The sequence below is a fragment of the Acinonyx jubatus genome, chromosome A3 (assembly GCF_027475565.1).
Source record: "Acinonyx jubatus isolate Ajub_Pintada_27869175 chromosome A3, VMU_Ajub_asm_v1.0, whole genome shotgun sequence".
Classification (NCBI taxonomy): Eukaryota; Metazoa; Chordata; class Mammalia; order Carnivora; family Felidae; genus Acinonyx; species Acinonyx jubatus.
Genome location: NC_069388.1, coordinates 21,626,220 through 21,731,998, shown reverse-complemented (window position 1 = coordinate 21,731,998; position 105,779 = coordinate 21,626,220). Strand labels below are relative to the sequence as shown.

General features: G+C 54.9%; 1 protein-coding gene across 6 annotated transcripts; it reads left to right on the top strand.

Moving 5' to 3' along the window:
- The first annotated feature begins 4,178 nt into the window (after window positions 1-4,178).
- Window positions 4,179-64,228, top strand: SRC (SRC proto-oncogene, non-receptor tyrosine kinase). 6 transcript variants are annotated; one of them, XM_053199986.1, is made up of 15 exons: window positions 4,179-4,197; window positions 31,350-31,420; window positions 42,811-43,008; window positions 43,849-44,106; window positions 45,809-45,908; window positions 46,873-46,890; window positions 53,293-53,391; window positions 53,561-53,664; window positions 55,487-55,636; window positions 57,083-57,238; window positions 58,662-58,841; window positions 60,658-60,734; window positions 61,451-61,604; window positions 61,697-61,828; window positions 62,123-64,228. In XM_053199986.1, the coding sequence occupies exons 4-15, from the start codon at window positions 43,857-43,859 to the stop codon at window positions 62,329-62,331; spliced, it is 1,629 nt and encodes a 542-aa protein (XP_053055961.1). In that variant the 5' UTR covers window positions 4,179-4,197; window positions 31,350-31,420; window positions 42,811-43,008; window positions 43,849-43,856; the 3' UTR covers window positions 62,332-64,228. The 6 variants fall into 6 exon arrangements, with proteins under 6 accessions (XP_053055961.1, XP_053055963.1, XP_026925857.1 ...); XM_053199988.1 differs by lacking the exon at window positions 4,179-4,197 and adding an exon at window positions 13,569-13,813 and having other exon boundaries at window positions 42,811-42,978; XM_027070056.2 differs by lacking the exon at window positions 4,179-4,197 and adding an exon at window positions 13,574-13,813.
- Window positions 64,229-105,779: the final 41,551 nt, after the last annotated feature.

Below are 105,779 nucleotides of genomic sequence, written 5' to 3'. Positions count from 1 at the left end.
TCAGGGAGCACAGGGCCGCCTGCCACCCTCTGAGCTCCGACCAAGTCCCAGTTCATGTGGGAACAGCCCAAGCTGAGAGGTTGGAGTGAGTCACCCTTCCCTCCCCTGACCCCGCGCCCTGTCCTCAGTCCACGGGAGAATTGCAGAGTTGCCCTGGCCGGGGGTGGAGGGGGAGAGCTCTCAAGGCTGACAAAGGGATTAGGCGCACAGTGGGCTGGATGATATCAAAAAGGAAATTGTTATTCAGAAGTGTCTGTCCCTCTGGCAAATGGCAGGAGTCCCTGACCCCAGGTGGGCAGGATCCTCAGTCCTGTCAGCTTCCCCATCTCACCCCTGCCCTTACTAGCCGGGCTGAGCCCCCGGGAAAGGGCCCACTTGCTCTCCACCCTTCCTCTCCTTCCCTCTGCCCCTCCACCCGACCCCCCTGCCGCTGCTCCCCTGGGGTGCAGCCACAGCTGCCCTGTGGCTCAATCCCCTGAACACCCTGTGTTCCTGTCCTCAGTCCTATGGCCTCCTGGCAACATCTGACCCCTTCAGAGGCCTCCTCCTGCAGCCTTTTAAAATTTTTTTAATGTTTATTTTTGAGAGCAAGAGAGGACATGAGTGGGATGAGGGGCAGAGAGAGAGACACACGCACAGAATCTGAAACAGGCTCCAGACCCTGAGCTATTAGCACAGAGCCTGACATGGGGCTTGAACTCACGAACTATGAGATCATGACCTGAGCCAAGGTCGGACACTTAACCTACTGAGCCACCCAGGCACCTTCCCCCCCTTCAGCCTGTTAGACACGAGGGCTCCTTGGGACACTGCCTGCTTTCTTCTCACCCTATACACGATGTCCTACTCTGGGCCTCAGTTTCCCCATGAGCATACAGAAAAGCACCTTTTGCCAAGGGGATGATGCAGGGATCAAATGAGTTAACACAAATAAGGCGCTTAGTGCCTGAAGCAGTGTGTTCAATAACTGTTGGCTGAAGTATTACTAATTTTTCAAAATCTCCATGGATACCTAAAGGGTTTCTCCAACATAATTTGGCCAAAACTGAACTCGACTTTTTCCCCTCAGCGGGCTCCTACCCAGGCTTCCCCATCTCAGTAAATGGCAACTCCATCCACTCAAACTAAAAGCCTGGGGACCGGTGTTGACTCGGCCTCTCTGTGCGCCCACACTCCCCATCCAACTGAGGACCCTGGGTGCTTCCTCCATGCACTTGAATCAGGTGCTCCTTGCTCACCTTCCTGACAGGGCTGAGCACTGCACCCCCTCCCAGAGGGCTGCCCGGCCCCTCTCTGCCCCTCCACTCCCCCTCCACGCAGCTGCCAGTGAGATCTTTCAAAAACATCCCCGGGATGTGCCTCCCTCCTTGGCCCTTAGCACAGCCCATGAGGCTCTAGGTTCCAGCTGCATCCCCCACGCAGGTCAGTCTCACCCCAGGGCCTTTGCCTGAACCCCACCAATCTTTGTAGGGCCACTCTTTCTGTCCTTCAGGTTTTCACCAAAATCCATCTCCTGTGTGAAGCCCTTCCTGTCCTCCTGTCCTCATGCCCCCTGCCCCCCGGCCTGCCCACCTCCCCCCACTGGCTCCTGCTCTGGCACACAGCACAGTCTGTGTTTCTGCATCAGCACGGTTGCTCTCTGGCTTATTGACTACCTCTCACTTTTCTCAAGATCTCAACCTGTGATCTTAAAGGCAGGAGCTGTGTGTATTTTATCAGCCAGTGTGCAAGCACCAGACGGGCAATGTTTCATCAACTCTCAAGGCCTCAAGTGGATATCCAGACCTGGGCTCTGTGACCTTGGGGAAGTTACTCACCCTCTCTGGGCCTTGAGTTTCCAGTGTCTGGCAGACAGAGGGGCTTGGCTGGTGATGGACTCCTCCTTGCCTTGGCGCAAGGTGCAGCAGGGAGGGGATGCCGCCCAGGCTGGCCGTTTCACCTGCTGTATATTTCCCGGGGCACATTTCCTCTTGTTGACACAGAAGACACTCTGTATGTGTTTGCTGAGTTGAATCAAGTCAAATAGTCCTGCCCCAAGGCCCTGGAAACACAGATACCAGCACCTCTAGGAATGGGAAGCCTACAGGGGAGCTAGTTCAAGGCCCAGGGAGCTAATTTAACTATTGGATGATTAAATATGCTTAATTATTGGGAAGTACCTGTAGTGGGAAGTAGAGCACAGACCGCAAGCAGCAAGAGGCCTGGTTCAAATTCGTGTTGTGGGGAGAAGCCTCCCTGCCAGCTCCGGGCCTCCCCCATCCAGCCATCTGGACAGGGGAGGTCTTAGCCAGGGACCGTGGCCCCAGGGAGCCGAAGCCTGGGCCAACACGGGGGCTGGGATCCTTCCTGGCTCCTCCTGAGATCCCCACCCCACTGAGCTGGCATGGGTCTGGGGAGAAGGTGAGGCCAGACTCAGGGCGTGACTTGGGGCAGGGTTGGCTCCGTTCCTGGTCTGAAAGCCTGTGTTAATATGCTAGCCTCAGGCAGGGGCTGGGATAGGCCTGGCACTGTTCCAGCAGACAGGGGCAATCCAGGCCTGAGGTTGCTGTCCCAACAAGCATGGGGCCTATTCAGTGTCAAGCCCTGGTCTGGGCAGTGCTGGGGCACAAGCATGACCCAGGCCCCAACTCTTAACTCCTGGAGCTCTAGGTCTGTGGGTAGAGGTGGGGGGTGGGGGGTGGGGAGTGGAAGGGTTAAACTGAGCATTCCTTGTAGGAAGAACAGATGGGGTCTGTGAAGCTTTGGTCTAGGCTGGAAGGTCAGGGGAGGGACCAGAGAATGAACAGGATTAACCCGGGAGGAGAGGCAGGGAGGACACCCCAAGTGAAAGGGAAAACAGGAGAAAAGCCTGGAGGTGAGACAGTAGCACAGGTGCGGAGGTGACCAAGATGGAGCTGGGACTGGAGAGGCTGGCGGGGTCCTGTGTGGCTTCCTAAGTATGGGCTCTGGCCAGAGGCCACAGAGTGTCAGTGAAGGACCAGAGTTGTGTTTTGGAAAGAGGAGCATAAGGGCTGTTACAGGATGAATCGGGAACAGGAGACCAGAGGCCAGGAGCTCAGAGGACGGGATGGTGTGTGGATGAGCCAGGCTCCTCCTGGGCACAGGGGAGGGGGCCAAAGGAGGGGTGGCTGGAGGCGTAGAGGCAGCAGGTCTTGAGTGTGTGTGTGTTGGGGGGGGGGGGGGGAGGCTGGAATGCCTGGTTTCTGGCTGAAGTGCCTGGGAGGACGGAGCAGCTATCTCTAACTGGGGGGCACAGGAGGGGCCAGTTTCGGGGAATGGAGGATGTGTTTGTTTAGGAAAAGAGAGATACCTGGGAGACCAGGGTGGGGGTTGGGGAGGTCATAGGGAAAGGCCTGCAGAATGATGAATGGATGGGTGTAGGGGTCTGCAGGACATTGGGGAGACGAGGGCTGGGGAGCGGGGGGGAAAACTGGGTGGTGTCCCTTCTCAGATCTTCTCCTTCTGGCTCCCTGGAGGCAGGGAGCAGGCTTGGCTAGGAAGTGAGGGAGCTAATGGCCCTAAGAGCACCCCAAAGCCAAGGGAGACGGGAGTGGGGGACAAAGGGTCCAGCCCCCAGCTTAGGATGGATGAAACATTTCTGGGACGCATGTGGAAACCTACTGGACGTCGCAGAGGACTGAAGCTCCTGTGGCCTGTAGCAGTGACCTGGATAGCACATCTTCTCTTGGTTTCTTTCCTTCCTAGGTTCTGCAGCTTCTTAGATCCCTCCCCGAGTGAGTGCTTGTGTCACACTCTGCTTCGGGCGGGGAGGGCTAAGGTAAAGTCTAGTTGAAGCTTCGGGACTGTGGGCTCCTCTTGGGCTAGCACTGGCTGTGTCCTTGGCCTTAAACCTAGGCCTAGGGCCAAAGAGCCCCCCCACTCATTACTGCCTCCGCCCGCAGGAAGGATTTGTGGAAGTAAACAGAGTGAGTCAAGGCGAAGGGGGAAGGGGAAGAGGGGGTTCTGGGACGTCCTGGGAGAGAACTGGGCACTTCCCCTGGGAGTTTCTCTCTTCCTCATCAGATGGAGCCAGGAGCAAAATGAGTACCAAGATCCCAGACAGATGCACCTCCAGGGGCCAGCCCACATGAGGCAGAAGAGAGGTCAAGCGCACGACCAGTTCACCCTTGAGGACTTAGATTCCCAGGAGCCCTGAGCTGTGGAGCTCTGTGACCAGGCCTTGTACTGCGTGTCCAGGTCAGTCGGGGAGCAAAGACCCACTGTGGTCAGAGTCACAAATAACCTGTATTACTTCCTATTGCCCTAGGAACATGAGCTTACTGTAGAAGACTTAAAAAGTAAAGACAAGCATGTGGGCACCGGGGTGGCTCAATTGGTTAAGCAACTGACTTCAGCTCAGGCCATGATCTTGCAGTTCATGGGTTCCAGTCCTGTGTCGGGCTCCATGCTCCCTGCTGACAGCCCAGAGCCTGGATACTGCTTTGGATTCTGTGTCTTCCTCTCACTCTCTCTGTCTCCCTCAAAAATGAATAAACAGCATCAAAAATTTTTTAAAGAAAAAAATTTTAAAGAAGTAAGGACAAGCACAAAAGAAAAAAATGATTAAGCTCATGTATGATCCTCTATCCCTGGGACAATTGTTAGAAACCTACTGATGTTTATCTCTTTTTCCTATGCCCACTTTTTTTTTTTTTTTAACAGAAATGGGATTATATGTTAACACTGTAACATAATTTAATTTACTAATACAGCACGAACTCTTTCCATGGCAAAGTATATAGATCTACATTGTTAATTTTAAGGCTGCCAACGTTGTCCACTTTATTTTATTTAAAACAATTTTTTGTAACATTTGTTCATCTTTAAGAGACAGAGACAGAGCATGAGCAGGGGAGGGGCCGAGAGAGAGGGAGACACAGAATCTGCAGCAGGTTCCAAGCTCTCAGTTGTCAGCACTGAGCCTAACGTGGGGTTTGAATCCACAAACCGTGAGATCATGACCTGAGCTGAAGTTGGACACTTAACCCACTGAGCCATCCAGGCACCCGCCCCCCCTTAAAAAAAATTTTTTTTTTAACGTTTACTCATTTTTGAGAGACAGAGCTATGTTGTCCACTTTATTAATGAAATCTGGGGCCAGCTGCACCAATAGTAACAACAACAACATATCCATTTACCAAACATCTAACATGCGCATGTCAAGCTAATCACTGAAGAGCCACAGGAGGTGTGTCCTTTCCCCTCAGTTTACAAATGAGAGAAGGGAGGGTGAGGGGGGGTCAAGTGACTTGCCCAAGGCCACAGGGCTATTGAGGCAGGATTCAAAGCCAGGTGTCTGTAGCTGCTCTTAACAATGATGTTTGGCGGCCGCCTGGTGGGTACTCCTTCCTGGGCCCCCATATTTGTTTCCACCCAGAAATTCACATGAATTGGAGCCTTGTGCATGCATTTTACGAGTTCCACTTGGAGGGGGAGGCTTTATATTGGGGTTGGCAGGGCGGGGTGAGGGCAGGCCTCGTCATCCTTCCTGCCGATTTCTTATGGCTCCCTGGACGTGTCATTGACCTCTTCACTCTGCAGCTATGGAAACAATGCTGGCCAGAAAGGGGAAGGGACATGCCTAAGGCTGCACTGTGGAGAGACTGCACTGGACTGGGGTCCTGGTTTTCGATTCTGTCCGCCGGGGGTGAACAAAGCATACGGGATGGACGGACAAGGACATAGGGATTAGAGGCCCAAGCTCCAAAGGACCATCACTGCTACATCTGTCCTGGCACAAGTCTTGCCATATAGGAGACCTGTGAATGGGATACAGAGGCCAGGATGGGGAGGGGTGTCTGTGGAAGTCTTCCAGGAGGGGTCCAGGGGCAAGCAGGGTTTGGACAAGCAGAGAGAGAGGAGACGGTGGAGCCTATGCACAGGCAGACGTGCGGAGGCAGAAAGGAGAAAGGATGTGTTGAAGGGCAGGAATAGGACAAGGAGGAGACTGACCAGACAAAGGGTCTGGGAGTCTTTGAGGGGCCAGAGAGGACCCAGAGGCTCCAGGCCTGGCCTTTGGGGCAATCCCCTAGCCACCACAGAGCCTGCCCTGGTAATTCCTAAACAGGAACAGAAGGAGGAAGTTCTATAAGCGACACTCAGCTGGTGAGTGGGAGGCACGACTTGGTTTCGTTTCCAGACCGAGTCCTGGAGTCGTTTGGCTCTGGTGCCCGCCCCCACCCTGGCCCATCCCCTGCTGCCTGTGCCGTCCGCTCAGGTAGTGGTGAGCCCCAAAGCCCAGGGAGAGGCCAGAGGAAGTCCTGTCGTGTGGAAATGCCCTGACGTCTCTTTCTCTGCCAGACCAGACAGTGAATTCCGGAAGCCTGGGCCACAGTTTCCACTTCCTCTTTGCCTGGCAAACCCTTTCCTATCCTTCAAGACCCAACCTAAATGTCCCTCATCTGGGCGCCTCCCGGAGAAACCCCCATCTAGGCAAGCTGAGAAATGTCTACCTCTCTCAGCTCCTCCAGCCCTCAGACTGAACTTAAAAACAGATGGAAACGGGGCGCCTGGGCGGCTCAGTCGGTTGAGTGTCCGACTTCGGCTTGGGTCATGATCTCATGGTTTGTGAGTTGGAGCCCCACGTCGGGCTCTCTGATGTCAGCACAGAGCGTGCTTTGGATCCTCTGTCTCCCTCTCTCTCTGCCCCTCCCCCACTTGCACTCACTCTCTCTCAAAAATAAATAAACATTAAAAAAATAGACGGAAGGAATCACCGTTCATTGAGTCTGTGCAGTGCGCAAGGCACCGTGCTAGCTACCTCTCAGCCTTGACACTTTATTGGAATCTCTCAGCGTCACTGGTAGTTGGTACAATCAATCACCAGGTGTTCGACATCACCAGCAGCAGAGTGAGGCCTCGCAAAGTCCCACGGGTTGCAGATGGTGGGGCTGGATCCTTCGGTCATGGAAGTTCATGGCTCCTGGCCCTCTAGCTCAGGATATTTCAGCGTCTGTTTCCCCTTCTGATTTGAGAGTCCCCAAGGGGCAGGGTCTGTGTCCTTGGACACCTGGCCCAAAGAAGTCGCTGAGCCAAGGACAAATCTTTGAACCTCTCAACCCACCTTCACCATGACAAGGACATAGGCTGGTGCACTGTATACAGTAGACATTTAATAAATTCTTGTGACATCAAGAAACTTTTATCCTAGTCCAGGCTGTCATAAACTTGCGGTATGACCTTGGGCAAGTCCCTTCCGTTCTTCAGTCTTCAGTTTCCCCAGCTTTAGAAGGAAATGTTTAGAGACCACTTTCTTGGCTTCCTGCCTGTCCTAAGACCCCCTTTTTTTCTTTTTTCTGGCTCTAGAACATAATGTGGCATATACCCCTATTGTTAACCTCTTGCATTGGTATGGTACATTGCTTACAACTAATGAAACAATAGTGGTATATTATTATTAACTAATGTCCACACTTCACTCAGAGTTCCTTAGTTTTTCCCTAATTTCCCTTTTCTGTTCTAGGATCCCATCCAGGATGCCCCATTTTATTTATTTATTTATTTATTTATTTATTTATTTAAAACATTCTTTTTCAAGTTTATTGATTTTGAGAGAGAGAGTGCACGTGTGCACACGAGCCAGCAGGGGAGCGGCGGTGGGGATGGGGGGGAGGGGGAACACCAGAGAGCCTGATATGGGGCTTGAACTCATGAACTATGAGATCATGACCTGAGCCAAAGTCGGATGCTTAACCTACTAAGCCATCCAGGCGCCCCAGATGCCACATTATATTTAATCATCGTGTCTCCTCCTTAGGCTCCTCTTGGCTGTAACAATTTCTCAGACTTTCTTTGCTTTTGATGACCTTGACAGTTTTAAGGAGAACGGGTGAGCTAATATTTGTAGAATTATCTCTCTACTGGCATGTGTCTGATGTTTTTCTCATGGTTACATTGGGATTATGGATTCCTGGGAAGAAGACCACAGAGGTGAAGTGTTGTTCTCATCACATCTTATCAAGGGCACATGTTATCACCATGATTTATCCCTGTTGATGTCAACCTTGACCACCTGGCTGAGGCAATGTTTGTTGGGTTTCTCTACTGCAAAGTTACCTCCCTGCCCCACCTTCCATGCTGTCCTCCTTGGAAGGAAGGAAGTCACTAAGGAACGGAGGAGTTATGCTCCCCTCCTTGAAGGCGGAGTATGGTATTAACATTTTTGCTTCTTTGGTATCTACTTTTCAAAGCCCTCCCACAAAACATTGCTACAGTCCGTCTTTCCAACAAGCCTGGGAGCCTTTGGAGATGAGGTGGAAATGGAGGCTCGGGGAGGGGACTGGGGTGGAGATCAGCAGTTGGGCCAGGCTCCATGTGTCCCACCTCTCCCTTCTGGATGTGAAATAGGTGAAGGCTGTGAAGGCCAAGGCTCACAGAAGGTCTGGGCAGGACAGAACCGCCAGAGTATCATTCTCAGAGGGGCTTGAATTCTGCCTGGGTTTGCATTCGAGGTCCTGCACTCCCTCACGGTGGCATGTCCCCTCACTGAGCCTCAGTTTCCTCATCTGTACAATGGGGATAGCAGTAGCTCCTACCCCATAGTGCTGTGAAGAACAAAGAAGTACACACAGAGCCCCAGAACGGAGCACTGGGCAGGAAGCTCTGTGCACAGTGACAGTGAGCTGGTGCTATGATGATTATTTTTACAAGTATTCTTTGAAGCCCTCCTGTTGCAGGCCGTCTCCTGTCTGCTCAGCAGGCTTCTAACCCCCTCTGATCTGTGGGGTCACAGCTCTGGCTGCAGATTTCCTCCCTGCCCTCTGCCCTCCTGCCAGGCCAGGCGGATCAAGGGCCCGGCTCTTTTCATCTTTTCTCACAAACATTCTGAGACATGGTGGAAGGAGGCCTGGGCTGCAGCGGGGCCTGCCTGCCAGAGATGCCCTGTGTGACCTTGGGAGAGTGTCTGTCCTTCTCTGGTCCTCCACCGTGGCCTGAAGAGAGTGGTGAGGTGTGTGGCTGAGTTTCTTGGCTCTTGGCCTTCACAGGAGCCTGGTGGGGCCAGGTGCCTCCCTTCTCTTCACATGGGTAGGTCTTTTCTGCCTGTGACATCCCCTGTCCTGTCACCAGACCCTGGGCTGGACAGAGAAGCATTTGAACCTCAGGCTTCCCGTCTGTGAATTGGCCGTGCACACACAGAAGGTGGGGCTGAGAGGATTTTGATTGTGTGGGGCTGCACTCAGTGGTTAACACCTTGGTTTGCTTGGGCTCCACCCGCTTCCCTTGGCTGGAAGGTGGGTGGATGCTGGAGGAACATGCTGGAGATTGGCCACACTCCTGGCCGCTGGCCTCTGAGGGAGAACAGGCTCACCTGCTCCTAGTCCTTCTGACTCTCCTGGGGCGAGGCACGCTTCTCTAGTGTCCCGTGTTTATGCCTTCAGGCTGGGCTGGCCCGACTCCCTGGAACTCCGGTGCACACACACCAGGTAAGCCAGGGACCTGGCTTTAACTGGCTCAGCCGTGGCTGCCGTCAGCACAGAGGCCTCCAGACTGCTCCTCCCCACCCCTCAATCTGTCTCCCACTCAGTGATCGCATATCTCCTCAAGCCCTTCTCTGCCTACGACCCTCCATGGCTCCCCGGGGCCTCTGAGATAGATAGAAGCCAAGCCTGGCGTTCAGGGATCTTCGGGGCTCACCCCAGCCACACTTCCCACCTCACTTCCCCAACTCCAGCTCCCATCACGTGCTCCATCAGCGCTGCCGCGGCCATAGTTCCAAACACAGCAGTGGTTTGGGCCTGTGTCTTTGTTCATGCTGTTCCCTTTGCCTGGAACACCATCTCTCCTCAGGCTCCTACACTCTCCATAGAAGAGTATAGCATTACACATGCTGGGGGGCTCCCCTGGGCCCCTCCAGCCCCCAGCGCTTGCTCCATCACCATGCCCAGTGTGCGGGTCCCACTCGCCTCTCCCCGAGGCTGTGAGCAACTCCAAGGCAGGGACCAGACTTGGTTTGCTCCCCGCTGCATCCCCAGCCCCCAGCACAGACCCTAGCACCTAGATGCTCGGTAGATGCTTGGTAAATACTGAGTGGCCAGAGGACGGAAGAGTAAGGCTTGGCCAGGCACTAGGGCATGGAGAGCATTGCCGGCAGAGGGGCCAGCAGGTACGAGGCCTCCGGGTGGAATGATCAGCTCTGACGGAGTGGCTGCAGGGAGGCAGGCTTGACAAGGAGGGAAGGCCACCAGGACCTGCGTAGGAGGCCCGAGTGGCTGGCAAGGGCCAGATCAGGCTGAGGCACTGAAGAACTGGGCATCTCTGTGTAAACTGTAAAGTGCAGTGTCACGGAAGGTGCCAAGCCCACTCCACAGCCTCAAGCTAGAGCCTGCCTACTCTTCCACCCTATTCTTTCACACTGAGCCCAGTGGTTTTGAACAGACAACTTGTAGTAGACCTTCTGGGGAATGACAGGGCTGGTCTGGAATTTCCCGCGGAGAGTCTGTGACGGGTCAGCTTCCCAGTCGCTGTCGCTGAGGCTGTCAGAGGGTGAGCTGGGCTGGGGGTGGGCGTGGCAAACAGGCCATTGAGTCAGAGTTACTGGTGGGGGGTGGTGCCTCAGATCCCATGTGGCGGGGAAACCAGTCTCACCCAGGGGACTGTCGCCAGTCGTGCAGAGCCAGGCCCCGCCCCACACCTTCCACCCTGTCCTCTGTGTAGCTTTGACTCAGGTTGGGTGTCAGAGGGATGAGGAGGTTTCCAGAGACATAACATGTTGATATCCATAATATCTGTCATTTGCTGGGTGCTTTGGGTTGGGAGATTGTCCTCGTGGCTTTCTAGGCCTGGCCCAGGGCTTTGTATACTGGTGGTGGTCAATGAATGTTTGCTGTCCGTTAACGATGATGAATACTTTGCAGGTATTGAGCAATGAGTTGCTGTTCTACTAACAAGGTTTTAAACAAAATAATGCACAAAGAGCCACTTATCCACCAGGCTAGACCAGTGGGACTCTTGTATCTGCATAATCATGGAAGTTGGTACGGTTGTTTCCCCCAGTATATTGATGAGTAAATTGAGGTTCAGAGGGCAGGGTCATGCAGTCAACGGAGAGTTGGAACTTGAGCTTTTGTGGATGTCCCTATCTCTCCGGCCAACTGGGCAGTATCTGCTCTGTGCTGGGCACGGGTCAGGCCATAGTCCCTGCCCTTGGGGTGGGGACAGACATACCCTAGATGGACTTGCAGTGTGCCTCCATCAGGGGTTTGTCAGGAAGCATGTCCCGGAGGAGGTGGCGCTTTTTCAGGACCTTGATGAACAGCAGGGGTTGGGAAGTGGGAGATATGGGGCAAGTATTCTCCGCTGGCTTACAGCCTGAGCAAAGGCCCAGAGGGGTGGTTTGAAAATAACAAACACTTCCAACACTCAATAATGAAACCATTGTGCTGGCCACATCCTCCTGAAGGGCCTCCTGAGAACCTCAGCCTCTGAGCCAAGCCTCAAAACCAGTGATGGCTCCAGGTGGAAGGCCACATCTGTGCTTGAGAGCCAACATTTGCCCCAGTCGTCCCCCACTCTCCAAGAGAGTGGGTAGGGGTATGACTAATGAGGGCTCTCACATACTAAGTGTATATCACCTATTTCATTTTCATGAGAGTCTTCTGAAAGAAGCACTATCTTTAGCCCATATTGCAGATTGGCATACCGAGGCTTACAGAAATGGCATGCTAAACATCACATATACAAGAAGTGGCAGAGTTGGGACTTGAAACCAGGTATGTGGGTCCAAAGTCTGTGCTTTTAAAGCCCTCTGTCATCCCAGGCCCAGAAGAGGCCCGGAACTTTCAGTTGAACTCCTGGGGATGAATGTGATGTACTTGTAAATATTTAACAATTAGCTCACTGGCAGGGAAAAGAAAAGCCTTTTTTTTTTTTTTTTTTTTGCTTATTTCCAAGGTGAAAATATTCCCACCGACCGTGGCTAATATCAGGCTACCAAGGTGACATCGTTGAACTGTTGGAAAGAGATGAGCCCATTTAGCTCCTACAAGGGGTGCCAAGAGTTGGTTCCAGCACCCACTGGATGAATATCCTGTCCCTGGCCCAGTGTGGCCCGGAGAGGCCTTCAGGAGTGAATAAGGGCTGAGAAACTTGCTCCTCCAGCAAGGGGCCCGCCCAGAATCCCAGGAAATTGCGGTTAATCTTTAAGCCAGCCCGGCAAACAAGTGCAAGCCATTTTACCAGCCTGGGCTGGCTTCTGGTGCTGGCTCTGCTGCTGGCCTACTGTGGGACTTCGGGCAGCCACTTCCCTCTCTGGCCTCAGTTTACCGACCATAAGAGCTACCATTAGCTGAGAACAAGTTCAGCCACCCTCACACTTGTCCCTTCTCACCTTCTCAGGAGTCCTCTGTGACCATGTTCACTTCTGTTTTACAGGTGAGGGGACTGGGCTGGGGAAGCTGGTGGATTTGTACCAGGTGCAGCAGGTGGGCAACTAGTCTAGATTTGAACCCAAATCAGTCTGGCTCTAGGCCTTACTCATTCCTGATCTCTTAGAGGCTCTATTGTACTCTGAGGCCTTTGCCTCCTGTATTCTAGGCTTTCCCTCCCAGCTCCTCTTAGGAGAAGCCTAGGCCTGGTGTTATTTGACCTGGCTGGGCCTTAGTTTCCCATCTGTGAAATGGGAGAACTTTCAGAGGAGAGAGGAAGCAGGTGGTGGTATTTAAAACTGGATTCAGGCCCACCCTTCCCTAGGCCATGATTCCAGGAGGGCAAGCGAAGAGCCAAGGGTGGGGTGCCCACCCCTAATAGGGCAGTTCTGGAGCCTGGGCCAGGAGGCGGTGGGGGTAAAGTGGTTGGCACAGTGGTTGGGGGAGCCTCTGTGGCCTGAGGCAGCATTTCCTTATTGTCTCCTTTTTCTGCTAAGCTCCTTGCCCCCTGCATCCAGATATAATTTGCCTCTTTATTTACTTGGAAGTGTGATTGCCACTAAATACCAGCTTCAGCCCCCTCATAAGCAGGAAGATCCAGAACTCAGTGACTTCTGATGAGCTGCCTTAGTTACTGTTTTGTTTTGTTTTTCAATGCACATTAAAACGAACACACATCTATTAAAATAAATGTTGCTCTTCCCCACACGGTGCCTCCAGCCCCCGTCCCTACTTTGGGAAACACAGGTCAAGGCCAGGGTCCAAGGCCTGGTTCTTGTCAGGTGACTTCTTTCTCTGTGACTCAGTTTCTTCATCTGTAAAATGGGGATAATCATCAGCCCCCCCCCAGCCTAGGTGTTGTTAGGAATAGAGCCTAAAGTCGACCTGGCCATTAGCATGGTGTCTGGCCAGGAGTGAGGGCTCCATCAGTGCTAACATGATTATTATCATTACCCGTAATTGCGAAAAGAGGTGGATTTGGGGTAAATAGGGTGGGTCGACTGGGGGCAGTTGGGGAGGGCATTTTGGGGTCTCACAGGGCGGGGCGCTCTCACCCGGCGGGGTGGGGGCAGGGTTTCTGTGCCTCCGCCCCCTGCCCTGCCCCTCCCGGACCCCTGGCTCCAGTGGGTGGGGGACCCGCGTGTGGGTCTCTCCTAGGTCACCGGCGGGGAATCGGTCCCCGCACGCTTCCTCCTTCCTCCTCCTCCCGGCGGCCTGCCGGGCCCCTCCTCCCTGCTCGCGCGCTCCCTCCCTCCTCTTCCCCTCCCCGGGCCGCCGCCTCCTCCTCTCCTCCTCCCTTTCTCTCTCGATCTGTCTCTCCCGGCCCGGAATCCATTCCGGCCTGGGAGCCGGAGCGGCCAAGGCCGCCGTCTGCCCGACCCCCTGGACGTCCGGCGGTCCGCCCTCCCGTGCGTCTGTCTGCCGGTGCGCCCGCCTGCCGACCGGCCCAGGTGAGCGCCCCCCGCCCGTCCGCTGGCCCCCAGTCCCGGCCGGCATGAGGGAACCCCCGCGCGGGACCACCGTGGCGTTGGGTCGCGGAGCCGCGGGGGCTCCTGTCCACCCCTCCAGCCTCCGCCCCCGGGTCCGAGCCGCGATCCCGGAGCGCTGGGCGGGCGCGCGGGGACCTGCCCGGCGCGGCCTTTTGTTGTGATGCCGCGGGGGAGGGGGCTGGGCGGGGGGCTCAGGGGTCCTGTCCGCGCGGGGACCACCGCCGACTCACCCTTCCCCTACGAGCCCCCTGAGAGCGGGAGCCGGGCCGAGCCCCCCGGCCGGGTCTAGGCCAAATCTGAAATCTGAGCCTGTCGGCGCCGCCTCTGGCCGCGGCTGCGGGGCCTGGCGCCCCCGGCCGGGGATGGGAGGTGGAGAGGGGGCGGACAGGGTGGGCCTGGGGGCGCCAAGCCAGGGGCTCCGGCCGGGGCACCAGGACTTCCCTATACTCCTGGGGCTTTGGGTTGGGCCTGGTGCCGCCGGCCTGGAAGGGACTGGGCCACGCTGTTGGTCCTCGCTACCCCCAGCCCCCCAGCCTCGCCCCTGGCAGACCCAGCCGCCTGCCTGCTCAGAAGTTGGCAAAAGTTTTGGGTTTTCTCCACCAGGCCCGGTCCATCTGCCTGCCTGGGCTTCGGTTAGGGGTGGGTTTGAGTCCCCAAAGGGGCCACCACTTGCCCTGCTCTGTGTGGTCAAACAACTGCTTACCTTCTCTGATCTGGGGGTCCTGATCAGTGGCAGGTGGGTCTGGCTGGGACTACTGGGCTGCTGGAGGGTTGGGGGTGAACAGAAGAAGCTCACCTGTGGGGTATCAGTTCCGCCTCTGGGGCCTTTAGGCTGATGGCAGAGTGGGCAGAGCAAGTGCGTGACCTCAGATGAGGCTTCCTGAGCTTCAGGACCTCTACAACTGGGGCAGTGGTCCCTGGGTCACCTGGGGTGAGTCCAGGCCCAGCCACAGTGCCGCTGAGATCGGGCTTGGTTTCGAGAATAGGCCAGGCTGGTCCTGTCACTGACCCTTTTGTCAGCCTCAGCCTCCTGGCTAGGCAGACGAGACACCAAGGCTTCTTGGCTCGCTGGGTGACCCGGGCCAAGGGACTGCCCCTCTGGGTCCCCGCATGGAAGGGGGACAGCGTGTACGTACTTCACCATGCAGGAGCCTGGTGTGTAGTTGGTGCTCCCTAAATGAGCGCTTCGCTGGATGAGTCGCCTAAAATGGGTGGGGGCCGAGGGCGCTGGCCCTAGTGGGGCTCGTCTCCAGAAGAGGATGGATTGGTGTCCGAAAAGCCACTTCATAACCCCTGGAGAAAGAAACAGGTCCCGTACAGTCCTGCCATCCGGCAGCTGTGTGACCCTAAGCAACTCACTGCCTCCTCAGGCCTCAGTTTTGTTGAGTATAAAATCGGCCCAATGGAGAAACTGAGGCTTGGAGAGGGGAAGTGAGTTGGCCAAGCCCACACATCTTGAAGCTGGGTCTACACTTCAGAGACCCCAGCCTGGCCGCCCTTGCACCCCGCCGTTGTTGGGGGAGCAGGGGTTTGCCAGTACGGGACCAGGCACACAACAGTGTCGGAAAAGACTGTACTGATGAGTGACTGTGTGGAAGCCACGAGGTCCTTTTGGTGATGTGGTCTTTCCACCCAGGGAAGTGACTTGCAGTGTGTCACCTCTCTCAGCTGACTGCCTGCCTAGGCCCTCCTGTGTGGCCCCTGGGCTTTTCCTCCTGAAGGTGTCCCTGCCAGGACTGTCCTCTCCTCCATGAGCTGCTTATCTGTTCTTGCTCTTGAAGGTTTAGCTTCAGGCCCGCCTCTCCCAGGAAGGCTCCCTGGCTCTGTCCTCCACTGCCCACCTCTTCCTGGAGCATGAACTCTCCCTAGCTCACGCGCAGTGCCTTCTTTTGCTTCTTCCCTGGTTGTGACCTGGGAGGGGTGGGGGGATGTCTGTCTCCGCCAAGCCCCAGGAGCCAGGGAGGGGGTGGCTCAGTGACCTGCTGACAATGCCCCCCCACCCCAGCCCCCTGGTCCTCAAATGACCTCATTTTCTCAAACCTGCCTCGATGCAAACATCCATGACCCTGTATGAGCATCTGCTAATAACCAGGAGTTTCAAACTCAGGCTGAGCGGTGTGGTGATGGGATTAGTAGTGAGAGTTGTAGGAGGCACGAGGAGGCGTCCAGGAGGTGGTGCTGAGGGAGAGCAACAGTTTGCTCCAAGTTAAGGAGAGATAGTGCCCTTTCTCCCCTTCCGTTCAGACACTTCCCAGGGCCCCTGGGGTTGTGGAGAGTAGTCAACCGGGATAAGTCCTTGCTGCAGAATTGCAAACGGGTCCCTGGTCTCCCAGATATTTGAGTGTAGAGAGTGAGCCAAGTATCAAACAAGTTGCCAAATAAATTAATATATAATCACAGATGTGATACGGGCCCAGAGAGAGAGAGAGAGGCGTGGGGTGCAGAGGAATCTTGAAGGAAACATGTAGGAGTTGGCCAGGCATGGAGCTAGGAGAAGGGCTTGCCAGGCAGAGGGAACTGCATGTGCAAAGGCCCTGAGGTGGGGGAGTGTGTGTTGTTATGGAGAAACAGTGGGAAAAACCTCTGAGTCTGGAGCACAGAGAGTTAAGGAGAGTGGGTGAGAGGTGAAATGGGGGTGGGTGTTATCAGCAGGGCTGGACCATATGGGGCTGTGTAGGCTTTGGGGAGGAGTTTGACCTTCATCTTCACACAAGGGGCTAATTCGTGTCCCCTGTGTGAACAGACCCATGTTGGAGGCCAGGGGTACAGAGCTGGCCAAGGCATCTGGTAGAAATAGATCTGTGGGGCTGGACTCCAAGTATTCTGTGAGGGCCTAGATCAGGAGTCAGGAGGAGGAGGCATTTGAGGCTGGGCTTTGAGAGTGGAGTAGGAGTTCACTGGTAGGAAGACAAGAGAGGGTGGCTGGAGGCTGGGAGTGGGGCAGGGAGCAGGCAGGGGTCAGCTGGAGACCAAAGGTATGATAAGGGCTCAGGAGTCAGGTCTGCGTTCATGTTCTGTCTCCACTCGTTGTGCATCTTTGGGTCATTTACTGTATCTTTCCGAGAGTTATGCTTTCTTTGTCTCGAAAATGGGGACAATAAATATCTCCCTATCAGGTGACAATTAAAGGAGGGCTATATGGCCCCAGTGCCTGGTGCCAGTAGGTGCGTAGGAAAGGGGACCTGCCTTGAGTGACGTTACACTGGGTGGGTCGGTGGGCCCAGTGGGTCGGGCCATACCCGCTGTGTCATGAAGGCCTTAAGTGGATGAGCTCACAGAGTCTGAAGGGGCTGGTCTGGGCAGGCATGGCCTAGGAAGGGATATTCACAGACAAGGCCACCCATGTGCTGGGTGATTTGAGTCCTGCTCTGCCCTTGCTGTGTGAGGAGGCTGAACTGGGGAGAGCATTTATTGGGTCTAGCTCGGCCCCACTTTGAGAAAGCCTGCCTTACCTGAGATTGGTCCATTTTCCAGATGTAAATACCAAGACCCAGAGGGGAGAAGCCACTTCCTGCCCAGGTCGTGTGGCCCCCACACCTCTGTCTCCCTTGGGTCTCTACAGCCCTTTACTTCCCCTCCACTATCGCCTTATCTCCACGGTAAACCACTCTGGTTTCCACTCAAGCCACTTGGTGGGGGGGAGGGGTACTTCCTTTGGGACACCTCAGTTTCCTCATCGGTGAAGTGGCATAGTATGAGTCATGGCTCCTAGGATGTCCCACAAGGACCAAAATAAAGCATTCAGCACACATTAACTAGATAAACAGAGATGGGGAAGAACCAGACGCTACTCAAGTCCTTCCTCGTCTGGCAGCTAACAGCCCCTCCCTGCGAATCAGTTTCTGAAGCTGTGAAATGGGCATGGGGCTTACACTTAGTAAGGCCAAAGGGAGATTGGGATGAGATTGTACCTGCCTTTACCTGGCCATTGGCTCTGCATCACAGTTCTGGAAAGGTAGGTCCAGTACATGCTTCCTTGTGTTCAAGGCCCCGTTCCCACTGTGTGTCCAAAGGCAAGGCGCTTAGCCTCTCTGAGCATCAGCCTCGCACACCTCCCTTGTGAAAATGAAATCCACTAATTTCTCCCAGTGACTTGAATCTACTGGATGTTCAGTGACTGTGACGTCTTTCTCCCTTGCCCTCCCTTGTGGGGGCTCAGATGTTACCCACCCTTAGGATGGCCCAGGCCTGCACTGCTGTGCTGAGAAGCATTCTGAGGCCAAGTCTTGGCTTCATGGGAATGAGTGCTGGGGGAGATTAGTAATGTCTGCCATTGGCAGAGGAGTAGAGCATGTTGTACGTGTGCCATGAGTTTGTCATTCCTGATCTGTTCTGACCTTCTCTTTTCACAGATGGGGGAATTGAGGCCAGAAAGACCCAGGACATATTATCCAAGCTGGGAGAAAAATGCACATCTCTTGTCTTTTGATCCAGGGCTCTCCCGACTCAGCCAGCCTGCCCCTTCCCACAGGACAGCCTGGGTGGGGAGGAGTCCAGGGACAGATGACTGGGGAGGATCCCAGAGGTGGAAGCAAAACCCCCCATTTCTCCCCCTCCTTGCTATAGGACTTTGAACAAGTGACTCCTCTCTAACCTGGGCCTCAGTTCCTCTCCTCCCCATAGACTAACCAGAGGAGTTCCAGAATAAAATGAGGAGCTAAAGGAGAGGAGAAGCAGATGATCTTGGCCAAGTTCCCTCCTGCCCCGGTCCTCAGTTTCCTCCTCTGTGCAGTGAGAACTTTTCCCTCGCTGAGGCTCTGTGATGGGGATCCTGGCCAGGGAGTTCTCCAGGGCAGGCATGACTGAGTCTTCTTAGCATGCATGTAGGCTGTTTGAGACTGCGGGAATGAGTCCTGCGAGTCCTCAGACCCACTGGGCTGCGAGGCCAACAGAGATGGACTCCTGGTGCTAGGAGTGGAAGTCACGTTCGGATGGTGTCAGAAAACTAGGCCTCGGCAGACCTGATTGCCTTCTCCTGGCCTGCCCGGATTTGCTGCCCCGTCTTTCAGTGTATCTGATGTGGATGTCCTCATGTTGTGCCCTCTCCAGCCAGGTCATAGCAAGGTGGCCCATTCTATCCTTTGCCCCAGCCTGGCGTGGACAGAACTTTTGTTCCTGTTACACAGAAAAGCAAACTGAGGCTCAGAGGGGCCAAGGGCTGAGGCCACGGTCGCCCAGCACGGTAAAGTGTGAGCCCAGGCTTCTGGCGGCTGGGTGACTTGTAGCATCTGATTCCCACGGAGTGTGCACCCAGCTTTCCTGAAATCTCTCCCAAGGTTTAGGGTTGGTATGTTGCTGGGGGCAGGCGATCCTGACTTTCGGGGCTTCTGGTTCTGGCTGATGGATCTCTACTCAGATCTGGAGTATCGGATCTTGCAGGGGGCCCCCAGCTGCCCGGATTGGCATCTCATGGGTGCTCAATGGTTGCTCATGGCATGGAGTAGAAGTAGCAAGGCTCTTGGAGCCACTCAGTTCTGGGTTCGAATCTTGATTCTGCCGTTTGCTGTGTGGGATTGTGGGACAGCAATCGCTTGGAGCCCTAGTTTCCCTGTCTTTGAAACGGGACGACAGGGCCGGTGCCAGCTCTGATAAGGGGGTGTGAGGATCAGATGAGCTAATGTGTGTCTGCTCTGGCACAGAGCCTGCATACAGTAAGTGCTTAATATTTCTGTGATTAGGAAGGTAATCCCCTGACGAGGTGGGAATTCGGGACGGGAAATGCGGGCCAATTGATCAGGGAATCCCTGGGGCTGAGTCTGGGCACCTGTATCTGTGGCAGCCTTGTCCTACGGGACGTGGCTGAGGGGATGGTTAACCAGAAACAGATAAGTTTTGTGACTGGGTAGACTGGAAACCACCAGCGCCATCTAGCCTCCCTGAGCCCGGCTCCTGCCTCAGCTGACCTGTGACTTGCCCATCTGTGACGTGTCAAGGCCTCCCAGTGTCCTAATCCCTGGCATTGAAGGCCTCCTCACTGAATGGGTCTCTCTCTGTGAAGGTGACCATTGATGGAGCCGTGGGTGCTTTGCCCCTTTGTCTGCTTGGCCTGAGAGGCAGGAGCTGTTATTGCCCCAGTGCTTTCTGTGGGGAAGGAGCTGTGGCTCAGAGAGAGGCCAGGTGGGCCCGGGCTCCACAGCAAGGGCTCCTGGAGGTGAGCTCTTCCCAGCCCCACCCCGGTCACTCCTACATTTTCCTTTCACTCGGGTGACCCCTTAGTCTTTCTGAACCGTTGGCTGTCTTCCTGTGTGCCCGAGCTGTCCAGCCTCCGTGCCTTGCCTCTGTGGGCCCGCTGCCCAGTGGTCTGCCGTCTCGAAACTTGCCGAGGCGGCTAAGATGCCTCTGCCTCCAGAAAGTTCTTAGTGACCACCCTCTGTCCCCCCACCCAACTCCGTTCTTCCCTCCCCTGCACCCCGCTGCCACTCTCTGCCCTCCCTCATGGCTCTGACACATTCTGCCTTAGACAGCAAGTCATAGGATTCTTTTTGCCTCTCAGGCAGTAAGGCGATAATCATCACCCCAAGGGTGCCGCACTTTACAGTTTACAAAGCACTTTCCACAGTCACCTTTGAGTACCCCCCAGCACGGCTAGGCAGATGGGGAAACTGAGGCCTCAAGCTCAGGCTCACCCCAGCTGCTCTCTCCGCTTGAGCTGACGGGACTGAACCCCGCCCCCACTGCCAAGAACCCCCAATCTCCTGAGGCCAGAACCCCTCTCTCACAGCCCCAAGAAAGGATTTGGAGGTTCAGAGAGGCGAAGTGACTTGTCTAAGGTCACGTGGCCTGGAAGGCTGGCAGAGCTGAGAAGGGGCGGATTGTGCCCACGTTCCCACAGCTTCTGAGTGGAGAACCAGATGTAACCGTGATCCTGAGGGAAAAGCGACCAGCCCCTGGGGTTCCTTCAAAAGTCATCGGCTCCCTCAGCACATGCTTGAGCCCGTGTTCGGTTGCGAGTGCTTGTCCTCGTCCTCATACCTAGTCCTCACAGTGTCTTGCAAGGCATCAGTTCTGGCCCTGTTTCACCAGAGAGGAAACCGAGTCTCAGACAAGCAGAGACTTGCCCAAGGTCACGCAGTACATGGATTTGGACTCAGGGCCCCATGAACACCATGGGTCTACCCTGCCTCATCCAGGCTGGGCCCTTCTTTGCCTCCTGTCTGACCCCTGACCCTCCCTCAGCCCCTGCTAGGCATTCCTCTCAGGACAGAGAGGCCAGGAGACTTCTCTGGGGAGCCGCCTGCCTCCAACCCCAGGGCTTCTGCACCTCCAACTGCTGTCACCCACAAGCTCTGTGACTTTGGCGAGTCAGTTCACCTCTCTGTGCTTCAGCTTCCCTACCTGAAAAAATGGGCCTAATGACAGTATCCGCGTTACGGGCTTGTTCTAAGGATCAAGTGAGGTGCCTGATGTCCTCAGCAAAGCCGGCACATAGCACACCCTCAGTAAATGTTAGCCGCTATTTTGTTATAATTCGGATCAACTTGAAGAGGAAAGGATTGACAATCCCATTCTCCAGATAGGAAGACGGAGACTCGGAGGAGGGAAGTAGCATCCACCAGGCCACAGGGGGATGTCACAGCTAGAAAGCTCCTGGGGCACATCCCACTTTCCAGACGGGGCAACTGTTTCCTTCTGGGATTCAGTTTTCTCATCTGTGCGGTGGGTTTGTGCATGTTGTGGGGAGATAGTTCTATCGCATCAAAGTATCCATCAGTAGCCACCCTAGGGAGAGGGGAGAGGGGCTCCTCTTCTATCTGGGCTGGCGGGGCTGTGCCCTGTGCATTTTGTCCCTGAGTTTTGCCAAGTTCTCAAGCTTCGGCCCGTCTAGGAGGCTGAACCGGGCCCAGCCAGACCTTCTGGGTGCCCCGTGGCTGCTGACACCCAGGTCCCTCCACATCACCTGTTCCATCTGCCTCCTGTGCTGTGTGTCCTGGGCAAATGGCTTCTCTTATTGAGCCACAATTTCCTTATCTATGAGATGGGGGCGGGGGTCTTTTCTTCGCTGGGCAGTTGGGAGGACTGGATAAGCTCATTTCCCCCCAAATGCCCGCCTGCGCCAGGCTTATAGGAAGTACCCAGCTAGTGGTTATGGTTACAAGGATGGGCAGGTTTCTGACTGGCAGGAAGGAGGCACAGCATTCCAGGCAGAGGACCCATGTGAGCAAAGTCTCAGAGGTAGGACAGTTTAGGGAGCACCCGGTAGTTAGGTGGGGGTAAGTGGGAGAGGAACACCAACTTCCAGGCTTTGGACTGACCTGAGGCAAGTAGGCCGGGTGTCAGCAGTGACTGCGGTGATGTTGACCTTCCTGCCCTCCAAACTGTAGCGTGGCCTTTGGAGGCTTGGGAGCAGCCACCTGTGATCCCCACCCCCATCCCTGCCAGGTGTTCCCGAAGGCCCTGGAACCAGATGAGCCACAGTTCTATTTGGGGACAATTCTGCTGTTCCCGTTTCTCTCCTGTGCCCTAGTTTTAGAAACGACGTGGGTTTGGTTACCAGTTGGCCATTTGCAGAAAGCACCCCCGCCCCCCTCCCCCGCTCCGCCCATACCTTAGATCTGTGGGCAGCGTGGGCAAAACAGGACTCATTATTGCCTTTGGGGGTTGTTCCTGGCCTCTGTCCCTGGATTCTCTGGGCAGGGAGTTAGCAGCTGGACTCTTGATTACCTGCGGCTGGTGTCAGGGCTTGTGCTGGGTGCTGGAAACCCCAAGGGATGTGCTCTGGGAGCAGCCAACGCTCTGGTGGAGCTGGACACAGACATTGATCATTGTCCTGCCACAGGGTAGGCACATATGAACTGTGGCAGCCCGTGACAAGGCCAGAAGGGCTTCCTAGAGGAGGTGATACCTGGTCTGAGTCTTAAAGGGTGAGCAGGAGCTCAGGAGGGAAAAAAGAATGGTGAGGGCATGCCAGAGGGAGGGCATGGGCAAAGCTCTGGTGGTGGGAACTCGCCTGGTGTGTGCAGGCATAGGTCATGTACAAGGCAGTTGGAAGGTTGACCAGGCAAGCCCTCAAACCCTTGCCAGGCTTTGCTGAGGTCTCCCGCTGAAGGTGTGAAGGGAAGACAAAGAGAAGGGTCAGACTTGGGCTCCAGTGCTCCATTACTGTTGCCGAGTGAAGGTAGCTCATGGGGGCTGGGGTTTCAGATAGGGATCAAGAACCCCTATCTGGGGCAGAAGGTGGGAGCCGGTTGGGGCCTTGGAGGGAGCAGGCCAGGAAGGACTTCCTGGAGGAAGTAGTACTGACAGCTTGAACCAGGGCCTGAAGGTGTGATGTGAGCAGCTCCTCTTGTCGGAGCCCTGAGCAGTGGTATTGACTTGAGAGGCGGCTGGTGGCCGTCAGTGGAGAGCCCGAGGGCCTGCTCGGGGGTCTACATGCTGTCCTCAGGCATGAGGAGAGACTCCTGGGCAGGACTGACTTGTCCTGTGGGCGTTCTGTTGGCATCGTGGCTTTGGTGAAGTGGCCCTGGAGAGAAGGTGGGTGCTAGCCAGACAAACGGGATTGATGGGGGAGCAGTGAGGAGGGGATGGGGGCCTCTGTCCCCTCTCTGCCTCCTCATACATCCTTTCCCTGCAGAAGCCTGCCTGGCAGGAAGTGGTGGAGACGTGTTGGGGCCTGGCTGGCCAATTCCCAAGGTGCCTGGGGCATGGACTGGGTGTGGGGCAAGGGCTCTGGGTTCAGGGCCCGACCTCCTTCCCTTGTTGGGTAAACCTTGCCAGGGTAAGGGTCTCCCCACTTGGGTGCAGGGCTAGGCATGGGTGCCCATTTGTACCTCCAGAAAGGCCCCTCCACCCTCTTGAACCCAGAGGGTCTGTGCTCCAGGCAAGGTGAGTTGAGAACCATGACTGAAGATTCTGGTGCCAGATGGGTGTGGGTTTGAAACCCAGCTTCGTTCTCTGCTGCCTGGGAGATCTTGGCCAAGTATCTTTGCCCTTCGGAGCCTCAGTTTCCTCATCTGCAAACACGGAGGTCACCCTAGAGCCTCCCTCCTAGGGCTTAATGACGTTTCAGGGACCCCAGCCCCTGGGGTCTGGCTTTGGAGCCATTGGCCCAGCTGACCAGGGGTGGTGGGACCTGCTGGGCGGCTGAGGGGTGGCTTCTGGTCTGCCCCAGGCTCAGCACAGGCACTGAGGACAAAGCCCCTTTGTGGTAGGACAGATGGAGCCCGGGAGCCCCCCTCTTCGGACCGGAGGGCCGCCGCCTGCCCCTCCTCCTCACTCAGTTCCCCGGAGGGAAGGAGCTTCCTCAGACAGAGAAGATGGGAAATGAAAGTCGGGTTGTGCAGGAGGAGAGGCTGGGCTGGCTGCAGCTGCTCAGGCCAGAGCCTGGCTGGTGAGCTTGGGCGGGTCTGGGCCATCTTCTCAGGGCCCTGGGCATCCCTGGCAAGTCCCGAGCCCGCTGTGTGGGCCCCGTTCACTTATCCGTTCGTCGTCGTCTGTCCACCCATCCATCCATCCATCTGTCCATCCTTCCATCCACCCATCCATCTATTCAGTAATTACCAGGCATCTACTCCATGCTAGGGCCTAGGCTTTTGGCCACTGGCCGGACGGTGCCCAAGCATCCCAGCTGTTAACTCTTGAATGTTACACCCACTGCAGCATATTCAGCCGTGAGTGAGACAGAAGTGGCCCCTGTCCTCGTTGGATGTGTACCCTCACTATGTCATCAGGGCTGCGGTCCACGCTAGGAAGGAGAAGTTGAAGGTCCTCACTCCATCCGGCTGGGGGAGGTCAGGGAGGCCTTCTGCGAGGAGGTACAGCTTTGGAAACAAGACTCAAAGACAGAGCAGAGTTGTCTGGGTGTGTTGCCATTTGAACAGGTGGTTAGGAAAGGCCCCCTGAGCAGGTGATGTGTGAGTCAAGCGCCCGAAGGAAGTGAAGGGGCGAGGGGTGTAGCTGTCCAGGGGTGGTGTGCTCTGGGTAGAGGGGGCAGCAGGTGCAAAGCCCAGGGCAGGCGCCTACTGGGTTCTTGGGGTGAGGGGGAGCAGCACACCGAGTGAGAAGGGCAGAATAAATGAAAAGGGGTAGGGCTGCTAGGGTTTTGGGAGCCCCGTGAGGACTTTGTCCTTTGTCGGTTAGGGGCTGTGAAGGCTGTTAAGTAGGAGTGATGGTTCAGACTGACTTTTCAGAAAGGCTCTCTGCCCCCAGGTGGCCAGCTTGGAGGAGGAAGCTGGGCCTGAACTAGGGGGTGGCTGTGTGTTTGGATTCAGGATGTGTTTGGAGGTGGGACTGACAGGGCTTGGAACTGAGTTACATGGGGGCGGGAGGAATCATCTTTCCTCTCTTGGGCTGCTGGTGATGAGGGGCTGAGTCCCCACCACAGAGCACTGTGGCCTCTGGTTTATGTTTGTTCCCTCTCCCCAGCCCATCTGGAGGCACGGAGCCCCAGTGGCTTCTTCACCTTGTCCTAAGGACTGGACTAAGCCCTCCAGTTGCCGTGGCTCTAAACAACTGTACGCCTTAGGTGAAACTGGCAGGACCCTACCCGTTTTACAGATGAGGAAACTGAGGCCAAGAGTGGGACCTCCATAGCCTGGGTTACACAGCAGGGCAGGGTTGGGGTTTGGTCTCTCGGGACTCAGGGGATCTGTGGGTTTGGGGGTCTGTGGACCTTGCCTCCCCCCACCACTTCCAGCTAAAGATTTCTGGGTGTACCTGAGATTTTTTTTTTTCTGCCCTGAACTGTCTTGGGGATATGGAGGCTGCTCAGTGTGACCTCAGGGTCAGGGGTGGGGTCAGGAGCCTAGACTCTCACTGGCCATGTGAGCCGGACCTCAGTTTCCTCTGTTGGGGGCTGGCCCTCACAGCAGCTTTGGGAGGACCAGATAAAACAATGCATGTCAAGTGCCAAGCCTGATGCCTGGCATACAATACACATTCAGTAATCAGTAGGTATTTTTATTATTGTTTCTGTGGGGAGTAAGGACATGTGTGTAAGTCTGGCCTCTGGCTACGTCCACCCACAGAGCGGGGCTTTGGGGGCAGGGCGGGAGTTGCCAAGTGATGTCTTCTAGATAACTCAGCACCAGGGGATTGAAAGTCCCCGGGATCCATGCCCAACACCACTTGCCACACCGGGAAACTGGCCATGAAACAGCTTGGGACAGAGCAGGGTTTTACACCAGGTGGCCTGCCGCCTTGCCCTGCTCCCGCGCCACCCGCTTCCGGGCCTTCTCCTTCCCTCTAGGGCTTCTAGGCTGTGGACAGGTGTAGACAAATCCTAGCGGGAAGGGATCCTGCACTCTACAGGGCAGGTCAGGGCCTGGGGTCTAGAAAGGGGTCCCCTTTCTGCCCAGGAAGAAACCCCAGAGCTACAGGGGCTGGAATAGTTCTGTCTCTCTGGGGCTGGGATTAGTGGGCTCTGTGGTCCGCTTAGGCTTTGCCCTCACCGGGCTGCAGGTCCTGTCCCCAGCGGCACACCCGCCTCTCTCTGCTGGTGCCGGTACAAGCCTGCGGCGCCTTGCCCCTCCCTGGCCACACCGGCAGAGCCGGTTTGAGGCCTGCCCGCCCCGAGCGTGTTTGCACCACAAACATGGGACCAGACATGTTGTGGCTGCTTTGGCCTGTGGATGGCCCCTGGCTCACTCTTCCCTCACTCCTTGCTCACTCAGCAAACATCCTCTGCTACCTGTTCTGTGCCTGGGCCCGTGCCGGGTGCGGCTTGGGGCCTGGAGTTGTCTCAGACTTGCACACGGCCCTGTGTAAGTCAGGGGGGTCAGAAGCTCTGCCACAGGGACACGCCAGGCAGGGGCAGGAGAGAGCAGTGGTCGGGGTATAGGCTGTGGGACTCGACAGACCCAGGGCCGAGGCCTGTACATCTTCATCATATGGGGCCCTGGGTAGGACCCATTCATCCTTCCCTTCCTCCCTCCCTTCCTTCAGCTCTTCCTCCCTTTTTCCCTCCCTCCCTCCCTCCCTCCTTGCACTGGAGTTTGTGAAGTCTCAAGGGAGGCAGGTGGTATAGCTTTGGGGAGGTGACAGCACGTGCAAAGTCTGAAGGCTAGGGGGTGATTGCAAGTTAAAGGGAGGGTCGGGGGGTAGGGAGGAAAGAACGCAGCAGGCCTCCATCCTGTGAGCAGCAGGTAGGAGCTTTGAAGCCATCTTGCTGACGACTGTCCCCAGCCTCAGGCACAGATGCTCCCTCCCTCAGAGGTCTGCCAGAGGCATCATGTCGTGCATAAGTAAATGGAGGACTGGACTTCCTGAGGTCACACATCGGGGACAGGCCACCTGTGTGTGGGCTTGGAGATTGGAGGAGGGGGTGGAACTCAGGGCTGACCGTGTGGCAGGGCCAGGCCACCAGGTGCTCCTGCCCACCAGTGTCCCTGGAGGGAGTTCCTGCATGGGTGTGGGTGGGGAGGAGGGGGGCACTGTGTGTTCCCGGAGCAGAGAGGCAGGGTTGCTGGCAGGGAACAGTGAACACTGTGAGCCCCTGAAGGCAGTGGGCAGAGGCTGCTGGCTGGCGGTTGTCCCCCCAAGCCCATCAGCCATCACCCATCAGCCAGTGGGGGTGGGGCAGCTGGGAGCCCAGGGAGAGATGACCTCGGAGAGGCTTGTTATCTCAGTGGCATGGGGTGGCGGTGGGGTGGGGATGGAAGGTTGGGATCGGGAATGGTATCTGCTAAGGAGTCCTTGGCATGCCAGGGTCTCTGTTCGGGTGCAGATACTGAGCCCCGAGGTGGGGGTGTGACTTGCCTGAGGTCACACGGTGATTCTGATGGAGGCCTTCCGCTCTCAGCCAGGTGGTACCTGGCTGTGGGTCCCTGAGACCTGCCTGTATTGGGCCTGGTGCCTTGAGAATCTTCTCTTCAGTCCCAGTGCCCACACCCTCATCCAGGGGCCGGCCCCGCCTCGCCGTATGACCTGGGGCCGGGTGCCCCTCCAGAGTCTCAGCTCTTGGTCTGTGAATGGGGATGTCTCACAAAGCCTCCCTGACACCAGGGCTGTGACCCCCTGACCTGTGAGCCTGCCCACCTGCTGGCAAAGGCCGCTTGGCCTCGACTCTGGGGTAGAGGCTACAGTAGGGTATAGGGTGGGTGAGACCTTCTAAGCCCGCTGCCCTCACCGGCTCCGGGAGGCTCCAATGGGCAGGAGGACCAGTAGCCCCCTTCCAGTGACCTCCCTCTCAGGCCTTGGTGGAGGGGGATGGTGGGAAGTGGGCGTGGGAAAGATGCAGCCACCCACTGTGTGCTTGTCTTTCCCCCCATTTTGCTGTTGGGGAGACTGAGGCTACATGTTTTACACTGATCTTATACTCCCTTCGGTCCTTCCCAAGCAGTCCCTTCTGCCTGGATCATACTTCCCCTCCCTCTTTTCACACACTGCCCAGCCTTCAGACCTCAGCTGAGATGTCCCCTCCTCTGGGAAGTCCACCATGGTTTAGGCCCCCTCTTGCCCCTCTAGCCCTCTAGAGTTCGAGATGACTGTGCTTTGCCAGGGTTACTGTGGGATGAAGGCTCAGTAACCTTACTTTGCCCTTCTCTACACCCTCAGGGGCCTGAGAAAACCTTCATGGCCTCTCAGTGTTTCAGGACCTTCTGATCTAGATTGCTGGATAGATCCTCTCGGGGCCTCCTTCAGACCTCCTCGGGCCTGGGCCAAAGACCAGCAGTGGCCCGGTTAAGCTGGGACCCACACAGTTCAGACCTCCCACTCAATAACCCCCTGCACATCTGACCTTCCTGCCTCAAGGCCTTTGCACATGCTGTGCCAACCTCCTAGACTGCCCTTCCCTTGCCTGCCTCCTTATTGGTCCAGTGGAGAGAGAATGGGCTTTGGTATCACTCAGATCTGGGTTGGCACCTGGGTCTCCATTTCCTGGCTGGGCAACTTCCTGGAGACTTTATGTTCTCATGTGTGACATGAGTGTGGCCATGGCTCACTTCAGGGCTCTTGGGAGCATTTGAAGGGGTAGCGTGAACCCTAGGTGGGAGGATGTGAGGGGGAAGTGTGTGGCCATCAGCATGCCCCATTCCACCCTGCCAGCCTGCACTGGAGCAGCTGGTGGCATGGAGTTCTGGAGAGGGAGCCGAGGTGGCCCTAGACCCGACCAAGAAGACCCCCCCCCCCGCCATAGGTTCCTTCCTTGGGTCCTTCCCTTTAGGGAGAAGCTCAGAGAGGAAGGGACTTGCCAATCGGCTGCTAAGAGGTGAGATTTTAGTCACATCATTTAATCTGTCTGTGCTCCAGTTAAGAATGACACATGGTAGGTCCTAAGTAAATACTAGCTGTTACTACTGTCATTGTTCATATTCCCCCACTCTGAAGCCAGGGTCCTTCCCATGTTCTGAAACCACTTGTAGAAAAACACCCCAGTATGACAGGTAATTGCTTTGAGAGTGTGAAGGAAAAAAGGAATCAGGTGAAGATCCCAGCCTGGGGGTTGGAGGGAGCTTCTGTTCTAGTGGAGGGGGGGTGGTGCGTAGGGGAGACAGGAGAGGAATTCAGCCCCCATCTGTGAAATGGGAGCGTTGGACTGGCATCCTCGCCGTGCTGCCCCGGCCTCAGCTTCCTCCTCTGGGGACAGGCCAGTGCTTGTGGCACTTGCCCTATGGGGCTGTTGTGAGGAGGGAGGGGGCATCAGTTGGGGACCCAGCCTTGGAGCCTCAGAGGGGTCAGTTGTTCACTCTGTAAGTGGTCCTTGGGCTGTGTGGCCTTAGGTCAGCCACTCTCCCTGTCCTGGCTTCCATTTCCCCTTATGGAAAATGACTGGCCAGGGAGCCCTGCTTTAGTCCCCGTTATGTGGACTTACCTGCAAGAGTCCAGCTGGGACCAGTGGCCTTGGAGAGAGGGGCTGACAACAGCCCAGGGCCAGGAGAGCCAGGATCCCCAGCTGGCCCTCTTTTGTCTTGGATGGTGTCCTGGGCCCTGACTTGGCTTCTCTGAGCCTTCCTCTGCCCCCTCCTCTAAAAGAGGGGACTGACTGTCCCTGCATAGATGGGGCCTGGTGAGAACCAGAGAGCTAAGCAATAATGGAAACAGTCATGTTCCTAATAGGAAGGGCCCCGTTTATTAAGCATGGCCTGTGTGCTCAGGGCTCTGAGTGGTTAGCTCACTTGCCTGTGCGACTACCTGGAGGTGACCGTGGCATCTCCATGGTACTGAGGGAGTCTTCGGTCAATTTACCCAGAGTCCTCCCATGGGCTGCAGCAGGGCCCCCCCCAACCATGATGCTGTAGCCCACTTGGGTCAGGCAGGTGTCTGCTGGGGCCTTTCTGGTCCCCTCCTTCCAGAGGCAGGACTGATGGCTGCCAGCGGGCTGTTTCCCTCCCCCCGGCCTCCACCCTCCTCCCTCCTCCCTGCCAACACGTTCCTGACACAGCCTCCACCACCCACCCATTCATCCTGCCCCTGATTGGGCCACTGTTTTCAGGAGACACTCCTGGACTGGCTGAGAAGAGCTCTCACCTTGCCCTTCTGAGGGGGGTTGTGACTGCTGATCTAGGCCCTGCTGGTGGCTCCCTTGGGGGGTGGGCCCTGGGACAGGAGGCTGCAGAGCCTAGACAGTTCAAGTCTACTTGCTGATGCTGTCTCTTATGAGCGCTGTGACCTTAGGCAAGCAACTTGACCTCTTTGTGCCTCAGTTTTCTCCTCTGCAAAACGGAGCTGACCATACAGGGCCGCAGTAGGTTCATCTGGACTCATGCATGTGGTGTCCTACTTAGCCTGGTGCCCGAGACGTACAGGAGTCTCTCTGCCCATTAACAAGCTGTTGTTAGCATTGGAGAATCAGTTGTCCCTCCTTTTTTGTGGGGCCCCCAGTTTGGATGGCACTGTGTCTCCCTTCTGATGAGTGCACGTCAGGAGGGCCCTGCGGGCATTTTCTTCTTCGGGCCCGTGGGACGAGTGAGAGGGCAGAGCTGAGAGGCTCTTTTCAGAAGTTGAGAATGTGCTGTGTGATCTTGGGCAGCCCCTATCCCTCTCTGAGCCTCCTTTTCTTGGTCCGTTCTCTTGAACAGTTGGATGAGGGTGAGGCTCTGCCTCAGCCCCTTCTTGTCCCCATCACTGTACTCTCTATAATTCCTCCTTTGGCTGGTCTAGCTACTTGGCTTTTGTCTTTCACTCTTCAGTGCCTGGCGCATAGCAGGTGCTCAGCTAAGCTTTGTTGAAGAAGCCAACCAATGCACGACGATTGAGTGAATACCCAGGGCTCTCCTATTTCCAGGTCTTTGTGTGAATGGCTCCCTTTGCCAGGAACACCGGCCCTAGTCATCTCTGCTTGTAGAATTCCTCATCCTTGAAGTCCCTTCTCAGATGCTGCCTCTCCCGGCTTCTCCCAGTCAGAGAGGGTTGCTGGTGCTCTGCACACTTGGTCTGAGGCTCTCTGCTCAGAGAAGTGGATGCAGACCTGTTATCATCCAACTCGTGTACATAGTAACGTATTCATAAACAACAAGGACGAGGCACCAGGCACAGGGGGGAGCCTTGCACAAGGGTTGTCTTATTTCATCCTCCACAACAACCTTGAAGGTAGACATTATTATTATCCCTCCCTTTGCAGATCACAGAAGCTCAGAGAAGTGAAGTGACTTTCCCAGCTATGAGAGAGAGCGCACCAGGATTTGAAACCAGGTAAGACTGTGTTTTTTCTTAAAAACAAAAGGAAAACCATTAACACACACACAGCAAAAAATAATTCAAACGGTACAAAGGGTAAAGAGTATTTTGGTTGTTTCCAGCCTTTTGCTTATTATAGACAGTTCTGTAATGAATATCCTCCATCATACACTTCATATTCATGTGCGAGGGTTCCTCTAGGATTAATCCCAAACTGGAGGGTCGGGGAGCATGTGGGGTTGCAATTTTGATGGAGATTGCCAGAGGTTATGATCATGCACCCTCACACCACACCCTCTGACCCCCCCCCCCCCCGCCCCACCAGTGCGGGTTGCTATAGAATTTCAGGGTCTTGGCCAATCCGACAGTTGAACAGTGGCCTCTGCTAGTGTTTGTTTGCTTTTTTTTTTTTTTTAATATCACAGCTTTATTGAGATATAATTCACAGACCAAACAATTCACCCATTTAAAATGTACAGTTTAATGGCTTTTAGTATATTCACAGAGTTGTGTAACTATTACCACAATGAATTTTAGAACTTTTTTCTTTTTTCTTGTTTTAAAGTTTATTTATTCATTTTTGAGAGAGAGAGAGAGAGAGAGAGAGAGGATCCCAAGCAGGCTCTGCACTGGCAGTGCAGGGCCTGACACAGGGCTCAAACTCATGAAGTGTGAGATCATGATCTGAACTGAAACCAAGAATTAGACCCTTAACTGACTGAGCCACCCAGGTGCCCCTAGAACATTTTTATTACCCCAGAAAGAAACTGTGTGCCCATTAGTCACTCCCCACTCTCCTCAAACGTTTCTCCCCTAGCCCTAGACAACAACAAATCTTCCTGTTTCTATAGATTTGCCTAGTCTAGACCTTTTATATAAATGGAATCATACAATACATGGTCTTTTATGTCTGGCTTCTTTCACTTAGCATCATGTCTTCAAGATTCCTCCATGTTATAACATGTTATCAGGACTTCATTCCTTTTTCTTGCCAAATAATACTCCATTGTCTGGATACAGTACCACGTTTTGTTTTGTTTTTTTTTGGTCCATTCATCAACCAATGGACATACGGTTGTTCCCACTTTTTGGCTATTATGAATAATGCTGTTATGAATATTCATGTACACGTTTTCATGTGAATGTTTTCTTTTCTTTGGGTATATACCTAAGAGCAGACCTTCTGGATCATATGGTAACTCTGTGTTTAACCTTTTGAGGAAATGCCAGGCTGTCTTCCAAAACAGCGACACCATTGCACAGTCTTAGCAGCAGTGTGTGAGGTTTCTAATTTCTTCACATCCTTGCCAAAAGCTTGCTGTTGTCTGTCTTTTTAATTATGGCCTTCCTAATGGGTTTGAAGTAGTGGCCCATTGTAGTTTTGATTTGCATGTCCTTAATGATTAATGATATTGAGCATCTTTTCATGCAGTTATTGGCCATTTGTAGATCTTCTTTGGAGAAATATCCATTCAAATCCTTTGCCCATTTTTTAATTGCGTTGTTTGTCTTTTTGTTGTTGAGTTATAGAAGTTCTCTATATATTCTAGATGCAGATCTCTTATCATCTATATGGTTTGCAAATATTTTTTCCCATTCTGTGAATTCTTTTTATCTCCTTGATGGTGTCTTTTGGACACAAAGGTTTTAAATTTTGATGATGTCCAGTTTATCCATTTTTTCTTTTGTTGCTTCTGCCCTGGGTGTCATATCTAAGAAACCAAGGTCATAAAATTTATACCTATATTTTCTTATAAGAATTTTTTCAGTTTTACCTTTCATATTTAGGTTTGCAATCCATTTTTAATTTTTTTAATTAAAAAAATTTTTTTAATGTTTATTTATTTTTGAGATGGTGGGGGGGGGTGGGTAGGGGCAGAGAGAGAGGGAGACAAAGAATCCGAAGCAGGCTCCACGCTCTGAGCTTGCAAGAGCCCAACACAGGGCTCGAACCCATGAACCATGAGATTATCACCTGAGCTGAAGTCTGGCATTTAACTAACTGAGCCACCCAGGCTCCCCTCGTGATCCATTTTGAATTGATTTTTAGTGTAGGGTCTGAGGAAGGTGTCCAGTTTCCTTCTTTTGCATGTGTCTATCCAGTTTTTCCTGTAACATTTGTTGAAAAGACTGTTTTATCTCCATTGTGTGGTGTTGGCATATGCTTGTCCAAACTCCTTTGACTGTAAATGTGAGGGTTTATTTCCATCCCTCAATTCAGTCCCATTGATGTATACATCTGTCCTTATGCCAGTACCATGGTGTTTTTTTAGAAAAAAGAAAAGTTTTTTTTTTTTAAGTAATCTCTACCTCCACTGTGGGGCTTGAACTCACCATCCTGAGATCAAGAGTCCCATGTTGTACTGAGTAAGCCAGCCAGGGGCCCCGTGGTGTCTTGATTACTGGAGCTTTTCCACAAGCTCTGAAATTGAAATGAATGAGCCCTCAAGTTTTGTTTTTCTTTTTCAAGATTGTTTTGGCTATTCTGGGTCCCTTGACTTTCCATATGAATTTTAGGACCAATTTGTCAATTTTTGCAAAGAAGATAGCAGGGATTTTGATAGGGATTATGTTGACTCTGTAGATCAATTTGGGGAATATTACCATTTTAGCAATGTTTAGTCTTCCAATCCATGAACATGGGATGTCTTTCCATTTATTTAGATTTTCTTTAATTTCTTTCAGTAATTTTTGAATTTTACACTTCTTCGGCTACTCTTATTCCTAAATATTCTTTTGATATTGTAAATTGTTTTCTTAATTTTCTTTTTGGACTGTTCATTAGCGTATAGAAATAGAATTTATTTTTTATATATTGATCTTGTACTTTGCAACCTCGGTGAATTTGTTTATTAATTCTGATCATTTTTTAGTGGAATCCTTAGGAATTTCTGTATACAAGATCATATCATCTGCAAACAGGGTGAGCTTTATTTTTTCCTTTCCAATCTGGATGCCTTTTATTTCATCTTCTTCTCGACTGCCCTGGCTGGAACTTCCAGTGCAATGTTAAAGAGAAGTTGTAAGAGTGGACATCCTTATCTCATTCCGGATCAGTACTCAACACCATTAAGTATGATGTTGAATATGAATTTTTCATAGGTGCCCTTTATCAGATTCCCTTCCAGGGAATTTGTTGAGGTTTTTGTCATGAAAGGGTATTGGATTTTGTCAAATGCCTTTTCTGCATCTATTGAGGTTATGGTGTGGTTTTTGTCCTTTATTCTATTGGTATGGTATTAGTCGATTTTCAGGAAGTTAAACCAGTCTTGTATTCTTGGAGTAAATCTCACTTGGTCATGATGTATAATTCTTTTTATATGTTGTCGAATCCAGTTTGCTAGTATTTTATTAAAGATTTTTGTATCTTATATTCATAAGATATAGCAGTCTGTAGATTTCTCCTTTTTTGGTTTTTAATGATGTCTTTGTCTGGTTTTGGTATTAGGGTAATATTGGCTTCATAGAATGATTTGGGTGGTGTTCCTAGTGAATCCTTCGTATTAATTCTTCTTTAAATGTTTGATAGAATTCACCAGTGAAGCCAACTGGGTCTGGGTCTGTATTTGTGAGAAGTTTTTAAATTACTAATTTAATCTGTTTTTCCTAGTTTTAGCTTTATTCCAATTTTCTATTTATTAGTTTTAGTTTTTTTTAAGGAGTTTGTCAATTTCATCCAAGTTATGTTATTTGTTGGAATAGCACTATTCATAGCTTCCCCTTATAACCTTGCTTTATTTCTATAAGGTCTGTGGTATTATCCTCTCTTTCATTCCTGTTTTTAGTCATTTGAGTCTTCTCTCTGATTTTCTTGTTCAGTCTAGCTAAAGGTTTGTCAATTTTGTCAATCTTTTCAAAGAACCAACTTTTGGTTTTGTTGATTTTCTCTGTTGTTTTTATTTTCTATGCCATTAATTTCTGTCCTAATCTTTATTTCCTTTCTTTTACTTGCTTTAGGGTTTGCTTTTCTTTTCTGTTGTGTTAAGGTGGAAGGTTAGGTTATTGGCTTGAGATTTTCTGTCTTTTTTTTTTTTTTTTTAATTTGAGAGAGAGAGAGAGAGAAAGAACACAAGCAGGAGAGAGGGGCAAAGGGAGAGAGAGAGAGAGAGAGAGAGAGAGAGAGAGAGAGAGAGAGAGAGTCTTAAACAGGCTCCATGCTGATGTGGGGCTTGATCCCATGACCCTGGGATCATGACCTGAGCCAAAATCAAGAATTGGAGGCTCAACTCTCTGAGCCACCCAGACATCCCTTTCCTCTTTTTAATTTATTTTTTTCTTCTTTTTTAATATAAGTATTTATACTTACAAATCTCCCTTCAAGTTCTACTTTATTGCATCCCATACATTTTGATATGTGGTGTCATCATGTTTATTCACCTCAAAGTATTTTCTATTGTTTTGATGATTTCTTTGACTCATTGGTTACTGAGGAAGGTATTAATTTTTACATATTTGTAATTTCTGTTACTGATTTCTTAATTCATTCTATTGTGAATGGAAACGTAGTTTGTATGATTTCACTCCGTTTAAATTCATTGAGGCTTAGAATATGGTCTGTCCCAGAGAATGTTCTGTGCACTTGAGAAGAATGTATATTCTGCTGTGGTCAGGAGCTTGTGTAGTTTTAATTTGCATTAATATATTTTTTTAAAAAAGTTTATTTGTTTATTTTGAGAGAGAGAGAGAGAGATTTAGAGTGTGAGCAGGGGAGGAGCAGAGAGAGAGGAAGACAGAGAATCCCAGGCAGGCTCTGTGCTGACAGTGTGGAGTCTGACATGGGGCTCAAACCCACAAAGCATGAGATCATGACCTGAGCTGAAATCAAGAGTCAGATGCTCAACTGACTGAGCCACACAGGCGTCCCTGATTTACATTTCTCTTATAAATGAGGCCGAACATCTTGTCATATGTTGAAGAGCTGTTTGGCTTGCTGTAAACTATCTGTGGTTATTTTTCTTATTTTGTGGGAGCTCATTATGTATTAAGGGGTAAACCCTTGTCTATCATATGAGTTACAAATATTTTTCTTAGTGTGTTATTTGCCTTTTGAATTTGTTTATGATATTTATTGAGGCATGCAGACATTGTAGGTTTTTATGTAGATAGATTTATCATTTTTTTTAATGTTTACTTGTTTTTGAGAGAGAGAGAGTGAGAGCACACGTAAGCGGGGGAGGGGCAGAGAGAGAGGGAGACACTGAATCCGAAGCAGGCTCCAGGCTCTGAGCTGTCAGCACAGAACCCGGCATAGGGCTCGAACCCATGAACTTGTGACGTCCTGACCTGAGGTGAAGTCAGATGCTTAACCTACTGAGCCACCCAGGTGCCCTGATAGATTTATCATTTTAAAAATGACTTTTAGGTTTGGGGTCTCTGGGTCGCTCAGTTTGTTGAGCGGCCGACTCTTGATCTTGGCTCAGGTCATGATCTCATGGTTTGTGAGTTAAAGCCCCGTATCAGGCTTTGTGTCAGTGGTGCAGAGCCTGCTTGGAATTCCCTCCCTCTCTCTCTCTCTCTCTCTCCCTCCCTCCCTCCCTCCTTCTGTCTCTCTCTGCCTGTCTCCGACTTGTGCTGTCTCTCTCTCTCTCAAAATAAATAAATAAACTTAAAAAAATGATTTTTAGGTTTTGTGCCATGTTAAGAAATGTTTTTCTCGTTCTGAGATTAGAAAATTTATTCTCTGCTTTCCGTTTGAGAGATTCATGGTTTTATTTTGAGTGGTTTAAATCTGATTGATCTGGGATTTATAGGCATGTGGAGTAGGTTCGAAATCTGACTTTAATTTGTTTCCTGACGGCAGGTCATTGATCTCAGCTCTATCTTAAAAATAATCTACCTTTTTTTATACGGGCATGAAATGCCACCTTTGTTACGTGTTAAATCCCTGTATGTTTGGGAACAATTTTTGGACCCTCTATTCTGTTCCATTGATTTGTTTGTTTTTGTGCTGATATCATACAGTTTAAAAAAAAAATTTTTTTTTTAGTGTTTATTTATTTTTGAGAGAGACAGAGAGAGAGTGCAAGCTAGGGAGGGGCAGAGAGAGAGGGAGACACAGAATCCGAAGCAGGCTCCAGGCTCTGAGCTGTCAGCACACAGCCCGATGTGGGGCTCGATCTCACAAACTGTGAGTTCATGACCTGAGCCGAGATCAAGAGTTGGATGCCTAACAACTGAGCCACCCAGGCACCCTGATTTTATTTTCTGATCGCTGTTGGTATATAGATACATTGTGGATTTGGAGGTATTAGCTTTTAATTTCCTTCCACTGAATTTGCTTTTTGTTTAGTGGTTTTGCAGCAGATTCTCTTGGATTTCCCAGATCTACTCGGGTAACATCTGCAAATGATGATACTTGTCTTCTCTTTTCTAATTCCCCTTTATTACTTCCATTTCTTGTTCTTAGCTCCTTGGATTGGCAAGGATCTCAGAGCAAGGTTAACTCGTGGACACACTTGTCTTTTCTGGACTCTTTCCCCGTGAAGTTGCTTTTTCTAGGCCTGGGCTCCTAAGGAACTCCGCCAGACAATCCCTCTAGGGCCGTGCACAGAGCTTGGCACGTAGTAGGAATCTGGGAAGCCTTTGCCTCATTGGAGGAGTGATTACAAAAGACGGCAAGGATCTAAAAAAGGTTTCCGCAGTAATGATGATGATAGCTGGTGTTTATTGAGCACTTCCTATCTGCGAGGCACTATTAAGTATTACCTCATGTTTTCTCACAACGAGGCTAGCTGTGTGGGAACAGTTGTGCGGATTCCATTTTTGAGAAGGGGTAGACTGAGGCCCCCTTGAGGCTGCATGGCTAGGACGCAGCAAGGCGGCGTCTAAACCTGGCGCTCTGGCTCCAGGCTCATATTTTTGTGATGCTTCTGCTTCCCAGGAGCGTCCAGAGTTATGGCGATGATATCAGAGGTTGGCCTCTGACCCCTGTGTTGCCTCTGTGTCAGGGAGGCGGAGGTGGTGGAGGGGTAGGTGCGCCTGGGGCGGTGAGGGCTGCTCGCACGGCGCGCCGTATGTCACTCTCCTGGACCTCGAGCACGCCAACCCCGGTGCCCTCACTTGCTGCACGGCCTCGGGCAAGGTTTAGCTTCTTTGAACCTTGGTTCTGCCTGTCAAGTGGGCACTGTTGGAGCCCCTACTTCGTTGTGCTGTCAGGACGACGGGACATCCGCTGCCTGTAACGTTCCCAGCGCTGTGTGTGGCATTCAAGGTCTGGCCACCTGACTGCCACCTCCTCTCGCATTGTTCCTCTCATCCCCGGTAATGATAACAACGACAGCGAACAACGTCGGGTGCTGTTTGTTGAGCATTTGTTCTGCGCCTGGCACATGGGCTCTCTCTTTAAATCTCAGATGTTAGGCTTGTTAGCATCCCCATTTTAAAGAAACTGAGGGGCGATGTGACTTGCCCAAGAAGATGTAGCTAGTAAGTAGTAGAGGCAGGATTTGAACCCAGGCCTGACTGGATTCCTCATTCTCAACTCCTAATCCCCTGGCCTCCTTTTGCCCGGACAGTAGCGGAGGTGACGCTCTTCAGAGTAGGGAATGAAGGGGTGGGTATGCCGTGACCGGACCACAGTTTATTCCCCAGCCTCTTCTGGATGTTGTAAACATCTGTGCGCCTGGGGAGGGGCGAGGGGGGAGAGTGTGGTGCCCTCCAGCAGGGGGGCCATGGGAGAGGGGATTCGGCTTCATCCAGAGGGGAGTGGTGGGAAACTCGTCAGTGTTGTTGTTTTTTTAAAGTCTCATTAAAAGACAGTTTTTGACAAGGTAATTTCTAAATGTCAAGTGATACAGCAGATACGTACAGTAAAAAAGGGATTTTCCCCTCCCCATCCCACATCTTTTGGACGAAACACTGTGAAGAATTTGGAATCCTTCCGGAACTTTCTCTACAGCTCTATAGCACGTGCTCTCATAGACACACTTACGCACATGCTAGTTTCCTTCACAGAAATCATTGCACATACGTGTGCTATGTGTGCGTGGTGAGCACAGGCTCATTTACTCTTCCCACTAACCCCACGACTTCGGTAGCATTATTGTCCTCATTTTCCAATTGTGGAAACTGAGGTCGCGAGAGGCCCAGAGGACGTTCTGCGCTGGCAGCTTCGTCTCTTCACAGCGCATCTCCTCAGGCCACACTGAGCTCTCGTTCTGTTTGATCAGCTGCACGGCTGTCCACTCCATGAACAGACCATCGTTTCTTTATCCAGCCCCTCTCTCACGAGCATGTAGGTCATTTCCGGTTTTCCACGGAGAGTGCTAAGCGGAGGAGGCCCCCCCCCCGCTGTCTGTGCGGTTTACAGGGACGCCTCTGGCTACAGGGAGGAGGGTGCCCGGAGGGCCAGACTCCTGCATCCAGGCCCAGGCAGACGGGTGCCTGGCTGAGGGAATGGAGAGAGGGTTGGGGGAGGCATACATTTGAGGAAGATTTGGGGAGGTGGGAGAGCCAGAGCGGAGACGGTGACAGGTGACACGGGACTGGGGCTACAGCCTTGAGGGGAGACGCCAAGTCAGCCCAGGGCCCCTGGGGCATGAAGGGCTGGGGCGGAGAGGGGCAAGCATTGCAGGCCTGCTTCCCGGCACCTCCCGCGCACAAGCCCTCAGTCTGGAGACTGTGGTCAGGACGCTGAGGTTAGGAGTGGCTCCCCAGAGGAAAGGGGCCTCCTTCCTCTGGGAACCTCAGGCACCCCCCAGTACGGAGGCCTCGCCACTTCCCCTTGGCCCCACAAGGGTCTATCTGTATCTCAGAGTGTGCCAGTGGCGGAAGAGATGTGGGGTTGGCTCCTCTCGGATGGGCAACTCACGGTGACTTGGCGTTTGGGCCCCAGAACCAAAAGGCCCTGAGACAGCATCCTGCCTCAAGAAAGGAGCCCCGGGGGTCTGGGAGGGTGGTGTCTCCCGAGGTCACATAGCCCCCGGCAGCAGCCCTGCAGGGGACTAGACCCCACCCTAAAAGTGCTTGTCCTTTCTTGAGCACATTCTGCTTTGTTGAAGCCAGAAACCTCTGGCTTTCTCTGGGAAGGGAGCTGCCTTATCTGCTCGTGCCCCATCCACCAAGGGCATCTGACTATTCCACGTGAGAGAGGTCCCGAGGGCATGGAGGTAGGGCCACGAGTACCCCCAGTAGACCCCATGAGCAAGCCCCTGATTGCACAGACAGAACCTGTCTGTCCAGTGTGGTTCCCTGTCCCCTTTCCCCCTCGCCGTGTGACCTCAGATAAGTTCCTCAATCTCTCTGTGCCTCAGTTTCTTCCTCGGTAAAATAGGAAAACTATTAGTATCTGCCTTCTAGATTATCATGAGGATTTCATGAATGAATATTTGCAAACTGCTTGGAGCAGGGCCTAAGGTCCAGGCCCTGGGAGTGTTTGAATATCCGGGAACGACACTTGGTCTCCACAACATGACGTGACAGGAACAAAGCAGGATGCAAACCGTGTCTATGCTCATTTAGTCTTTTGTCTGTTCTGCACATATTTCCAGAATAATTAGTAGGTACCAGGTCTGTCCTGGCCACGGGGCAGGTGCAGATGGATATGACCCAGTCCTGCCCGCAGGGGGCTTAGACAAGGGCACTAGATGGAGCCCAATTTTGTTTACAGTCATACATTCCCATGATGCCTGAAGGAAACACAGTGTCACGCCCAGGCGATTGTGTTCTAGGGGCAAGGCTGGCAAAGTGCCGCTCTGTGCTGAGCATGTGCTATGTGCTTTCCTTGCTGACTTTCTCAAGAGCCCTGTCATGTGGGCACTGTTTTACTTCCTGACTGCCAGAGGAGGAGACTGAGGCCCCGGTCCCATGCTGGGATGGTAGGGCTGGGATTCAAACACTCTAGTACTCTAGCTCTTAACCTCCACACGCCTGCCTGTCCACAAACACGTGTTACTTGTATAATCAGATTTAACCACAAAGACCAACAAAACAAATAGAACAGAAACTCCACAAACCAACAAACATTGCAAGCAGAGGCCAGGCCACCGTAGCTGGTTTTGAAGGCCCTCTTATACTTTTTCTCCTGCCCTGGGAGGAGTGGTCTTGGTCAGTATAAGAGATTGGGACCAGGAGCTGTCTTTTCTTCTCCTTGTACCCTCCCAAGAGGGCACGTGCATTTTCTTGGCGCCAGGAGAGTGCTGGCCCTGGTCCAGGCCTGGCTCTCCCTCTTTCTCCACAGCACATTGACCAATTACTCTTTCTCCTGTCCTTGATTACCTCCAGGGACAGGGGGCTCACCCTTCACCATTTAGTTCATTCTGAAGAAAGTTCAGGCTCCTAGAAAGTGCTCTATTTAAAAAATAATAATAATTATATTTAAAAAATATATTTTTATAATTTTTATTTCCCCTGAAAGTCCCACAAACAAACGTCCTCTGACACAGGCCTGGCCAGGTCATCTCTGTGTCCCCCTGTAGACTAGCATAGCCCCTGCTGCTCAGTCAGCGCTGTGAACGCTATATCAGGGAGCCATTGGGTAGGGAGTGCAGTGGGCGGGGCCCGGCCTCCAGCAAGCCCGGGCTGTGGGTAACTGGGTCAGTGGGGCCCACGGGACACCAGCTCTATGAGTGCTGATGTGACCGAAGTGGACTGGGTTGCCATAGAAATTGGTCTTCTTTGTCCCTAGGCCTGTTGGCCTGTCTCTCAGGAGGCCCAGGTGATCCCTTGGGCTATTGAACAGATCTCCTCAGGGCCTCCCCAGCCTCCCATTCTCTGATCTGGATGTCCCCCGGGAGCAGGCAGGCCACACCCACCCCGTGTGGCCAGTCAGCCCGAGGCCCAGGGGGTGCAGGAGCTGGCTGAGGTTCACACAGGGAGGAGAGCGTTCAGAGCTGGGCTTGCTCAGGGCCAGCCGTCTTGCCTAAGGCCTCGGCCAGTCAAGAGCACTTTTCCCCATCCGTGGGTTCCCAGAGGAAATTCTGGACTGATTGCAGGGACTGCCACATTCCCTGGAGAATATTCAGAACCCACCTTGTCGGTGTGTCCAGAATCGCACGACGTCGGTAAGAGCTGATGTGGCAGGGTGACCTGCTATGTCCCCGGCAGGAGCATTCGGTTGCCACGGAGCTGGATGACCCCATTGTTTCCAGATGAAGAAACAGGGCCCAGAGAGGTTAAGTCACTTGCCTGAGGTCACACGGCGGATTAGGGGCAAAGGTGGGATCTGAGTCTGGGGAGTCTGGCTCCAGAGCCCATCCTTAACCACCGTGCCAAACCCTGCCCTGCTCGTGCTCATAAGATGCTTTGGGAAGGCCAAAGGCTGTTTCAGGTCTGGGAAGCCCTTAACGTTGGAACTTTCAGTCAGAGCCTGATAAATTGTGACGCAAGAGCCAGAGCCGTGGTGATTTCTCTTTCTCATCGTGTCCTCACAACAGCCCTGAAAAGTCTGCTTTATCCCTGTTTTGCAGATGAAGACGCTGAGGCCCAAAGAGGGGAAGTGAGTTGCTTAGGGTCACGTAGCGGGGAGAAGTGGAGCAGAGCCTCTCGTCCGAGCCCCCTGACTCCACACCTGGTGTTCGTGCTGAGACCTCAGGCTGCTTCCCAGATCCTCTGGGACAGCCCCTGCCTTCCACCGGGTGAGGCGGTGACCCACCAGGGCTGCCAAGGTGAGGGAGGAGGGGGCGTGGGCACGATGGGTGGGAAGACCAGGCTCACTGGGAGCTGAGGCCGGCCAGGATCTGTGTGTTGGGAGGTAGGAGGCAAAAGAGGGTGGCGGGGCTGTGGGCCTCATTGGGAAGTTTTCAACTTGTTTTTTTTTTCTGGATACCATGTTATCAAGGAGAGGTACAAAAGCCAGGAGGACTTAGGCCAGAAAGGATTTAGAGAAAACTTCCCAAGGGGGGTGACTTTTAAGCTGAGGACTGAAGGAGGCCTGAGTTATTCTGGTGAAGTGGTCAGGGAAGAGCATCCAGGCAGAGGAAACAGCATGTGTGCAAAGGCCCTGTGGCTGGGTTGAGCTCCCAGACATCTCTCCTTCCAGCCTCCTGCTATATCTCTGCCTTGGTTGTATATCTTAGCACCTTCCTGTCTGCTGTTAGACAATTTTAGTCAGTCATGTATTTGCTCAGCAGACCCTCGGTGAGCCCTCTCCTATGTGCTGTGTGCCTCGGATATAGACATGACTCAGATTGTCCCTGCCCATGACAGACAGAAACTGACTCAGGGGAAGGTGGGGAGGTTAGGGCTTCTGATTATAAGTCATTTCTTCACTGCTTGGCCTCATACCAAGGAAGCCGTTTATAGGTTTTGTCATCATTCCCATTTTACAGATTTAGAAACTGAGGCTCTGAAAGTCTAACTTACCCAAAGAGGCTAGTACCCTTCTTTGGGCCTCAGTTTCCTCATCTGTAGGATGGGTGAGGGTAGATGCTGTCTAAAGGGCCTAGGCCCAGCAGCCCTGCCTGCCCCCAGAGCCCTTCACCTCCAGGGTGCTTTCTCATCCCCAGCCAGGACCATGGGCAGCAACAAGAGCAAGCCCAAGGATGCCAGCCAACGGCGCCGCAGCCTGGAGCCTGCTGAGAACACCCACGGTGGTGGTGGGGGTGCCTTCCCCACCTCACAGACACCCAGCAAGCCAGCCTCCGCTGATGGCCACCGAGGCCCCAGTATGGCCTTCCCCTCTGCCGCTGCTGAGCCCAAGCTGTTCGGGGGCTTCAACTCCTCGGACACAGTCACCTCCCCGCAGAGGGCGGGGCCGCTGGCGGGTCAGTGGGCCTGGGAGTGTGGGTGCCTGCTGGCCGGGCCTCTCACCGTCGGGGTAGAGGCTGTGGGTTTCTCGGGTTTGGGGACTGTAGGGAGTTTCCCGGAGGCTGTGGGTGGGGAAGGGCTTTAAAAACCGGAAAGTGTGGTACACATCCCTTTGCCTTTGAGGGTGAATCCAATGCAGAGTATAAAGGGGTCTAGAGATGTGGGACTGTAGGCGGGAACTGAGGCCAGAGAGCCAGGGGGCTGTTTGCCCAGGAAAGTACAGGGACCAGGTCTGAGGCTTTGTTTTTGACTCTGGTGGGCCCAGAGATGGGTCAGGACAGGAGGTCTTGGGTGGCAGAGGGGGCAAGAGCAGGTTAGGAGGGATAGGAGGGACAAAGGGAGCTCTGGTCCTCAGGCGCCCAGCCCAATGCCGAGATGCACCCCTGCGCCCTCTGCTGGTCTTTTTGGGGTATGGCAGCTCCAGGCAAGCGATGCTTAAGAGAGAGATGCCCATATGGTCCCAGACACACACACACGCACACACACAAGACATTCACATAAATACTTGCATTCTTACCTTGACATACTCAGAGCCACACACAGCCAGCAACTCACTCCAGGATATCTGTGCAGACACTTAAACAGGCTGAGTTAGAGACACCATCAGAGATACTTGAAGATACTGTGCACATAAAGACACACGCAGGGACACGTGGACGTGCGCAGACACACACCTAACATAGATGCACACAAATGGAAACACACATACACAAATAACCTCAGCATCCCGGATTAAGACACACACACACACGCAGTCCGAAGCCCCTCAAAGACACACACGGGAAACACACACGTGCTGGGCTAGGAGCGTCATCACAGATACCCACAGGCTCACAGACGCACAAATGCACAGACACGCAGTGAGGACACGCAGGGACACTCACGGATGCCGTGGACACCTGCCCAAGTGAGACAGACCCACAAAAGGGCCCGTTCATTTTTGGTGTCCCTCCTGTGTGCTGGGCTCTTCTGAGGCTGGGGACACAATGGTATGTAGAAGAGACAAACCCCGATGGAGAAGAAGAACGGAACAAGGCATGTAAACTGGGTAGGGTGTTAGAAGGTGGTGCCGCTCTGAAGGAACAAAAAGGGTAGACAGGGGCTCTTGGGGGGATGTGCGGGGTGAAGGTTGTGGTTCAAACAGGGGACAGAGAGGACCTCTAATGAGGGGACACCACCTGGAGCCGAGATCTCCCCAGACACATAGAAGCACCAAGAGTCACACAGAGAGAAGCCGAGCAGCCCAGCCGGGTGCAGTTTCCCTCATTCACTGGTTCATTTACCCACGGTTGCTTCCTGAGCACCTACTGTGTGCCAGGCTCTGGGAACAACACAAAGATGTCTGCTTTGGGGGCCTCTGGGGCTACAGGGAAGATGGGCACTGGCCAGAAGCCAGCCCTCAGAATCACCTAGAGCCCGGTGGGCACATTCATATGTGGAGAGACGCACGTGCCTCCTACACACCCTTGCAGGGGCTCCCAGACGCACGCACGCAGTGGACACGCTGCAGGCCCACCCCCCTCTAAAGGTGACCGCGTCTCCGGGCTGGGCCCAGATGGTTGTGGGAAACCAACCTCCATCCCGCCCAGGGCCCTACTGTTCACCCCTCTTTCAGGCTGTGGCCCTGGCCGTTCTGACACGTCCCACCCCTCTCTGCAGGTGGAGTGACCACCTTTGTGGCCCTCTATGACTATGAGTCTCGGACAGAGACTGACCTGTCCTTCAAGAAAGGGGAGCGGCTCCAGATTGTCAACAACACGTGAGTGACCCCCTTCCCCATCATCCCTTGGGGTCCTATCCCTGGGACCTGGTCTTGGGCCAGAGCCACTTCTGAGCGCCCCAGAGCCAGGGGCAGTGCGATGGGCAGCAGGCATGGCTAGTGTCAAGGCCAGCCGAGGTCCAGGGAACCGTCCTGGGGCTATGGGAGAGGAGACAGGTAGTGGTCAGGGCTCTGGGAGGGCTCCCAGGGCAGGGATCTGGGCTCAGTAACTCCGTAGAGCACAGCGCCCCAGACCTCACAGAGAGGATATGATCAGGGCACGACCCAGGACTGCAGAAAACAGGGCCTAAAGCTGGAGGCTGGACCCCCAGAGGTGCCCTCTTGAGGGACCTGGGGCTGGAGGGCCTGGGGCAGCCGGCTGAGCCAGAATGTCTAGCTGCACGGGGAGAGGCCCAAATAGGGAGAGGCAGGGGACTTGTACCGGGCACTCAGTGTGAGAGGGTTATGACTGGGCATGGGATGAGACGGTGGGATGGGGTATGGATGTCTGGTTCACCTCCAGAGGTCCCAGCCTTGGAGGGGGGCATCCTAGGGCCAAGCTGGCTCTGGGGCCCCTGTGGGCAGGGGAACAGGAACAGGAGCAGGTGGGGAATGAACTAGTGAGGGGTTGGAGGGGCTGTAACCATGAGGTGGGGGGCGTTCTTCTCCTTTTTCCTGCTCTCCTTTCCCTGTCAGGAGTACACCGGGGGTGGGCGCAGGTTTTGGGCCATATGCCCAGGGGTGAGGGGTGGGGAGCTTCACAGGGGGGCAGGAGGTTGCTCCTTTGGGCACCGCCGACAAAGGGCGGGGCAGAGCTCAGCACCTGCTGCACTCCTGCCCTCAACGGGGCCTGCTGTGCCCCCATCCTCAGTGGAACCCCCCACCCCGATTCCTGGCTCATGCTTGCTCCCTCCAGCCCTCCCTCAGCTCTCCCTCTCTCTGCTTCTCTCTCGCTGGCCCTTAGGAGGAAGGTGGACGTCAGGTGTGTACTCACTTCGTAGGTGGCGGGCTGGGTGGGGGGCGCTTCGCTGGTGGAGGGGGGCGGGGCTGCTGTCTGCATGTGCTTCCTCCGCATGTCCCTGCCTGTGGTCTCTGGCTCCCTTGGCTGTCCCCGTCCAGCTTTCCCAGCTTATGCCCTACCCCCAACCGGTGTGACCAGGTCCTGACCTTAACCCTGGGCCGAGACTGGGGAGGGTCCTACCATCCCGCTCTCACTCACCGTCCTGCCTCCTCCCCACCCACCTTCTTGCTAACCTGCTCGCCCTCCATCCTGACGGTCAGCCCACACTGAGTGCCGGCTGCATGCAGGGTCCAGTGCCGGCCCGGTGAGGCCTGGGTGGAGAAGGGGCCTTCCTGGAGCCAGGGGCGGGGCAGGGGGCGGGGCGCAACTCCAGTCCAGGCCAAGTGACAGGCAGAGGGCAGGGCCAGGGTCCGCTCAGGCATTTGGTCCCTGCAGTGTGCTCCCCTCTGGTGGTGACCACGGGGACTGGAAGCTTCAGGCAGGTCCTCCGAGGAAGAACAGTGATACTGTGTAGCAGTTGGAAGTGGCTGGGAGGCAATCCCTCTCAGAGGGGCGGCTGACAGGAGGGTGCGGGGCTGGACGCCCTCAGGGCTGTGGGAAGGCAAGAAGGTGCTGGAAGATAGAGTAGAATTGGTCCCTGAGCGGCCTCAAAGGCCCGGCTAGGGAGGTTGGACATCACCATCTCCAGGGGTGTCGTGCCTGTTCATGCCTCCCTACCCTTGTGCATGCTGTTCCCTCTGCCTGAAACACCTTTCTCCCGTCTCTGCCTGGCAAACTCCTATTTGCCCTTCAAGATCCAGCTCAGGACTGCCTTCTCTGTGAGGCACGAGGGAAAAGAGGGGCCAGGTGCTGTGCCAGGCGTTCTTACCCATGTCCTTGTATTTACTCCTCCATGCAATCCTGCCGGGGCCGTAGTGACGGGGGAGGGGCTGTTTCCCTTTGGCAAATGAGGAAACTGAGGCTCAGAGACGTGAAGGCTCTTGACCAAGGTCACACAGCTACCGGGGAGCAAAACCAGGATCAGAGCTCGGGCAGCGGCACTCTCCCCTCCTCGCGCCGCTCTCCCTGGGGGTGGAGGGGCCTCTCCCAACCTTTCCCCGCCTTGCGTGTCAGAGTCCTAGTGCGCCCCAGTCCCCGTGTGGCTCCAGCCGTTTGCCTCTGCCTCCCCCAGACCAGACCTGCTCGCAGGTCTGCCGCCTTCGTGGGTCCCCACATCACCTGTTGCTCGGCATGGCGGGGGTGCCTTGCTGGTGTCGCTGAGCAAGCTGAACCAGCAGTAATCAAACAGCCATGGTTCACCGTGCTCTGTGTGCGAGCCTGGTCTCATGGGAGCGCTTTAAGTGGCGTCGTTTTATTTACACGTCACCGTCAACCGCAGCCCTGGGAAGTAGAAACTCTTCTTGGCTTTATTTTGCACTTGAGGAACCTGAGGCCCCGAGAGGCGGAGTGAGTTGCCCCAGGTCACACAGCTAGTGGTGGCAGAGGGGGGGGGGGGGCAGGCCCTCCCACCCACGGCCCTTGCAGGAGGACTCAGTAGGGTGCAGGCGAGCCAGGAGGAGGGAAGGGCCCGCGCAGGGGAGGACGCATCAGGTTGGTGGCTTTGAAGTACCAGGGAGAATCTCAACCAGTGATGGGAAGGGCACCTCAGGCTGGGGCCACAGCTTGAGCCGAGGTGTGGTGGCAAGGAAGGCTCTGGAAACTTTGGTTCTGCCTCTTTCACCTCCAGCCAGAGGGCGGCCCTCACCCTTTCCTTTGTCTGGCCCCTCCCCTCCCTTCGTCCTGCCTTCCAACATAGGCTTGGGGGTGTCAGGCCAGGCCTGTCCTTGGATGGCAGTGAGGCGCTGTGACTGGAGGCGGGGCACCAGGAACCCTTCCCACATGCGACGCTCAGCCACCCCTTTGCCTGAGAAGTTGGGTGGCGGTGGAGTCGGGGCTGGTACTAGAGGAAGGGGAGGGATAAGGGGGTTGGTGACAGATGGGCCACCTAAATTGGAGGTGTTCAGGTCTCATAGCCGCCCAGGGACAACTTCACGTGTCCTTCTCCCGTTATTGCTCAGTGCCCACGATTGTTCACTCCTCCGGCCCTGCCCCCCTGGGCCTGTAAGAATGAGGGACTTGCTGGGCTGGGTGTCAGGATGGGGAGAGCTTTAGGGCAAGCCTGGCTCTTGACAGGGTTTGGCCGGGGCTTGCCGGGTCGGGGGCCTCACAGCAGCAGGGTCTGGAGACGCTGCTCCTGGACCTTCAGACCACATGGCCCCCGGGGCCCAGAACCCTGTGTGCTGTGTGGCCCTGGGTCCGAGGAAGCCCAGTGGGGTCTGAGGTCTGACTGGCCCAAGCCCTCAGCCCTGGTGTCTGAGTCTCTAGGAGTCGGGGCCCTTCTGGGTGTGAGTCTGGGTCGTCCCCTGAACTGCCCCTTCCTCCCACCCAGATTCCAGCAGCTTCTTTGGGGGAGCCCTCACTCCAGTTCCACTTTCTACCACAGGGCAGGGGACACCTTCCTGCGCTCCTCATACAACTGTCCTGGCCTCACCCTGCCCTCTCCCCACTGGGCATGTGCCCAGGCCTCAGGGTGCCCTGGCTTGTCTGCAGTCCCCAAAGTGCCTATCTGACCAGTCTCGATGGTCCCAGTGAGTTAAATATAAGTGTCCAAACCAGAATTCTTCCCAGGTTGAGGCTGCCTTACTCCTGATCACATGCCGGCTTGGCCGGCTCAAGGCTTAGGGTCCCAAGAAGAGGATTCTGAGGCTCAGAGAGGCGAGGTCAGTTGTCTGATGTCACACAGCTAGTGAATGGGATGTAACATTGCAGCTAGAGGACCCCTTGCTGGTTCAGTGCTTTTCCTCTGGCCGCATGTGGGAAGATGAGGGGTGGGGCGGGGGACGTGTGTAATTTCCTCGCTTCCTTTCCTTCTTCCTATCCATCTGATAAGGACCAGGCCCCCAGGGAAGGTGCTAGATGTAGTAAATCTACTCAGCCAGATAGATGACTTCCAAGTCTGGGCGGAGGTTGGTGTCGGAAGCTGTGGGGACCTTCGTGGGGCCAGCCCCCAACCCAGGCAGCTACCCAAGGCAGGTTTGAGCCTCCCAGACCACTGACATAGGAAAATGGGGCTTGATATCAACATTTCTCAGGTGGGCCTGGATGATGATCACAGTAATTATCTCCGTTGACCCTAAGCCCGGCTTGTTGCTGACTGCTTTATACACTTTGCCTGCAAGGGAGAGTCTGTGACTGTAATAGATGAGGAAATTTTCATGTATTTATTTATTTATTTGTTTGCTTATGTGAGGAAATTAAGACCCAGAGAAGGTAGGGTGCTTGCCCAAAGTCACACAGCAAATCGTTATTGCAGACTGAGACTGAGCTCCTTTGGTTTTTGTTTTCATTTTATTCAATTAATTTATTTAGCTGCTTTGGTTTTTAAAAACATTTTGGATAGTGGGGAGGGGTGCCATAGAGATGCAGATTTAGTTGTTTTTCCTTTTTAAGCCAAATCGAGATGCTAACAGCTCATGCACATTGAGCCCCTATTGTGTGCCAGGCCCTGTGCTGGTATTTTACATCCTTGGGTGGAGGCATGAGTATCCCCATCCTACAGATGAGGAAACTGAGGCAAGGCCAAGGTCACAGAGCCTGCAAGTGGTGAGCTGGATGGTGCCCAGAGTGGTCTGACTCTGGAGCTCCAGCTCTGAGACGCCCCTCAAGCTGGGACCAGGTCAGAGTTGGGCCTTGGGTCTGTTGTGAAATGGCGGTGACCCTCATCCCTGCCTTGTGAACTAAATGAAACCCCAAACCTGGACTGGAAACCCCGAACTCACATACGGGCTGATGTCAGGGAGCTGGGAGATCTGCTGGCTGAAGTCTGGGTAATGTCAGCTAGGCTGACCCCCCACTTGATTCTGGGCCCTGCTCGGCTGGCCTCTGGGCACATGCTCCTTGCCAGCCTTCCACTCTGAGTGCCTGGATAGGGGCTCCCTAGAGGCCGGCCAGTTTGCAGACTTTGGCTTTGTCAATCTGTCTCGTTTTGTAGCCTCTGACCCAGACCTTGGCTTAGTTCCCTGCCCCCTGTCCTGCTGCCTCCTCCTCTGTCTTCCCCTGGCTTTCCTGAGGGCCTCTGAGCCTCTGGACTCCAGGAGGGGTCCAGGAGGGCCTTCTGTATCTGGCTGTGGACACGCGGACCCTGGTTCTCAGCCTTGCCCTGCCATCGATTTGCTGTGTGTCTTTTGGCAAATAACTGCCCCTCTCTGTACCTTATTTTCCCATTGGTGAAATGAAGGCTTTGACTGGATGATTTCAGCTGTTTCTTGTGACTGGAGCTCTTGCTCTGTAGCTTTGGGCAAGTCTCTGCCCATCTCTATGCCTCAGAAAGTGCTAGGTTACTCCAGCCTGGGTGCTGTGTGGCCTTGGGCTGCTCCCTTGACATCTCTGAGCCACAGATTCCTCATCTGGGGGCTGAGGCCTGCCTTCCCTACAGGGTGGCCTTGAGGATCAAATGGGACAGACAAATGTGGACACCCCTGGGTGTTAGCACAACAGGGGGTTGGATGGTGGCCCTACGCTTCCAAGGCCCTTCCTTGAGTTTTGCCTTTGCCCCCTTACTCCCGAGCCCTCCCTCTCGAGCAGAGACCCCCATGTGAGCTCGTGCCTCTGCCTGAGTGTTCGTGCAGCAGTTGCACGGCTGAGTGGGCCCCTCAGCCCCAGTCATGCTCCCTTTGCTGTCCAGAGGGCACCCTGTACCCTCTGGTTCAGCCTCAACCCACCCCACTAGCCCCCAGGTCTGGGTGCTCACCTATATTCTGACCAGTCTTTGGAGAGCTCTTGCAACCTACTTTCTCCTTACCTCAACTTCTCTATCTTCAAAATGGGCTGAAAAATATGGGTCAGAGGCAGCTCAGAAGAAGCAGGAGCCAGCAATCTGGGTTCAAGTCCATACTGTGCAACTGTGGGCAAGGCTTTTTTCTCTGGGCCCTGGCAATGAGGAAGGGGGAGCCCATCCTGCTTGCTGTGTGTCTTCTAAGGGTCATGGTCATGGTGAGGTCCAAAGGCAGCCTTGGAGAGAGAAGCTCAGCAAGGTCTCGAGCCCCACCATACCCTGTAGGGGAAGATTCCTTCTGGTCTGGGAGTCAGGAGCCTGGGCCTGGCTGTGTGACCTTGAGCAGAGGCCTTCGCTTCTCTGGCCTGTCTTTCCATCTGCACGGTGGGAATGGAAGGGGGCTGGACCCTATTTCTCAGGCAGCCTTTCCCATTGGCCTCCCCTCACTCCCCCTGGACCCCTCCCCATCTCCTTTGGTTGCTTTGGATGTGAGGCCTCTGTGGCTGCCCCGCCTTGTCCCTGGTCCCCCGCACCGCCTGCTGTCCTGCTCTCTTCCTCGCTCTTTCTGCCTCTCTCTCTCACCACCCCCATCTCTGCCTCTTCTTTCCTGTTGAGCTCTCGCTTTCTCCTCTCTTCTCTGTGTCTCTGGACCCCCGCTCCAGCCAGACCTGGTTCACATTCAGATGGCTGCAAAGGTACTTCGCCCCCTCCCCACTCCCACCCAGGCCCAGGGGACCCGACCGTGCAGGGAGCTCCTCTGTCCCCGTCCCCATCTCCTCCTCACGGGGCAGTTAGTGTAGAAGTGCCCTGGGCATTGGGGCTCTGCCGCCTCAGCCCCTCTGACATGACTCTGTGTGACTCTGGGCAAGTCCCAGCTCCCTCTGGCCTCAGTTTCCCCCATATGTGGGTAGGCTACAGGAGGAAACCCGTCGTTTTCAGCCAAGGAGCCCCTTAGGTATGACCGGTGATATGTGACAAAGGCAAGCATTGCTCTAGTTTGCAGGGTTAGTGCCTGGATGGTCACCAAGCCCCCAAAGGGGGCCACCCCCTACCTCCAGCCTGGCCTCACCAGCTTCCAAATCTCAGGGCTTTGGGATGGCTTTGATGATCTGACCTGACATCTATCTTAGGCAGGAATCATCTCTCCTGGTACAACTTGCTTGCTCCCCAGAGACAGGGAGCTCCCTCCCTCGTTCCCAAGACAGCTCTTGGCATCTTGAGATGGCTTTGTCTCTATGAAGGGAAGCAGATTACTCCCTATTCCAGAACTCTGCCCCTGTGAATTTGGGCCTCAGGCTGACCAAGGTCAGTCCTGTCACAGTCCTGGACAAAGTGTGTCTGAGGCAGCTTGGGCCAAGAGGCATCTGGGCTGGGGAGAGAGAAGTCCAGGCCGGCTTGGCCTGGCAGCACGGAAACTCAGGCTGGTCCCATGGCTGCCGGTGCCTCACTTGGCCTTGGGGACCCCAGCACAGCACCTGTGAAGACTGCAGCCTTGGGGCCCACCACTGATGGCTCCTTCTCTTTTGCTCCTTCCCTCTCCCCCTCCTTAGAGAGGGTGACTGGTGGCTGGCCCACTCACTCAGCACAGGACAGACGGGCTACATCCCCAGCAACTATGTGGCGCCCTCTGACTCTATCCAGGCCGAAGAGTGAGTATGGACTCTGGCCTCCTGCCTGCCAGGAGCTGGTTGGGAGCTTCTCTCCTGGGCTGGAGTGGGTGGTCTGGCTGCCAACGGCCCTGGCCACATCCTAGAGAGAGGCACTATGGGTGGCCGGAAGCCTGGCTCACTGACCCCACCCTCCTTCCTCCTGTCCCAGGTGGTACTTTGGCAAGATCACCAGACGGGAGTCAGAGAGGTTACTGCTCAATGCGGAAAACCCAAGAGGGACCTTCCTAGTGCGAGAAAGCGAGACCACGAAAGGTAGGACCACTCCCGCTGGCCAATGGGAACTGTCTTTTGTGCGTTGTTTGAGCTGCGTATCGTAGAGCGAATAGGAGTTTGGTACCCGGTGTCGGGTGGGAAGGGCCCTCCAGGTGGAGGAAGTGGTAAGATCAAAGGCAGGGAGGTACATCTGAGGACAGCTGAATTATCTGGGGTGGCCAGAGGCGCAGCAGAAGATTTCACCTAGCCTCTCTGGCCTCAGGTTCCTCGGATGAGGTATGGGCACAGGCTGTCAGGAGGCCCGAGGGTCACACAGTAAAAGACTTGTTCCCAGGGTGGGTGCTAATGAAGTAGGCCCCTCTTCTCCATCTCCAGGGGCTTCTGGAGATGCCCTTCCCCAGCAGTCCAGGCCCCTGGGCCTCTTCTGTCCATTCCCCAGCCAGAGAACACAGATCACCCCTTTTCTCTCTAGCCCCTCTGCCAGTGGGTGGCAGGCAACCCATCACCATGGAAACGAAGCTGGGCCACGTCCCGTGGGCCTGGGGCTCAGCGAGAGATGGGAAGCAGAGCATCCGTGTCATGTGTGTGCATTTATGAGCAGTTGTGTGGCTGGGCACGCCATGCGTGGGTCTAGGCATGTGTGTGCATGTGGGGGTGCAATTGTCTGGGTCCTCCTGGGTGGGAGTGGGTAGTTGTAGGATTGTCTTTGTGCCTGGGGGGCCTGGGCCGTGTGTCCCTGTGTGAGCAGGAGGCCACCTGGCATGGGCATGCCTGCATGTGCGCACATGTGGTCAGGGCTGGCTTCAGATTCAGGCCGCTGGCATCTACATGTACGTGGCCTGGGCCATCTGTTAGTCATGGTTGCCTATTGCAGGCTTTAGAGACCTGGTTACAGTCCTCTGTGCCTGACTTGCTGGGTGACCTGAGGCCAGCGGCTTTCCCTCTCTGGGTCTCCTTTTCCCCTTCTTGACACTGGAGATTGTAACCCCCACCTGAGGACTATCCAGAGAGCCCATGGGCTGTGGGGGCTGGGGTTCTAGCATGATGGCTCCTACCTTCTGAAAAGGGCTTTCTCTGGCTGTTGGAGCCTCTACCCCAGGCCTCTCTTGGGCTCAGGTTAACAAAGGCTCCTAGCCAGGCCTGCTAGGCAGGAGGAAACTTCCAGCCAAAAACTTTTCCAGGCTTAAGAGAGGCAGGGAGGAGGCCACCAGGGCTGGCCCATCTTTGCCTTGTCAGCCTGTAGGCCACACCCAGCACATGGCCTCCTGCCCATGACTGCTGCAACCTTAGCCAGCCACCCGCTCCTGCCTGATCGTGGAGTCTTCAGGAAGGTGTGGGGCATAGAGAGTGCCCTTGTGAGAGAGGAAGCAGTTAAGCCAGGGACACACAGCCACGAGACCATTCCTGGCTCCTAGCAAACATTCGCTGAGCACCTACTATGTGCCAGGCCCTCTTATATGTGGTCTCCAATCTTCCCAGCATCTCTGGGAGTAGCCCCATTGTGCAGAGGACGAAACTGAGGCCCAGAGACTGGCCCAAGCGACTTACTTGTCCGGGTCACACAGTTGGGATATACACTCAGGCCTGGGAGATCTTGCCCCGGCTGAGGGTGCCTGGGGAGGTTCTCTGATCAGGTGTTCCTTTGCTCACTTGGCCCTGCCTTGGTGGCTGCCTGAGGGCTGGGTGCTCAGAGACAGGGCGGACTGGACCTGTCTGTGCCCCGGGCTGGGGCTGCGCCTGCGCCTCTGGCCTCCCTGTCTACCTGTGTTGGGCAGGCACAGAGCTGCACTTAGCGCTGTGGCCTGGGGGCGGGGTCTGCTGGGCGAGGGGGTCATGGCTCCTCTCTGACCCTACCTTGCAGGCGCCTACTGCCTCTCCGTGTCCGATTTCGACAACGCCAAGGGCCTCAATGTGAAGCATTATAAGATCCGCAAGCTGGACAGCGGTGGCTTCTACATCACCTCCCGCACCCAGTTCAACAGTCTGCAGCAGCTGGTGGCCTACTACTCCAGTGAGGGCGGGGCAGAGTGGGCGCTGGGCCTGGGGCTCAGCCCTCCTCCAGGGACCCTTTGGAGAGGGCTTTGGGGCCAACAAGGGCTGGGGCTTCTGTTATCCTGAGAGTGTGGGGTCTTGCTCCCCTCCCTCCTTCTTCCTCCTGCCCCTCCTTCCTTTCTTCTCTCTCCCTTCCCCCTCCCCTCTCCCTCCCCCTCTTTTTCCTCCTCTTTCTTCCCCATCCCCTCCCCCCACCATGCCTACCCTCCTCTTTCTCCTTCTCTGCAGCTGGCTGGGGAGGAGGGCTGCCTGGAGGGGAGCAGGGAAGGGAGGGGGCTTAGGCCGGTGTTGTTTGTTTCTGCAGTCCTAGGACCGGTCTGAACCGGTTACTGGGAGAGGAGGGGGCGGCTAGACCGACTGCAGCAGAGGGAGAGAGAGCCGTAGGGCAGGCGGAGGGAGCGAGGGCTCCTGGTACACACCGGGGCTCAGGTTGTGGGTGTGGGTGTGTGTGCATTATCCGGACACTTCAGGGCTTCCCCTGGGGCAATGGGGTCTGTGTGTACTCGTGTGGGCAGGTCTCTGTGGGTGCCTATGTGCATGTGGCCGTGGCCGTGGCCGTGGCGTCTGTGTGCAGGTGCGGCCTAGCGTGAGAGTGCCAGCAACTCCCCATCCTGTGCCACCTCCTTCTCTGTCAGCTGGGCCCCCCGACACCCTCTACCATCTGCCACCCCTCTGTCCCCTTGGCCACCATCGTAGGGTTCATTCTGAACACTGCTCCCCCACATTAAAACCCTCCAGAGATTACCTTGGAATCTCAGGATAAAGATCCCCACGTGGCCTCCGAGGCCTTGGCTGCTGTAAACCTTGCCGGCCACCCTGCCTTACCTGGGGCCCCCTTTCCCCGTTCATTCTCCTGCAGCCCCTCTGGCCTTTCAGTTCCTACTACCCAGAGGCTTGTTCCTCTCTCAGGGCCCTTTGCCCCTGCAAAGTGGTCTCAGTCCACCACTCACTCCCCTGCAGATCCAAGCTCAGGCACCACTTCCTCTGAGAAGCCTTCCAAGACTCCACCCAGCCCACCTACTGTTGCACATACTGCTCTCCTCTGTCATGCTTGTGGTCCTGGGAGGTGATTAGGGGAAGTTGGGCTCCCCCTGCGCTGTGAGCTCCCTGAGGGCAGGATTCCACTGGACTTGTCCCGCACTGCATCCTTGGGACTCACCTGGGTGGCTGCCCTTTCAGGTCCGGATGAACGTATGAATGAATAACTCAGCGAGCAGATGCGCGAGTCAGTGTGGGCCTGTGTGGGATGAGGCTGTGTAACACACAGGTGTGGATGCCTGGCCTCGAGGGCATCCCGTGTGTCCCTTGTGCATGCCACGTGTATGTCTACACACACACACCGTGGGACAGGGAGGCCCCAGGACAGACACCCTGCTGAACTCTACCTCCCTGCCTCTGTCCTCAGAACATGCCGACGGCCTCTGCCACCGCCTCACCACCGTGTGCCCCACGTCCAAGCCACAGACTCAGGGCCTGGCCAAAGACGCCTGGGAGATCCCCCGGGAGTCCCTGCGGCTGGAGGTCAAGCTGGGCCAGGGCTGTTTCGGAGAGGTGTGGATGGGTAAGGCCTCGCCCCCGCCCCCTCAGAGGGAATCACCGTCCCTTTTGGGGCTTTGGTGTCCGCACTCGAGAGCCGGGCAGATGTCCATCCCCTGGTACAGCTCCAGGCCCCATTGCCCTCCCCCTCCCACACCCTTTACCTCCGCGAGTCACAGTCACCTCTGCTGAACAGTGGGCTCTGTTTTCAGTGTGGAGCCCCCCTCAGCACCACACACCTCTATAGACCCTGGCATCGTTCGGCCAAGGGCTGCTCAGGGCTGGGCGTCCTGATTCCCCGAAGACCCACCACGCAGTCTGGGACAGGTGGCTCGGCTCGGAGCCTCGGTCTTCCTCGGGGTGCAAGGAGGGTGGGGAAGATAGGAACCACCTGTGGGGTGTGAGAGACTGCTGGCCCGTCATGCGTCCACGCATTAGCGCTTTGCCGTGGGAAGAGAAGCCTCAACTCGCACAGGGGGTGCTTGGCAGTGCAGTCTGGCATGTTCTGGGCCTGTTAACAGTCTCCCGTCTGACCCTGGAGTAAAGGCAAAACTGTCCTTGAAAACAAACACTGAGCAGCCCTGAAAAAAACCCAGGCCGCCTTCTGCTGACGCGGAGGAATCAGGGCGGTTGGCGTGAGGCAGGCATGACAGTTGTGAGCTGGTGGCTTCTGCAGGGGACTTGCCGCGTGCCGTCGTGTAAGCCGAGTGTTCACCTGGCATCAGCGTCTCCACTCTCCTCCCTTCAGGGGAGAGCAGAGAGGCTTCCTGGGTGGAAGGCCCTGCAGGCACCAAGGCCTGGAGGCTGGAGGTCAGGCCAAGTGAGGAAAGGTGTTGGGCTGGGGACAGGGGCGAGGGATGAGAAGCCAGTTCCTAAGCACAGCCACAAAAGGAGCACACGAGCAAATCCTGGCATCAGCTGCTCTGGTGGCTGCAGAACTCATTCCTGGCTTGGGTGTGTGGTAACGAGCAGCGGCTGCCCCGGGTAGACTCATGGAGTGTCAGGTACAGGTCCCCAGACCTGTGCCGCGAGGGCCTCGGGAAAAGGCCTGGCCCCAGCCCTCAGATGGGGGCCCAGGGACTGGGAGGAATGGACCTAGGGCCACTCAGCAAAGGCCCTTGGGTCCAGCTGGGACAAGAACCCGGATTAAACACACTGGTCTAGAGGACAGCTTCCCCAAGGCCTCACGGTTTGAAAACCAGACAATAATAAAATGACAGTGGCAGCTAAGTGAGCCCTCATAGTGGGCTTGGCCCAGCACCTCAGATCTCATTTAATTCTATAGGTGGGGACACTGAGGCTCAGAAAGGGGCTGGACCTTGGCGGGGCTTGTCATATGGCTGGGGAGGCCAGAGCTGAAACTGGTACCCGGGCAGGCAGATCCTGGGTCCCAGTGGTACAGGAATAGGGGGCCTTCACTGAGGCAGCCTTTACCCCTGCCCATACAGGAACCTGGAACGGAACCACCAGGGTGGCCATCAAAACCCTGAAGCCAGGCACAATGTCTCCAGAGGCCTTTCTGCAGGAGGCCCAGGTCATGAAGAAACTAAGGCACGAGAAATTGGTGCAGCTATATGCCGTGGTGTCTGAGGAGCCCATCTACATTGTCACGGAGTACATGAGCAAGGGTGAGGCCTGAGCGACCGGCACAGAGATGTGTGACAGTCCCTTGCTAGGCAGGAGGGGACACACTTCACTTCCCCCCAGATGTAGGGTGTATATTTTATTTTATTTTATTATTATTTTTTAATTTTTTTTAATGTGTATTTATTTTTGAGAGAGAGAGTGAGCACATGAGCAGGGAAAGGGCAGAGCGAGAGGGAGACACAGAATCTGAAGCAGGCTCCAGGCTCTGAGCTGTCAGCACAGAGCCCGACGCGGGGCTCGAACTCACGAACTGTGAGATCACGACCTGAGCCAAAGTTGGGTGCTCAACTGACTGAGCCACCCAGGCACCCCTTATTTTTTTTATTTTTTAGAGAGAGAGTGAGCTGGGGAAAGAGGCAGAGGGAGAGAGAGAGAGAGAGAGAGAGAGAGAGAGAGAATCTTAGGCTCCATGCTCAGCATGGAGCTCGATCCCACGACCCTGGGATCATGACCTGAGCTGAAATCAAGAGTCTGATGCTCAACTGACTGAGCCCCCCATGCGACCCCTAGAGTGTACATCTTATTTTTATTTAAATAATTTTTTTTTAACGTTTATTTTTTGAGAGAGACCGAGTGTGAGCGGGGGAGGGGCAGAGAAAGAGGGAGACACAGAATCCGAAACAGGCTCGAGGCTCCTAGGTGTCAGCACAGAGCCTGACGCGGGGCTCGAACCCATGACCGTGAGATAGTGACCTGAGCTGAAGTCGATCGCTTAACCGACTGAGCCACCCAGGCGTCCCTAGAGTGTACATTTTTAAAAGGTGGAATGGCATAGAACCAACTTGTCGTGTCAATGGAAAGTCAAACCAAAGGTGGCCTTTCTCATTTTGTTTTTAATAATTTCCCACAGGGGTGCCTGGGTGGCTCAGTCGGTTAAGCGTCCGACTTCAGCTCAGGTCATGATCTCGCGGTCCGTGAGTTCGAGCCCCGCATCGGGCTCTGGGCTGATGGCTCAGAGCCTGGAGCCTGCTTCCGATTCTGTGTCTCCCTCTCTCTCTGCCCCTCCCCCATTCATGCTCTGTCTCTCTCTGTCCCCAAAAGAAATAAACGTTAAAAAAAAAATTAAAAAAAAAAAAAATTTCCCACAATGCATCTTGGCTCCCCAGTTTGCTGGTTTTCTAAAACCATTTGCCATTATGTGGCTGAAAGAAAAGTCCCCCAACCCTCCAAGCGGAGCCGCTTCTAGGTCAAGCCCCTGGCTTGACCTTTACCTAATTTTTAAATTAATTAAATGTTTCAAAATTCCGCTTTTGGGAGGTATAATTTACAAACGATAAAATACACCATGCTAAGTGTCCAGTTCTGTGAGTTTTAACAAATGGACACGGTGTACCCCTTACCACACTCAAGATGCAGGAGATCTCCGTCACCCCGGAAAGCTCCCTTATTTTCCTTTGCAGACGGTACCCTCCAGCCCTAAACCCAGGCAATAACTGATATGCCTTCTGTCATCATAGCTGTGTTTATTCTAGAGGTTCACCTATTTTATCTTCTACATCCAAGCGTCTCCCTTATCACCCGTGTCACTAGTTTGTTCCTTTTTTTATTGTCGGGTAGTGGTAGTACGGTACAGGGATGGGCCACGGCTTCTGTTCTCCTGGAGGTGGACATTTGGCTGTTTCCCGTCCTGCTTCGCCTTCTGAGTGACAAATGCTGAGTGAGGCTTTGTTCAGAGATGGGTTCGCGTGAAATCCGCTGTGCCGCTTGAAGCAGGGCTGGCCGGCCCAGGTGGGCAGGATGTGTGGGGATCTCTGCTTCCTGGCTCAGGGAAGACAGGGCTGCTTTCTCTCTGTCCAGGGAGTTTGCTGGACTTTCTCAAGGGGGAGACAGGCAAGTACCTGCGGCTGCCACAGCTGGTGGACATGGCTGCTCAGGTGAGTCAGCCCCGCCCACCTCCCACGGCCTTGGCCCTAGAGCACTCAGACCCACTTAGCTCAGCCCCCTCCAGGCAGCCTGCCTTGACTGCCGCCCACACTCTCTGATCTCACCACATTTACTACGGGGACCACTTATACGTGCTGTGAGTGGTGGCTCTGGGCAGAGCTTGAAAGAACCCTTAGCTGGGCGTCAGGAGTCAGTGATGCCTGTGGGGCCTCACACCTCAGTTTTCTTCTCTGTAAAGGTTGTTCAGTCACTCAACAAACCTGCGTTGGCACTTGCTTGCTGTGGGTGGTGCTCGACAATCATTTCCTCATTAATCCTTATCACAATCAGGGGAGGTAGGGATGGCCCTTATTCCATTTGACACATGAGAAAATTGAGGTTCGGAGGGGACTCGGGACAGCAGGCAGGACCTGGCACTCATCTGTATCTGTGGGGCACCTGGGGCCTGCCTCTTCATCGTCACCCTGCTTCCTGGGCGGTCTTGTCTTGTGTTTCCCCTTTGCCCTTGCCCTTTGTCCCGTGTTCCCTATTCCAGCTGAACTCTGGTTCTGCTTTTGTGCCAATGGTGTTTGTTGTAAGCTGACTTCGCTTGCCTGAGGGCTGGCAAGGGCAGGGCATTTGGCTCCCCACCCTGGGCACGTGACTCGTGACCTGGAAGGGGGCACGGGGTGGTCCCTGAGCCGGGTTCCCTGGGTTCTGCCTGCAGATCGCCTCGGGCATGGCCTACGTGGAGCGGATGAACTACGTGCACCGGGACCTCCGTGCTGCCAACATTCTGGTTGGAGAGAACCTCGTGTGCAAAGTGGCCGACTTCGGGCTGGCTCGGCTCATCGAAGACAATGAATACACCGCCCGGCAAGGTGGGCAGGGCCTGGGTCGGTGCCAGAGGGCCCTCTGCAGGCACCGTCATGATGTTCTGCTGAGCCTCCCCTGAACTTTCTCCCTCCCGCAGGTGCCAAATTCCCCATCAAGTGGACGGCTCCAGAAGCGGCCCTGTACGGCCGGTTCACCATCAAGTCAGATGTGTGGTCCTTTGGGATCCTGCTGACGGAGCTCACAACAAAGGGACGGGTGCCCTACCCTGGTAAGAGGGCTCCTCGTGGCCCATCTTTGTTCCCTGAACCCCTCTGCTCTGGTGACCTGGGGCAAGCCATACCCCTTCCCAGGCCTCAGTTTCCTCATCTGTAGAACAAAGAGGTTGAGCATCTGATCTTAGAATCTCTCTGGTCAGGGCTCTCAGCCCCTGGGAGGCGACCTACCCATGGTCACACCCGCTGTGTCCTAGGCTGGAGGCACTCTCGGTTGTCCTCCTCACATCTTCCCCCCGCCCCACTTTCCTCACCTGAGCCAGCCTCCTCATACCTCCTTCTACCCACAGGGATGGTCAACCGTGAGGTGCTGGACCAGGTGGAGCGGGGCTACCGGATGCCCTGCCCGCCTGAGTGTCCCGAGTCCCTGCATGACCTCATGTGCCAGTGCTGGCGGAAGGAACCGGAAGAGCGGCCCACCTTCGAGTACCTGCAGGCCTTCCTAGAGGACTACTTCACGTCCACCGAGCCCCAGTACCAGCCTGGAGAGAACCTATAGGGAGCACACTACAGGGCCAGACTGGCCTCTTGGCTTGGATCCTGGGCTGGGTGGCCCCTGATGGAGGGTCTTGCCTCCCTCTGCCTGCCCACATCGATCCCCTCTGTGGGGCTGAATTGCCAGTGATGAGGCCCCTCCCTCTTTTGTGGCATGGAAGGGCTTGGGGCCTGGGGCAGCCTTGAGGACAGGGTTTAAGGCTGGCACAGTGACTGCGTCCCGGCACCTGCTCCAGCCATATGCGTCCTCCCTGCCTTTCCTCCTGGAGCTCTGTGTATCTCAGCAGGAGGAGCCGGGAAGAAGGACGGGCTGAGGGCACCCTTTGTCAGCCTCAGTCTGCTCCTCACGTTGACTCCTTAACACTTCCACGTCGCCCCACGTCTGCCTCCAGAGCTGGCCGAAGAGCCTTTCCAAAGAGGAGTGATGGGCGCCTGGCCCTCGGCCTGCCCGCCACCCTGCCCTTTGCCGTCCATTTCTGAAACACCTGTTGGTGGAAGCTGCTGGGTCCAGACCCCTCTGCCATGGCTCCCAGGCTGGGCAGCTGAGGCTGAGCTTGACTTGATGATGGTGGGTGGGGTGGGCACCCCCCTCCAATCCTGTTCTTAGACCCAAGGGACCCTTCGAGATCACCAGTTCCATGCCCTCGTAGCACCCGTGGGGAAACAGTCCAGAGAGGGGATGTGACTTGCCCACGACCACAGAACAGTTCAGGGTTGAGGTGGGTTTGGAACCCGGTGCTCCCTCTGTCTTCCTCAGGAACCAACAAGATTGTCCTTGGAGGCACCATGGACAGACTGGGGCAGCCCAGGGGACCAGGGGCCTGAGGCTGAGTTAGAGATAACAGAGCCTTGCTGCCGCTGCCTGACTGGCAGGACTGTTGGTGGAGGGAGGGAGTGGAGACGGGCGTAGGGCGCAGCTGAATGAGGGGTGACCATGCCAGTGTCGGGGAGTAGATGTCGATCAGAGTGGGAGTGTTTTTTTCATCCTTGGAGCTAGCCAGCCATGAAAGAGAGTGAGCTCCCAGGCTCCGGAGGCAATCAAACCGAAGTACAAGATCCACGTGGTTGGGTGGTCCTGGCCTCAGGAGGGAACCCCAGGTTCTCCTTCCCCCGTTTGTCCTGTGTCATTTCAATGCCTGGCCCCTGCTCCCCTCCTGCAGTTAGCACCCCTTAACCCATGAGTAGGAGAGGAGTTCCTATGCTGGGGGGTGGTGGGTGTCGAGTTCAAGTGTCCACTGCCATGCACCAGGCCTGGCTTTGTGACCTCGGGTGGCCCCCTCCTTCCTGTCTGGGCTGCAGCATCTGCCTCCATGTGTGGCCGTGGCCTCTGCGACTTCTCTGCTCCAGACCCTGTGGCCTGGCGTAACCTTGGTGAGCCCAGCCTGGGGCGTCGGGAGACTCTGGCCCTCGCTCTAATGTTTGGCCTTAGGGTATGTGGCGACTCCTCCCTGGGCCTCAGGTACCCCATCTTAAAAGGGGTGGCCGACAGTTTGTGGGCATCTTGCCAGGGCCCCTATGTGTGTGTGTGTGTGTGTGTGTGTGTGTGTGTGTGTTATGTGTGTGCACGTGTGTGTCCATATTTAACATGTAAAAATGCTCCCCCGCTCTGTTCCCCAGACATGTTGTACATTTCACTCACAGCCCCCCATCACAGCAATAACATTCCCGCTGCCAGGGGCTCTCGAGCCAGCCGGGCCCTGCCAGCGGGAAAGGAGGCCAAGCGGTGCCTGCCTATGAAATTTCAACTTTTCCTTTCATACATGTTTATTACGCAAGTCTGCCGTCCGTCCCGGTCAAATCTGGGCTTGCTTACCCCGGCGCACTCCCAAGTCCCCTTACGGCTGCCTGGGGCCCTTTGTATGAGGTGTCCTAATACTGTTCTGTTTTTTTTTTTGTTTTTTTTTTTTAAATAAACAGTGTTTTGTAGATTTCAGATGACTATGCAGAGGCCTAGGGGACCCCCGGCTCTGGGCAGGGCATGGGGGTCCCGAATTCCACGGCCCAGGCTTGGGGGGAGGGGGGATCCAGAATTGGTTGTAAATACTTTGCATATTGTCTGATTAAACACAAACAGACCTCAAAGTGTGGCCTGTGGTTTACTGGGCATCCACTGTGTGCTGGAGAATGAGAGGGGTGAACTGTGAGGGCAGACTGTAGTCAGAGGGGCCTTTATTTGGGCCGCACTGGTGGCCAGCGGGCTTCAGGCCAGGGGGAGACATGATCAGATTGGAGACAGCCACTTGGGCATGTGGCCGTGTGTGCGCCAGCACCTCTGTTTGGGGAGTGGGCACATCTGTCAGGAGTTCTGCTTGTGTCTGAGATGCACCGGGGGAAGCCAGGACTCTCAAAGTGTGAGCAGTTCAGGACGCCGATGCCCCAGGGGGAGGGTGGCAGTGGACAGTCTGGGGGCCAGGTGGGGCTGTTGGGCCTGGGTGGGGTTGCAAATGTGCTCAAGGGGAGATGTGGCCGTGTGTATGCTGTGTTGTTTCCCAGGAGCGCTGGGCTGGGCTGGGGCTCTATCCACAAAAGTCCTGGGCACTCTAGGGAAAAATCCAAAGACCTTTCCTCTCCTCCCTTTTCCCCCACCACTAAAGGGACACAACCGGGCAGTTCATTTGCAACAGTCTTTACGAAGAAATTTATTTTACATCACATGGCACATGCATCTGTGTGTCACCTCTGGCTGTCGTAATAGTCTAATTAAAAACAAATTTCAAGATTAGGACATTTCTCTCTGCAGTAGTATTTCCACAAGCCAAAAACCATAGTATCCAGGTCAGAATGGACACGCAGAGATGTGCACACAGGAGCAGGGATGTTTGTGTTTGTGGCTGAGCCTTCTGTTTGCTCCTAGGAGTGTGTGCCTTTGTGTTTGTGTGGGTATGTGCCTGGGCCAGTTTGCTCGTGGGCATCTGTGTTGGTGTGTGGACACACGTCCTGGTGGTCTATGAATCTGGGTTCCCGGCAGTGTGTGCCTAGCTGTATGAACCTTCATATTCACCTGGGTCTGTGACCGGGAGGTTGGACATCTGTTTGCCCAGGGCTGTGTGCATCTGTATACACACATATCCGGGTTGTGTGCCAGCCTGTGAGTTCCCGGGGTGAGTGTGTATGTGGGCATCGATGGGATATGAAGCCAGCGAGTCTGTTTTCTCCGGATCAGTGTGCGGGATTTGTGTGTGTTACATGGACACGTGCCATAGTTGGTGCCTGAGGTTCGGGCTCCCGGGGCCAGTTTACAGCTGGGTTCTGTGGGCTTGGAGGGCACAGAGGGCACTGGCCACTCCTGGCAGGGCCCAGGTGTGCCTGGGTGGGTTGGGGGAGCTCAGGAACGTGTGCCAGCAGGCCAGGGATGTGCCCCATCCCCGAATAGGATGGGGACAAAGTGATCCCCCCTGCCGGCAGGTGGGGACTACACTTGAGTCGTGCTGGGGGGCGGTCGAGAACCGCGTGGGGAAAGGCTCTGAGCCCCCTTTCTCTGCACCTCTCTATCTTGCTCCGTGTTTCTCTGTGTTTATCTCCCTCTGTGCCTCTCCGTCTCTGTCTGTCTCTCAATCTCCTGCCTCCAGCTCTCTGTCTGGCCCTGCCTCTCTGTCTCAACACTTTTTTTTGGTTCTTCCTATTCCCCCCCGACCCTTCTCCATAGTTCCCAGTGTGTTTCTGTGTGCTTCTGATTTTCTTTCTGTCTCTGTTTCTACGTGTATCTCTATGTTTCAGGCTGTGGCTGGTTTCTCTTTTTCGCTGTGCTGTCTCTTTCCCTAGTTTCTCTGTCTCACAGATTTTCTTGCTTGTCAAGCTCTCTGACTTCTGATTCTTCCTCAGGCCCTCCCACACCCCATGCTTTTGCCCAAGCTCTTTCCACTGTGGAGAATACCCTTGCTTTTCCCTCTGCAACCTGGAAAACTCCTATTCATCCTTCAAGACACATCTCAGAGGCCACAGACCACCTCCTGGAGCTTTCCCTGACCCCCTGAAACTTGCAAGGGTTGTTGTGTCAGTCCACACAGCTCACCCGCTGGTACAAGAGCTTGAGGGACCAGGGAAGGTCGAGCTGATGCACCCAGATCTGGCCCACGTGTCTGGTCAGGGAAGGGAGGCAAGAAAGCTGGTTCCATCTCTCCCACCTCTTGTCTCTGGCTCCTTCTCTGGTTTTGACTCCCTCACTCTGGGCCTCTGTCCAGTTCGCTTTTGCTCGTCGCGAGAGAGACAGAGTGGAGAGGTGAGAGATGCGCGGTCTGGGCGACCACCGTCCCGTAGCCCCTCTGCTCCTCCTGCAGCCCTCTCCTGATTCTAGCCCACTTCCGGGGACTGGAGACCCTGGGACCCCCACGTCCTCTCCACCTTCCCTTCCTGATTTCAGTGGTTTTTCTCTTATTCTGCATGTATTTTTTTCTCTGAGGAAAATGAGATGTCTTCCCTCATGGAGAAAATAGTATGTATTCCTTATGGCGGAGTAGGAAAGATACAGAAAAGCACACACACGGACAGACCCTGATCTGTGCCCCAGACTCCATCCCTCCCGCCCAGAAAGGGTGGGGCACGTGTCTGTGTCCCAGGTCCATTCAGACCCGTCATCTGTTCTCTGCCCATTGGCCTCTGTGTCTCCTTGTCTCTGTCTGTCTCAGAGGGAGTCTGTCTGTCCTCTGGCTCCCATTCACTGGCTCTCCCCGTGGGCTGCTGGCCTGGTCAGTCTTTCATACGTTTGTGTGGAAAACTGGTATTGAAGATTCGCCCTGGGCCCAGTCCTGTCGGGGCCCGTGTAATGTGTGAGCAGCCGTGCCTGTCTGTGTATCTGCGTCAGGCCTTCTGTGGCGGGTCCGTCTTTCTGGGACCCTCCCTGCCTCTGTTCTCCGCGGTCTCGCTGGCCTTCTCAACACCGCTGCATTTCCAGGGGGTGCGGTGTGTGCACCATGGGCGTGCGGGGGTGGGGCACGTGTGTGTCCCTGCTCCCCGCTGCCTCCCAGGCTGTGGCCCGTGCTGCCTTCATTCTCTTCATTCATCTTCTGCTCCTCTCACCCCCTTCGCTCCCATGAAACTCTTACCAGGCCCTGTGCTGAAGGTGTGCGTGCACACACACACACACACACACCACGCACGCGCACGCGAGGTCCATCGTCTGCATTTTCTCTTATCTCATCTTTCATCTTTTCTCTTGCGGGCTCCAAAAAAGCTGCGGTTTGCAGAGAGAAAAAGAGACACTAACAGAGATGGAAACACAGAGACAGAGATGGCAACAGCCAGGCAAAGGGGTCTGGGGGTCAAGTTGGTGCCGTGGTGGGGGGAGGGAGACGGAGCTCTGTCCATCTGTCTGTTGTTCATCCGGTCCTCGCCGTCCCCAGCCCTCCACACCCGAGGGCCTTTCCCACCCAGTGCCCGGACCTGTGCTTCCCTCACAGTGTGACCCATGGGATCCTGGATCTGTGTCTCCCCATCTAGCTCTGCCAGCCTGTCCATCTGTCTGTCTTCTGTCTGCTTCTGCGTACCCCGATGCCTCCCCCTTGCTGTGGTCTCATTGACTGTTCATCTTTGTCTTTGTCCCATCCCCCCGGGTGGGGTGCGTCCGTGTGTCCACATGTGTGTGGCTGGATCTCTGTGCCACTGGGTCTGTCTCTGCCTCCCACCTCCACATGTCTGCACTTTTCTTAGTGCGCTCCTTCCCCGTGACTCCTGGGACTTGGCCTCTGGGGTGAATTTTTGCTCAGTCCCCATCCTGGCCCCAGACTTAGTCCCATGCTCCCTCCAGCCTCGGCTTCAAGGCCTCCGTCCTGGACGGTTTCCCTGGTGACCATGCCCTGGACACCTCATCTTTAAATGTCCCAAACTCAACTCACCTGTGTGCTCCCGCAGAGGGGCCCGTTAGGACTTCGGTGGGCCCCAGTTAGCTTTGCCTTCGTGAGCCCCTTCCTCCGTAAGAAACATTGAAAATTATATTACAATATTGGTGTAAAGTCAAATATGTGAATATACATTAAAACGTTGTTTGAGGGGCGTGTGGCTGGCTCAGTTGATGGAACATACGACTGTCCATCTCTGGGCTGTGAGTTTGAACCCCATGTTGGGTGTAGAGTTTACTTAAAAAAAATGAGCTAAAAGTTTGTCTTCTTCTTCTTCTTCTTTTTTTTTTTCACTTTATTTACTTATTTTGAGAGAGAGAGCAAGCAGGACAGGGGCAGAGAGAGAGGGAGAGAGAATCCCAAGCAGATAGCACAGAGCCCTACTTGGGGCTTGAACTCATGAACCGTGAGATCACGACCTGAGCTGAAATCAAGAGTCAGACGCTTCACCGACTGAGCCACCAGGTGCCCCTATTTGTCTTCTGATTTTAAGAAAAATTAAAATGTTTTGTGGGCCCCTAAACTACTGTGGGCTGTAGATTTACTGGGCATGTCCTCTGTGCCAGGCCTGGTAAATGCTGCTCCTGGCACATTATGTGTCCTCTTAACCTGCTATCTTCTCTGTTCTTTCTTCTGCATTCTGCCCCCTGTGGTTTGCCCTTGACCTCAGTGTGAGTGCATCAGAGCAAGGTGACCTGTGTCAGCCCCTCCCCCACTGTCTCTGTCTGTCTCTGTCCAGCTCTCTCTTGCCCTAGCAGGTTTGTCCGTTTCTCTGGGGTCCCTCCGTTAACTCACTTATTCTCCCAACATGTGGCCCTCCTGTCTGTGTGTCCGGCAGGGAGCAGGTGTCTGGCTCCCCCTCTGTCCCGAAGGCCTTCTGGCCTCCTGGCTCTGTATGCTTGTTGAATTTCCGGTGCAGGCTGTGCTCCTGCACCCCGGCCCCGTGCCCTGGGCTGGAGGGTCAGTGTTCTCTCTCACTCCCACCCCAGTGCTCTGCCCCCCGCAACTCTCCGTCGTCATTATTCCAGGGGCGCCTGCTCTACTCTCCACCTCATCCCTCCCCCCCTCCTCTTTTACCCTCTGCCTTTGGTCCACATTCACCCTGCTGCTCTCTAACTTTGCCTTCGCTCAGGTGTGTGAGCATCCGCTCCCTCCCTGGCCCATTGGACCAGTTTCCACGAGGCACCTGCTGTAGGTCCGGCCCTGGCTGGGCTGGCGGTTCAGGGGTGAGGGATACCCTGTGTGGGACAGATGAGCGGAACAGATGGTCCTGGGAGAGTAGGGGTGGGGTCCTGAGTGTGAACAGAGGGTCCGGAGGGCTCCCCGGGGAGGCAGAGCTGAGGGAGGCCTGGGGGCCAGGAGTACCAGGTCGGGGAGGAGGGCAAAGAACAAAGGCCGGGAGGGGGGAGGTGGTCGAGCTGGGCCGGGCTGGCCATCGAGTCACCACATCCTCTGTCTCCTGGGGCTGCAATCGTGTGTGAGGCAGCCGGCCCGACAGACATCCCGACGGACACTGGGAGAGAGCGAGAGAGGCGCGTGGAAAGCTCCCGCTTTTTCTGTGTTTATCTCCCATCTCGCTCCTCTCCTCTTCCCTCTGGGACTTATCCGAGTCTTGTCTCTTCTCTGGGCTTCCTACGTTTGTCTACGTGCGCGTGTGTCTGTGGCACGTGTGTGGCCTGTGTTGCGTGTGGATGGGGTGCGTGTGGCATACACGGTCCCATCCTGACTCCGTCACTGTTGCCCAAGTCCAGCAGGGGCTGTGCGCCCCGTGCGTCCCGTGCGTGCGACACCTCTTTCATTCCTCCTGACTTAAACCGTCATTTGTGCCACTCTGAAGAGGCAGCCCCGGGGGGGGGGGGGGGGGGGACAGGTGCCTCCCTCTCTTCCTCAGCCGAGCCTTCTCTTCAGCCTTGTCATTCAGGCGCCGTCTCGGGTTTTCTCTTTCCAAACTCCTCTCTTGGGGTCGTGCTTCCGGTGGACTTGAGACTCATGTGTCCCGCTTGCACTTGTGTCTGTCTGTCACCTCTCCCTCCCACACACTTTCTCCTTTTCTCTCTTTGTTTTCCTGTCTTTCTTTGTCTGTGCGTCTCTGCCTCTGAGCTTTAGCTTAACTCTTTGTGTTCCCCAGCATTAGGTAGTTTTCCCACTCAGATGTGACTGCACAGTCGTGTGTGTGAGAGAGAGAGAGAGAGAGAGAGAGAGAGAGAAAGAGAGAGAGATTGAGAGAGAGAGAGAGATCCCCTCTCACCCTTTTGCTCTCTACTCGAAATCCCCTCTCCGGCTCCATCTGGGTTTTTCAAGACACTCTGGGTATCTGTCTCTCTCCAACTTCCCCCAAACTCTCTCTTTTTCTCCTTCCACCTCCAGCTCTGAGGCTCTGTGTCCAGCATTTGCTTTCACTCTGTAGACAAGCATATGGTGATCTGTGTCTCCATCCATCCGTCTCTGTGTCTGAGAGTGATTTCTAGGCCTTTTCCTAACCTGCCTTCCTGGGCCCACTGGTGTCTCCCCCTGCACACCGCTGGGCCCTCTCAGCACCTACGCCGGCCCCCGTCTCTCTCCCCTGCCCTTCTGTGTGAGCTCCTGGGCCCCTCGCCACCTCCCACCCCAGCCCCTGCACCCCTCAAGGCCCACCCCAGCCTCAGCACCATCCCCACCCACTGCCCCCACATGCCTGCTTCACTGTCCCCAACAGGTCACCCTGACCAGGCCATTCCGTGGTGGTAGAATGCTCCAGGAGCCCCCAGCCTCGGGTGTCTCTAGCTCAAGGGGCCAATGTTGGTGATTTCCTTCCTGCCCCATGGGACCACCTCCTAATTCAGGTCTCTCCGGGAGTCTCTCTTTCCGTGGGAGGGTCTAGGCATCAGTGTTTCTTGGTCACATTACCTTTTTACGTTCCTTTTCATCAGACTTTGTCAGGCTCTGTTCTTACCTGGGCATCGTTGTGTGTGTGTGTGTGTGAGTGTGTGTGTGTGTGTGTCCCCATTCCTCCCTCCCCATCTGACACATACTTCTTTCCTTCTATCTCTTATCGTCTTTCTCTCATTAAAAAAAATGTAACTTCCATACCATAAAATGCACAAATCTTAAGGGAAAAACCTCAGTGAATGTCACCCGTGTCTACACCTGTGGACCCACTTTCCCGAGCCAGACCCGGACCTCGCAGCCCCCAGCAGCTTCCTTCTCACGCGACCACCCGCCCCTACCAAGGGAACCGCTGTTCTGACCGCTTCTGTTTACTCTCCTTGCTTTATGTCGTTGTGTGTATGTGTGATGTTCTGTCTGTCTTAGAACTCTCTTAGCTGTTGCTTCCCTTCTGGGAGTCCCTCATCTTTGTTCCTTCCTTCGGTCAACAATTGAGTCCCTCCAAAGACAGGCTGTATGTCTAAATCCCTGCCTTCCCTCTCTCTCGCTCCCTCTGCTTCGTAGCTAAGTCATTATTGAATTCTGCTTCAATTCTGTGCGTCACTGCAGGAGTGTGTGTGTGTGTGTGTGTGTGTGTGTGTCCCGCTCACCCACTGCCTCCCCCTCACTCACTGCTTCTCCCACCTCTGCCTCTCTCTCCTCTCCCGCTCCTGGGGGCTCCATCTAGATTTTTCCAGGTGAGTCTGGCTCTGTTTCTCTCTCTCTCTCCTCCTTTCTTCCCTCGCTGTCCCCGAGGGGTGGGTGAGAGCTGGCTGGCACCGTGCCTGTGTGTGTGTCCACCTCTGCCGCAGCTCTGGCCTCACCCCCTCCCGCTGCCCCTCGCACCTCCCCTGCCCCCTTTGCAAACTCTCTCTGCCCACAGTGGATCCACTGCCATCGGTCTCTGGCCGGGATCTTGGAGCTAAGCCCCTGACCCCTACCACGTCCACCTCTCCCACTGTGGAAACCCCTCCCCTTCCTGTCCCAGGCTGTCTTCACACCAGCACCTCCCTCTCCCTCCCCCTTCGGCTGCATTTGTTCTCAACCTCCCCAAACAGCTGGCACCGTGACCTCTCCCACCTGCCAGCAAACCCGGGGCTGACTCCGCAGACCTCAGTGACTCTGCGTCTCCTGACTCTCCCCCTACCTTTTGGATGCCTCCTCCTCTGTGTCTTGCCCTCTTTTCCCTTCCTGCCCGAGTCTGGTGACCTCACTCACTCTGGGCCTCATCTCTCCCTTTGCGTGGCCCACCCCCAGTCTGCAGATATCCTTGTACACCTGCCTCCTGGACATTCCATAGGGACCACTACCCACTCAGCACCTGGGTCCAGGCCCTGGGCTCGTCCTCGCTCCCCTTGCCCCTCCTTGCCCACTTCCTGTCCACATGGTCCCCCAAATGGGCCTCGCCTCATTCCATCCTCTCCATTCTAACCTTGCCTTCGCTCGGGCTTTGTTTCCTCCCCTGGGCTGGATGCCACAGTCCTCACTGGCTTCCCTGTCACCTGCCACCAAGTGCTCCGGCCTGCCCTTGGCCTCCCAGAGTGACCCTCTGACATCAGGCAAATTTGGTCATGCATTCAGTCAACAAACAGCAGCTGAGCGGCCACCATGGGGCAGGCCTCATATGTGGCCTGGTGCTGTCACGTGGAAGGAGACCCTGAGCCGGCGGTGGTGGGGGCTGGAGTGCAGCCCGTGGCCTCAGCTACTCTTCCTCCTCATCTTTTCACTTTTACCAGCCTCCCTTCCTTCTGTCTTGCCCTGTGGCTGTCGCGCCCATCTCTCTCCAGTGTCGGGTACGTCTTTCCATCTGTTCCAGAGTGAGGGTCCTTACACCTCTGTCCACGTCAGGCAGTTTGAGATCTGCCTGTCCATCTGTCCCTGTGCACCAGTGCGCGTATCTGGTTTTCCTGTGTGTGTGTGTGTGTGTGTGTGCGCGCGTGTGTGTTTCTCTTTCTGTTGTTTATCTGACAGCCTGTGTATCTTGACCTGGGTGTCTGATTGTTTCTATGTGAACGTCTCTGTGTGTCTGTCTTTGTCTTGTGTGTGTGTGTGTTGACCAGTCCCGTCGGTGTGCAGTGATGAGGGTATGTGGGGATGTCTGTCTGTCTGTATGTCAGGGAGGGTCCCTCCTGGATGCGTCTCCATGTATTGTGAGGATCACTGAGTCTCTGGTCATGTCTCCCGAGTAGGGGTCTGTCTGGGGGATTTTGTCCGGTGTCCTTCTCCAGCTGGGGGCCGTGGAGATGCCATGGGCTTCCTGTCGATCCGGCTGGTCGCCTGGCCGCCTACCTCACAACTCGTGCCGCCCCTCCTCTTCCTTCTCCGCGTCCCCTCTCCCCCTCCTGGGGGCTTTGTTGGGGTTGCACGTCACCGTCTGTGTCTGGCCGCCTTGCAAGCCTGCGAGCAGGCTGCGTGCGTCACGCCTCGTGCCCAGCCCCGGCTGCCACCGCCGTCCCCTTGTGCGTCATCCTGGAGCCCCTGGCGGTGTGGGGGTCTTGCCTCGCAGCTCAGCAACCCCGGCTCCCTCCCACCCTCTGTCTGAGCCTTTCCTGAGCTTTCTTCTCCTTCCTTCATGCGGCAGGCCTCCATCTGGGTTCGTGCAACTGTCTGAGGCTCCCTAGTCTCACCTCCTGTTAACTTTCTGCTGCTGGCGAGTTTATGGGGGGATCTTCAGGGTTTACTCAGTCTTTGGTCAATAAACCCCACAGTGGGGAAGGATGGGGCTAGGGGCCTGACATGCCTCTTCTTTTCCTTCTGTCCCCCTGTCCTCACTAGGGTCCACCTCCCTTAAGGGGCGTGTCTCTGTAGAACCAAACTCGAAAACACTCACCTAGATCCATGTACGCACGGGAAGGCTCTTTGAGTCCCCTTCTGTCATCCCCCTCACCTCCCACTGCTCCCTCTGGTCCAGCCACCTTGACCTTGTCTTTCCCTAAATATGACATGCTGCTCCCACCTCAGGGCCTTTGCACTTTCTGTCCCTGCTGCCTGGAGGGCCCTTTCTTGGGATCTGTGTGCCTGCCCACCCCTTCAGCTCTCTGCTCCAAAGCCCCCTCTTCAGAGAGGCTTTCCCTGACCACTTGGTCTCAAGCAGCATCCTCCATTGCCCTCCTTACCCCTACCCTGCTGCATTTGTCCTCAGAGCACTTGTCACTCCTGGCTCTCATCCTATATGTTGTTATTTTGGCTTATCTTCAGTCCTTCGTGCTACTGCGCTGTGTGCCCCAGGAGGGCAGGGACAGTCTGTTTGGTGCTGGGTGTCCAGCATGCAGAAAGCACTCATGTGTGATGATTGAGTGAATGATCTAGTTTCTAAGCCCTGTCTGGCCAGGATGCAGGGAAGTGCCTCCTCTTGTTCCCCCCTATCTTCTAGTTCCATCCCGACCTTCCCGATCTGCCGCTCTCCCTTGGCTAACTGGCCCCAGCAGCCTTCACTTGGTGGCTCAGACACCTGCCTCCTCCTGGTCTCCCCGTCTCAGGTCTTCCCCCATTCTCCTGGCAAAGCAGCAGGGATCACATACTCCCGCTGGAGCCCACCCCCACCTCCTATAATGTCTCCTGCTTTCAAGCCCCTCCCCTGCCTCAGCCATAACCCCACCCCTCACCTGCCTTCAAGCTTCTACACCTTTGGGGTTTTTTTTAAATGTTTTTATTTATTTTTGAGAGAGAGAGACAGAGTGTGAGTAGGAGAGGGGCAGAGAGAGGGGGAGACACAGAATCTGAAGCCGGCTCTGGGCTCTGAGCTGTCGGCACAGAGCCCGATGTGGGGCTCAAACTCATGAACCGCAAGATCATGACCTGAGCCCAAGTCGGACGCTTAACTGACTGAGCCACCCAGGTGCCCCCTCCACTTTAAAAAATGTTTGTATTTATTTTTGAGAGAGAGAGAGAGAGAGAGAGAGAGAGAGAGTGGGAGTGGGAGAGGGGCAGAAAGAGAGGGAGAAGTCTCTCCACCTTTGTACGTGCTGGTCCCTACACCCAGAAATCCCTTCCCCAAGTGTCTGCTTAGTGAACACCTACTTTAAAAAAATTAAACATTTTTTTTTTATCTTGGTGGAATTCATCTAACAAAATTAATCATTTTCGTGAAGGGCTTAGTGGCATTTAGTTCATCCACAATGTTATTCGATCTTTGTCTAGTTCCAAAACCTTTTTTTTTTAGCACTCCCAAAGAAAATCCCACACCAGTTAAACAGTTATTCCCTGTTCTCTCTCCCCACTTCCCGTCCCTGACAACCATGGACCTGCCTTGTGGTCTGTGGATTATCCGTTCTGGATATTTCCTATAAAAGGAGTCACAGGAAAGGTGACCTTTTGAATCTGGCTTCTTTCACTTAAGCATTAAGTTTTTCAAGGTTTACCCACATTGTAGCACATATCAAGACTTTGTTCCCTTTCTATGGATGAATAATAGTATTGCATGGTACGATTTATCTACTGTGTCTTTTGAGTCTCAAAGGACCCCTGTCGAAGGCTGGACTCTCCCTTCTCTGGCCCTCATGTTCCTGGAATAATCTGGGCTACCTTGGGCTGGCTGCATGCCTTTTCCATCTGTGGCTTCTGGAAAGAAGGGGCTTCCAGAATAGATTCTGCCCCACCGTGTGCTGCTCCAGGCTCTGGGTCACCCAGGCCCAGGATGGCACTCCTCACAGGTGGGTGCGGGCCCTCCTGTGAGGGAGGGTGAGGAAAGGCAGGGAAGACGGAGGGACCCATGTGGCCTGGCCCCTCGGCCTCTCCTCTCCCCTGCCTTCCCCTCTTCCTCTGAGAGCCTCAGGTCCCCGTTGCGTCTCCCCCTGTGTGCGGGTGGCTTTTGTCCATCTGGTTGTCTGTCACGCCTCCTTCTCTGGAGCATCCGCTGGCTTTGTGCTCCTTTTAAGCCTCAAATGCTTTTCTCTGTGCATGTCTGTGTCTCGCTGTCCCCTTGCTCTCGGTCAGCCTGACTATTCATCTGGCTGTCCCACCATACTGCACTCTTGCTTTCTCTCTGCTCCAACCCTGGGAGTCATTGTCATTCCCTCCGTGTGTGTGAGTCGCACATGCACACACACACACACCCCCCCAGAAGGAGAGAGGGAGTGAGAGAGAGCCCCCGCCCCATGGCCCCTCTGCGGGTTCTCGCTTTTGTGCTGTGTCTGTGAGTCACTGGCTTTCATCCCTCAGTTCAGTCACCACCCCTCTGGTGCAGGGCTGCTCACACTTGCTCCTGCACGTGCGTGTGTGTGTGTGTGTGTGTGTGTGTGAGAGAGAGAGAGAGAGAGAGAGGGGGCGGGGAGGGAGAGGAGAGGAGAGGAGAGGAGAGGAGAGGAGAGGAGAGGAGAGAGATAGACCCTCCCCTCCCTCTGCCCTCTCTCTGTGTCTAAGGCGGCTCTGCCCTGGCACCGAGGTCTCTCTCGGCCTCTCTCCGTGTGTGATTCCGCGGCTCCGTCTGACTCTCTGGGTCCCTCCTTCACTCGTCCTCACCGCTAACTTCATCCCTCTCTCCCCACTGCACCTCTCTCTCCGTCTCTCTGCTCCCCTGCTCTCTCCCTCTTCCTCCTTCTCTGGGCCTCCCTCTCCTTCCTCCTGGATTTTTCCAGATGTGCCCATGTTTGACTGTCTCACGCCACGTGTCTCCTGCCCTCCCCCCCTCAGGCTCTGTCTTCTCCCCTTCCTCCTGATCTCTGGCGCACGTGTGCACATGCGTGTGTGTGTGCGTGTGCATGCGTGCTTGTCTGTGAGTGCGCCTTCACGCCTGGGCCTCCTTCCCCTCCCTCTACCTGCTCCCAACCCGCTGGAGCTCCCAGGGGGTACTGCCTGGCGTCTTGTCTTCCCACCTGGACCCCCCGGCTGTCACCTCACCCCTCCTGAGGCGCCTGCGGAGGGACCCTCGCACCCACATATTTGCCACAAATATGAGACCTGGTCCCCCGGGGGGCTTCTGAGTTGGGGATCCTCATCACCCCCCTCTCCACTCCCCATACAGTAGACCCTCCTGCAGATGCTGTCCCTGGGCAGCTCTCAGCCGGCTCCTCTCCCTTCCTCACTGGGCCACCCCATCTCTCCCTGGGCTGCCTCTGCGGGTCTCCCCGCTTCTGCTGCCATCAGGGGTCAGAAATAATCCCCGCCTCCAGTGCTTAAACCCTGTTGGAAGAACAAAGCCAACTTCCAGGCCTGGCCTCGCCCTGCGGCCGCCTCCCCTGTTCTGTGTCTCTCTCTCTCTCTGTTTCTGTCTCTGTCTCTGTCTCTCTCACCACTCGCTACTGCTCCCTGTGCTCAGGCTTTGCGCTCTGCCTGGCCAGCCGGCCCACCTTCACCCCACTCCTTCTCCCTCATCTGTCTGGCAAACTCTTCTTCCTTCCCCAGGGCCCTGCTTTGTTTGAGCTCTGGGGCCCTGGGACCCTTTTGGGGGAGACTCTTCCCCTGCCTGAGCCTTTGGTCACCCCAGATGTGCCACTCAAGACTGCGGCGGGCTTGAGGCGACCAGTCTAATCTTAGGGACCTGCACACAGTCGGCAACCGTAAATGCACCGCCAGCTTCCTCCAGGAGCTTGTTCTCCCTGTGTGAGTGGGGATATGTTTGGAGGTTTGGGGTTCAGTGCCTCAGTTTCCCTACTTCCCCCTCCTCCCCACTGCTCCGTGTTCCCCCTCCTCATGTCTTCCCACAGTTCCAGGTGCGTGTGTGTGTGTGTGTGTGTGCGTGTGCACGCCTGATCACCTCCTCCTGCTTCTGCCCGGAGGCTTCGTCTCCATTCCCTCTTTCTTTCAAGGCACACGTTCTTTCCTGAGCAGAAGTAATGCACCCCTCTTCATGATACAACGCTTAGAAACTACAGAGAAGCACTGGGAGAACAATAGAAGTCCCATTTCCCAGGAGGAGGGGACACTGGGAGCACACCGGGGAGCGGATCCTAAACCGGGTCGTGTGTGCGTGTCCCTCTCACACTCTCTACTTCCCCTCCTCTCTGTCTCGCACGCTGTTCCCGCCTGAGGCTCTCACTCCCTGGTGTGCATCTGAGCTCCCGCCCTGTGCCTCTCGGAGCCTGTCCCTCTGTCTCTGGGGGTATCACCTCTGCCCGGCCCTGGGGATTCCCATCCACAATCACTTTCATTCATTCATAAAACCCCCTCTGCCGACTTGGGAGTGTGTGCCTGTGGGGTAGCATGCCCCTCCCGTTGCCCATGTCTCACTGAACTTTGCCCACGCTCTGTGAGCTCCGGGGAGTGCATGCTGGGGGGGCGGTGTCCGTGCGTCTGTCTCCCTGGATGCCCATCTGCCTGTCTGCTTGCCACCTCCCTCTCCTGCAACCTTTTTGAATTGCCATCTTTCTTCTGCCCCATCCCGTGTGTGTGTGTGTGTGTGTGTGTGTGTGTGTGTGCATCCCTCCAGCCACTCTTGCCCCGCTGGCTTCCTTTCTGGTTTCCTCACAGTTTGCTCTCCTTCTACCTCTGTTGGCCACTCTCATTCATAAGTTCTCTTGCTCATTCAAAACATAGAGCATCATAAAAAAAATTGTCTGCCAGGAACACAGATTGCGTGATTACCTTTGCAGTAAGCTCTAACCACAACCAGCGTAAGAACCGTGAGGGTGTTGGACTCCCATTGTCGTAGCATCCACGCTGAGTCACGCCCTGTGCTAGGTCTGCGTGAGTGTGTCTGTTCACCCATCTCCCGTCCTCCCTGCCTGCCTCTTCTTTCTTCTCGTCTCTCCCCTTTTCCTTCCTTGGAGATTTCTGGACTCTCACTCTGGCTGTTCACGCTGGGAGCAGAAAGAATGGTGTGTGTGTGTGTGTGTGCGTGTGCGTGTGTGTGTGTGTACTTTGTTCCCCTCCGTGGACGTTTTCTTTCTTTTGGAAATGACATTTATTGCTTTCCTTTGGTTTCAGAAGTAGTACGTGTTCACTGCAGAAAAGGTGGAAAATCCCAAAAAGAATGTGCAGAAGAGTATAAAATAAAAACCCCCTGTAATTCAACTTCCCAGAGAGAAAGAAGCCACGGCTGATTTGGGGAGGTCTTTTTACAGTCTCTTCCTGGTGCCTCTGAACCTTTTCTTCCCCCTTTCTCTTCACTCTATTTCGTCCTCTTCTCACTCATTCGTTCCTTCAGAAGCATTTGGGGGGTCCCCACTTGGGACACCCCCATGTGTCTCGGTCAGCCCAACTGAACAATTGGAATGTCTTTGTCTGGGAAGGTCTGTCCTGACAGTCTCACTGAACTTTGCCCCCACTCTGTGAGCTCCGGGGGGTGCATGTTGGGGATGCGTCTCTCACCCTGGATGCCCATCTGCCTGTCTGCTTGCCTTCTCCCGTCTCCCTCTTTTCCTCTGGGACTTTATCAGGTGTGTGTGTGTGTGTGTGTGTGTGTAGTGGGAGAGAGCAAGCTAGACAGAGAGAGTGAGCAGAAAGAAATGAGGTGGGGGAGAGACAGAGAGACCCGAGGTCCCCTCCTTTCCCTTCCTTGTGTCTCTCCTGCCTTCCTTTCCTGCCTCTTTGGTCTCAGGTTCCTTGAGAATGAACGTGAGCTAGAGCTTGGGGGGTCGGGGGAGGAGAGTGCAGGTGGAGGACACAGCTTCCACTGGCAAGTGGAAGCCGGAAACCGGGCAATATTTCTGGAAGCTGTCCTTGTGCCTTGTTTCATCCTTGTGAGGGCTGGGAAGTGCGACGTGGTTTGTGGGAGCAAGAGGCGGGCAGTCTGGAACCTCCCAGCCTCTCCCCAGGGCCCGGGTTGCCTCCCACTGAGAACAGAACTATCTCCCTCCAGGTCCCTTGTCCCCCTGTTGGTCTCTCTCCGCCCGCCCCTAGGGCCCTCACCTCCATTCCGCTCTGGCTCTGCCTCTCAGGCCACACGGCAGACGAGCTCTGGACTTGGGTGCCGACGCCTGGGTCACATCTCACTGTGGTCCTCAGATTGGTGACGTTCAGCGGAGCCCGCGTGTCCTCGCCAGCAAAATGGGGATAATAAGAGTCGTGAGGCTCAGAGGTGATGGATCGTGTAAAGGACGCTGGTTAGTTCTGGCTGCCACCAAGCTGCCCCTCCCCTCTTCTCTCTGCCCGAGTCCCAGCCGCTTCCCTCTGTGGGTCCGTTTCACATGCCCCTGCCTCCCCCCGCCCCCCCATACACGACTTCTCTCCCAGCAACAAACTCTGTGCTGGGCCCGGGTGTGTGCACACGGGTATGTGCAGCCGCTGACGTTTCCTTGGGTAGCAGTCCCAGCTCCTTCTCTTGTCCCTGCTTCGGGGCCCCCACTGCTCCCTTTCCGCGCAGCCATCCGGGGTCTCTGCAGGCCCGCACAAGTCACCTGCTGTTGGCACCCAGGCGAGGCCCCTGCTTGACTCTTGCCTTCCAACACCCGCTCTCGAGCCATCCGGGCTTCCTGCCAATTCTGTCCCCGGAACCTCTCCCTGAGGTGGTCAGAACCCCACCCCCGACCCCCGGCCCTGGGCCAGCCTGGACTTTCCCAGGTCCCCTCCACTAGACTGTGGTGACTTTGAGGCCCCCAGGGGATGGAGCAGGCTGGGTGCGGGGGTGGGGGCAGAGAGGGGGCTCACAGCCTCGGAGCCTCCTCCTCCCCAGGGAGGGGGCATCCGGGGGGGCTTAGAGTGTGGATTCCAGAGCCTGGCAGGTGGGCGGTCACTGCTTCCTGCTGGGACCTTGCCCCTGCTGCCTCAGTTCCCCGAAGTCCAAGACAGAGGCGGGAGGAAGACTGAAGAATGATGGGCGCCTAGGTGGCTCCGTCGGTTGAGCGGCCGACTTCTGCTCAGGTCATGATCTCGTAGTTCAGAGTTCGAGCCCCGCCTCGGGCTCTGTGCTGACCACTCGGAGCCTGGAGCCTGTTTCAGATTCTGCGTCTCCCTCTCTCTCTGCCCCTTTCCCGCTCATGCTATCTTTCTGTCTCTCTCTCTCAAGAATAAATAAGTGTGAAAAAAATTTAAAAACACAAAAAGAACGAAAGCATGTGGCCAGCGCTCAGTGGGCATTTGCTGCAGTCCCACTGTGGTTGTTCTCGTCGCTGTCCCTCCCCTCAGGGACTGGGGCTCCAGATCCGTGATGTAGTGGGTGCTCCCTGCCTGGCATTTGAATGAGTGACTCAGAGCAACTTGGGGAGGAGGCCTGACCCAGGCAGGCAGACAGACAGACGGATGGGCAGAGGCACATGTGGACGCGTGAGCGGGCACACGCCAGACACGTGGCGGGGCTGACCCTCCGGTTGGAGGGACGTTGAATTCAACCCCAGAGAAGGTTGTGAGGAAGAGAAAACCAAAGCTGGGGAGTGGGTGGGAGAAAGACCCCGGCGTGCAGCCCAGGAGCCCGAGGCTGACCGGGGCTGGAAGGGGATCTGCCGTGCAGAGGGCATTAGGTCTGTGCAAACTGGACCCACAGCGAAAGAGAGACATACACGCAGAGACAGAGGCGGAGGGAAGGAGGGACAAAGAGACAGGGAGACAGAGGAAGAGAAGGAGAGGATCAAAGGGTATCAGTGACCCAGGGAGAAACGGAGAGACGCACGGAGAGATGTAGAGATCTAGAGACAGAGTGAGAGACGGAAGGATACACAAAGAAACGAGAGAGAGAGAGAGAGAGAGAGAGCAATACACACACACAGAAGACAGAAACAGAGAGGAGTGTGTGTGTTTGTGGTGAGTGTGTGGGTGGAAGGGATGGGGGAGTCAGAACTGCACCAGACCCCAAATAAAGACAGATACTCTGTCAGTCAGTCAAACGTGAGCTGGGGTCTATCCTGTGCCAGAGTAGGGGACCCAGAGATGGCCCAGCCCTCCCTGGTCCCAGAGGGGATGGCAGTCAGGAGGAATTCTGGGTTTTGCCTGGTGGGCCACAGGGAGCTAGTGAAGGTTGTGGAGCAAGGGCGTGAAACTGTCACAGTGGTGGAGTTGGGCAACATGCCCTCTGGCAGCAGTGAAGAGGAAGGATGGTGAGGGGCTGTGAGGGGCCAGGCAACAGCTGGGGAGGGAGGAAGGAGGTGGGTCCACCCAGGTTGGGCTCTTCCGAGGTGTCCAATAGATATTCAGGGAATGAGTGGCCGAGAGAAACCAGGGAGGCCTGTGGGCGGTGGGCGGTGGGAATGGGGGAGGAAAGCCTGGGGACACAGGTGGCCTTCAGCAGCACAGGTGCCCACCTTATCGGCGTTGGCTATGGCTGTCCCCTGGCCTTCTCCGGTCCTCAGCCCATTTACCTGGCTCTCTCCTCCTGCTCCGTCATGGTGCCCCTCCTGTCAGCCCCACGTGGGCATCCTGTCCGGGGCTCTCATGAGCCTTAGGCACCTCCCTGTCGCTGTCGCTGCCGTTGCCGTTGCCTTATTCTTTCACACCAGTCTATAGCTGAAGAACTCGGCCTTGAACTGCATGGTCCATTTATATGCAGATTTTTTCGGATTAGTATACTGCAGTACTGTGAATGTGTTTTCTCTTCCTTATGGTTGGTTTTCTTAATAACTTTTCTCCGCTCTAGCTTGCTTCATTGCAAGAATTCAGTATAGAATACACAGAACTCCAAACTATGTGTTAATGGATGGTTAATTGATGGTTATTGGTAAGGATCCAAGTCAACAGTAGGCTATTAGTAGCTAAATTTGGGCGGGGAGTCAAAAGTTATACGTGATTTTCAGTTGCGTGTGGGTCAGTGCCCTTGATCCCTGAGTGGTTCACGGCTCAGCTGTGTTTCTTCCGTGCCTGCCTCCCCCACCAGACAGGGGGTGACACCGGGGTCCGGCCTGATACGCAGTCTGGAGCTCTGACATCATCCGTCCGGCACAGGCCAGACCCTTGGGGGGGGATGCTGGAGACTAGCTGGAATAATGAATAAACCTTCTTTCTCCCCCCTGGCTAACGCATCCTCCCCCTTGTGTGCATCCTTCAAGGCCCAGCTCAGAGGACCCTCCTTCGCTAAAGCCTTTCCTGACCCCCTGTTAGGAAGCGGCCCCCTCCCTGCGTTCTCTCACACGTGTGGCTGTCAGAACAAATCTCAAGTCGCATCCTCGTTCTCTTTTTGTATGTCCGCCTCCCCAGAGGCTGCAGGTCCTCAAGGGCAGAACAAGGCAGCCTATGACAACGACAACAGCTAATTTTATGTAGTACTTAACTACAGGCCAGAAACCACCCTAAGTGCCTTCCACGTGGCTTTTCATTGAATCGTCACAACACGGTATGTTATTACCCCCATTTTGCAGATGGAGAAACCAAGGCTCAGAGAGGTTAAGGGACTTGTTCCAGGTGACACAGCAAGTAAGTAGTGGAGGTGGGATTTGTCCGGACCGCCTGGTGCCAGAGACACCACCTAAGTGACTTAAGATGATAGGCGTTACGCATTTTTCTCTCAGAGCGTAAAGGGTCCCGCAGTCTTTCTCCTTCCTGCAGCTCCTGTTCTGCTCTGAGCACCTTGTGCCCTCACTCTGTACCTTCTCCTGGGCAGTACATCCCCGGCCCGCTGTGCGGGGGCCCTGAGTTTCTCCCCGTGGTCCGCGAGGATGGAGACACACGCCAGCACCCCCCTCCCCCCGCTTTGATTCCGTGGCCCCCAAACATGTTTTTCTCCTGTTCTCATTAGCACCCACCGGCTGCAGCCAGGAGCCCTGAGTCGACTCTGACTCCTTCAGCTCCTGCCGCCCACGGCCATCTGTCTCTGCTTCCTGCTGACTCTCCCTCTGGGGCCTTTCCTGGCCCCCCACCTCTGCGCCCACCCCTCCACTTCTTGCTCCGACACCCGTCACCTTCCCAAGTCCCCCCGGTCTGTAAGCAAAGCCGCCCACGTCGCGTTCCTCACGGGGTGTCTCGAGGATCAGACGCAGTTTGAAAAGCTGTTACGGCAGGGCCAGGCTCACGATCCGTAGCTGTTATTAAAGATTTTCCGAATGGATGAATGAGCGAATGACCCAGTGGGCGCACCGTTCCTCTCTTCCTGGCCCTCCTCTCAGTCCCCGCTACCTCCTCCACCACTTGGGCCGCAAGGCAATACTTGTTAACGTTTTGGAAGGATGGCTACACTTTGAAAAACTTTGGATCCCTTCAGCCAGCGTGCAGATCCCTCCCATCCCAGAAAAGGGCTCCTCCCTTGAACCTATCTTGCCCCCAGCTACAGTTCCGGCTCCGTCCTCTCTTCTCAGTACAGCTTAGGGAAGGAATTGCCCCCATCGGCCCTCCACCTGCCGCCGTCAGCACCCCCACCCAAGGGCATCAGTGCGGCCTCCAAACCGTGGATTCAAGGCACACGTACGTTTTACTGGAACTCTCAGGCAGCATGTCAACACCGTTCTCTGCTCTTAGGACACTCAGCTCCATGTCTCCTGTGCTGCTGTGACTGGCCACCAGAGAAAAGCTGGAGAACCCCTTGTCAGTGATGAAATGTTGGCGAGCCCATGGCTGTCATCGGATATCTCTCTGTCTCTGTCTCTCCTCACTTCCTTGGGACTCTAGATTCATCCTGTCCTGTGATTTGAACACCCAGCAAGCTTTATGTGGATGACTCCCAGCCAGGGCCTGGACACCAGACTCTCGCGCCCAGCTGCCCTCTGGACATCTCCATGTGGAAGCGCATGGGCAACTCAACTTGGACATGCTCTCAGGGAGCCCTGGACTTGCATCCACTGAGCTTGGCCCCTGCCCTGCCTCCCTCACTATGGTGACCGGGACAACCACCACCCAAACCCAAAACAGGGGCCCCACTCTCGACATGCCACTGCCCCTCATCCCCAGGACTGTGTCCCCAGGCCTCCCCATTTCTCCCTCCACCTGTTTCCCTGCCCTCTGTTTCAATGACCCCTCAAATATTGACGACTCTCTCCTGTCTAACCATGACCTTGAGCCCCAGATCTGTATGGTCAGCCATCTCCTAGATGCTTCCACCTGGGTGTCCCTCAGCACCTGCCATTCCATGTGTCCCAAAGTGGACTCAGCATCTTCCCCTACACATGCTCCTCCTGCTGGGGTCCCTGGGTTGGTAAATAAGACTACTATGTGCCTTACTATGGAGGGTGATCCCCTCGCACCACTCTTGACTCTGCTTTGCGCACTCTGTCAGTGCTTTTCATTGGCTGGTGATTTGCCAACCTCTCACTGTGCCCCCTCAATCACTGAGGACTGTACTTCCTGGGTCTGCCCTCTCTCCATTCCTAGTCCTGGGGCCATCCTTGATGACTTCACACCCACTGGATGGAGTAGCCAACACCATGGTCTTGACCTCCCAAGTGCTGACCATCTTGTCCTCCACCAGACCTCAACCATGACCACATCCTTGACCTTGTCACACGATAACAGCTCCAATCTGAAGCCCCAGTTTCAAACCATCCCACTCCCTGGCCATCATCCACTGTCACCCCATCTCATTGTTCATTTCATGGCTTTGATCTCAACAAGACCTTGGAAGTCAGCCTCCAACCATTCTTTCTTTAACGCCTGCCCCGCTAACTAGCCTTTCATCCCCACCTTGTTACTGACATTCCTCTTGGCAAGATCACCAGTGCCTCCTGTCCTGTTGGATCCGATGGTCAGTTCTCAGTCCCCACCTTCCTGGTCCTATCAGTGACGCGGCATGTGGTCGAGCACTCCCTCAGTTTCGGAGCATTCACTTTTCGTGGCTTTCATGATATGATGCTCTTCTGATTTTCCTTCTTGGCTCTTTGGCTGGATCCTCCCATTTCCCCCAAACTGCAAATGGCTCCCTTCTCTTCTTCATCTGCACACTCTCCTCAGGGGATCTCATCTGGTTCAACGGTTGGACACACTCTCCATTTGCTGATGGCTCAAAATCTCTAGCTCTCCCCTGACCTCCAGACTGTCCGGCCCATTCAACATTTCTACTTGATGCCCTAGAGGCCTCACGAACTTGCTGTGTTCTAAGCTGAAATCAACCATTCTCTCTCCCCTCACAAACCTGCTCCCTCCCCATATCAGCCAACTCCCTGAAAGTCATCCTGGAGTCCCTTGTTGCCTTCATCACTCATACCTATCCATACTCAGTACACTAGTAAGTCCTGGTAACTAAACTTTCCAAAGATTCCAGATCCATTCTATTTTCTTCACCCCAGCTTGCTCCATCCAAACTCAAGCTCCCATCGCTTCTCTGGGACAAGAGCCCAGCCTTCTCCCTGGGCTCCCTGCTTCTCTACTCCTGTGTCGAATTCATTCTCCATCCACAACCGGAAGGATCAGATGACCACCACCTGCTTGAAACCCTCCAGTGGTTTCGCATTGTATTGAGCATAAAACCTAAGTTTTGTGCCACCCCCTGCAAAGTCTGACACGGTGTGGCCCTGACCACATCTCCAGCTACTCCTCCTGCCGCCTCTCCCTCTTATTCACTCAGTTCCAGCCCCACAGCCCCCCTGCTAGCCCTCCAGTATGCCAAGCTCATTCCTGTCACAGGGCCTTAGCTTTGCAGCTCTTTTATCCTGGAAGCCCCTCCTCCCAGAAATTCACAAGGCTGTCTCCTTCCTCCCTGACCCTCTGCTCAGATCCACTTCTTCAGGGAGGCTTTTCCTGATCATCCTTTCTGAAGTACCCCCACCTGCCCCAGGGCTCCATCTGGCCACCCTGCCTTATGCTTCTTCTAATTCTTATCAATATCAGAAATGATCTCAACTTACAAGGCCTTCTTTCTGCCTCCTGTACTGGAAGGTCCATTCTGGGAGAGCAGGCACCGAGTCTGTTCTGCTCTCTGCTGTAATTTGCTCACTCAACAGTGTCTGGCTCATCGTAGTTGCTCTGTAAATACTTGTGGGTTATACATATGAATCTGATTGGCGATCAAGTCCCGTCAAGTCTGTTGATTTGACAGCTCTCACCTCTGCACCCTCCACCCCAGCCCCCTGCCTCCCCGCCTTGCTCGACTGTGCCTTCTTCTTCATTCTCTCCCAGCCTCTGAGTTCTCCCTCCGAACCCTCACAGATGTGGTCGTCTGCTTGTGTGTGGATCGTCCTGTGTGTGTGTGTGTGTGTGTGTGTGTGGGTGTGGGTGTGAGGGTGTGAATGTGGGTGTGTGAATGTGAATTCATACCCACACCTCTGTGTGTGTGTGCATCTGTGTCTGTCTCACCATGGTCGTGTTTCTATTTCTCTCGCTTAATGGGTTTTATCAAATTTCTGATCTGCCTCATCCGTTCATTCCTTTGTTAATCTATTACTTTATGGAGCTATTCTGTCTTTAAATACCTTGTGATAGATGCAATGTTAGGTACTGTAGGTGTGTGCTGTGTGCGTGTGGATATATGTGAATCACTCATATTCTGGACCCTTTATCAGGTTTTGTTCTCATCTCTAGAATACTCCATTCATCCGTCCATCCACCCACCCACCCACCCACCTATCTGTCCTCCATCCATTCAGCCATGCACCCATCCGCCCATCTACCCATCGTCTGACAAATGCCAGATTCTGTACCAGTGAGTAAGAATGCGAGTGCTTGTGCACAGTGTGCCTGTTTCTGTGTCCCTGCTGTCTGTCTGAAGGTCCCATTCTCCCTTCCCCCCTGCCTTTGGGCAAAGCCACATTTCTTTTATTTCTACAGAGGATCCTTGGTGAATTTTTTGCACTGAGTCTGTGAGCATTTGTGCTATGCATGTGTGTGCATGTACTCAAGCTGGCTGACCTTCCCTCTCAGCTCGCTCTCTCTCTCTCTCTCTCTCTCGCTGGGGCTTGTGGAGTTATGTTCTTTCTTTGTGACACTCTCACTTCGTGTGTGTGTGTGTGTGTGTGTGTGTGTGTGTGTGTGTTTGAACATCTGTCAGTCTCTCACGTCTTTCCCTCTGGGGCTTAAGCTGAGGTGGTTCTCGGTCTCTGGGTCACTGTCATTCACACTTTGTCCATTTATTTGTTGATTCATCCACAAGAGGTTTATTAAACACCTGCTTCATGCCAAGACCCGGGCCAGTCCGCAGTGTATGTGTGTGCTGTGTCGGTGCACGGCTGTCTGCTGTCCACCACCTGTCTCCTCTCCTCTCCCTCCACCTGCCTTCACACCCTGGGGCCCCCAGTGTGTGCACCGGACCCCACTCTCCTTCTGCACATGCTCATCCTGCCCTCGGTGCTGACAGCCCTGCAGGCCACACAACGTTTTTGTTCATAAGTTGAAAACTCAAAGCCAATCCCCAGCTGGCCTTGGTACTTCAAACTCAGCATATGACACGCTCGTCACATCATTTCTGCACCTCTAATGGGTTTCTCTCCCTGTTCTCATTAGCGCTGTCATTGCCTGCCTGGGTCCACAGCCAGGAGCCCCGAGTCATCTGAGTCCTCACTCTCCTGCCGCCCACAGCCCATCTGTCCTCTTTCCTGTAGAACCTTTCTCCAAAAGCTTCTCAGCACCCCCCACCCCCACTGTCTTATCAGCCGCTGTCTCAGCCTGGGCCCAGGGAACTGAAGCATCTATCCACCCACCCATCTATCCATCTATCCATCCATCCACCCACTTATCCACTTATCCATCCATCCATCCATCCATCCATCTAACAAACTTGCCCCGAGCAAACTTGCCTCAGCATCTCTGCTGAGGACAAAGTTCCCAAAGCCATGTCCTACAGGAGCTCAGAATTTAGGGAGAAGACAGACCAATGATCACTGCATTACAAGATGTGTGATAGGGGCTGTCCCAAGACTTGATGTCACTGTAGTCACTACACTGCCTGTGTTTGGGGAGAGGGGTGACATCTGTCTTATTTGCTTTGGCCACCTTTTCAGACCTTCTTCCTCCTTCCAAATCTCTAGAATTGGTGCCCCCCAGGGCTGTAGTCTGCTGTCCTTCCATGAGCTCTCCTACACCATGTTGTCCATGCTCAGGGCTCCAGAGACTGCCCTCCATGCAGAAGTTTCCTCATGTAAATCTTCCTCAGCCCCATTCAGATGCCCCAGCAACATCACAGACTTATCAAGACAGGATCAAACTCTTCATCATCCACACCCTCATCCATTGTGCTTACTCCCCATCTCCAAGACCAAAAATTCAGACATCACCTTCTTTTTCCCTTTGCCTTCCATCTCCAATTTAACTCTATTTTTTTTTTCTGATTCCTCCTCCAACATCTCTCTCCAGTCTTCCCCCTTGTTCCTCCCCATCTTCATGGTCAACTTGGTTGCCCTGACCATGGCTATTCTCTCCCTTCTTTCCAGACTCCTCTCATCTGGGGAACATGATCACTTCTCTTTACCTGGGGAGAAACAGTCCATCTTTCCCTGTCTCACTTTTGTCCATTGTCTTCTTCTATCTTCAGAAGAAAAATCTTGGCTTTACCTTTGATGCCTCCACTGCCTCTGTACCCACCATGATGCTTGAGCAAAGCCCTCTACCAACCTTCTGTTTGCCAGATACAACGTCTCTTTTCCCTTACTTATCACGATGGAGAGAACTCCATGGATGTCCCTTAGGCTCCTCCTTACTGTCAGCAAGGCTACAATAGCCTCTTTCCCTTCCCCTTCCAAACCCATCTTTTAAGAATAAGGCACTGTGTCCTTTTTGATGAAGCTCCAGATGACCCCTCTTCCTATATCCTATCACGTCCCCATCGTATCACAGGAGCTCTTCCCCAGTAATAACCAGGTACCAGACTGAACTCTGCACTGATCTCTTGTTTGGAGGTCAGCATGGGATGGGAGAGGGAAGCTAGGGAATATTTGGGGCTGGGTAGGAAGGAGGGCTGGACAGATGGATGCACAGACAGATGGAAGTTGGGTTTCCTCTTCCTCCTTGTTCTTTACCAGTGGTCATTTTCTCCCCCTTTCTGCCACCCCATTCTCTTTTTTAAATAAAAATTACTTTTCAGTCTCACCAGTGATATACAAGTGCATTGTCCTCTTGGAAGATTAAAACATTACCTATGAAACTAAAGTCTCTTCCACTGTCCCCCTCATCCTACATCCTGGTCCCCAATCCCTTTCCCAAGTGGAAACTAGAGTTATCAAATGAGTGGGGAAAAATCAATCACACACTCATGTGCATGTGAACACATGCACACATATGCACACACACACACACACACATACACACACACTCCTAAAAAGCAGCTGGAATCATACTCAGTGGTGAAAGAGTGTTTTCCCCCAAGACTGAGAACAAGGCAAGGTTATTGCTTTCACCATTCCTATTCAACTTCGCATTGGAAGTCCTCGCCAGTGCAATACGGCAGGAAAAAGAAGTAAAAGAACATACAGACTGGAAAGGAAGAAAAAAACTGTCTCTATTGGTGGGTGATATTTTTGTTTACAGAGAGATTTCTAAGAAGAATCTCCCAAAAAGAATCTCCAAAAAAGCTCCTAACACTATTAGGTGAGTTTACAAGGTCATGAGATACAAAATCAATACACAAAAGTCAATGAATAATTGGATATGGAAGCAAAGATATTCCTCTAGAAAATGCCGAGTATGGTTTGGTGAAGAGTATTCAGAACACTGTTGTCCTTGTTTTTAAAAGAAATTGCCTCATACTGTGAGTATTATTCTCCAGTGAGCTTTTACACTCAATGGCTCTCCGAGGGCCCTGTTTTCCCTCTTAGAACATATCTTGCAGTCAGTTCTTCCGCTCTCCCGTGCAGGATTTCAGAGAAGGGGCGCACCGGAGTTTACTTAGCCCTTCCTTCAAGGATGGACATTCTGCTCGCTTCTGCTTTTTCACCATTACAGCGAAGGCTGTCCTGAACACATGCACATCTCCTTCTGGCTCCCTCTTCTCTAGGATCTAGGGGCCCTCCAGCCTGTATGTTCACCTGCGTCGTGGGGCCTCGGAGAGCTCTCTCTCTCCTTCCCTGCCTCGCTCCCTCCTTTCCCGCCTCATCTTCCCCACGTCTGTCTGGGCTTGGCTCTAGCTCTTGAGCCTGTGTGTGCCTGTGTGTGCTGCGTCTTCCCCACTCTGAATGGGGATCGGTAAGGGTCCCGTCAGGAAATCGTAGCCTGAGAAAGGCCCCCGAGAGAGGAAAGCTCCTCAAACTATCCTAATTTGATTGTGACATTGATGTCCTGATGGATGTGGCCCTAGCTCCTGAGTGTGTGTGTGTGTGTGTGTGTGTCCCACATCCTCCCCGCCATCCGCACATCCTCCCGGCCACCACGCACCCGCCCACAAGGACACACCTAGCCTGTTCCAGCAGCAGGGCATAGGCTCAGCACGTGTGTGTTAGAGTGTGTGCCCATGCACGTGCCTGTGTCACCGGCTGTTTGCCTGTCAGTCCCCGAAGGTCCCCTCCCTTCTTTGTTATGTTCCAACTTTTCAGTGGACACATCATCCTGGCTCCTGTTGCCTTCGTTTTCATCTCTCTCTCTCAGCCATGCTCTTTCCCACTCTCCTGAGAAGCATCACTCAATTCTGCTCTGAGTTTGTATGTCATTCCTGCAGTGTGTGTGTGTGTGTATGTGTGTGTGTGTGCGCGCGCTGCTCACCCCCTCAGCTTTGTCTCTTTTTCTCAAGCTTATAAAGCTTCGTGCTGTCTCCACGCCTTACCGTGTATGTGTGTGCACACATGTGTCCACATGCTTGGGTCGTGCGTCTCTGAGGCAGGGTCGCCATTGGGGTCCATCCTCTTTGTATTCTCAGTGACTTTTCATCCATCTACCTGTCCGTTTACCCAAAACATACTTGTTGAGCTGCATACTAGGGTCTGTCTGTCTGTCCTGGCTCTCTTTCTTCTCGGACTCCTCAGGCTTCACACATCCTTGCATTTTGGTGCCCCCAGGTCCCCGTTCTGGATCCTTCTCCTATCTCACCTGCTCCCTGGATGAGATCAGAGTCCTTTGCCAGACACCCCAGTGTCCCCCTGCCACCCAGACACTGCTCGTTCTCTCCCGTCCTGCCATGGATGTTGGACCCTCAAACCCAGCACGTCCTCTTCCCAGGCCCACACGTGTTTCTTCCCGGCTCTCATTAGTGCCGCCACCTGGGGCTTCACAGCCAGGAGTCTCAGTCTTCTCTGACACTGTCCACCCCCTCACTTGCCCCATCTGTCCTGTCGACTCTCCCTCTGAAGGGCTTCTCCCACAGTCCGTCATCAGCTTTGTGATGCCTGGACCATTCATCCCCCCATCTGTCCATCCCCCCATCCATCCACCTACTTATCCATCCATCCATCCATCCACCCAACAAGCTTGCCCCAAGTGTCCCCTGGGTCTCTACTGAGAGCAAAAGCCCCTAAACCCCAGCCCGTGTCCTGTGGGATCTGAGTCCAGGGGGGAGGACAGACCAGTTATCGCCACACTACAGGATGGGTGATAGGGACACTCCAAGACCTTATGTCACTCTGAGCATCACGGTGTGCGTGTGTGTGTCCATCCGTCCTGGTCACTTCTCCAGACCCTTTCCCCTCCTGGTTTCCAGTATTGATGCTCCCACAGCTGCACCCCCTCCTTCTGCTTCTCTCCCTCCTACGTTTCTGGATCTGTCCTCCTTTCCCGGGGGTTCAAAAGTCCCTTCCACAAGATGCTGTCTCACCTCAGTCCGCCAAACCCAGGTTCTTCCACTCAAGCCCCAGACCCCCGTGTCCGCTGCTCCCTCCTTGGCTCCACTTGGTGGTCCCCCCACCACCACGGACTCCCCAAGCGAGGGCCAAACTCTTCATCCTCTGACCAGAGCCATCCCTCACTTCAGAGCCAGAAGTCTGGCCACCCCTCTCACTGCCCCCACCTCTAATCTGCCCCCCATTCTTCGCGATTCTTTCCCCACAGGCTTTCCCTCAGGTCCCCCGCCTCTTCCCCATCCTCAAGGTCAGTGTCATTGCCCTGGCAATGGCTGTCCCCTCTCCTCTTCCTGGGTCCTTGAGACAGGTGGATTCTTTCACCCCCTCCCACCTGAGAAGTGAGACTCCTCTCTCCCTCCTGTTCTCTCTCCTTCCATCCACAGACAGCTGAAGAGGGAACAAGAGGCACGGGTCCTTTCTCCCCCTTCCCCTCCAATACACCTTCTGTGGTCAACGAACGGCCCCTCCCCAAGTTCCCTGCTACCGCTCGGCAAGATCCCCCACCTTTTGTTGACAAACGTGGCCGTCCCCCTTCACTCTTCACTCCCTCTGTGCCCCTGGGGCTTCCGAGTTCCCGGGCCGGGTCCTGGCTCCCATCCCCCTCCCCCCTCCCCCCCCAGGCTTCCTTCTGCCTTGCTCAGCTCTGGCCCCAGCTTGGGCCGCTCTGTCTCTGCATGAGGGAGACTCACTTCGGGGTGGCTTCCAGGGGCCCCTCTCCTTCTCCCAACTCCCCAACACGTGCAGAGAAAAAGGCTTGGGCTCGGCGTGCTTCCCAGAGAAACCCCTGTTGACCCCTCCTTGAAGCCCTATTGGACCCAGTGAGCAGCCCCTGGGAGCACCAAGCACCGAACGTGCCTTCGTCTCCCTTCCCACCAGGCTCCTTGGGGCCTGGATCTGCTTTCTCCTGGGGTCTGTGCTGGAGGGGCGCCGGGCAGGAGGTGTCTGGGGACCCCTTCTCCTCTACCCCCTTGTTTCTCTCCCCCTTTTGCTCCATCTCTCCATTTTGAAAATAATTTGCAATTCCACAAGTGATAGAAAGATTGTTGTATTTGTAAGAAAGATTAAGGCCTTGAGTATACGACTGGTCCCCTTTGACCCCTGTTCCCGTCCCAGCCTCACGGGTCCCAGCAGGGAGCAGATGTCTCCTCAAATGAAGGGGATTTGAGGAGTGTATGTTTACAGAGGTACTGGGGTGTGGGTGGAGGCAACCATGAGGGGTGGTGCGCGAGCCCAGGGATAGTGGCAATGAGCAGTCATTACCACTGGGAGAAGTTTCCAGAACTGCGAGGAGAGGGCTGCCTTGAGGGGAGAGGGACACGGCAGCTTGAGCTCCAGGGGACCTAATGCGCTGACCTCTCCCCTCTCTCCCCCCATCTCCTGCTGGGTCCCGAAAGGCCAGCAGGAAGCCAGGGCTCAGGCCTGCAGCTCAGCCTGTTAGGGGCCCAGAGCAGGGAGGGGGAGGGTGGAGCTGAGTTGGCAGCCCGCTGTGTCACCTTGGGGCCTTCCTCAGGCTTTGTCCTCACCCCCTGGGTTGCCCTGTTCGTCTCTCCACCGCAAATGCACCTGAGCATCTCACGGGGGCATCTCGCGTCTGGGGGCCAGGGCCCGTTGGGCTGTATCTGTGGGGGCTGTGTGCACCTCTCCCCCCTGCTCCCCTTGGGCTTCTTGAACTTTCCTTTGACATATCACCCTCCTCTCTCTGCCTCTAGCTTCTCTCCCTCAGCCTTGCCTCTTCCTGCTCTCTGGAGGAGCCTTATTGAATTGTACTCTGTGCGTCATTCTTGCTGTGTGTGTGTGTGTGTGTGCGCGCGCGCGCGCGCATGCTGCCTTGCCCACGGCTTTCTCTCTTGTTTCTGAGGCTTGTGGAGTTTTTCTTTGTGCCTGCTGTGTGTGTGTGTGTGTGTGTGTGTGTGTGTGTGAAAACTTGTGTGTTCATGATTAAAGTCGGCTCCCACTTTTTCTGTCCTGCTTTATCTGTCTCTCTGTCTGTCTGTCCATTGTCCTTCCAGCCTTCTATCCCTTCACCCACCCGTCCCTCCATGGCGCATGCGGAGGGGTCTGGGCCAGGATCTGTCTGTCCGACCGGTTTCCCTTCTTGTTCTTCCTTCACTAGGCTTCCTCCTCCACCCGCTTCACACCTGGGGGGCCGCAGGTCCTCTCCTGTGTCCCCCCCTTACAGTCCACATGTTGCCTCTGCCGTCCCTGGCCTCCCACTGTGCTCCTGGAGACGGACCCTCTCTGAGCCATCACTGGCTGGGTCCGCCCCCAGGGGTCTTGAATTCAGAGCATCGCCACCTCGTCTTTGGCCGCCAGATGGGGATCTCTTTCTGTTCTCCCTAGTGCCCAATGTCACTCCTCTCCTCGGAGCCCTGCGTCGTCTCTGGCTCCCCCTCCTACCACTCGTGACCCATCTGTTCCCGCTTCCTGCCAAGCGACCCTCAGACTGCTCAGGATGCCTAACTCCTTAGCCCTGCCTCAGCAAGGACCCGGAGTCTTGTCCTGGGTGACATCCGTCCACCCACCCATCCGTCCGGTAGACACCCCACAAACGCAGGCGGGCCACCTACTCTGCGCTCTGCTAAGGGCAAGGAGCCCAAAGTCCCCAGTTGTGTCCTGAAGAAACTAAGCATGAGAAGATAAGGAGGGTGATGAAGTCTCCCCAGGTCGTGGTCTCCGAGTATCACGCTCAGGGTGTGCGTGCGTGCGTGCGTGCGTGTGTGATTTTCTACGTCGCCCACTTCTTTAGACTGTTGCCCTCCTCATCTCTCCAGGATTGGTGCCTTAGCCTGTGTTCTCCCCTTTCTGCTCCTCTCTCCTGGCGAATGTTCCCTGGGCCATGCCACTCACAGGCTGGGCTCCCGAGACCCCCTTCACTCACGCCTGTGTCCACCGAGGCCTCCTTTTTACGCCACATATCTAACGTCTTTCCTCTCCATCTGGATATCCCGCCAAAACCCCCCCAGCTCACTAAGCCTGGGAGGAAACCCTTGACTTCCTATACCTCCTCTCATGCTCCCCTTTCTCTGTCCTGCCCCCCCCCGCCTTTAGTTTTTGCCGATTATTCCTCTGAACCCCGCCCCCTCTGATCTCCGTCTTCCTCTTCACTGGTCCCCATCACCCCTGGTCAGTGTGGTTGCCCTGGCAATGCCGTTTCCCCTCTCCTGGGTTTTTCAGAGATGAACATTCACCTCCATCCACTGGCCTTCGCCTCCCTCCTGTCTGCTCTCTCCTTCAGAGAGGGGACATTAGGCTCTGGCTTTCTCCTCCTTCCTCCCCATTCCTCTGTGACCACCTGCAGTTGACCTTGAATCCACCACGGTGCTCAATTGAGACCTCCACTGACCCCTTATTTGCAAAACAGCATCCGGTTTTTTTTTCCCTCTCCTCCTCTCCTTGCATCCGCAGGAACACCTGACTCAGGGGACCGGTCCGGTCATGTGGCCCTCTGCTGTTCCCTTAGCTCCAGGGGTGATGAGGTCCTGGTTTTCCTCCCACCTCTTGAGCGGTGTGTCCTGTTTCCTTTGGAGGGTCCTTTGCTCTGTGATCTGCAGTCTCTCAGCGTTCCCCAGGACCTCTTCTTCTCTTCTCTTCTCTTCTCTTCTCTTCTCTTCTCTTCTCTTCTCTTCCCCTCCTCTGCCTGCAGGCCAGTTCTACCTCTCCCAGGGCCTGGGACCATTCACACCTCGGCCACATCCGACTGTGTCTGTGGCCCAGCCTCTTCTTGCTGAGCTGGGATCCCCACATCCGTCGGCCTGCAGGGGTGCCCCCACCCCCGGCCGCCACGCGTGGCCACCATGGGCCTCCTCTTTTCCTCTCTCATCATCCACCCAGGAGACGAGTGTCCTCCCCACGGAGACGCCTGCTGATCCTTCCCTGAGGAGAGCACCCGCAGGGGTGCAGGGAGCACTCAGGCATGCACAGGCTGGGTGTCTCTCTTTGAGCTTCTTGGGACCGGGTCTGCACGTCTGGGTCTCAGCCAGAGGGGCTGACTGGCAGCTGTACCCGGAGGAGAGGAGGACCAGACAGACAGATGGAAGCTGGGCCTGTCCAGAGGGGGTCTTTTCCTCCTTCACTTCTCTTGTTCTTTCTGCCCTTGCTGCCTCCTCTCCTTTTCAAATTAATACTGGCCCACGTAAGTGATACGCAAACACGTCGTCTTTGTGTCAAAAGTACAGTGTCACAGATACGATGAAGGGGCTCCCTCGGACACCCCTCCCAGCTGTTCTCAGGCCGCTTCCTCGGGGGGAAGCCACGGTTAATACCTTAGCAGGATCGTTCTGCGCTAGGTGCTTCTCTTCCACGTACACATACAAACATGTATAAATACGTATAAAGTACACGCATGTGCATATAGACTCTTTCCTATGGAAATATAAAGGTTTCGGTTTACAGTGTTTTCCCCATGGAGATTATATGGAGCAATGGGGGGGGGGGGGGCTGTGAACATTGTCCAGTGGGATTTTTGCCTAATCTTTCGGGATCTCTTAGCATCTCGACACATAAAGATGTACATCAGCCTTTCTATCAGCTGCGTGGTATTGAGGAGCTGTCACGGTTTATTTCACTTTCTTCCAGTAATAGACAGATGTTTCTACTTTCTTGCCATTCAAACAAGGTTGCCGTGGACGTCTGTGTCCCTGCCCGTTTGCCTGTGCACCCTCCCTCCCGTCTCCCCAGGCTCCAAACTAGTCTGTCTCTTCCTCTCTTCATTCCCTCTCAACTTCTCATTGACCCCTGTTCTTTCTAGATGTAGGTTCTCCTTCTGTGTGTGTGTGTGTGTGTGTGTGTGTGCGTGCGTGTGTGTGTGTTACTCACAGCCCCAACAGGAAAGATCTGGAACATTCAAATGAGGAACAATTTGAAGAGCGTTTTTCCACAAAGGTACTATATTACAAGGTGTGGAGTAGAAAAACTATGTTGCAAGGTGTGGGATTTTGCAGAAACCTGGGGCTAATAGTGGTGAGGCTGGGATGACCTCTGCTACTTAGGAGACAAGGGGTGGGAGTAATTACCAGAACCCGGAGTCACAGAGAGGCTCTGCCATGAAGGGCTGTGACCCTCAGTTGAGGGACCATCCAGCCAGAGAGGACCCCGAGGAGTCACTCCCCTCCTCCGCCCGTCTCCTGCCAGGGCATCCCATTGGCCAAACCCAACCAGAAGCCAGAGGGCAGAGAGCCTATGGATGGTGATCTGCGCAGTCAGCCCCCTGGAGCAGAGAAGGGTGGAGGGAGAACCGGAGGAGCAAGCAGAAGACATCCAGAACATTCTTTGCTGGGCCCTCTATCAGGTTTTGTTTCCAGCTCTGTGTTACTTTTATCTGTCTAGCCATCGAACCCCTTCCGCACGTCCATCCATCGTCCATCTATCCAGCAAACTGCACAAGCCTCCCCCGGGTGCCCTGTGCGGGCCGGGCCCCTGCTGAGTGGCGTATGCACACACGTGAGCCTGTGCCCGGATCTCTGCCTGCCCCCCACCTGCCTGCCCGTGGGCCCCGCCACCCCCGCTTCTTTTCAACTTTCTTATTGACGTATAATCCCCCTTCTCTTCCCGTATCTGATGGTGTCTTGCTCATCTCTGCTCTTTCCCTCTCTCCGGAGGAGAGTTATTGAATTTTGCTCTGAGGCTGTGCGTCATTCCTGCTGTGTATTCGCGAGTGTGTGTGTGTGTGCTTGGGCTGCCTGCCCTTCCCCCGTAGCTCTCTCTTTTGTGGGGGCTCGCGGAGTTTTATTCCAAGGCCCTGAAATTCTTTTATTCCCCTGATCCTGGTTCCCACAGCTTTTACCCCCAGGGGACAGCTCAGAAAGGTGACCGGCAAAGTCGTCACCCACGAGTCTTTCTCTTTCTGGTTCTGTTATCTGAATTTATTCTTATTCCCTGAGTTCTCCATCCATTCTTTATCCACTCACCACCCATCCACCCATCCACCCACCTGGCCATCCATCCATCCACCCGTCCATCCATCATCCACAAACACACACAGTTCCTGAGTGCCAGGACCCGTGTCTTTTCTTGGTTCCGTCCCACCGTGTGAACATATGTGATTCACGTCTTTTCCTCTAAGGCTTGACGAGAGTTGGCTCCCACCCCCATGGCTCTCCTTGCCTGTTTCTCTGCCTGCTCGTCCGCATGTCCATAAACTGCTTAATTAGTTCAGTATCTCTCATGTCTCCTCCTCTCCTTCCCCAACTCTCTTCCTTCTGTTCTCAGACCTCAGGGGCCTCACCGCCCTGTCCCGGGTTCTCTGCTCACCACACACACGTTCCCTGATGCGCTTGTCCACTGTCCTCTGTGCTGATGCCCCTGCTGTCGCTGTGCCTCCTGTCCTCTCTCCCCTTCCCCCAGCCACAGTCTGGAGCTTGAAGCAGCCCTGACCCAGCTCCTCAACCCTCTTGCTTTGTTTCTATGCCTGCTGCACGTCTTTCTGTCCCCACTCTCATCAGCTCTGGTGTCACCAGCGCCCAGGGCTCTGCAGCCAGGAGCCCCTAGTCATCTCTGACCGCTCCGACTCCTGCCTGCATGGCCCATCCGGCTCCCCTTCCTGCCAAGTCTCCCTCTGAGGCACAGGTCAAGACTCTCTCCGGCCCTTCCTTCAGCCCCTGCCTCAGCTCAGATATAACAGTCTTATGCTGGAGCCAAACATACCCATCCGTCTATCTGTCTGTCCATCCAACAAGCATGCGCTGAGCACCTACTGGGTTCTCTGTCCGAGGCACAGACCCCACAGCTCAGGCCGCATCCTGGTGGAGCTGAGTCCATAGTGAAGCAGTGAAAGAGACGATGAGGGTAAGTCCATCCCATGTTTTTATTTTCCTCTGAGCCTCACAGTGTGTACGTGAAAGAGAGAGGTGTCCCTATTTTTCTAGGCCCCCCGGCTGAGGCACCATGTATCTCACTCGGCACCCCGCTGAGGGTCCACCACAGAGATTCACCAAGTCCGTGACTGGCTCTGTGTTCCCTCCCCCACGTCCCAGATCCAAGGCTGAAAACGTAGATTATCCCCTTTCCCTCTGCCTGCCTCCCATTTGCAACCTATGGCTGATTCTTCCCCCAAAGTCTTACCTTCTCCATCCTCCCAGTCAATGTGGTTACCCTGGCAACAGCGGTCCCCTCCTTTCTCTCTCCCCTGGGCTCTGTCGGCAGGGGGTGACATGCTCACTTCCCTCCTACCTGAAGAGAGGAGTTCTCCTTTGACCTTTAGTTCCTGTCTCCCTCCTGCCCTGTCTCTTTCCCCAGCTATCCCGTGGAGAGGGACTCAGCGCTGGCAGGGTCTACCCACGCCTTCCCCAACCCATCATCTTGTGCAGCTTCCCATGGCAGCCGTTCTGTGCCCACCAGGGCCGCTGGAGGAGGCTTCCAGACCCCACGGCCCGTCTTCCTCTCCCATCTTATCCCTGGCCTCTGATGCCAGGGGCCTCTCCTGGTGACCGGACTCCCCTTACTTCCTCGACTCCCATTTCTTGGGACATCTCTCTGTCTCCTTTGTTTCCATCCTCTCTTCCTGCTGCTCTCTCTGTCTCCCTCCAGGGCCTGGGTAACCAGCCTCCCTCTCTGCCGAGCAGGGTCGTGCTCCAGGAAGCCCCCATCCCCCTAAAGAAGTCTTTACCGGCCTCTCCCCGGGGGGCCCCACCAAATGGGGCTGAGGGTTCCCCCACCCGGAGCACCTCACCCCCACCAGGCGGCGGGCTCCGTGAGGTCAAGGTCTGCACCCGATTTCTCTCTACTTCCCAGCACGGAGGATTGGGTTGGAGAGCACTTGTGGCTGAGGGGAGGATGGACCGACAGACAGAGGGAAGGACTGGAGACCTCTTCCTTCTCCTCCTCAGTCTCACTCTCCCTCCCTTTTCCCCTCCGGTTTTCTCCCTCTCCTGATTTAAAACACTGGTTTAAAATTATACATGTGATACACGAGGACATTCTTTTCGCAAACACTTAACGGCATGACGGGAAAGACTCGTGTCTTTGCCCTTCCCCCATCCTCTTCTCACCCCCTCCCCCACCCAGGGAACGACTGTGACCAGCTCTGTGCGAACCTGTCCACACCACACGCACCTTGTCACCTAGACAAACACAGTTGCTCTCTGAGGGGCTGGGGGATACGTTTCAAAATGTAAATGCCGTTTACTATGCACAGGTTTTGCCAACAGGCTTTTTTGCGCCAGCGGTGAGTGTTAGAGTTCTTCCCGTGAGCGCGTCCACACGTGGCCATTGCCAGGCACGGGCATCCCTGCCCAACTCCGTCCAGCGAGGGCGCGTGGGTAGCTTGGAGTTGGCCTTGGTGGTAGTATTTCTGCCACAGACGTAGGCGAAAGCTATAAATTGGGATTTTTTTTTTTTTTTTCCCCGCAGAGAGCCACTTTTGTCAGCACACTGCACGACGCACCCTGTGTTACAAATCTGCTCCCGAGGACGTTTCCGGAGAACGCGGTTGAGGGGCCTCCTGCGGTCGGGCACACAGACTGCTCTCTCTTTTTCACGACGACCGATAAAGTTGCCTCAAACACCCGAGTCCAGGCCTCCCCTTCTTCCTGCCTCCCTTCTGAATTCTGGGGAGGCCTGCAGAATGTGTCCACAGCATGTGGGTTGTCTTCTGTCCGTCCGTGGGTCGGTCTGAGCATTCACAGGGCCGCCTCTCCAGAGCTGTGAGTGCGGCCTGCTTCCTCCCTTCACCCCGCCTCCCTCGTCTTCTCCCTCCTGTCGCCTTCTTTCCAGAGTTGGCCCTTGCCCCCAGGGTCACAATGGGTGGTGACACACAGGCAGGCGAGTCTCAGAGACTCTCTATCGGGTTTCTTCCTCCCACGCCTCCCTCCTGCGCTCGCTCACCTGCCGCGTCTGTGCGCGCACGTGCCTGCCTCTCCGCATCTGCCTGCCTCTGTCTCCCCCAGGGTGCCTCCTCCCCCGCTTTGTTTTCTTTTTCCACTTTGTTATCGAGGCACCCCCCTCTCCACCTCGGTCTTCATCCCACTCCCGCTCTCCGGAGGAGCTTTATTGAATTTTGCTTCGAGTCTGAGCGTCATCCCCGTTCTGGGTGTATGTGTGTGCCTGTGAGTGCGCGCGTGTGCCTCCAACTTCCCCCTCCGGCTCCCTTCTCCTCTTTCTGGGGCCTGTGGGGTTTTGCTCTTTCTCTGGGTCTCTCCGTGTGCGCGCGTGTGCACGTGTGCGCACGTATGTCCCGCGGAGGCATGGCCAGGGCTGGTTCACACACTCTCCCTCACTGTCGCCGACGCTTCCTCTGTCTGTTCCTTTCCTCTGTCCGCAGAATGCCTGGTGGACGAGGGTCTGTCTCTCCTCCTCTCCTTCCCTGATGCCCCTCCCCTTATGCCGCACCTGCTTCCTGCACAAACTTACCTACTGCCCCCTGCGAGGGCACCCGGTCTCCCCCTGCACCCTAGAACAAGCCACCCCCATGCTGTCTCAAACCACAGCTTGGAGCCAATGTTGACTGGCCCCCTTTGCAGGTGCCTGGAACTCATCTCGTTGTCTCCACGCCCCCAGCCCGCCCCGTTCCTCTTCTCATTAATGCAGAACGTCACTTTGTCACTTTCCCGGTGCGGGGCCCGCAGCCGGGAGCCCTCAGTTGTTTCTGACTACTCCCACTCTGCCTGCGGCCCGAGGGTGGCTCCCTTCCCTCCAAGACATTTGTTGCCATCATTGTCCTTGTTGGACGTAGAGCGCCCTCCTGAACTGGGACCTGCACATCCATGTACCGCAGCAGGGGAGGGGCCGTCAGGGGCTCTTCTCCACCCCTTCCGCCATGGTTCTCTCTATCACCCTTCCACCGCCCGGCTCCCCACGCCTGGTGTAAGTGGACCGAGTTGCAGGCATCTTCTTGACTCTTTCCAGCCGTACCCAGTCCCATCACAGGGCTGTCAGCTCCCCGCCATGACAAGTGGGGACCCAGCTCTGCCTCCAGCAGACCACCACCCTCTCATCCGAGGTCAGTCTCCAGTTTTGCCCCCTCCCTCCACATCTGGTGAAGCCGCCCAGGCCGTCTTTCCAAGTCTCCCATCGGGCAGCTCGCCCGGGCCGGCCGGCGCCCCGCTGCCCTCCGGGTAAAGTTGTTGTTCCATATTCCCTCTGGATCTGATCCTGACACCGTGCCGGGGTTCTGTCTGTGTGTCCCATCACGGGTCACACCTGTGGTTCCTCCGTATCTCTTTTCTCATCTCTTCTCTTATCTCATCTGCTGGGTGCCACACCCACTCTCCCTCCCGACCACTGCCCACTGGGCGTCTCCCAGGTGTCAGGGCCGGGGTGGATCATGCGTGTGGGTCAGTGTGTGTGCCCCTCCCCCTGGCTGTATCGGTGTCTCCGCCTGTCTGGGTGTCTGTCCTTCTGAGCCCCCTTTCCCCTCCTCCCCTCCTCTTGCTTTCTCTGTCTGCATCTCGCTCAGCCATGCTTCTTCCCACTCTCCAGAGGAGTGCTATTGAATTTTCTGTTTGTGTGTTGTTCCCGCTGTGTGTGTGTGTGTGTGTGTGCGCGCGCGCGCGCGCATGTGCATGGACGTGCCTGCTGAACCCTCACTCCTTTTCTCTTCCGGGACTTGTGGACTTTTCTCTCGCTCTCTCTGTGCCCTACTGTGCGTGTGCCTGGGTGTGTATGCCCATGTGCACGTGCAGGTGGGCCGGGTCTCTCCCAGGCACGGCCAGGGCTGGCTCCCGCTTTCTCTGCCACTCCCACTCTCCTGGACTCTTCGTCTGTCTGCCCATCCATCCATCTGTCCACAGCCTGCTGAGTTAGCTCTGGGCAGCGTCTGTCTGTCCTATCTCTCTTCCTTTCCCTCCTCTCCTCTCACTGCCCACACACTCCCCAGATGAGCTCATCCCCTGCCCTCTGTGCTGACATCCCCTAACTGCTCTGCAGCCAAGACCCCCTCTTTTGTTTCCTTTCCCTCAGGCCATAGACCCCGAGCCAGCGTTGGCTGGACCCGTCCACAGGGGCCTCAAAACCACCGCGTCATCCTCGTAGCCTGAAATGGCTACCACTGAGTGCCACTGCATGCCTGGGGCTGTGCCCGGGGGCCCCAGTCATCCCTGCCTCCTCCTGCCCCGTTGCCCACCGCCATCTATGCTACTCCCTGCCCCGTCTGCCTCCTAGGGGTTGCTCTGAGACCCCTCTAATCCCAATCCCTTCAGCCCGGGCCTCTGGCCAAGGCCCAGCCTCATATCTGAATGGCCCTGCTTCATCCTCCTTTAACTTCCGGGGGACCACGGATCTGCTCAAACCTTCCCAGGGCTCCCGTGGCACTCAGAGTAAAAGCTAATATTGTCACTATGGCCGGTGGGCCTTACCTAGTGTATCTCCTTGTTACATCTCTGCCTTCAGCTCCTATGATTTTCCCCTTGCTTGTGCTGCTCCAGCCACACCAGACTTCTTGGTGCTCCTTGAACAGTGCTCCAGGGCCATTGCCCGTGGTTGTTTAGGGTTCACCCCGCATGAGGGTGCCCCGCCGAGGGTGTGGTAGAGGCCCAAATCCAGCCCTCATTCTTGTCATGAACTCTGGCTTGAGTTTACTTTTGCTTAGAAGAAAGATTGCCTTTTTCTTTTATTTATTAAAAAAAATTTTTTTAAACGTTTATTCATTATTGAGAGACAGAGAGACACAGAGTGAGCAGGAGAGGGGTAGAGAGAGAAGGAGACACAGAATCTGACGCAGGCTGCAGGCTCCGAGCTGTCAGCACAGAGCCTGACGCGGGGCTCGAACTCACGAACCGTGAGATCATGACCTGAGCTGAAGTTGGTCGTCCAACCAATGGAGCCACCCAGGCGCCCCACCTTTTTCGTTTAAATACACAAACATAAAGGCCCCTTTGACATTCTAGCCTTCTTCTTATGCCATCTCTGTCGTTTTTGGATCTCTTTTTGTTTACGAAATTTTCTTCTAGTTATGGGTCATATTTTCCTGTTTCTTTTGTCCTGTCTAGGAATTTTTTATTGGGTGCTGGATATTGTGAATGTGATGCTATTGCTGGTGAGTTGACATACAAGTAAATTACTTGCTAACTACCTTGAACGTTTTGAGGTTCATCTTTATTTAAAAACTTTTTTTTCAACATTTATTTATTTTTGAGAGATAGAGCGCAAGTGGGAGAGGAGCAGAGAGACAGGGAGACAGAGGGTCTGAAGCAGGCTCTGAGCTGTCAGCACAGAGCCCGACCCGGGGCTCAAACTCATGAACCGCAAGATCATGTCCTGAGCCGAGGTTGGACGCTTACCCGACTGAGCCACCCAGGCACCCCGAGGTTCATTTTTAAAGCTCTCTTAGGATGGGTTCACAGTGATCTTCACTCATGGGATAGTTTGTCCCATCTCTTACACTAAGAGATGAGTGAGGGACCCAGATTGTCATCAAGGACTCAAGCTCTCGCTGGTCAATGCTTGTAGGCATGCTCACTCTGTGTGAACAATTCCTCTGGGAATTGTTCAGCTTAAAACTCCCCAGTCTTTCTTTGCCTGGCCTTGTGGGTTTCACCCTATACACGCACAACTTTGCATTTACTAATGACTCAAGGGGACCACCTCCCTCTAGATTTCTGGAATAATTTTTCTACATACTTTTTTTTTCATTCAGGTACTCTGCCCCTCAGCTTACAGCCCCTTCGGCCTACCTGAACTTTGATTTCTGTCTCAAAGATTAACTCACGTCAGGGCCTTTGCATTGGCTGTTCCCTCTACTGGGAATACTGTTTTCCCTGATATCCATGTGGCTAACTTGTTTACTTCACACGAGTTTGCTCACATGTTACCTTCTCAGTGAATTCTAAATAGGTGGCCCCTTACTTAGAATCACAACCACCCCAACTTGTTACCTTCATAACCCTCTGCAGGATTTATTTATTTTAAAATTTTTCTTATTAGCTGTCTCTCTCCACGAACACGAAAACTTGATGAGGGCAGGAAATTGTGTCTATGTGTTCACTACTGCATCCCCAGTGAGGGTGGGGCCAGCACAACTATGGGGCTCACAGGGGATTTAAGTTGAGCTGGGTTTCTGTAAGTGTCTAACACATCCTAGAGCCACAGCTGGTGCTGGTCAAGGCTAGAGTGGGAAGGGGTGGGGAGGCCTGACCAGGCCCTAAGTGTCTCCCTGTCCATCCACGCTTGGGCTAACGATCTCATTTGCCACATGTACCCATTGCCCCTGACACTTGGCAACATTTGACCTCCTTACCTTGGCACATGCTGTTCCCTCTGCCCAGACTGCAATTCCCTGACTCAGCCACTGGCATAGAGATCCAGCTCCAGACATCTGCCTCTGTCGAATGTTCTCTGGACCCCATGACTCCAATCCCTTCTCC

What these genes read in the sequence shown, in the direction of transcription:
- SRC (XM_053199989.1), top strand. Translation starts at nt 43,857, where the DNA reads ATGGGCAGCAACAAGAGCAAGCCCAAGGATGCCAGCCAACGGCGCCGC. An exon ending in TGGTGGACATGGCTGCTCAG is followed by an intron (nt 60,735 to 61,450) that starts GTGAGTCAGCCC and finishes TTCTGCCTGCAG; the next exon opens with ATCGCCTCGGGCATGGCCTA. An exon ending in GGGACGGGTGCCCTACCCTG is followed by an intron (nt 61,829 to 62,122) that starts GTAAGAGGGCTC and finishes TTCTACCCACAG; the next exon opens with GGATGGTCAACCGTGAGGTG.